This window comes from Phoca vitulina, unplaced genomic scaffold (assembly GCF_004348235.1).
Source record: "Phoca vitulina isolate PV1807 unplaced genomic scaffold, GSC_HSeal_1.0 scaffold17, whole genome shotgun sequence".
NCBI classification, from domain to species: domain Eukaryota; kingdom Metazoa; phylum Chordata; class Mammalia; order Carnivora; family Phocidae; genus Phoca; species Phoca vitulina.
Genome location: NW_022589720.1, coordinates 13614045 through 13758223, shown reverse-complemented (window position 1 = coordinate 13758223; position 144179 = coordinate 13614045). Strand labels below are relative to the sequence as shown.

At 41.5% G+C, this 144179-nt stretch overlaps 1 protein-coding gene across 3 annotated transcripts; it reads right to left on the bottom strand.

Annotated features, from left to right (window-relative positions):
• Nucleotides 1–67503: 67503 nt before the first annotated feature.
• Nucleotides 67504–120525, bottom strand: BASP1 (brain abundant membrane attached signal protein 1). Of its 3 annotated transcripts, none has more exons than XM_032415406.1 (2): nucleotides 120218–120525; nucleotides 67504–69067 (listed from the first exon to the last, which is right to left on the bottom strand). In XM_032415406.1, the coding sequence occupies exon 2, from the start codon at nucleotides 69056–69058 to the stop codon at nucleotides 68399–68401; it is 660 nt and encodes a 219-aa protein (XP_032271297.1). In that variant the 5' UTR covers nucleotides 69059–69067; nucleotides 120218–120525; the 3' UTR covers nucleotides 67504–68398. The 3 variants fall into 3 exon arrangements, with proteins under 3 accessions (XP_032271297.1, XP_032271296.1, XP_032271295.1); XM_032415405.1 differs by lacking the exon at nucleotides 120218–120525 and adding an exon at nucleotides 119465–119666; XM_032415404.1 differs by lacking the exon at nucleotides 120218–120525 and adding an exon at nucleotides 118325–118491.
• Nucleotides 120526–144179: the final 23654 nt, after the last annotated feature.

Here is a 144179-nt window from a genome sequence, read left to right as displayed (position 1 = left end):
CTTATTGGTCAGGCTAACACTTTTGAGATATTAAATGATTTTTCCCTTTTCCTCCAGTGTTCTTTCCCTTCCTTTCCAAAACTCTTGACACCTTCCTGCACCCCAGTCCATTTCAAACAGTTCTGTCTGCATGAGTTCAAAAGCTCAGAACTTTTGGTTTCCCAAAACCTGATTTCAAAACTGAAGCCAAGGCGCTTCAAAATTTATGCTAAGGGCAGTGCAAGAGGAAAGAAGGAAATCCTGGCACGTACGTGCCTGAAAAAGAAAGGATTTCTTTCCAAAGACCAGAAAACAACTCTAGGCTAGGGAAATGGGGGAACCTAAAGAAAAGAAATGATTTGGGGATCTCTAATGAAAGGGCGGGACGTGAGGGACCACATGAGCAGGAGGAAAGGATACAAGAGGCTTTGCCTGAGTCCTAGAGGTCTTACGGGAGCTGAGTGACCCACCTTCTGCAGACCCTACAGTCCTCACTTGGAGACCATGGTCTGTACCCTAGGACAATGCTGCTATCCTTCCCACCCTCAACCTGTGAAGACCTCCTCTCATCAGTAGCCAGTTCACCTGTGCTGGACCCAGCAGGGGGGCTACTCCATCTTGCTGCAAAATTTTGCTCACATTGTGTCTGTTAACCTGAAATCACATATTGGTAAGGAAGCTGCTGAATGGAAGCTGCTCCATGACCCCTAGAACTGTGACAGGTTCATAGCATGGCAGGTGTTTGCCCACACAGCGCATGCACATATGGTCTTCATTCTTTCTTTTACACGGTGGGCCAGAGATTACTAGTCAATTTGAAATTTCAAAATGTATCAACTAGTCATTCTAACTCTCCTCCTCTTCCCACTAAGTCCCCACTGCCACCCAAAATAAGCAAATGAAGAGCAAATGAAATCTTGTGGAGTGATCCAAACTAGCTTTGGAAATCATAAAATTCAAATTATGTCACATGTCTGCATCTTTATTGAAAAAGCCAAGACACCAGTACAATTTGGTGATACATAAGCAAGAAAACTAGGAGTTACCCACTGATGGTTAATTTTATGGGTCAACTTGCAGAGTGTCTTTGGATGAGATTAACATTTACACTGATGAACTTTGGGTAAAGTAGATTGACCTCTATAACATAGGTGGGCCTCATCCAATCAGTTGAAGGCCTGAATGGATAAAAGAGTGGTCTCTCCAAACAAAAGAAAAAGACAGTAGACTGTCTTTGCACTGGCACTGCGGTATTGGCGCCACTGGGGCCTGAGCCTGCCAACCCATAGTGTAGATTTTTGACTTCCCAGCCTCCATAATTGCATGAGGCATTTCTTTTTAGATAGATAGATAGATAGATAGATAAATAGATAGATAAATAGATAGATAGATAGATAGATAGGTAGGTAATTATTAGTTCTGCTTCTCTAGAGTACCCTAGCTAATACACCCAGACTTTCTTTTCTCCATTCCCTCCATCCAAGTCTATAAAATCTGCCTCCAGTTCTGGGGTATAATAAAAAATATATATTTGATCTTTGTCCCCTTTCCTGGTAGAGTTCCTAAAACCCTTGGATCTCCTGAGGAATAGGAGTGTCTTTTGTTATTCATAATAAGCCCCTTTCAACTATACCTGGGTTTATGCTGTTGAGAGGACTGTTGGCAGGGCCCCTAGATAGTAGTTCAGGATGGAGACTGGTCCCCAAAGGAACCAAGCATTGATCAGAGGATAAGAACTTTCACCACCTCCAGGGAAAGGAGCAGGGCTGGAGATTGAGTTCAATCACCAACAGTCAATTATTTAATCAATCATTCCTATGCAATGAAACTTGGATAAATAAAAACTCTGCAACAATGAGGCTAAAGAAGCTTCTGGGTTGGTGAACATATGCCAGGAAGGTGGTGCATCTTGACTCCCTGGGGACAGAAGCTCCCATACTTCAGACTCTTCCAGACCTCACATTATGTACCTCTCCACCTTGCTGTCCATTGTATCCTTTATGATAACTCTGATAGTAAGTATAGTACTTCCCTGAGTCCTTCTAGCAAATTGTCAAAACAGAGGATATGTCATGGGTACCCCCAAGGTTGTAGTCAGCCAGACAAAAGTGAAGGCACCTAGAGACCCCACAAGCTGCTGGTGTCTGAGGTAGGGCAGTCTTGTGGAACTGAGTCTCTAACCTGTAGGGTCTGTGCTAACTCTGGGTAGATTTGAACTGAATTTTTGGACACCCATTTGGTATTGGAAAATTGGCTGTTGTTAGGAAAAATGTGCAAGTGTGCGTCCCAATTCCGCCACTGCTCTCCATCTTCACTGCTGCCTTTCTAGCTCAATCCATTCTCATCTCCCTCCTGGATCCCCTGTGCAATGGGTTCCTGAGTAGCTTCGTGGCCTCCTCTGTTGTTCCTACATGACAGTTAACACTCACCCAGCAGAGAGGGTTTTTAAGAATGTAAATCACAATATGTCACTCCTTGCTTAAAATTCTCAATTGGCTTCCTATCACACTTAGAATAAAAAAAAAAAAAAAAAAAAAAAAAAACCCTGTCACCTCATTCTGGCTTTCAAAGCCCCCTGTGATTGGCCCCTGACAAATTAACAAACCTTATCCCATACCACACCCCCTTTACTCATTAAGTCCTTCCCATGTGGCCTTCCTTCTGGTTTTGTTTGTTAAATCCACCAATCTTTTGCTTGCCTTGGGGATTTATACTTATTTCTTCCTCAGCCTGACATGTTCCAACCCTGTCCTAAACAGGCCAATCTGAGCTATTATTCAGAATTGAGCTCAGGTATGCCTTCCCGGATCATCCAAACAGGAATAGAAATTCACCATCGCAGCAGGCTATTCTAATTCTCTGCGTTCCTTATCAGCATCTGACACATTTTGTATTTATTTATCTGTTTGTTGTCTGACTCTACCCACTAGAATATAAGCTCCATGAGAAATGGGACCTTGTCTGTCTCATCCATCACTCTATCCCCAGGCCCCAAAACAAGATCTGACTCACTTGGCCAATTGATGAATATCTAAAGACCAAGTGGTTGGAAGTAAACCTCACATAGGAGGTAAAAGACCAGGGGCTTGCTGATTTCTGAGCTAATTTCCCAGAGAACAGCAATCACTCAGCCAGCATCTGACTGGCATAGGGACCCATGTTGGGAATAAAACTATTTCAAGGATTTACCCCATGAAAAGGGCTGTTTATTAGAGCATCAGCAATATAAACAAGTTCTAGAAAACCAGACAGGAGGGCCAGCACCAAACAAGGTCACTGGCAAGTTTCCTTTCTGAGTCCAGTGTGTTCACTGCTGTTCCCATGAAAACCATTCATTTGGCAAGGCAGTCAGCCTCCTGTCTCCTTGGGCATAATTGCTCTGCTTGGTTAGACAATTTAGCAAAATGCACCACTCTCAACACAGCATAAAGGAAGAACACAAAAGAGGGACTGGTTTTTCAAAAGTACAATGTGTTCTAGTAAAAAGAACACACAGAAAGTAATTCCGAGGGAGGATGATGCTTCCAAATGAGAATGAACGCCTCATCTGAGACCAGGAAGGGGCTCAGCACCTTGGCCTCCATGTTCTCCAGGAAGCCCAGAGTCCCTGCAGCTCTGGCAGGAAATGGGAAGTGTGGCATTTCCTGAATCTTGCATTTGAAATGATAAAGGTTACTCCCTAAACAGACAGACCCTGACTGCCGTCCACTGGGTCTACTTGTTTAAAAGCAAAGGCGGGTACTGATATTCAAAAGTTCAGTTTCCATATAAATGTGGTCAGCACCTAGTGCCCACGACTAACTCAGCATATTTTTTCTCTGCCATGCATTAAAACTTCTCACAAGGGACATACATCTCACATTTCCAAAGGGAGACCCATGTACAATGTCTAGTTAAAGACATTGAAAGAGCCATAGTTTTTGATCCAGTCATTCCACAACCAGAAATTTACCCTGAAAGGAAACAATATGGAATGCAGACAAGGATTTGTTCTTAAGAATGTTCAAAATCTTAAAACACTGTAAACAACCTAAATGTCCATCATAAGGAAGCAGTAAAGAAAATTACTGAATGTGACCATAATGGAATGTTATACAGTCATTAAAAATTATATTTATAGGGAACTTTTAAAAGCACACTTGTGCTCTAAAAAAATTCCACCATGCTTCCAAAAGGTTCACAGAAACACTGGTTAATCCCAAAGAATTTCTGGATTTCCTCATATTCTTTCTTTCTTTTTTTTTTTTTCTTTTTGAAATCAGAGATGTTGACACACCATGGTGTTGGGAGAAGTTAGTTGGAGAGGAAAGTAATCCTCATGTAAATCTATATCCACACAAAAACCAAACTCTCCTGTCCTTAGAAGAGAGGACGTACGGCAGAGTCAGAGTTGTGAATGTTTCTTCTTGCCATGTGCTGATTCTATACTTTCAAACTATTTCTTGAGCAGCTGCTGGGCAGCTGTTTCAGCCTCCTGAGATAGGTTGAAAGGAAAGAAATGAAAAAAAAAAAAAAAACTAATAAAAACTCCACAGAGGTTTCCACACCATCCAGACTCGAGGTAGAGTTACGCTATTTACTGTCATGGAGATAATCATTTAATTTCTGCAGATAGAAACCCACCTGGTCAGGTAAATGCTTAGGTTAGTCTACCTGATGGTTGGCCCTCCAAAGGCCTATGGGTCTGTCAGTCAGGCTGACCTAAATTTCCCTGCCTATGAAGGAGGAATTTGGGCTAGAGGTTCAGTGAGAAGCCACGTGATGAGGGATTAGAAGCCTGGAAGATGGCAGACTCTGAGAAAGAGAGACAGAAAAATACCTCATGGATTTCCCAGAAAGCCACCAGAAAAACCTGTTGTTCAAGCAAAGTTTAATTTATTAACTTTCTAGAATAACAGTACTTGACAGAACAACACTGAACAGAGCTTAGCAGTGTCTCAAAATGGGGAAATTGGGAAAACATATATATGGTGTTCTGAGACCCAGGTCATCTTCAGACAGGTCTTACAAGGTGGGAAACTGGTGGGGATAGGCCAGAGCTTGTAACATATGAGCTGTGGCTTGATGGGGACAGTGAGGTGAGGATTTCAAAGAGAGCCCTAGAGAGTGGGCTACTTGGTGACTCGCAGTCTTGTCTTCCAGGAACAAGTGTTTTCTGGAATGAGTAGTGAAGATTTCTGTCATTGTGTTTTGCTTTGTTTTGTTTTGTTTCACTTGTTTTGTTTTTGTTGAATTGTCATCAGTGTTGTTTTACATACAGACAGGAAAGTTTACCTAACTCCAAATAACACAAGGACGGGAAAATGTGCTTGGTCCCAGGATTGCTTAACAGAGACAGGAAATGATATTGGTTTCAGTCCTTACCAAAATGTATTGTGATTACTGGCTGTGTCATTGACACCCTCTCCTGCTGTCTCCCTGGGAATCTTTGGTAACATCTACATTGCTCACTAATGCTTTGTGAAGGGCTTTCTTTGGTGGCTACAAGGAAAAGTGGTGCCCTGTTTCCAGGTTTGTGTAGTCATCAGAGATGGCCTTTTGGACCCTTGCTTTCAAGAGGAGGTAGATTGTGTTCTTTGACTGCCATGTGCCCAGTGCCTACCATGACGCCCAGCATCCATAGTCGATAGCGAGCACTAGAGGGGAAACATGAAGGGTGTGCCAGCAGCCAAGAAGTGACAGGAGCCAAACAATGCAAAGGAAGTGATGCTTGCTGGGCTTCCAAGTACTGAGAGAGGACCATAAGAACTGAAACCATCCTTGCTAACAGGCCTAGATAAAGATGAAGAGAAAGACAGCCAGGTAAGAAGAAGCAGGCTTTGTCCCTGTGGCCACAGGACCATTCTAATGTGAGTGAAGACATTCTTCTGGAGAAATACGAATGCTTGAAGAATGACCTAAGGGCTCTGGAGACCAAGTGAAGGGATATAAACTCGGAGTTTTTGAACAGCAATGGCAAGATAAGAGGACTTTTTTTAAAAAAAGAAAACAAGTCTAGCTGAAATATTCAGCTTGGAATAGAGAGGAAAGAGGAAGAAGCCAATTCAAAGGCTGTCCCACAAGGTAAATAAGCCTTGGGGATAGAGCATTCATAGAATCCATGGAGAAAGGAGGATAGCTACATGATGCAAACCACAGGTCAACAAGCTACAGAACATGAAGCCTACCACCTATGAGTTACCAGACATGAAGAAGAGCCAAGGAGAACTCCAAAGTGCCAAGCCTCCTGACTGGGAGACTCGTGATATCTTCGAGAATCAGGAGCATGAGACACATGTGGGAAGGGCATGCAGAGTTTGGGGCAGGTTGGATTCTTCACACATGCAGGTATCAGAGTTATACCTCTGGAAGGCAGCGAGAAATACGAAGGGAGACATTTTTGGTAAAATGACAGAAGAGAGATGGTAACAACCACTACTACATCTCAAGCACATCACACAGAACAGATACACAATCCCAAGGGCGGGAAGAGTAGGGTGGCTCAGTCCTCTCCCAAGACAAAAACTGGCTGTTCTCAAACATGTGAACTTGAAGGAGGTGCAAAAGCATTTCTGTTCTTTTCTCAAAGACACCTTCAGTCTCTGCACAGGGGGGCCCAAGTCTCCCCCACTCTTCCTACTCTTCTGATCTCACAAGGCCCAGTGGATCCCCACACGTGTTGCCAGTCTGGGCTCAGGGGCCCAAGTCCCTGGCTCCATCCTAGAGGAAGCTCTTCTGAGTGGGGTTTGCCATCTATCTCTCACAGGAGTAGACAGAGGTCTTCCAGACTCTTCTGAGCGAGGGGGCCATGACACAACCAAAAAACCTTTTCTTTGGCTAATTCTGGAGAATTCTTAACATAATTCCATGCTTTGTTATGATTTAGATATAGCCTCTTCTTGGGACGCCTGGGTGGCTCAGTTGGTTGAGCCATCCGACTCTCGGTTTCAGCCCATGTTCTGATTATCATGGGCTGTGGGAAAGAGCCCCGCGAAGGGCTCCATGCTCAGTGGGAGTCTGCTTGAATATTCTCTCCCTCTGCCCCTTTCCCTGCTCACATGTGCACGCTCTCTTGCTTTATCTCTCTCTCAAATAAATCAATAAATCTTTTTTTTTTTTAAACCGTCTTCTTCACAAAGGGCAAGCTGGAAAGAGAGGGGAAAATACAAAAAGTCAGGATTAGGATATTTTTTTCCCAGTGATGAAAAAATTATCCCCTGAAATGACTTAATTTCGGTGCTGAGACATTTAGCGGCCTCTTAAACGGCATTCTTTAAAGAAGAGAGCATTTGAGCAAGCTAGAGGGGGAGAAAAAGGAGAATCAGCAGAATAGAGGAAGAAAAACTGGTCAGGGGGTGGTAAGTCAGGAAGCAAGGTATTTGAGAGGTAACTTCAGCAGGAGCGCTGCAGAAGGAGGGCAGATGAAAAGTCGCCGGACTTGACAAAAGAGCAGAGAGGGGCCCCATGCTATGCTTGATTCCAATCACCCAAAACCATCCCCTCTGAGCCTGGACTTGCTTGACCTGGCTTGCCCAACTTCTAATAAATAATTCTATGTCAGACTTCCCAGATCTCATTGTTTAACTTGAGAAAGCAGAAGAACATTTTATGAGTAATAAAATTGTGGGTTTGGTAGCACTCATGATAATTTGTAAAACCACATGTTTTAACACACATGCAGAAAATTCTCTATTTTAAGAAACGCTTGCCAGTGGGGAGCCTGGGTGGCTCAGTCAGTTAAGCATCTGCTTTTGGCTCAGGTCATGATCCCAGGGTCCTGGGATTGAGCCCCAAGTTGGGCTCCCTGCTCAGCGGGGAGTCTGTTTCTCCCTCTGCCCCTCCCTCTGCTCGTGTTCTCTCTCTCTCAAATAAATAAAAATAAAATCTTAAAAAAAAAAAGAAAAAGAAACCCTTGCCAGTTTTCTGCCCTCTGTCGCAACATGGCTTCAGGCTGAGTTTCTGAAGACCGTGTATTTGTGTCTGCATTTCTAGAATCGTACCAAGAATACATCTACACCCAGCACCTTCTCCAACAGATCTGTTGATGGCAATTTGGGGAAGGTTCCTTATTAGTCCATACCCTGAGCATTCCTGCTGTTCTCTATCTTAGTGTCCTTTTGCAGAAAACAAAGCCACACCCCTTGCCTGATATTTGTTTTTAAACCAAGCTCAGATTCTGGCATTCTTTTATAAGGCACTGAAATTTCATGCAGGGATCCTTACCACATGTTTTGTCATCCATCTGACACGACAAACGTCCTCAACCCTCCTGCTCATGGATGTCTCCATTTGCAGAGGGATCCATGTAACTTGCAATTGGTCATGATTTTAGGCATTGCCATTATATTAGTCTATTTATTTTACTAGATACCCAACTTTAAGGAATATTTGGCAATTAATACTTTCAATGTTGAGTCCCACAGCCCAACAAATTAGGTTTATAAGATGATACTGTCCAGTTTAATAAACCCTACATTCAATCCAACTTGTGAAAGGTTTTACACATCATTAGCCATCCCCAGGAAAATAGCTGTTTGATCTCTACAAATAGGTCCACAACATCATGGCCTAAATGACTTATTTCTGTTAGACTAAGCAATGTCATATAGACACTAATTTTTTAACAGGTACATTCCAAGTTCAACAATGCACATGAATGAATCAAACAAAAGCCATATTAGTGTGGGTATTATTCAGGGTTCTCCAGAGAAACTGAACCAGTAGGGTATATATGTACGTGTGTGTGGGGGGGGGGGGTATGTATGTATGTATGTATGTATTCAGTATATATAAAGTTTTTGAGAGATTTATTTCAAGGAATTGGCTTAAACAATTGTAGAGACTGGCAAGTCTGAAATCCATAGGGCAGGTGGCAGGCTGGAAACTCAGACAGGATTTTTATGTTACAGTCTTAAGGCATAATTTCTTCTTCATCTAAGAAAACTCAGTTTTTGCTCTTAAGGCCTTCAACAATTGGATGAGATCCATCCCTATTATCAACGGCCATCCCCTTAAAGTCAATTGATTGTAGATATCAACCACATCTACAAAATACTTTCACAGCAGTATTCGATTAAAGAAGTGGGTCCCCTAGCCTGGACATAAAACTAACTGTCTCAATGTGGCAATAGTTTATGGGTTCACAATATCATTATAGGTACAGTATCAGCACAGACTATATCAGATGGGGGATCACGTTACCAAGACATGGAAGCCATGGGTCCTGCTTTCCAAGAGAAGATCATCTAATGATAGAAACTGACCATCATAAAAGATTGCATAAATACACATGAGCTCTAACCACACAGCCATAGAGAGAGACATCCCTATGTGACGAACCCCAGCACGAGTTAATTCATTGATATTAGTCCTTTCTACACTTTTATTGTCCAAGCCAACTATTACTTGTTTTAATCAAACCATACCACATTAATGAAAGGCATTAATTATCTTAGCTGAAAAAGCCTCAAATTACACAGATTTTAATTTTATCCAGGATATGTAGTTTTCTGTTGTCAAAGTACAAGATTATTTTTTAACTTGATGGTACCATATAAAATAATTATAAAGCAAATTCTGATTCATCAGCTTACTGAATATGCATCCCTATGGTTTTGCCATATAAACATTCTATAATTAAGGAAATTTAAAAAAAAAGGATAAGGAAGTTGCTAGAATTATTAGAATCACTTTTATTTTAGCTCCCATATTTCTTCTACATCCTAGTTTCACTTCCTTTTTACTCCCTCACATTTTAAAAAATGAAATTACCCTTAGAAAACAGCACTATCAAAATCAAATCTCTTGTTTTGAGCCCTGTGACGGTTAATCTTATGTGTCAATGTGGGTAGGCTCCAGGGCCTTGTTGTTTGGTCAAACACCAGTCTGGGTGTTGCTGTGAAGGTATTTATGGATGTGATTAACATTTAAATCAATACACTCTGAGCAAAGCAGTTTACTCTCCATAAAGTGATAAGCCACATCCAATCAGTTGGAGGTCTTAAGAGCAAAGACCAAGATTTCATTAGAAGAAAGAATTCTCCTAAAACTGTAACATAGAAAGCTTGCCTGCTTCTGGCCTGATGCCCTGCGGAATTCAGACTCAAGACTAAAACATGAACTCTTACCGGAATTTCCAGCCTACAAATCTACCCTACCAATTTCAGTACTGCCAGTGTCCACAGGCATGTGAGCCTATTCCCATCAGTGAATCAACCAATCAATCAATAGATAGATATAGACGATAACAGATATAGATGATAGATAGATTGATTGATTTAGGTACACATGTGTGTATGTATGTATATGTATATATATATTGTTTCTCTGAACTAATACAAAGCTTCCTTCTTAGATTTCTCACAAATATTTAAAACAAAAAATAAAATTTATTGTAACAAAAAGGTCTTAGTTTATATACTTGCTTCTTACCATAAATAGTATAATGTACCTCAGTGGCATTAGATGTCTTAAGTTTTAACCTGAAAGGTTTGAGGTATATGGGTTGTTTTTTTCCTTTCTTTTGCCCCTTCAGGGACCCACAAACGTGTTCATTCATAAACAGCAGTTGGCAAGACTGGATACACTCTTCCTCCTGCTAGACACTGTCTTGTTATTGCGTGAGGCTTCTAGGTGATGGATACTGGTAAGTCCAAATAGATGCCAGCTATTCAACATGGTACCTGCACACCTATGTCTGTGGGGGATCAGAATGCGCTGCGGTAGAACGAGGAAGGCAAAGCAATATGGTGACTTGGGGTCATCCGCGGTGACTGCTAAGGATCATTCTATTATTAGGCTCTCCTAGTGTCTGCTCCTGTGAAGAAATTTAGTGAATCTGCACGCACCTCATTAGCAATCTGAGAAGTGCCCTGCTTAAGGAACGGAGGAAATGCATAGCCAGCATTTAATGATGTGCACATTAGTCTCGTATGAGACTGCTTTATTGATAAGGTTTTGCTGAAATGGGTAAGATTTGCCCTGTTGCTAAGGCAACCTGCCCGCAGGAATAGCCGATCTATCTACCTCATTCTGGAAAGTGGTCCTTGCAATCTAATAAAGGGAAAATAAATGTTGCTATAGGCTCACATCCAGAGAGAAAAAAAGAGAAAGAAATGACAAAAGGGAAAAAGCTCATGTTTGAGGAGGTGGGTGTTGGGTTTGAAGACCGGAGTTAAACATGTTATCTTGTCAGAAGGAAACAAACCCTGGGAGGAATACAAAAGATATATGTCTTATGCAATCTTTTTCCCTTTCCCTTCCCCACGCTGATCACGTTTCTTGCCACCTCGTGGCACTCTCTCTTCCCCAGTTCCCTGGACTCCTTGCCATTCCTCTAACCTGTCATGCTAGTTCCTGTCTCAGTTCTCTGTTTGCTGTTTCCTGCCTGGAAAGCTCCCTCCCTGGATGTGTTCCTGGCTCCCTCTCTCATATCTCACAGGTCCCCTTATCAGAAAATCTGTCCCTGGCCACCACGTAAAAACAGCCTCCTCCTATGGGGCGCCTGGGTGGCTCAGTCAGTTAAGCATCTGCTTTCGGCTCAGGTCATGATCCCAGAGTCCTGGGATCGAGCCCCAAGTTGGGCTCCCTGCTCGGCGGGAAGCCTGCTTCTCCCTCTGCCCCTCAGCCCACTCGTGCTCACACACACACTCTTCTCTCTCTCACTCTCTCTCAAATAAATAAATAAAATCTTAAAAAAAAAAAAAAGCCTCCTCCCATCCGCACTGTCTCTATCACTGTACCCTACTTTATTTTTCTTCACAGCATTTGTCACGAAGTAATAGTAAATATGCGTTTATTTCTTTATTCTCAGCCTCCCCTGCTGGACTATCGGCTCCTTAAGAACAGAGTCTAACTGTCTTATTCACTGCTCTGTCACGACACCGCGAAGAGAAGTTTGTTCCCTCCACAGCAAATTCATTGTTAATAAATAAAGTTGTGCTCCCAATCTTTAAAAATTCAGTTAGGGAGAGAAAACTAAGTCCTATAAAACATGCAAATAATGTTAATATGACAGAAAATGCCAATGACAAGGGAAAACCAAACCCAAAGGGAGACTGTGTGAGTGAGAAGAGAAAAAAAGAAAAAAAAAAAAAGCATTGTCAGGAACATGGGACTTCAGCCAGCCCTGGAGAAATCTCTCGAAAACGGCACTGGCGTCACGCCATTCATGAGCCAGATAGTGTCTGGTGGTTCCTAGCAGGAGCTAGAAGCCTGGAACTACATTTCACAGATTCCTCTGCCAGCAGGGTCCCAGTGCGGGTCCTGCCAAAGGAGGTTTCACGTGAGATTAGAGGGAGGAAGAAGAAGAGCAGGAACCTTTCCTCCCCCGGGGAGAGCAGCTCCCAGCGCCTGTGGTCCCCGCAGGACCCCTGGGCCAGGTCGAAGCAACAGACCGCCTGCAGGCACCTTGGGGCCGATGGGCTTGGGCCTTGGGGCAGACAGCAGCCCCCTAGAGCCCTTTATCTCCGAAAACACCCTTCCCGTTTAGGCTCCTCCAGCCTTTCCAACAATTTGACAATCTAGTTCCCCATATCAAATACCTGTGTGCTGGAACTGTCTGAAGTGGTTTTTATCTTCTCGGCTCAGTCCAAGCTGATAACCTCCTACCTCTTATGCTAACAGTTCCAGCCTTCTTTAACTCATAATCTCAGTTAAGTATGAATTTAATTCATATCATATTCTTTAATTCTCCTTCTAAATTTTAAAGTTTCTTCTGTGGAAAGGGGAAAGAAGTCTACACCATAATCATTCGCAAGAAATCCCTCTCAAATGGGTCCCTCTGGCCGCCACTTATCTAAATAAATGTCCAAAACTTTAAATTAGGTAAGGCTCAGTTTGTACCCCATCGTTTTGCACTTGATTCCATACATTCTCATATCTTACTCCATATTTTTTCTTAAATAAAAACTTCCACTTTCCAATTAAAATTTAAGTTCCTGGAAGGCAAGCTTTACAGTTTTTTTTTCTTTTCTCTCTGGTAATACCTATGGAAATATTGGGCATTTTGTCAGTACCCCGTAAACAAATATGGATGAGTTTCCCTCAAAAGAGATCAAAGAAAGGGTATTTTCCACAAATGGGCACGGTCATGGATTATACGGTCCTATTTGTCAAACCGTCATAAACCACCTTAAACCATAGTGATTTCAGGGTTCAAGGGTTAGGGAGAAATAAAGGAATGAAAAAGTCAGCCTGGAAGGAGTGCTAGATGACCCTTGGTTTTGCCTGTGAAAACTCGATTTCACTGTCCTAGAGCCTGACAGCTCTTCTCAGCTAGTTGCACGTTCTAAAACTTGCCAAAACGTCACGGCATGCTATCCAAACTTTCAGAAAAGTAGCTGACAGCGTACTTCACCTCAATTACCTTGATTAGTAATCTCCACATTTGCTTATTTTTTTATGTTATTTTCCCCGAGACACAGAGTTATGAGGTGATATCAGTAATGAGTCTCTTCCCATGTTTGTCCCCTCAGAGGAAATGATTCTGTATGTAGCAATAGATTCAGTGTGTCTGTGGGAGGAGGTGAGTTCTGGATCCTTCTACTCAGCCATCTTAAACCAGAACACTTCAGTCTCTTATCAGATTAAAGGAATTATTTTCTGAATGTACAGTTGATTCTAATATAATCTAGTCAATTCAACTAAACAGATTTGGACAAAAGGATAAGAAATCTTTTAACAGGGGCGTCTGGGTGGCTCAGTCGTTAAGCGTCTGCCTTCGGCTCAGGTCATGGTCCCAGAGTCCTGGGATCGAGCCCCGCATCGGGCTCCCTGCTCAGTGGGAAGCCTGCTTCTCCCTCTCCCACTCCCCCTTCTTGTGTTCCCTCTCTTGCTGTGTCTCTCTCTGTCAAATAAATAAAATCTTAAAAAAAAAAAAAAAGAAATCTTTTAACAAAGAAAGAATCTAGAAAGAACAAAATGTAGCTATACAAGCCAGGTACCCTCTGAAAATTTGAAGTAAACTGTCACAGTACCATCTTTGACCTGCCAAAGAAAGATCAGCTAAGTTAGGAAGTCGAAGATAAGGCCTAGAAATCTGGAATCGTAATTCTATCTCTGTATAAAATGCAGAAAGAGAGGGAGAGAAGGCTCACATCAGAAAGGACCTTCCAGCCCCTTACATATGATTCCAACAGGAATTGATCTGTTATTCAGTGAGCAAAGAAAAAGTCAATATAATTTTATTACTAATAAAATCCTGAATAAGCTACTAATTTGGAACCAGGGAAGTATCCAGGTAGGGAACTGAGAAGTAACGATTTTATTTTTAGATTCTGGAGAATATTAGAATCGGGTTTTTAGATGAGGTGTCCTTGCTTTACTTCCTTGGTGAAGGCACAACCATGCTGCTCTTCAAACATTGGTGTATGCCTGTGACCCTGATTTGGCTACCCCAACCAAATTCGATAGTCCTTATTGTGATCAATTACATTATTCAGCTTGTTAGTTGCTAACAATAGCAAATTGGCTATTTCAGTCGAAAAGGGATTTATTTAGCCAAGGATAATAGGTAGCTCCCAGCATCTTCAGCTGAGTCAGAGAATAGGTTAATAGGTTGGCTGTGTAACCAGGCACATAATCTAAGTTACACCATGCAGTGGCCCAAAGGCCACTAGCATTTTCCCAAAGCCAGGGCCCCGGCCTAGCAGTTCCCACCTCTGAGGCTAGACACGCTTTCCGCCCCCACTCCCTCGGTCGCCAGCAGGAAAACCGCCTGCCAGACCCCATCTTCCTTTGGTTATTCTTTCGAAATCCAAGACCAGCACCAGCTCATCTCATTTGTGTAGCCTGGATCGCCTCCTTTTGGTAATTAAGCAAAGGATGCTGTCACGCGGGGCCATTTTGGAGCCAAAGGAAAACGTAAAAGTCTGTACCACCAACCACGTCTTTATTTACAACTTTGGTATTGATTTTTGAAATTTTAATTTTTTTTAAATATTTCATTAAAATATTATTTTGGTTACTGATTTTTTTTTTTTTTTTTTTTTTGGTGCTCCCTTAAATCTGTCCACTGAGGTGAGTGCCCCACTCTTCTCACCCTAGAAAGTGACCTTTTGGATAAAAGTCCAGCTTCTGAACTGAAAGCTGATGTGGTACAAAGAGTGATGGGTCTCAAAGATGTCCATACTCTAACCCCCAGAACCCAAGAATGTGTCCCCTGACATGGCAGAAGGGACTTTGCCGATGTGACTAAGATCTTGAGATGGGAAAATTATCCCCGACTATCTGGGTGGGCCTTATCTAATCAGAAGAACCTACATGGGAGGAAGGCTTGAGGGTCAGAGCATGAAAGAAGGAGATGTGATGAAAGAAGTAGAGGACAGGGAGAAAGATTTGGAGATTCTATGCCGCAGGCTTTCAAGTTAGAGAATGATGCCTCAAGCTAAGAACACAGGCGGCTTCTAGAAGTTAAAAAGGCAAGGAAACAGATTCTAGAGACTCCAGAAGGAATGCAGGCTTGCTGCCACCTTGATTTCACTCCAGACAGACTAAACTTGGATTTCCCATCTCCAGAAGTATAAGTTAATAGATTTGTGCATTTTAAGCCACTGAGTTTGTGGTTATTTTATTTTATTTTATTTTATTTTTGAGAGAGAGAGAGAGTGCTCATGAGTGGGTGGGGGGGTGCAGAGGGAGAGAATCTTAAGCAGACTCCACACTGTGCACAGAGCCCAACCCAGGGCTCGATCTCACAACCCTGAGATCATGACCTGAGCTAAAATCAAGAGTCGGACACTTAACCAACTGAGCTGCCCAGGCGCCCTTGTGGTAATTTTTTAATAGCAGCAATAGAAAACTAATATAGGTGGGGAATTCTTCGGGTAAAAGAGTATGCAGGATGCATGAGGCAGGTAGAAGGCCTGAGAAGTGCCCCCCAGCTATCTGAAGATTTTACATTTTCAACCTATGATTTCATCTTTTTACTCAAACTCCAATCCTAGCATACGGCTGTGGTTCTTATAATCTGGCTACCCACAAACAGGGTTTGTCAGGTGAAATGATGAGTTGTTCTGCTTGGCTTCTAACCATCAAGCATCTTGAGTCATTTTGTGCATATATATTCAGTTTTCTTAGGTTGATTTTTCAGTTGCTGGAGGGCAGAGGTTTTGTCTCTACTGCTTTCCCAATATTCAAGACCAAACACAGAATCCGAGCCTCAGTTTCCTCCCAAGACAAACAACAGCAATGAAATGGTGGAGTAGTTTTTCTTGTGCTTTTTGTGAAAAAATAATGGATGGCTTTGTGCCTCTATTAAAAATGGTTCTAGCCTACTGTAATGTAAGTCTCCTTTTTGGAATAACAAAACCTATTTTAACAGCTCACCTAATGCTTTGTTTTCCATGAGAAACTAGAATATTATAATATTATAAAAGATAATTTTCCTGTTCCTTGGGAAAATTTTTGTGTTCTTCATCCCAGGATAAATAGAGTACGTTGTGCTTTCAGCAACTCACTGAAGGCTACATTCCTGCATTAAAAGAAAAAGACAGCCTCTAATGTAAATACAGATTATATTCCAACAGTTCATTTGTTGGTCAGTCATTTGGAATTCATTTTATCGTAGTAACAACATGAGTGGTAACATGTAACAATTATCGCAAACTCCTTATAACAACACAGAGTTTTATCTTTGGAGAAGTTGGTGCTCGGATTCCATCTCAGTGAGGGATCTGGTTTGCCCAGAAGATAATTTGAAGAACACTAATTAGCATGATGTGTGGTAAAGAAGGGAACAGTTTGGGGACGCCTGCATGGCTCAGTCAGTTAAGCGGCTGCCTTCGGCTTGGGTCATGAGCCCAGGGTCCTGGGATCGAGCCCCGGAACAGGCTCCCTGCCCAGCTTCTCCCTCTGCCTGCCCCTCCCCCTGCTTGTGCTCCCGCTCACTCTCCCACGCATGCGCACTCTCTCTCTCTAGCAAATAAAAATAAAATCTTTAAAAAAAAAAAAAGAAGGAAACAGTTCGTGTGATAAAGAAGGCTGAGCGAGGTAAAGCCAGGTTCAGGGCTGTGTGAGGGAAAGTTTCTTCAAATGCTGAGTGGACGCAGGACAGGAAAAATATCTTCTGGGGACAAATTTTTCAGTAAGATAAATATAGTTCACAAATGCCTTTCACATGGGTGGGTTATTTGGGGAGTGGGACTCAGAGGAGAACAGGTATTGTATGTTCCATCAAGCCTGACAAACGGCAAAAACAGATGACATGTGGAAATCCCCACACCCGAGGGTCACACTCTTTTATAACCATCATCAGTAAAAACCAATGAGAGCCTCAGTTCTGGGCTCCAGATCCCACTGGAAGTCTTCTTCTCATCCGTGACACCTGAGCTTTCAGCCATAAAGCGGTTGATTAATCTCAAAATATTCCTTTGGTTCTATCGTCTCAAGTAAAGACCCACATCTGGGAGGTGGGCAGGAGAACAAACCTAAACCAAAGTCACTCTATGAGAAAAGACACTTAAAGATCCGTGCACACTCACGTGCGTGCACGCACACACACACACACAGCATCTTTTTCAACGTATAATTCTGAACTCTTTGTCCTGGAGCACAACTGCATAAAACACAGCTCCAGAGCTTATAACGCTAACGGTGGCCCCCAATGTTGTGCAGAGGTGGCCACGAAATGAAGAGATTTTTATTTTGTCTTGAGGAAATGGGAGCCATGTTGTATGTGAAAGTGGCACATAAACAAAAACATGAAAATTATTACATGCCCAGGCCCCAGTCAAGAAAACAAACACAGTGCTACAAGGCTCCCTGAGGGCTGGGCTGGGTCTTGAGCCATAACTGGCCCCACTCTGCTGCACAACCCAATTTAACAGATCTTGTGGGGTTTGTTTTTGGGTTTTTGTTTGTTTTATTTTGTTTTTTGTTTGTTTGGTTGGTTGGTTGGTTGTTTTTTTTTTTTTTAGAGATAGAGAGCGCATGAGCAGGGTATGGGGGACGGGGCGGGGGGGAAGAGGGAGAGAGAGAATCTCAAGCAGACTCTGTGCTGAGCATGGAGCCTGACGTAGGACTCAGTTTTAGAACCCTGAGATCATGACCTGAGCCGAAATCAAGAGCCAGATGCTCAACAACTGAGCCACCAGGCAACCCACGTCTTGTCACTCTTACCTTCGAACCTTATCCCCAAATCATCTACTGCTCTCCGTTTCCACTATCCCACCAAATCCAAATCATCATCACCTGACACCCAGACCAGTGACTGCGAAGCTTTTGGATCCTACGTGTACCAAGAAAATATTTTTGAACGCAGATACACCCATTCTGCATGTTGATTTATGTCTGAATAATATATGTACGGTGGCATTTATATATTACGCATTATATAATATAGAAATAGAAGGTTTCAAAGAAAAAACTGTAATATATGCATATATATAACGCACACATATACACATATACATACATATGTATGTGCATATATATGTACACACACACACATCTAATATTTTCTTCCTCCAGCCTGAGATTACCCTGTACCCGCTCTGGGCTATGTGCACTCTGCATTGAAGCCTCTAGCCTAGATTACTATGCTTCCCTCATAATTGATGTCCTGAGTTCCATTCTTGTTTCCTATAATCCATTTTCTAAAGAAAAATTAAATTGGATCATGCCACTCCTTTGCCTAAAACTCTCCGATGGCTTTTCATTGGACTCAGAACCTAAATTTCTTCCCCGGACCTACACAACTGTCCATGATCTGGACCCCGCCCACTTCTCTGAAGCTCTCTGTGTAAGCTTTTGCCATATAGACCTGGTTTCTCTTTCTCCAACATGCCAACCCCCGCCCATCTTGGGGCCTTTGAGTCAATTCTCTCTGCCTCGAATGTTCTTCCCTGGGTCTTCACGAGCCTAACTCCTTCTAGTCATACAGACCTCGAGTAAGTGGCCCCTCTCAAAAGTGACCATCTCTAGCACCTTGAAGGAAGATGCTGACGTGGTCCCTACTCAGCCCTTCACCTTGAGGTAATTCTCAGCCGGCATTTGCCTGCTTTATGATGTTCATTTGTGTGTGTTGCCTGTTTGTGTATCGTTAAATAAGAGTAGAGAACTTGGGCGCCTGGGTGGCTCAGATGGTTAAGCGTCTGCCTTCAGCTCAGGTCATGATCCCAGAGTCCTGGGATCGAGTCCCACATCGGGCTCCCTGCTCGGAAGGGAGCCTGCTTCTCCCTCTGCCTCTGCGTCTGTCTCTCTCTCTCTGACTCTCATGAATAAATAAATAAAACATTAAAAAAAAAAAAAAGAGTAGAGAACTTAACCTATCGCATTGACGGTAGTGTTTGACTCATAGTAAGCATATTCACTGAATAAATTAACAAAGTAATTCATTAATAGAAATTTGGTGAACTCTTGATTTGAAGTTAGTTGAATCATGCAGAGTACAGTTTCATTAAACCTATTTTTAATTATAATTCTTTCTTGCAAGCAATCTATGAGGAAAAAGAAAAGTAGGTGGCTTTATAGAAATAGCCTAAGAGCTCAAATTTCTTTGAAACACCTACAAGCAAAAGAGTGTGAAGCTAACAAGAGAATCACAGATTTCCAAAAATAAACATTCTTTTAAAAACAGGCAACCCGCCATGCTTTGTAATGGGAGCTCTAAAACCCCATTACTGAGCCCTTTCTAGGAAACCTCAGTGATGTGCCTATTATTCAAGTCTCTAATTGGCCATGTTCTTAAAGGGCCTTAAATAAATAACAGGCCTTATCTGATTTGAACTGCATCCAAACGTTGTCATTTGAAGGAGATAACACTCTAGTGAAAGATACCACATTGGGAAAGGAATGTTGAACTTTTCTCTGCTATTTAACAAGAAATTTGAGAGAAAAAAGTTGAGTCATATGTGCTGGTTAAAAAGAATTAAGTTTGAGAGAACTAACCTCATAGAATGCTAATATCCAAACAAACTGTTAAAACAGTCAAAGCCATAAATATTCTGAGAGCCTCCAATGTCTGACTCTATGTTACTATTTTTCAGACAGAATTCCCATTCAAAAACATGAGTTGCGTCTGGTATGGAGTAGAATGAAAACTTAATATCATAATCAGCTCTAGGCAAAATTGTGTATTAGGCAGAATTCGAGGTCCCTCACCTAATTTACACACACAAACGCAAACACGTACGTGCAACCCATGTGCACACGCCTCATCCAACACAAAAATCAGGAAAGCACTTGATATGATTTATTAACATTTTGATATGAATTTGTATCAGTGTCCTAACTCTTCCAGAAATATTTGTGTCTGTATTTTTATAGAGGTGGAAGAAAATATTTTGGCTTTCTCACGAAAGCATTTTGATATCAAACACAGGGTTAAGGGTGTTATCTTGGACTTAGAACCCTATCTCTTTCTAAAATCATACGATTGGGTAGCCATTTACCTGTTCTAAGTGTGTCATTTTGGAAAGACAGCTCTTATTCAACCAGAAGAGAGTTTTGCCCTCATCATCCAGTTGGATGGAACCATGAACAGAAACAGACTCGGGAACTTGCACCTGTCGTCTGGAAACACAAACACACCCACACCCCCATCCACCTTCTTTTGACTAACAGCTCAGATAATGCTGCTGAATTCGGTATCAATTTCTTAATTATTCATCCTGACTATGCTTTGGTGAAAACAAAGACATTTTTATCCCCCTTGCTTTCTCATATTTTCCTTCAAAAGAAAGAGCCTGTCAGAAACTGTTATGACTTGTTTGAGATCCAGCGCCTTTCAGCAAGCCGGGTGCTACTCAGAACACCGCCTAGGAAGAGCTTCTGAGGCGAGGAACCAGCATCCTCAAGAGGCAGCCTAGACAGAACTGAGTAGACTCCACCAAACAAAGGGATAGAAAGGGAACAGAATTTTGAAATAGCACAGAAATGATGCCTAGCCCGCCTCACACAGGCTGCAGGCTTACCCCTGCCCTCACTGCCCTCTCCTATGGCACAGAACTGCTTACAGCCCACATCTACAGATGCACTGTCTCAAGCCTAACAAAGAGCTCCTTAACTCTTCTGCCCCCTGCCATGTCTTTAGCAGGGAATCTGCTTTTTATTTTTGTTTTTGTAATTTCAGCACCCACCCCTGCGTCCGCCCCAGTGCCAATGCCTAAGGGTTGATGATGAGGGTTGGACAAAGGAACGGATGGAAGCTGATTGGTCACCATGTGGAAGAAGCCAGTCTGAATGAATGACACCAATACAGAGAGGAACTGAAATGAGAAATGAGAAGAGCTAGCCCCGGTGGGATTTGTGCCTTGCATCCATTGGTGTCCACATCCCTGCCTTCCTATAGCTATACAAGCCTTCCAGAAAATTCCCCCTTTGTCCTAAAGTATGGATGAATTCAATGTCTATAATTTGCCATGAGAAGGGTTCTGAATACCCTACTGTGTGTTATGATCAGTGTGTCTTTGCTGGTAAGACAGGGACTACAGACTTTCAAGACTGTTCTTTGAAAGTTCTTCAGGAATTTACTTATATTTTCCACCTCTCTAGCATCTGACACCCTCCAAAACCTACTAACTCCATATCTCCTCAGTACTTCCCTCTCATTCTCTTAGGCCTCTTGTCATCCATGAAACTTTGACCAATTTCCTAGCCCACACTGGTCTTTCCATTCCCTGAAAGTCTCTAGTATTTAGAATGTAAACCACAGAATTTAATGTTTGGTTACATATTGTATTATTGGCTTTTCTCCCAAAATGTCTTGCCTTCTCCAAAGACTGTAAGACATAGTTCTCTGGTCAATGGTTTCCAAATCCAATGACATGTCAAAATCACTTTTGATGCCTTTCGAAAGGCTTCTCAAAAGAAATGCAGATTTCAAGTGCTCATGTTGGATTTATTGACTAAGAATTTTGGGGAATGGAGTCTAGGAGAAAATCAAATTAACAAGTTCCCCAGATGACTGTCACATAGCTGAGCCTGCACAGTCCCACAGAATCATGCTGGGAACATGCTCAAGAAGGATTTTTCGATAAAATGAACTGACTCTTCTAATCTGTCGCATTGGTCTTGCTTGGAAGTAGTGGTACATGCTATAGAAACAGGAACACATCAAGCACAAATCTAAACAACTGGAGCTCTGAGTTGATTTGGTCATCGCTTACAGAGTTAGAATTAAATTCTGTACATGTGCAGGGTAGAGGGATGGATAAATATCTGATAAAATAAACACAGTAGAATGTTAATGGTACAATCTAGGTGGTGGGTGTACAGATGGTTACTTAAAATTATTTCAAAGTGGGGCGCCTGGGTGGCTCAGTCGGTTAAGTGTCTGCCTTGGGCTCAGGTCATGCTCCCAGGGTCCTGGGAGCGAGCTCTGCATCAGGCTCTCTGCTCGGCAGGGAGCCGCTTCTCCTTCTCCCTCTACCTGCCGCTCCCCCTGCTTGTGCTCTCTCTCTCTCTCTGTCAAATAAATAAATAAATAAATAAATCTTTTAAAAAATTATTTCAAATTTACTGTATGTTTAAAGTTTTTCATAATAAAATGTTGACAAAATAAAAAAAAAAAATCCTACACATCAGGATATCTGAACCACCTAAATATAGTTTCACTGGATTATATTCCTCCTTCCTTCCTTTATTACTCTAATTCTTGATCATGGTCACACACACACACACAAAACCTAAAAAGAAAAAGCATTTGTCATCAAGCACATGTCTCTTAGATGTAACCTTAGTTGGTTACTTGATGAAGAAAATATTTTAACCTTACAAAAGCATCAACTTCGCCACTAGGACTATATATGCTGCTCTAGATGCTTTTTATAACCATCAAACTACATAAAATAATTCCACACTACAGGTGAAAATTATTTGAAGTACTTTGAGGAGTTCAATAAAGTGACAAAGTAAAGAATATATGAATTATTCAAGTTGTTCAATACTATTTTAGCATCAGCAGCCCCCAAAAAGTGATAAGCTATGACAACAGTAGATACATTTTGATAGATAATTAAATTTAATATGATGTAAGTACTTATATATTGATCCAAGACTGAATATTTTCTATTGCCAGGTCAGTAAGTACATCCCATGGGCCAAAAATGGCCAGTGCCAAGAATGAGCAATCTATCACGATGGATAACTATTATATGATATCAGATAAATACTGTATAATATCTGATTAGCTTGGAATGCTATTTAAAAACCAGTGAGAGAAGGTGTGAAGGGGTTCTCTGGAGAGTTTACCATATGCCTGTGGATTTATAGTGTCTTGATCATATTTATGAGTAGATCATATTAATGACCATATTCTGACCATAGAGAAACATCAAATATGCACTCCCTACTAAAATGTTAGTGGTCATATCTTTCAATCTCACTTACAAAGTAGTTCTAACAAAAATGTACTTATGCCCGCAAGTATCCACCCTAAAAGGACTCTAACACACCTTTTTGTCACCAAATACTCACCAGTAGAGTACTTTCCTGCCAGCAAAATAAGTTATTTACTGTTCCTCAAACACACTTTGTCTCTGTGCTTTGAGTCTTATTGCCCCTCCGTACCCAGTGCTCCAACACTCCTCCCCGCCTTCACCTCCACCAGCACGTTTTGGACCCATCCAAATGATTGGTTCCTTCCAGACCACTTGACTCCAGAGTCACTTTTCCCCCTCCTGGATTTCTCTGCTGCACATTCTGTACGATATTTATTTGAGAACCAACGAGAATTTCTTTCTGTCCTGCATTTTCTAAGTCATCGCTTATGATTCATCTTGCCAATGGCTTTGAATCCTTTCAGAGAAGACTTTGATGTTTCTTTGTGGGCCCCAGCATGTCTTACCACTGAAGGCAAGACAGCAATGTACACCTGTTGCTTGATTATTTATTTATTTATCTGTGCAAGAAGGAATAGGGAAGAGAGACATAAAAAATAAAAGCCAACTTCTACTAAGGGTTTACTATCCGCCAAGTGCTTACTCTTCGTGCTGCTATTTGCATATCATACCATTTAATCTTCTTAATATCCTATGATATCCTCTATCTCTTTAACTGTCTTCATTTTACAAAAGGAGTCATGTGCTCTAAAGAAAACTTGCCTCTCTGCACCACTGAGCTCTCCCCCATCCCATTCACCCCCAGGGTTGGCTTCAACCTTGCCCAGGGCTTCTGTTGAATTCTAGCAGTTCTGTCCTACCTGAAAATCTGGTTCAACTAAAAATGGTCTTATCAGCCAGGTTTCTAAGCCATGGGGCAAACACAAGTAGCTTGCCCTATCTGTTTCCATTTAAAGATTTGTGGTAAGGAACAATAAAAATATCCGTGTTAACAATAGGAAGGCAAACAAATTCGACTTTTAAGAAAATAAAATATTAGAATATATATAATATTTTGCATAAGGTAAAACACTTTGACTTAACCAAAACCAATGATCAGGATAGCCTCAACTTAAAAAAAAAAAAAAAAAAAGCAAACATTTATTTGATTGACAAATACCTGTGTATTTCCTGCAATAACTAATTGAAACTCCAACCCAATCACAAGTTCCGTTCATCTTGCTCCAGCCTGCAGCCTAAAAATGCACCCAAGGAACTTAAACTATTCTGAAAAAGCCTAGTAGTAATCATTAACCATTTCCACTTTAAAGCAAAGCTATGCTAGGCTCTAGAAAGCCACACAAGAAAGCAAAACTCAACTGTAGTCGTAAATATTTGGCTACAAGAAGAGCCTCTAAAAACTAAACTGAATTAAATGAGTTGCTCTCTCCAGCTCTCCTTTAGGGGATGTCCTAGGACATTCATAACTTATAAGAAAATTAATTCTGAAACAATGCATCCAGGAGTTTCCCAATATTCACATAAAAAAATTAACATTTATAATGATCATGTTCTTTTCTACAGCACCTGCCCCTGGCTGTCCCGCTTAATTAAAGCTTACACAGTGGCTTTAGCCTTAGGCGATCCTTTGAATTACATACCCTACCCGTGTCCTCTGTGCCCAGAGATGTTGTGCTGACAGTTTTATTTCCCTGATGAGCTGAAGTGATTGAACCCAAGAATACCAAACAAGCAATGCTCACCCGGTCACTCTCCCTTATGGCGTGTCTTCTGGTGAAGATGGAACTACTGTCTCTGGCTGCTTCAAAGGAAATCAGGAATCAGTAAGAGGACTGTGTTTGACAGGAATATGTGTTGAAGTGACGACTCAAAAAGAGGTTTTGAGAAATCATTTCTGAGCCAAAATTTGTTATGCTTAAATTTTGCATTAAGTCGTTGCAATTTCATAGATGGTTTAACTGATTGCAAAGCTGAGGAAGGAAGGAAGGAAGGAAGGAAGGAAGGAAGGAAGGAAGGAAGGAAGGAAGGAAGGAAGGACCACAAAGCAAAAATTGCTGATGACCCAAATTCACAGACTTTGTTCTTACATGGTTGTAGACAGCACATCAGGGCAGCAGGCCTCCGAAGCCAAGTCTATCTTTAAAATGTAAGAAAAAGGCAGAAAAGATATGCCTGCAATAGAACCTAAGAATAAAAAAGGATGTTAAGGGGGAGAGATGGATCAACCACATACCTAAGAGGAGCCAAGTTAGAGATGCTGTGTCGATATGGCACCAATGAAGCGAGTGTGATTTCCAATTCTATTTGAAAGGATGAAACAATAAGGTAAACTGAGCCGTGATGGCCTCAGCTAGATCATTCCCAAGCACTGTGAACTGATTTAAATCACTTGGACTGCTCAGCTGTTACCAGGCTCTTTCAGTTAAAGCTGGGTAGTACCTGTGGTAATCATCAGTGCTATTTTACCAACTTTCAGATATCCCCCTCCAGGGCACAGGGTAGAATCGTGCTTCATGGTATCCCTTGGGCTGAGTCATGTGATCAGCTCTAGCCACTGAGTTGCTGGAAGTCTTTTAATCACCAGCATGATACCTGCCAGGACCTTTTCACATACATACCGCAAGCAGTGATTCTCCATCAGCCTGGATTGCAAAGTGAGATCAGGCATGATGCAGACCAAAGCCTCCAACAGACCCATGGGAGACATGTGGTCTGAGCAAGAAATAAACCTTTGCTGTTTTAAGTCATAGCAAAGCCTAGCCCAGTGGATCTCAAAGAGCAGCTCCCAACCAGCAGCTGCACCTGGGACCCTGTGAGCAATGCAAATTCTCAACCCCCTCCCCAAGACTTACTGCCTTGGGGACTCAGGGGTTGGGGCTCAGTCACCTGCGTTTTAACCAGCTCTCTGGGTGGTGCTGATGCTCACTAACACTGGGACACCAAGACCTACTAACCCATCCTTCTGCACACAGAGGCACAGGATCCTCTTCCCAAAGGTCAATACCAGGTGGTAGATTACAAAGAAAGCAAGACTTAGTCCAATTTCTGACAAATGTAGCAATATTTACTAGCAAGCAGGTGCCAAACAGTCAGGAGACCTATTCTTATAGCTTAGGATACCTGCTCTTGGGCCCTCTGACAAGCACCTTACATGAAAGTTTCACTCTCGGGCCAGTAAAATGATATTTTGCAGGCAGTCCCATCCAGGTCCTAGTGAGATGTCAGCATCCTCCCTGAAGCAGAACGGTGCAGGACTAAGATAGCTCTAGACTTGGAGCTCTACATTGACCATGGCAGCCGCCTGGGCTTGGTGGGTCCAGTGCCTTATCCATTAAAGGCATAGAGACCCAGCCAAAGATTCACTTAACCTTAAAAAGAGCAACTTGCACCAATGAAAAGTTACTTCCTGCATCCAGATTTTCGAGATTTGAACTAGTAAGTAAAGGAAGAGTTGGTTCCTTGTTATGATATTTCACAGGCTAAGTATTCACCCCCAAAAGTGGATTCTGACTAAGGCATTTTAACTGCCTCTAGGGTGTAGATTAAAGTTAATTTTAACATGGTTTTGTCACATTTTTTGTACACTAGAAAACATAATTATAGCAGCAAGACTCCATGAGATCTAGTGAAAGAAGAACCAGTGAGGCTGAGTTTATCAGGGTATCAAACTCAAGAACTATTTTAAAAAAAAAATTCTAACAGCCAGTACTGCCTAGCTGGGTAGAAATAGTCATAGAGTACAAAGACAATTCATCAAGCTTCTATAGTTTCTTGGCAATGGCCAAGGTATAATTCTATGCTCACCAAGCCATTTCCTATTATTTGGTCTCCTCACTTGACCAATGCCAAGAAAGTGTCTGAAGTAATAGGTAATTCCAGTTATCCTACTAGATATATTAAAATTCTAAATTCTAAATTGCCATTTTAGTTTTTAAAGCAGCCTATTGTGAGTTTAGTTAGTGTGGTCAACTCAATAATGTTCCCTTCCTCTCTCCAAAAACACCCTTGTCCTAATCCCAAAACCTGTGAATATGTCCCCTTACCCAGCAAAAGAGATTTTGCAGGTGTGGTTAAGTTAAGGACCTTGAAATGGGGAGATTATTCTGGATTATCTGGTGGGGTCAGGGCAATCATGATGGTCCTTACAAGAGGGAGCTGGGAGGACCAGGGCCAGAGACTGAGATGTGATGATGGAAGCAGAGGATTGAAGGTATTGCAAGCTAAGCTGGCTTTGGAGATGGAGGAAGGGGCCAGGAGCCAAGGAATGTGGGAAGCCTCTGGAAGCTGAAAAAGACAAGGGAACAAATTCTTCCCAAGAGGCTTTAGGAAGAGCTAGTCCTACAGACACCTTGACTTTAGCCCAGTGAGACTAATTTTGGACTTTTGACCTCCAGACTGTAAGTTAATAAAGTTACATATTTTTTAAGCCACTAAGTTTGTGGTGATTTGTTACAGAAACACTGAGAAGCTAATAAAGCAGTGTGATTTATTTTATAGTCTCATCACCTCTGGGTGAGCTAAAAAATTAGATTTCTGAAAGATGAAAACTGATTTGTGGGCCTGTGATGAACCTCTGTGATGTTTACCTTCTCTCTCTCTCTCTCCATCATCATCTTCACAGCCTGAAAACAACAGAATATTGAATTCATTCTAGAATTATATTCTTTACTTTGAGCACTCAGATATAATGAAAGAACACATCATTTCCATGGAGAAATTTCCTATAAAAGAAAAAAGGCCTAGAATTTTAAAAACTAACCAACTCAGATATAACACATTCCATTTAGTAAATTTCCTCTCTTTGACTCCTGGGAGAATATCTATGTACCTAATCACTCTTACGTAAGATTTAACCAGCTCAGTGATCTACTTGTCCAGCCCATTGTAAGATCTGAAGGCACAGATTTGAAAGGGGTATGGAGAGTGGATAGCTAAAAGAGATCTAATATTAGCAGAAAGAAGTGAGAGGTCACAACCTGACAACATGAATGACACTTAAAAATTCTTTAAAAAAAAAGACCCCCAGAATTTAGAAAGGAAAAAAAAAGGCAGTTACCTGGGGCTATTTAGTGAGGGATCAACTACTATACCTAGACGCCTCAGCAGAAGCCCTGGGCACATAAATGCATTAAATCACATGCAATATCTGGGGTTTCTTATGATTTGCCTAGGTAATCAGTATGGCATTCTATTGTGGTTTTTATAAAAGGCTTAATAAGGTAGAGAAGTATGTTTCTGTAGTTGTAAAGATAATTAAGTATATGTTTTAATACTTACCAGGGTAAGATCCCTTAATAACCAACTTAATAGGAAATCTCTCATTCCACAACTATGCCAAATAAATGAAGTGTTAAAATATTATTAAATTAAACCCATGCTAATTAGTAAGACTGAGGAATCAGAAGCCCTTGTACTCACACTGCCTTTTTTTTTTTTTTTTTTTTAACTCTGTAGGGTTACAAAGATTGAGGAAATCCTAACACCAAAGGGAAGAACCTCCTCAATTTATCATGTCCTTTGTGGTATTGCCAATAGCCCCACAGGAGGTGATTTGCAAGAGCAACATCGTAGGCAGAGTTTTACTCATCCTAGAATTTGGAGAATCTACCTGGCAAGCTCCACAAAAGAGGTCCTATCCTGCCCAAGAAAGAGGGAAGATGGGTGTAACAAAAGGCATTTCTCTCATCAGTTCTCATTTCCCGAGACACTCAAAGCTCGGAGCATAAGGACAAGTCATCAAGATAGTATGCCCATGTCATCCAAAGTCAAGTTTTTAAAAAGTCACTTGAAAACTTTCAGCCTGAAGCATAACTTACTGTTCCAAGTGAAAGTTAAGCCAATCTATATGGCCCTACAAGTTTGCAGATGACCTCAGCCCTTCAAAATGAGAAGATGAAGTCATATTTTTGGCACAGAGGGATCTCCACCACCCCCAGCCCTGAGTTTCCTTGGGTGAGGATTAAGTCCATGAATTAGGTAACCATCACTTTGCATATCAGAGAAACTGGTGGGTTAGCTAAGTGCCTTACACTCCCCCTAGGACTCTGTCGGAAGAAGGCGCTGGGTAACTGAAGGGCACAGGCATAAACCAGAGTGAAAAGACCTGTCGGATCACATGTGGATGGCTCCACAGCTTGGAGCCACACCATCCAGTTTCTCATCTTCAGCCTCCAGATACTATCTCCCTGAGCACCTGCAGTAACCCTGCAGCTAAGATAAATGCTACATGGCTCCCAAGCTTCAAACTCAGAAGAGAATTATGAGTGAAAATCGGATATCAACTTTGTGGGCAGGGATATGGGGATTTTATTACATCCTTGCTACTCAGGCTTACTGACTCTTCACCAAGATGTCCTTCCCCAAGGTGATGCTATAGAGCCCCTTAAACATCAATTCACTTGGCATGCTATGCGATCTTTTGGGGTTCTTCTATGCAACCGAAGCTCTGGTCACTGAGAATACACCAGTAAATATGCTCCACATAGCCCTTGTCCTTGGGAAATAGAGAAATTGAAAAAGAAAGAGGAAATTACAAGAAAATATGGAATGTGCTCTGACAAGAGTAAAATGGGATCCTATTAAACGTTTTAGAGGGGCTGCATTGAAGTGAGCTGAGACGGATCAGTGGGAGTTATTAGCTGAAGGTGGAAGCGGAGGCTGAGAGATCTTACAGGACAATGAAATGACAGGAGCAAAGAGCTAGTGGTGAAGATGGGAGCTGAGTTTTGGCACCAGGGAAGGAGGCTCCCATTAGTTCCCCTCTCAGGTGGCACTGGAGCATTCCAAGCTGACCTAAAGAGTAATGAGGGGTCTGGGAGGGGCTCTAAACGTGCCAGCATCATCAGCATGGCCGCATGCAGAAAGACCACTTTGGCTGCAGCAAAATGGATGTGGAAAGCCCAGAGAAAAGAAGACAATGGAAGGTTGTGGAATCTTTCAGAGAAGATCCTCATAGCATCATAGAGGGAAACACACTCTGAGTAGCTTGATGACTTCTCCAGAATTAGGCTCAGTGGTAGAAGGATCGGTGTGCATCTACCGGGGCGGGGGCAGGGGGGATCAAATCTAGTGATAAATGAACTTCCTTTGCCGGCACAGTGATCATTTTTAATGAACATAGAAGTCTTTTTAAGGGAGGGCTTGCCCTCTCCACCACTCCCTATTTTCCTAAAGTCGCCCCAAGTTACACATTTATGTTACCAGCATGGCGACTGTACGCATTTGGGTTTGTGAACCAATGAGATAAAATACAAAACTTTTTCTACATTTAATATATGAAATTGTCATCATCCTCTTGGGCATTTGGGACCCTATCATGTACCAGGCAAGTATTTGGGGTTCAAAGAAGTATAACATATAATTCCAATCCCCATGGAGGATTCCTGTTTTGGAGAAGGTATAAAAAGATAATCAGCAAATAATTTGAATAAACATTTCACCAATGAAGGTATACATGGAGAAAAGTCTCGTTATTAGTCATTAGGGAAAAGCAAATGAAAACCACAATGAAATACTAGCCACACCCACTGGAATGGCTATATTCAAAAGGACAGTAACACGTGTTAAAGAAGAGGATGTGGAAAAACTGGTAGGATGTGACATGGTACAGCCATCTTGGAAAAGAGTTTGGCAGCTTCTTAAAAAGTTAAGCATGGAGTTACCATATGACCCAGCAACTCGCTCGTAGGAAATTTTCTTGTCAAGACAAATAAAAACGTACATCCACGTGAATGTCTACAGCAGCATTATTCATAATAACCAAAATAGTGGAAACAATCCAAATGACTATTAACCGGTAAAAGGATAAATAAAGTGTGGGCTATCCATATGGTGGAATATTGTTCTGCAATACGAAGTTTTAATACACACCACAACATGGATGAACCTCAGAAACATATATTAAGTGAAAAAAGCCACGTATTGGATGATTCCATTTATATGCAAAGTCTAGAAAAGACAAATCTATAGAGAAAGAAAATCATTTGTTGCCTGGGATTGGGGGTAGAAGAGAGAGTGACAGCAAATAGTTACACAGGATCTTTTGGCATAATAAAAATGTTCCAAAATTGGATTGTGCTGATGGTTGCACAACTCTGTGAATTTGCTAAAAATCATTTGATTGTACACTCAAGATGAGTGAATTTTATGGAATATGGAATATTTATGGAATATTATACCTCAATAAAGCTGTTTTTAAAAACATTATTGCATGTTTTGAAACATAGTACATGTCAAATCGATGGTTTAAAAAAGATGGCCTCCAACCTTCTAATATCATAATATCATTTACCCCTCTCATGAAAACTACATGCTCATCCTCAATATATATGCATGCATTTCCTTACAAATAATAAAATGAACTAATGTAATAAATATTATGCAGAGCATACAATATACCCCAAAATTAAAACTGAAAGGAGACTAAAATACATAAATAGGTAATATTTTAACATAAAAGTATTGATTTTATCACAAGGTTTTTAAGAATAAAGGGATCTAGTGGTTAGAATTAGTGAACAAAATGAATTCCAGAGCAACAAACATGTGAATGTGGAAAGCTGCCAAAATGGACGAGGGACTCTGTTATGGACAAGACCATCCGTGCACAATAAACCCTCAGAATATTCATCAAGTTGGAAATCATGTCCAAAGTGATGCTGCGTTTGCACGGTGAACAATGGATCATCCATCAAAATAAACCCAGCTGTTCTGAGGATGGCAAATGTTCGGGAACACGGGCCTGCAGACAGTGTTGGGAATAAATGTCAAAGAGGAAAGTGCAAAAGAAAATGTCAGAGAAAGCAACGCTGAAGAAAGAATTTATCTGAAGAGGAAGCTTCCTACACTATGTGAACTTTTGTTTCTAGGTAAGATGAATTTGGTCACATCAATCTATTGCAACCAAAGAGTTAATAAGAAAGATTGTGCCAGGTATGTGTGGAGTTAAAACAGCTATTAAATCTTTAAATAAGTTTGCTACCTCCATTGGTGTTTCTCTTTAACCTCATCCTCTGTGGTTTCACATTACAAAAATAATTATTTCTATTGACTTGGATGTTTATTTACAATGTGATACATTGTAAATGTATGCGAGCTACAAACAAGAAATGAATATAACCAAGACAGAGGGTTCTAATTGGTTGTAAGAGACAGATAAAGTTGGACAAGGAATTTAGGGCCAGATCCTAAAGGACCTCAAAGCAAAATTTCAGTGTTTGGACTTTCTCTGTGTTGCCACCATGGAGGCTATTAAATGTTTTTGAGCACAGGGGAATCTAAAGTGTATGGCTTTTGGCAGAATTAACAGACTGCCACACACAGGGCGGACAGGTGCAGGGAGAGGTGAGAGGCAGTATTCTAACTGGTTAAAATTCTAACGATACAAAGCCCAGCACAGGCTGGGATTGAGGGTCCAGACCAAGATAGTTGCAACAAGAAGAAAACAGAGAAAACAGTAGAAAGTAAAGAATGTCTACATGGTTGACAGTGATATAGGAGTTTATAAATCTTGGTGCCAAAAACTCTCCAACACCAGGCCAGAGGGCAAGTTCAACTAAAGTGCACAAAAATAATCTACAAGCTAAGGCTCCACTGGGCTTCTCTGGGCTGTATGTACTGACAAGACCAGGAGCTGCTCCATCATTTTTAGTCCAAAAAGTAGGTGCCTCTCCTGTCCTGTTTCATTGCTTCTCAATAGAACTCTTAAAGAAGCAGAGGAAAGTATTGAAGGACATGTTGTCAGTTTTTTTAAAGTAGTAAATAAAATCATCTTACTTCAGAAAGGAGAACTTCCTCTCCATCCTTATTAGAGGAAATTTGTAAGGAGGACTCAAGTAAGAATTAAAAGAACCATAAAATCTTTATCCAGTGATTTGAACTTGAGTGTGTTGTGGGTTATGATTATCTTCAGCCGCTCTGGGAGAAACAAGGCAATGTTACTTTCAGGAGCCTGATATCTACATGTTCTTTACCTGCTGGGAAGCCATAGCCAACTAACCAAAAAAAGACACAATAACCCCAACATTTTCAAAATAAGAAAGCTAATTGCCCATCCATGTATCTTACTCTCACTATGGAATCACTCTGGAGGAAATGTAACAGGAAGTCTGTCTTAATACTGCACTTTCTTCCTTGCATACATAAAAACTCAAAGGTTTGGATTTTACTCATGAGTCAAACTGAAAAAAAAGAAAGATAATGTTTTCTATACTATTTGATAATAAAATTCAAAATTTTAAGATAAAATTATCTACCAGATCTATCCTTTTACTTTCCAACATCTTTGTATTTTCAGATTGGTTAATGGTGATGGTCACTCAGTCAAATTGTAGACCATGGCTTCTTTCATCTGAGTCATCAAGGATGCCAGACAGGTGGTTTCCTATGGAGCCCATCCTAAAGATTACAACCACAAAAGTCACCTTCATCTTTCACTTCCCTTACGGAATCAACGCTTTGTGGGTCTAAAGAAACCTTTTCCTGCTCTAAAGATCAAAAGCAGAAACTTCATCTTCTGGTTATTAATCAGGTCATTATGTAGTCTCCCCGGTTTGGAAGGCACAAAGTATCCCCTTTTAGACAATTTATAACCTCCATTGCTGCAAGAAAATTGAACATTTGCTTTTTGGTCAGATGAAGTCAATGTCTGTGTCATGTTTTTGATTACAATAAAATAGGAAATCTTAGCATGCTCGTCTGCATACCGCCATCATTCTAGACTATTTCAAGACAAGAAATTAAACTCAAACCTTGAAACTATCTTTCCCTACAGGAAAGTCAGCCATCTTCTTTCTTGAATATTCTCTCCTCTAATCTTAATGAAGGATTTATGCAATACCTCTTTCTGGCAATATGATAACCCAGGGGAAACCTGGAAACTCTGAAAAGCAAGCCAATCCCAAAGTGGCTGCATTCTTAGGGTTTTGTGCTAAACTCTGAGGATCCAGTAAAGTTTAGGGTTGTCCAATCTGGGATCTAATAGGAGGACCCTTTACCTAAAGGGAACCAAGAAATACATCACACACAAAAGGAAACCGAAACCAAAATGAAACAAAACAAAAACTACATACCTATCCCAAAGTTTATGTTGCATGAATGAAAGAGAAAGCTCCTTTAAGATTTTGCAATTACAGTGTAGCCCTTGCTTGGGTTTTCAGTCTAAATATACCCACTGCCCGTGTGATCAGAAACATCTCAACAGAGAACGGGAATACAACAGTCTCAGTTTTGTTGCCAGCAGAAGCAAGATATATGCTCTCTGGAGGATCTCAAGTTCAAACCAAATCTCAGAGAATTTCCACTAATAAATTTCCAAGGAAAATGGGAAGTTCTCATTCAAAATTCAGGAAATACAAAAGGAGCAGGAACCCTAAGAGAATCAGCAAAAATAGCAAACAGCTGAAACAGACACCCAGATTTTACATATTGGAATTATTAGATAAAATATAAATAATAACTGTACTAATAGTTTTTAGAGGATTTTTTTTTTTTGAAGATTTTATTTATTTATTTGAGAGAGAAAGAGAGAGAGCATGAGCAGGGGGAGGGGCAGAGGGACAAGCAGACTCCCCACTGAACAGGGAGCCTGACATGAGCTCGATCCCAGGACCCTGAGATCATGACCCAAAGCTGAAGTCAGATACTTAATCCACTGAACCACCCAGGTGCCCCAAAGACATTTCTTAAAAGAAGCTTTAAAATGTGAGCAGGGAAGAGGCAACATTTAAAAGGAAAGCAACTTCTCAACATGAGAGGTGTAATGATTGAAATAAAAACTCAATAAACATGAATATTTGACATTATCAAGGAATTACCATTAATGATTTGAAGTATAATAATGATATGCTGGGGAATGTCCTTATTTTGAAGAGATGCATGTTAATTTATGAGTCAAGGCTCATGACATCTGTGACTTAAAAAAGGGTGCCTGGGTGGCTCAGTGGATTAAGTGTCTGCCTTCGGCTCGGGTCATGATCTTGGGGTCCTGGGATGGAGACCCATGTGGGAATCCCCGCTCAGCAGGGAGTCTGCTTCTCTCTCTACCTCCGCCCCTCCCCCACTTGTGCACACGTGCACTCTCTGATAAATAAATAAATAAATCTTTAAAAAATTTTAAAGATAAAATGTTTCAAAAAGAGAGACAAATGGAAAAATAGATCAGTGGGTGAGTGGATTGATGGAATGGGATGGATAAAGAGATGGAGAGAGGGACACGGGCACAGGATGGTTGGACAGATGGATAAAGAGATGAGTGAACAAAGCAAATATAAGGAGATGTTAACAACTTATTGAATCTAGCTGGATGGGTAGATAGGTATTTATCAAACCACTCTTTCACCTCCTCTGCATCTTGAAATTTTTCATAATAAAAGTTGTAAGGAAAAGTAATCTGTCTAAATAGAACAAAGACCTCCTTCTCGGAGATCTTTCCAAAATTCCCCATGCTTTTCCTTCTTCTTTTTCCTTGATGCCATCCTATTCTCCTCCCAGACAGCAGTTTCCTACCTTCCCAGTGGGTGCTTATGGAAAGCTGCTCTTTGTGGGGAAACAGAATCAAATTGTCTAAGATAAAACTTTTACTAACATCAACCATGGTTATTATTGAAATGTAATACGGACCTCCTTCCGTACTTGCAGCCACCTGAAATGCCCATGATGCTCCTCCTTCGCTCTTCAGTGCTGAGTCTAGAACTCAGACTGTCTTCCCGTCCTTACGAGGGGAAGACACATGCTGTGCATACACATGCACCCTTCCCCTCACTACCCCGAATCAAGGCCCAGCTGGCCCTATTAGAATGGAGCAGTGAGGTGACGCAGCAGACCCCATTTTTAAGTACACTAAGACTGCATCTCCGGGAGGAATTGAGCAGTCGCTGACATCTCCCCAGGGAAAAGTAAAGTAAAACTGTCATGCTCAGACACTCTCATGATTAAATTAATGCAAAATTAAAACCAAAGGGAAATATTCCTCTTCATGTTAAAACCATCCCGTTTTGCACAGGCACCAACTACCCTGGCATTCATACTCCCTGTTTGCAGCTCGCACATCGCTGTCACTCACAAAATATTTCAGGAAGTGAAAGTCTCAACTTGGCAGGCATATAATCTCATCTAGAGTGACAACTGCCATGTTCCTAAACCACAAGTCTTCATTTCCACAATTTGCGATCATCTACACCACGTGCCTGCCAAAGCATTCTAGACAGAACTCAGGGTAGCAGGCCAGCCCCCTGCCCCATGGCCTGTTCCGCTTAAACCGGATCCGTAATCAAATGCTACAAAAATATATGCCCTCACCCCTGAACCACAACTGTGAATGCAAAGTATATTGAAGCAATGTTCTCCTGGAGCAGATATGGGTAAATCTAGTTTGCATATGGAAAGGGAGGTTGCTTTGCTTCCCTGCACAGCAGTATGCTGAAATGAAGAGTAACATCCTCTTTGACACTGAGTTCCACCCCAGGTAGGAGATGGTCAGTGACAGTGACTCCACCCCGACCCCGACCCCAGTCCTCAGACACGGGGAGGGAGGGATGGAGATGGAAGCAGGAGATAAAGGAACAAAAGATTTGGAGCAGGGGCAAGGACACCCTCGCTTCCAAAGGCCACAGAGTAAATCCGCAGGCTCTCTGGACCACCCATCTCTGTCACAACTACTCAACTTTGCCATGGCAGGATGAAAGCAGCCGGAGACGATCTGTAAAGGAAGGGGCATGGCCATGTTAAGATAAAACTGTATTTATGGACAGGCACTGCAACTTGACCTTGAGATCATTTTTACGTGTCACAGAATAGTAATCACGTTTCTTAACCTTTTGAAAATATAAAAACCCTTCTTCACTCACCAGCCATATGGTGTCAAGCAACAGGCCAGACTTGGCCCAGGGGCTGGAGTTTGCGATCTTCTGACTTAGAGCACTGATTTTCAAACTTGGGCATCATCAAAATCACCTGGAGGAGGAGTTCAAACAGAGGTGCTTGGGCCCCAGGCCAGAGTTCTGGTCCCAAGGGACTGGGATGAGCCTGGCCATTTGCACTTCTCACAAGTCCCAGGGGATGACGAAGCTGCCAAGACCCCCCACAGAGAACCATGGTTTAGAAACAAGGTGAACAAGGAGAAGGGAAGAAAGAAGTGCCCACGTTGGCCAGGATAGGTCAGCAATAGCCACTTTGATATCACGTACGGAAAGCCTATATAAATTTTATATACAAATTTGGAGGCAGAAAATGAACACAATTGAGTTTCAATAATAATAAATATCATCTCTGCCTGGAAAGTTCTACCCTCAGATATCTATAGGACTAACTCCTTCCCTTCCTTCAAATCTGCTCAGATACCTTCTCTGCAAAGGCTCTTACCCCAGTCAGCTATTAGCCTTGTGTTTTAACACTGGCCCACTCCGCACACCTACCTCCAGACCTCCTCCCTTATTTCTCGGCAACATTACCTCTAACCCACCGTATAACTGACCTGCGTATTATTTATTATCTGTCTTCCCCTTACCACCACTCACCATGCTCCTATATCCCTAGAATATAAACTTCTTTAGGGCAAGGAAAACAGATGAATATGTGTTGTGGGCTGAATGTTTGTCTCCCCAAAATTCGTATGTTGAAACCTCATCCCCAGTGTGATGGTATTAGAAGATGGGGCCATTGGGAGGTGATCAGGTCATGAGGTGGAGCCCTCATTAGGGGGACTAATATCCTTATAAAAAGACCCCCCAAATGGCCTCCAGAACTGTGAAAAATAATTGTTTGTTGTTTACCAGCCACCCAGTCTATGGCATATTGTCATAGCTGTGCAAACACACTAAGAGAATATATCTGTATCCCACATTTCAAGAGCCGTGCCTGGCGCTTTCATGAGCACTTAAATATTCTTGAATGAATGGATGTATAAGTGCTAGAAATCTCTTTGGGTCTAAAATGAAAAGTACATGAAGATAGTCAAGAACTTTGACACAACTTTTAACTTGCTCATGGTGCATCATAGAGATCATAAAAAGAACCTGAATATACATCACTCTGTAAACTTTAATCCTGGAACTTCGAGCTTAGTCTCAAGCATTACAATTTAGGATTAAAGAGACCCTACACTACCCTCTTGTCCAACTACTCCCTGGTACGGAAGTCAAAGGTTCATGTCATTGTTCTTAACTCCTATCCAACCAGAAATCCTAATTCCAAGGATCTCACTCATGAGCACCACTGTCTTAGTCAGCTAGGGTTGCCATAACAAAATAGCATAGACTGCGGACTTAACCAATGGAGATTTATTTGTCACAGTTCCAGACACTGGAAGTCCAAGATCAGGCACCATCATGGCTGGGTTCTGGTGAGAACTCTCTTCCTGGCTTGCAGACAGCTGCCTTCTTGCTGTGTATTCACACATGTCTCTGCTTATAAAAGCACTAATCCCATCATGAGATTCCCCACCTTCACAAACTCACCGAACCCTAATTATCTCTTAAACGCCCCATCTCCAAATACAGTCACATTGGGTTCAGGACTTCAACAGATGAATTTGGGGGGGGACACAAACCTGCAGTCCATAACAACCATTTGTGTGCGTGTATCCCTCATTCTCCCTGTAGTACGAACTCAGTTAACACTAGTGAGATTTACAATCCATCGATCCTACCATTTTTCAATGGCCTCCTTCTCCGTGTTGTCCTCATTTCCCTACCTCTATAGTTTAAATTCTATAGTCTTTCATTCAAAGCATCCCCTTGAATACATCCTCAACCACTAAAAGCTCCCTCCACCATCCTGTGAGGTAAGTGTTATTATGATTCCCATTTTCTAGGTAAGAACATGGAGGTACAAGGCTAAGGATCCAACGGAGATTCTAGCCAAGACTCCAGAACCTCCACTGCTTCTTGTGTCATTAAAGTTTACTCACCTGGTCTTTTACTGCAGCTGGTTTACTGGTGTTTGCACTAGAAAGGTGCTTTAACCAGGGCTACTTCAAGCGTGGCCTGCAGATTGTTGTCCACTGTGAACTGTTTGTTACCAGTCCGCAATGAGCTTGTCAGTGTTTGGAAATATAATTTGTTAGAGCAATTCAGTGTCTGTTGATGGTAGCAATAAAATCTGGTGCTTGCATTTTGTGCATCTTTTTCATCTCATTTTTCTAGTAGTTTATTGTAATTTTATATTACAGAAGTAACAGTCCAGGATGCATTTGGAAATTAAAAACAAACAAACAAAAACAAAATATTCTTTTTTTCACGGATCATTTTGAAGCGCTAGCTTGAACAACTGAAAGTGTAAGTTTATTTATTCCAGTATGTTCTAGATTCTAATTTTATTAAAAGAGAAAATCTCTCCTATGCAATTATTGGTTATGAGCCAACTATTCAAATTAAATGGCACAGATAACTTTAATTAACATAGACACTCAATCCAAAGCCTTCTTATATATAAAAAAAGTATTAAATGTTTTTCTCAATGCTTTTTTTCCCCCAACTCTTCACATCCCTCTTCATACCACCTGACTATGTAAGTGATTATCATATGGCCATATTTTTGATTTCATGAAAAATTTTGAAAATTTTGACCTTTTTGGCCCATTCTGCTGAATCCACCGTACTTTTTTCTCATTATTGAAATTTCAAACTACTAATTAGAACAAATCAATAGTACATGGTCTCATAATTTCACTTAGATCAGGGCTTCTCAGAATTACCTGGAGGGCTTACTAAAACACAGATTGCTCCCACCACCTCCCCACCCCCTCCAGATTCTGACTCAGTAGGTCTGTGATGGGGTCCATGAACTTGCATTTCTAACGAGCTCCCAGGTGGTGCTGAGGCTGTGGATATGCTGACCATATTTTGGGGGAAGCACCAAAAACACTAGATCACTTTGTGAATTCAGCCCAAATACTACTTTATTCAATTATTTTTGTACGGCAAATATTTTCAAATCTAACAACTTGAAAATGTTTTTAAACAGATTCAGACTAAAATCCAAGGTCTTTGAGAAATGTCAGCTCTTACAGGTGACTTACACAAATGATAAACTTGACATACTTCTGAGCATGTAGCATTTTACACATTGTAGGTGTTTCATAAATGTTGGCAGAGAAGAAAGGAGATCGGGAGTGACGGAAAGTATGGGGCCTCACCTAATCCAGCAGCACAATCGTGAATGGAAGCACTGTAACTTGGGATCATGCAAGCTGTGATCTCTTCTGGCATAATCATGTAAATAAAACTAAACTGTGCTTGGCCAGATATTGTATTCCCTTCATTTGACCCCTCCCTCAATTCAAAAATATTGCCAAGGAATCTCCTCGATTGTTTAAAATATCACAAAACTCTCTGGGAAGTGTGATTCTGAGCATTCCCACTCTCCACCCTCCTCCCTTCCCACATACCTCCCCCAGGAGCATACCTGCACCCCTTCGTGTCCTCCCCTCCGTCCAGCCCTGCCTTCATAGGATATTGTTTTTAGACCTGACTGTTGCATTTAAAACAAAAGTGAACTAGTACCGGGGACAGTAACTGTCCCAAGAGTCACACTCCTTTATCACTGACTTACAAATAACTTATACAAACACATTTAATTCTACAAATGCCCCTGGGGACAATGAGACTGTAAGTCACTAGCAAGGAAGCATTGGCTAAAAAATGTAATAGCCAACTGCCATTCTTTAGTCTTTCCATTCTTGGTTTCCTGTTCATTCTCGTTGGTAGTGGATGTGTTTTATAAACTGATAAAGGGTTTGATTCACTCAGCCTTTCATCTATCAGCTTCCATACAAACTAATGGAAACTCTTAAAAAGACAAAAACAGCTCAAAGTTCTAATGTACAATTGAACTCAAAACACCAACTTATTTTAAAGGGACTTTTGGCTTGCTGGTTGCCTTATATATGGGGGTGACCCTGGATTGGAATGCCTGGAATATTGGGAAAAAAGTAATTGCCCCTTTCAGTATCTCATATTGTTTATACTAGACAGATTTGTTTCCTTAGTCCAAGGAAAGATTTCATTAAAAACAGCTTGCATTGGGGCGCCTGGGTGGCTCAGTCCATTAAGCACCCGACTCTTGATTTCAGCCCAGGTCATGATAGCAAGTCCTGCCTCGGGCTCCGCACTGGGCATTGAGCTGGCTTAAGATTCTCTCTCTCCCTGTGCCCCTCCCCCTCTCTAAAAAAAAAAAAAAGAACAGCTCGCATTGTATAAACTTAAATGAATAGCACTTCCTTCAGAGTGCATTTGCATTAGCACAGAAGCATGAAATAGCATATGCATGCTGCCTTCTGTAGAGATGACACTCATGAGCTTTCAATCAAACACACCGCAGGACCGGGCACCCATGTGTTCAAACACAGATCCTCGGGCCCTGCTCTGGAGTTTCTGATCCCAAAGGACTGGGATGAGCCTGACTATATGCATTTCTCACTTGGAGAACTTGAATTTTAGATAATTTCTACATGTCACAAAATAGTACTCACATTTTCTAACCATTTAAAAATATAAAAACCATTCTTTGCTCACCGGCCATACAATATTAGGCAACACACCAAGCTTGGCCGGCGCATGGACCACAGTTTGCAGACTTTTGACTTAGATCATTGATTTCACCAAACTTGAATATCATCAAAACCACCTGGAGGAGTAGAAAATACGTTATCTAATAGGAGAGTTGGCACAAACTCTGTAGGTATAAGCTACACAAGCGACCAAATCTCCCAGGTGAGCTGATTTAAAGTTCTCCTGGGAACTGGTTTCCCTCAGAGGTAACCTGACATCTTTCCTGAGGAACTCCCCAGTTCTGTTTCACAGCAGGGTATGCACCGCCTTCAAATGCAAATGCCAATCTCTGGGGCTGCTAGTCACCTCTAAGCATCTGATCCTTCACCTCCGCTGAACTGCAACAGCTGTTAGGGGGGAATTCTCTTGCCTTTCCACCTACAAGCCTCTCAAAGAACATGATTAGAACAAACATGACTCGAAGAAGGTGGTTATGTCTTGCTTTGGAGAGGGTTGGGGGGGTTGTCTTGCAATCCCTTGTTTTTGAAACCATCCTGATTTTTGCTTGGTGTCACTTGGATGACACTATTTACCACTCTAGGATCTTTCAGTGATGCTTCTGGTAGGTTCATTTCAGAAGTCGCATAGAGGTGGGGCGCCTGGGTGGCTCAGTCGTTAAGCGTCTGCCTTCGGCTCGGGTCATGATCCCAGGGTCCTGGGATCGAGCCCCACATCGGGCTCCCTGCTCAGCAGGAAGCCTGCTTCTCCCTCTCCCCTTCCCCCTGCTTGTGTTCCCTCTCTCGCTGTGTCTCTCTCTGTCAAATAAATAAAATCTTTAAAAAAAAAAAAAGTCGCAGAGACGACAAAACACTGGATACCAACCTCGTCCTTATAGGTGGGATCCGGTTTCTAATTGAATTTTTCATAGCAGGCATCATCTCTGTTACCATCCCAATGGATGTGGTGGAGTCTTCTGGATTAGTCCATCAGTTGATAGTTAGGGTACACTCAATCCAGCAAGCTGGTATCTTTATCGTGTTTACTACTTGGTAAGATGCAAAATACTTCTGAGTTAAATATTTCATCTTAGCCTATCTCAGATTTTATCATTAATCTAAGACCTCTATTACAATCCTTCACTGACATCTTGCACATCCGTTCAACTAAATAAACATTTACTTTATGCTAATACAGGGTCAACTTAATAGGCGGCCACCTATCAGCCATCTGGGCCCTATTGCCATCCTTCTTCCTGACATCTATGAGCTCCAGCTCAACCCAGGCTTCCAGCAATAAATCCAAGAGGTTATTTTTCCATATTTTTCCATTGCCTATAAATTTTGTGAAAAGGAAAAGTGAGGCCTAGAGAATTCAACTAATTTGCACAATGGAACAATCGTTGCAAGAATTATAACCCAGTTCTGCTTATTTGATCAAAGTAAAGAACCAGATCAAATATTCAGCCAGAGTCCATGCAGGTTGGGGGTGGGAGGGAGTGGGAAGAAATTCTAGTCCTGGCAAGAGAGGAGAAAATTGATATACATATTTAAAGTTATATATATATAATTATATGTAACATAATATATGGTATAATATATTACATATATAATTGTAAATAGTATGAAACAAAATATAAGAAAAAATTAAAGTATGGTGAAAAATAATCATGCATATTTCAAGGAATACAGGAAAAAGAAAGGAAATTACATTCTATGTGACAATAAGGCAGAAATGTCCCCTAAAAGGAGAAAGGATTAAGAGTAAGAAATTAGTCATATATTGGTCACATTTATGCAATGACCTTTAGATTTTTAAAAATTCAACCCCATTTTTGTTTTCACTGCAAGACAGTATGTGTCCCAGAGTATGTACTCGATAAATGTTTGTTGAACTGAATTTAAATTACTTTCGTTTGGCAAGATTATTTCTTTTTCATAGTGCTCTGAAGGAAAAATCATTAAATGGATTTTTATCCTGCCTTTCATAAATGTCTCTGTAGTGCTGCCCCTAGTTAAGGATTTGCCTCTGAAAGAGAGTTGTGTTCTGTTTCTTGTCTGTGGTAGCTCCCTTCTCTGCTCTTGTACTAAAGGTCCAAGTAAGAGAGACCTGTCAAGGGGCATCTGGGTGGCTCAGTCAGTTAAGTGTCCCACTCCTGGTTTCAGCTCAGGTCATGATCTCAGGGTTGTGAGATCGAACCCCACCTCAGGCCCCACCCTCAGCGGAGACCCTCTTGAGATTCTCTCTCTCTCTGTCCCTTGCACCCCCCCCCAAAAAAGAGAGGGAGAGAGAGACCTGCCAAGTCCCTACTGTCTAATCTCAAAGAATTCAGCAAACATGTTAAGTGTTTTGAAGCCAACTAGTTTCTTCAAGGAGTCAGCTGAACCCCAATTTTTGTTTGTATGATATTGCTATTATTGTGCAAAGTCAACTGCCCCAGGCAGAGAGAACAGAATTTTTGCTTGGGCTTCAATTCTGCATTTGCATTTATCTAGAGCTTGCAAATACCTCTTATATTACTACAACAAGAGAAATTTGGGGGGGAACTTTAGAACGCCAATTGGAAATCATTGCAATCAGATCTTTCACTGCTAGGTAGGTTTTAGATTCATTTAAGATCCTATCAAACTTTAGAATTTTTTTTAATGCACTGTTATATTCCCGAATTTACATTATTAAGTCAAACTGCATACACTCACCACTTTTCCAAATAAAGGTTGTTGTCTCAATAGGCTTAGAATATATGGTAGAACTCATTCACACCTACATTTCCCAAATTATACTAAGCAGCAAAATTTCATGTTTGGAAGAGATTTTCTTCAGACTTCTTATTCTTTAGACCTGTCATGTGATCAGGTTGGCGCGGGGAGGGAAGCTAACCAGATACCTTTCCCATCTAGGGAGATTTTCCGTTTAGTTAAATGCACAGCACTCTTTTCCTTTGCTACACGTATGTGCATTATAATTAAAGCTTAGGATGGGTCAGAAAGTCCATCTGGTCCCACCTTCTAAATATTGTAATGAGAAAATTGAAGCCTAGGGAGACTGAAATCCTCTCCTGAGAGGAGGAAAAGAACCAGAATCAGAAACCAAATCTAATGACTCCCAGATGACTCTTTCCTCCACTATAACATCATATGATTTTTCCGCATCATCACTTAACTTCATGTTTACCAATGTCTCATCTTGCCAATTGGACTGTCTTTAGTTTAGTCCCAACACCATTCAGTGAGCATCATCTCTGCTCGGGGCATCATCCTAGATGTAGAAGTAAAAGATAAATGACACCCACCTTTCCCCCACGAATGTTATTCTCTTATGGTACCCATGATGACTAATGGTGAAGACAATCAGGACTTGATACTGTGTTTGTTCATTCACCAAATATGTATTGGGCTCCTGCCCCTACCAGGCACTGTTTTAGGTACAACGGTGACTAAAAATAAAACCCTTGCTTTCATAGAGATTATATTTAATTGGGAGGAGAAGCAGAAAAATTAACAAATAAATGTGTCAGCTGGTGAAAAGTGCCATAAAAACAAAGGGTGAGTCCGGGCACTGTTACCAATGGGCTGGAAGGGACTTTCTAGCAAAGGGTGACCTTTGAACCAAGACCTGAAGTAAGTGAGACCAACCCAGCGACTTACTCCTTTCCACTGGGCCTGTCAGAAGTGCTCCAACTTGGGAATGCAAAAGGGTGAGTATAGGTTTATAGAACATTAGAGCCGTTTGGTTTGGTCCTAGGTTCAGTCTTTTAAAATAAGTATTACTGAGATGAAATTCACATAACACAGAATGAGCTAATACACGTGTACACTTGAGTGGGATTTAGTACTTTCACAATGTTGTACCACCACCTCTTCCATCTCTACAACACTGTCATCTCCCCAAAAGGAACCCCAGTATCTGGTAGCGGTCACTCTCCATTTCCAGCAGCCCCTGGTAACCGCCAATCTGCTATTCGTTTCCATAAATGTATCTATTCTGGGTATTTCCTGTAAATGGAATCATACAGCAGGTAAAAACCTTTTATATTGAGCTCCTTTCCCTTAGCATAATGTTTTCAAAGTTCATCCACACTGTAGCAGTATTCATCCTAACACTTTATTCCTTTTTATGCCTGAAAAATATCCCATTTTGTATAAAACCATGGTTGATGGCTTCATTCATAGTTCACAATTGGGCTGTTCCCACCTTTAATGATCATGACTAATGTTTCTACGAAAATTTGTGTACAAGTATTTGAGGACCTGTTTTCAATTTTATTCTTTTTAATCTCCCTTCTTAATCCATTCCTGAATCTGTTAAAAAGTCATGTTCAAAACTTTGAAAAATGTTTAAAATGACTCCACAGTGATGAAAGACCAAATATATTTTAACCCTCTAAATGAGTGCCTGGCATGTAAGAAGCCCTTAATAAATAGCAGTTGTTATTATCAATAATAATAATTAAAAGAACACAAGGCTAAACATCACACAGCTGAATGCAGACTTCATAGAGAACTGTTTCAGTCCGGGCGGGGTTGAGTGGGGACCAAATCTGGGCAGGGGTGAGTGTGGGAGGAGACCCATGTGAAGAATCAAGATTTCAAGCCTGCTCCTACAACTCTTCATTCACCACAGACACTTCCCCGTGACTAGAGAAATTGGCTGGAACTTTTCTCAGCATTCAGGTAGTTTATCTGCCATCCTGTAAAATATTCACTAGTTTCCAGATTTGCCAGTGGACTTGCTCTGGGTTTTGCCCTGAAGTTACACAAACTTCACGGTGAGAAGCAAATGGAAAGAGATGGTTGTGTTTCTGCTTGTGTGACTTGGCATTCACTAAATCTCTAATTTATTTATTTAACACACAACTGCTGACGTCATTGCCTGAAGAAGCAATATCAGGCAGGTCTGATCCCAGCCTGTTTGCCACCCAAAGTCAACACCATTTACATGAATTGTGACAGTAAAAATTTCATTTTTATCTAGAGCCAAATATCTGATCAAGTAATCACTTAATGATCCTTTGAAGTGTTAGGATTTTGGATTTGCGCTGAGCTAGAGTTTAGGAGACCGGGAGATATTCCTAGTCTTTCTGGGACTTGTTTTGTGACTTCAAAGAGTATACCACTGACATCACTCTACTTTCCCATTATATATATTTTTTTAAAGATTTTATTTATTTATTTATTGGAGAGCGAGCAAGCGAGAAACAGCATGAGAGAGGAGAGGGTCAGAGGGAGAAGCAGGCTCCCCGCCGAGCCGGGAGCCCGATGTGGGACTGGATCCCAGGACCCTGGGATCATGACCTGAGCCGAAGGCAGTCGCTTAACCAACTGAGCCACCCAGGCGCCCTACTTTCCCATTATAGTAAGGTTATTTTATCTGACCCCGTGTACCTCACTAATGGTTGCAAGACTTATCCTGTATTTGTGCTTACTGAATCTGGTCAGTTCAGTCAAAATGGTTATGAGGTATACAAGTCACTCCTTAACTGAGATCATATTTTGATTTCTAACATCAATTATGCCTTCTTTTTTAAAGTTTCAACTAAGGTTCCTTCATGCATTACAATATTAATCGTGTTAGTGAAAGAACTTTAACAACTAGACTACCTGCCATTTGCAGTTCCTAGCCAATGCTAATTTGATGTCCTCATGGAAGTGACAGTTTGAAGAAAGACGTGTCTTCCTTAAGCAAAAAAAAAAACAGTTCTCTTCACAAGAAACAAGATCCTGTTCCTATATTTGCACTTCAGGCTCCTTCACTTACAGAATCAAATTCTGTTTTTAGCCACTGTGTAGTTGTCCACCTTCTCAATGTATCAGATTACAGGCAGTCAGCTTTTGGAAAATTCTCCACAAATGTTGAAAAAGAAATACAACAAGAGGCCTTCACTCTCTCAGAGCCCAGTGACCCAGCTGAGTTATCACCACAGCGCAGGCCAAACTCCAAACAAAATAAATACCATTATAAGCGACATTTTTGTACAGGAAAAGTATTTCCCAACCTTGAAAATTTGTTCCCATTGACTCAGTAAACTACACCATGCAGACAAATACCAGGTCTCTGATACACTGAGTCTGGGATGCTGCAATTTCCTCCTTCCACCCAGAAGGTATTCAAGAGCAAAGACTTGTATCTCTGGTACCTGGAAATTGTGTTGTGATGCTGAATAAATATGTAAATGAGTAGGGGCTCAATTCCTGCTAGTTGCTGAGCAAAGAGGTTCCCTTCCTGACCTTGAAAACTCAAGGAACAAGTAGTTACCAGTATTGCCAAAACTATCAGAAGTATTTTAGTCCTTTATCTGCAAGTATTGAAAAGGTTATTCTGAAGGGAAAAAAAAAAAGACCAACAATTTTATAAAAAAGAGTCATTTTCATTTATGCTGCTGCAGCAGTATCTGTGATCAAAAAGTTTGGAACTTCATCAAGAGGGGAATGATTAAATCAATTGTACCAGGTATTCGCTAAAAGCACGATACCATTCTACGTGCCCTGATAAGGTCTGATTTACAAGACATACTGTTAAGTGTCAAACCAGTGTGATGCATGTCAGTCTGCACAGTATTGACCCATGTCCCCAGGGGTGAGGACATCTCAACCAAGGGAGGAAAGTTCGTATTGTCCCGGCTATGCCTGCCTGGAATCCACAGTCATTCTTCTGCCCCACCCTCCACCCCAACAAGGGAACAGGGCTAGGAGCATCCCTCAGTAGACCTCTGGGAGCAGCTGTCTATAAGAGTCTGGGCTTTGTCTCCATGATGAGAAGCCTTCTACATAGAACTTCTACAGGGGAGGATCCCAAAAAGAGTATGTTCTTCCAGGGAGCAGTTGATTCCAAGTAGATCCATAGAGTATGGTCATGGAGGTGATGAGAGTCTTCGGGATCACTTGCGGGTTGACATCTAAGGAGTGAGGTGTTTGGGTTTCCTCCTCTCCCCTCAATCTGTGTAGTTAAACTAGATTTGGAGAACGTTTATGCCACAAAGGCAACTTGAAGCTGATAAAAGATCCCCAAATAATATCAGCCTGAGAATTGCATCATCCAAGGCTAAATTTGGGGATCTTGAGGGATATATCAGAGGGGTTAAAGGATGTTATTCATAGCAAGGTGACTATGTGAATATTCCAGTGTTTATCGAAGGCAAGAACTTGGCAAGGGGGCTCATGTAAGAGACTCATAGATTCATAATTACCAACAGAAACTGTTGATAGAGGGGCAGCTGGGTGGCTCAGTCAGTTAAGCATCTGACTTTGGCTCAGGTCATGATCTCAGGGTCCTGGGATCGAGCCTGGTGTTGGGCTCCCCACTCAGTGGGGAAACGGCTTGTCCCTCTACCTCCGCCCCTTCTCCCCACTTGTGGTCTCTCTCTCTTCTTCTTTCTCTCTCAAATAAATAAAATCTTTAAAAAAAAAAAAAAAGGAACTGTTGATAGAATGAATAAAAATATCAATAAGTTCCTCATGACTGATACATCCATTCTGACTTTCCTATTTCTATGATTTGATGAAAGTCTGTTTGTTATACTATAGACATGATCAAAATTACATTTTATTTAATCTGAATTCTACTCCGACCATCCTAAATTTGCCCCAGGCCACATCTTAATAGTTTAGAGAGGTTTACAACCACTGAAGAATATTAACCAGAGCTTTCTTTTCTATTATGAATTCAGGGTTTTAAGAATAAATTATATATAAGCTTCCTTTCCCTTAATATGCCATTTATAACTAAAGAGTAAATATAATCCATTTGGGAAATATATTGCTGTCTAGGGTTATATTATTTTAATATACTATTATTATTACATTATATTATATATTACACAACATTACTGTTACTATTGTACTCTAGCTTGAAGTGGTGTCTTACTACACATCTTTGTCCTTAACACATATCTTATTCGAAGCAGGTCGGGCATAGGGGAGATTCAGAGATGGACTGAATTTCAAAAATAAATAAGGCTGACATGACAGACTCAAATCTATGGATGAGATCTGTCCCACAAACTTAAATTTGTCCCACACATTTTTACATATTGCATTAACTGACATATAGAAATTCAGAAATCTCCCATAAAAATCCAAAATGAGGGCTTCTTTTGAGAAAAATTCTGGAAACTCTGAGCCTGCACTCACTTATAGCAACCAACTATGGGAGCTGAGGAGCCACCAACCATAGAACAATCTGCCACAGTCCCCACTTGGCCCTACATGGCTCCATGGGCCCCTGAGTTTGCAACCTCTGGGTTCACCACTCCTGAGTTTGTAATCTCCGAGCTAGAGGACAAAGCAGTGTTAGGGAGCAAGGAAAGGTGAGGGACAGAGCAGCAGCTATGATGGGATGGGGAGTGAGGATGAGAGTCAGAGCCATACATATACACTGTGTAAGCACATGATTTTACAATTAATATGACACCAGAATGTTCTGCTTAATGTCAAAGACCAGTTGGAGCTTTGCTGTGACATCTGTAGACAGGAAGAAGAAACAAAAGAGGAGAGGTAGGCGCTCCTCATAACAGCGTAACCAAGGAGAACAACAAGTATTTGGTGCGTAAAATGAAAAGAAACTGACCCATGAATGGCGTTGAGCATAATTTAAGCTTTTCTTTGTGATTTGGTCTTCTTGAAGCACACCAGATATTTTACTGTGCGCTGTAGTGCAGGATGCTTTCAAGTGTTCTTGAGAAACGTTGGCAGAGATTCCTTACATTCACTTTTAATTCTTCTGCCTTTATCACTTCACTATAGTTTTATCACTAAAAAAAAATACTTTTTTATTGGGTGGATCATTGACATGCAACATTATATTAGTTCCAAGTGTACAACATAATGATTCAATATTTGTATATATTGTGAAATGATCACCATGGTAAGTCTAGTTAATATTTGTCACCATTGTTGCGGAACTTTTTTTCTTGTGGTGATAACTAAGCTTATATTTTAAATGGGAAAAGAAGAGGAGTTCCCAAGACCTATGGCACCATTTGCCCCATGCTCGATGGACTCAGGCTACGATACTTCTTGTCTACTTTTATGGCTTTTCTGTCCCCTCTCTCTACACACAATTACTGCATAATCTGTTCACCATCCTTCTCCTTCACCGCTTATTGACAGACTATTGTCTAAGCGAGGAACTGAGAACAGGAGAGCAATGCCTAGTGAGCTTCATAACAGGAATTTTCCTTGATTTCTGCTCATGGTTTTCCTTCGCTTCTTTCTGGGTCCACATTTCGTGAGTTTCCATAAAGCCTGACACCTCCTCCCCCACCCCCCACCCGGAGAAGAGGGATGTGATCGTACTAATACGCTCCGGAGAAGCGCTCCGGAGAAGAGGGATGTGATCGTACTAATACGTCCACAAATTGTACCATTTGGTTTGCACAAAACATACTTAAAATATTTTATTGCTTAAAAGAAAAGAATGCATTTCTTTAAATCAAAAAGTGATTTTTTACTGCTGGAAATGTGCCTAAGTGTGGCCACCAATGTGCCTCAGTTCTTAACTGTTTATGATTTTAACTCCAGGTATCTACTTATCAGGGATCTTTCCCCCAGTTTATGAGTGATCCAAGATAAATATATTTTTCTCAATAGCTAGAAAATTTATCATAAAAACACTTCGGAAGGTCCAGTCTTATTTCTATACTTAGTTCTATTCTGGTTTTATGGAAAAAATGTAAACTGGTTCTTCCAGAAATTACCGTTAATATAGCAATAATTCTTATACTCTCCGGTCTCAGGAGAGCAGAAAGGGATGGTAACAATGTCACTCTTCCTCTGTTTCACTGATGTCAATCAACCCTTTCACGTGATCACTGATGTTTCACGATTATTGCCCATTCCTTCGGCGTGTTCCTTTTCCACCTACTTATATGCACCTATACACCTGCAAACATATGTATGGACACATGCTGTCCCAATCTGTCGCCTGTTTGCCTACATATCAAATTATTCTAAAGTTCAAGTCTGAATCTGCAATGTCTCTGTCCAATTTTTCTTCTTCTATCTCTAATAAATGTAACCTATCAACCTCACCCCTATCTGAACTCATTATCTATAAATAATGGCCTTTCCCAAACCACATTAGTACTTCTCTAGGAATGTTGCCCTTTTAGAGGTCTGATTAACTAGACAAACAGGGCATGGAACTCTAGCCACATTTCCAACATGAAAAATAGCCTTTTGTTTTAAATTATGATTTTCTCTAGTGAAAACTGAATATGACTTATGATGACCAAGGCACAATTCCTCAAGGCAATGATGGAGTAACATTTTTTCTTATTCTGAAAGTCAGACTTTTTGAAAAATCTAGCCATCTTGAACACAGATATGAGTGCAGAAATAAGTTCGGCATTACTGTGGAAAAATCCAGATTGTTAAGTCAGAATGTATTCCTGACTTTGTATTCATTGAGTCAGCTGCTTATGGAGAATGCACCAAGCATGTTTATGCCCAGTACTCATGGCTTCGCCCTTGCAGTAAATCAGACAGGAGAAAAAATTACTTTCAAATAAAATGGCAATTCAATTAAGAACAAGTAAGGCTTTAAGGCAGATTTAAACTAAGACACTAGCCATAAATCCACAGAAAGTCAGCAATATAAAAACATGTGGATGCTGTCAAACATTCATTTGAGATTGAGATTCCTATATCATAAAAAAAAAAAAAAATGAGCAAAAATGTAGGCAGCACTTACCAAGGACCTGGCACTATTAACCCCATTCATCCCCACAGGAACCTCTTGGGGTAGATGCTATTTCATCCCCATTTTACAGATGAGGTCAAGGGTGAGTAACTCAGCCAGGATAATCAGCAGTTAGAATCAGAGCTGCACTTTTTTTTCTTTAAGATTTGTTTTTATTTATTTGACAGAGAGACAGACAGCTAGAGCAGGAACACAAGCAGGGGGAGTGGGAGAGGGAGAAGCAGGCTTCCCGCTGAGCAGGGAGCCAGATGCGGGGCTCGATCCCAAGACCCTGGGATCATGACCTGAGCCGAAGGCAGACGCTTGATGACTGAGTCACCCAGGCGCCCTCAGAACTGCACTTTTAACCGACCAAGTGAAACCCCTGAGTCTGTTATTCACCCCTATACCATCTGCTTTCATGAGCAGGAGAAATAAATCTTTTCTTTCTGCCTGGTGATGTGACTTTTTGTAAGGACTTTGAAGTGTTAAAATATGGTATGCATGTTGTTCCTTTCTTAAAAACACTTCTGGTCTTATGTTCATGAATTTATAGTTTATATTCAGGCAAGCTTCCCTCCTCTGCTATACAAGGACATGAGCTGAGTATTTAGGACAAGTCTTACCATCAGGCAAAGATGACAGTCCTCCCTTCAATGGGATTTAAGGATGTCCACTTCCCAAAAACCTCTCTCCCATCCACTGATTACACTGAGTAAAATTGCATCCCCAGAAAACGTGTGGAAATGGCCACATGTTTACAGTTTAATGTAAATGTGTCTTCAACTTGATTTCTTCCATCCCAATTACTCTGTAGCCAAGGGCGCTGGGGGACGATGGGATGCTGTTGCAGCAGTGGCAGGCCATAGGTGGTGTTCCCATCACCACCTCTTCAGCCCCTGGTAAGGAAGGAATTCCCACCTGAGAGTTATGCAGGTGGCCAAACACATGATGCACAACACGGACCAGATGGCAGCAAGAGTGGTTTCTTAGTCACACATATGCACAGCCTAGGGAAGGAGGACACCACTCCTGCAGGGTACACAGGGGTGGCACTTGGGAGCAGAATAAACAAGCAGAGGCTGCAGGAGCCTGGCTTTGTAGTAACAAGGGGGTGAGGTGGCTCTCCCCTCCCAAGAGGGTGTGATGAGCTTGTTTGATAAGTCTGTGGACTGGCAGGGAACGCAAGCCTTCCACTCAGAGATAAGCAGGACCAGTGCAGGTCTTCATGATAAGGACTGGCTAGGGCACCCTGCCCAGGGCAGCAGAGAGTGGGGGGGAACATGCTGTTTGGCCCTTCAAGACACTCCCAGTTTCCCCTAGATATGGAGGCAACACATAATACTGGGCCTTAATTTTAAGCCTTACTCCGCAGATGGACAAGTATGGAGGGAAATGGAAGAGAGATGAGATAAAGTAAGGAAGTTAGGGCCTTGAAACTGCAAGACTAGATGATCTGAAGAGTGGGCGGGAGGCAGCTCCTAGCAAACCCTATGGAAGACATCTCAAGGGCGGAGTCTGTACAGAGACGTAGTGAGTGGTGTGTTTCTTCTTAATCACTACTTCCGGGTTGAGGAGCAGTAAGTTAATGACAAAGACAGTTAAAGGAGGTCTTTGATAATATTTAAAAGAGGACGATGTGCGATTGGATTCATCTTTCACTTTTCAACTGATAGCATTAGCAGCTTAGGTGCGAGAGAAATGATGTTCAAGATAGCACAACCCTAGACGGTGTCCGCTGAGCCCAGACACAGTTCTTGTTGATAGTTAGGTCATTGTTTTCCATGCAGTGTGATGTCTGCCCTGGAGATTGGCAAGATGGTGTTAGGTGCTTCCGAGAACCAACAGGAATTGCATAGTTGTTGCCTCTTCAGTGTTCTTCAATCCAGATTAAAGGCAGGTTAAAGTCCCAGCTTAGTAGCTAGGTCTTCGTCCCATTCTAACTAACAGTGATCTTTCTTGAGCCAGTGTGCCTCTCATCCAGAGCCAGCAGCAGCCCACACTATTAGTCTAGAATTCAATTGTCTACTGTCTTCTGGTATCTCCTATTTATGGCAAGTTAGAACGATTTTCCATTTTGATAGTGAAATAAAGTTTCCTTTTTAAATAAATACACCTCAGTAGAAATAAATAAATCAGTAAGTGAATTTAAAGAGAACATTAAATCAACAAGCCCAGGTGTTACCTGAATACAGCAAAATTATGAAGTTTCTATGTGAGTAACTGAAAGAAAACTTTGAATTAGAGACATTTTTAATATATGTACACATGTGTATGCATACATATCTATTTATTACATACATATATATCCTGATCAGTCTCAAATCTTCTTAAGTCTAACAAAGGGTAGCTTTTTTTTTTTTTAAAAGATTTTATTTATTTATTTGACAGAGAGAGAGAGACAGCGAGAGAGGGAACACAAGCAGGGGCAGTGGGAGAGGGAGAAGCAGGCTTCCTGCTGATCAGGGAGGCCAGTTCGGGGCTCGATCCCAGGACCCTGGAATCATGACCTGAGCTGAAGGTAGACACTTAATGACTGAACCACCCAGGTGCCCCAACAGTAGCCTTTTCTTAAGAACTAAAAAATATCTATAATATCTATTTTTTATTTTTTGTAAGATTACCTGTCAATTCACAATGATAGTACCAAGATTAACTCTCTATTTCACAAAATAATGCTTTTCCCTAACTGAGAATTAACATAGCAGGTGATCAAACATATATACTCTATAGTCATGTCTAGAAATATAATAGTGTGTGAAAGCAGTTAGCTTTATTCCTTGTGTTAACAAGAAACATGTGGCTCATGAGTCTGAGGTCCTGTCCAGAGATTAGGCAAAGAAGTCTTCCCCAAAACTTTCTGTAACACTTTTGTCTCAAAATTTCAGTACATGGTTCTTCTATTGGGTGAACCATCATCAAACGATTAGAAACATCAGGATCATCCACCTCCCTGGCACCCACATTTCATCTCAGGACTTTGTCAGGTAAAGTCAGATGTATTGTGGTGGAAAGATTAGTCTGGAGGAAGTGGGCCCAGCAATAGGCCTGCCCCTTAATATGGGGAACGCCCGGATTCTTGCTAAAGATAGAGCCATGCCTGTCAATGAAACCCAGTATGCAGACAATTTGGTAAATTTCAACCAATCTAGACAAGTAGTCAGGGTTAGGATGTATAGGACGGAATATTGTCTGTATAGGTACGAGGGGCAGGGGAATCTAGATAACCAGCAAAATTCAGAAATTCTACAGACGGCCTCTGTAGAAGGTTATGTTTTTAGGAAGCTATGTAGGCTGCTGGCTGAGATCCGGTCACTGGCAATGAGCTCAACACCAGGACTCCCAGTCTAGAAGAGGACTGAAAAGATCTAGGTGGGGCCTCAATTCTGGAGGAGCATATGTTTATGAGGGCATTGGTTCTGGGATATGCTGCTGATCCTTTACCCTAAGAGGAGCCAAGGGGGGACTGGGCCTCAGGACCAAGGCCACAGAACCTTTATTAACCTCAATGTTGGGCTAAGGCTTCCTAAGTGCCCTGAGGGGACTGAGGCCAAGAAATATCCCTCTATACTGGAGGCAAAGATAAATCTTAAGGTGGGAGTGAAGCAATATCATTCAACATATCATGATGTAAGCCTAGCAATCATTCAGATATAAACAGCAAAGCACAAAGCCTAGAAATCTTTTTTTAAGTACCAGACTGGAAGAAATTAGATACACGCCTATGGCATATATTTTCAGAAATAGACACTACAGAATAATATTAATTATTTGAAGTCCCCTAAGACCTTGCTACTCAATGTGTGGAGCAAGGTCCAGCAGCATGGACATCTCTTGGAAGCTTTTTAGAAGTACAGTGCCTTTGCCCCAGTCCAGACAGACCCACTGAATCAGAATCTGCAATTTAACAAGAGCTCCAGGTGATTGAGATGCATATTAGGTTTGGGAAATACCCTGAGATATATACTAGTACATCTCTCTTTCCAGTGTGTCCAATAATGAAAATTTAGAAAATTATATTTCTTAGGCAGAAAACTCTCCATCATAGTTGCTATGAGTTATCTTTTTTTTTTTTTTAAGGTTTTATTTATTTATTTGACAGAGAGAGACACAGTGAGAGAGGGAACACAAGCAGGGGGAGTGGGAGAGGGAGAAGCAGGCTTCCCGCCGAGCAGGGAGCCCGATGCGGGGCTCGATCCCAGGACCCCGGGATCATGACCTGAGCCAAAGGCAGGCACTGAACGACTGAGCCACCCAGGCGCCCCGCTATGAGTTATCTTTAAATATACTTATTAACTGGTGAAGGTAAATATGCTAAGAAACTTTTTCCCATCTCTATCTTCCACCTCTACCATTTCAAAAAGGTGAAAATTCCCTTATACTCAGCAAACCTATTATCAGAAATACAAGTGGGATGAAGAATGGTGCACACAGCGGGAGTATACATGTTCCCACATGTTCAGGAAAAGCCCTGGAAGGTCTGGGAGAAGTTAAAAGCTTAAGCGTATATGGCTGGGTGTTTTGCTACATAAATCACAAAGATCTTTGATTTTTGACTTTGTCTACTGACTGAGTGCTCAGGTGGGTTATTAGCTTCTTCCTCATTTGATTTATTAGTTCCCAGTTGGCATGCTCATTTCTGGGCCCTATCAGTTTTTAGGCATCTGTCCCATATACAACGCTGACCCAAGGATCTTGGGCTTCCCAAGTCCTCAGAGATCACACAAGACTCTCTTCTAACTCTTTCATAAACCCAAACTGTCTCAAGGAACAATGCAGAGCCATAGTCTAAGATATAAAAACGGAGCCAAAATTCAAAATACTTTTAGGATCAACTCAACAGAACCATCTGGATCATCAGCAGTATTTTGGTCTCTTCTTGCTTTTGAAAGTTGTGGTGGCTTATAGATGGTATGAAATCTCTCCTAAGTATGAATTTGCTGTTGCTTCAGAGACTAGGGAGATAGAAAAATTGAAAGAATTTGATTCGAGCATCAGAAGGACCTTGTATGAGTGAATCTGAACTATGGAATATAGATGGTTGGGTAGCCAACAAAATGGTGGCCTTCAAAAAAAGTAACCAAGATTTCATCAAAGTTATAGACCACTGATAGATCCAGTTATTTCCTTGAAGACCAAGATTATAAGACAATATCAATCAAGCTAAGTAGCATGACTGGCCAGAATTTCTCCTTAAAACCAGATGCCAGGTTACATGAAGAAACTACCAACATGAGTGTTTTGTTAATTAGAATAATCCATGTACTTTACAATCTTATACAGATTGTTTTCATTGTATCAAAAATTTGATCATTGAACAAGCTTGAGTATAATAATAGTATATTTTTAAAGTGCAACAGAGGTGAAACATCTTTTTGCATGATTTGTGTAAATGAAGAATAGTAAGGATTTTTTTCTAATTACCAAAATATAATGAAGATATAGGTAGATGTGTAGGTATAGTGTGCTAGTGCATGCTATAATTGATGAAAATTATGAACACATTTTTTTCCCATTAGGAAAAAAAAATACCATGATTCATAAAAAGAAAATCTAAAAGAGAATCATGTGTATTTCCACTGGAAGTTTACCAAGTCACCATGCATAACATATAGAGAGAAGATAACATTTATGTTACTTTACTATAGGGATTTTGCCAGAATAAACTTACTTTCTAGTTATTTAAGAACTTTAATAGATTGATTATAGACTTGGTATGTAAACTCCCAGTTCCTTATTTTAAAAAAGATAAAGCTATTTAATAATTATTAGTGGGTCATTAGAGAGGCTTAGAGAATTAAGTAAGAAAATACCAGCTCTTCTAATCAGGCTAGAGCAGCCCAATGAACTTCCTATGGGACCTTCAGAAAAAGGCTGAAACTCAGACTCTGAAACAGATGTTTCTAAGAACTCATGAAGAACCCAACAGTAAATGTTACTTTGTCCAAAGAATATTAAGCAAAATAAAGGCCTTGCTTATTGCTTTTGTTTTATCCAAATTTAAATTGAGTAATGGTATTTTCAGCAAGATCGCTATAAGGACATCTATTCAATGACCCAATCCCATGTGAAGACTATTGGAGATCCATTGGAATCTATTCAGACATATGAAGCTTAGTGATGTCATTTCATTCAACATCTCCATAAAATAATAATGCTTGGCTTCAATCTGTGAGTCATAGATGTTTTTCATTTATAATATTTGAATTAGGACAAGCACTCACATTCCTTCTTTTCCAAATATGATTTACATTTTAAAATCGTTAATAAGATAATGGATTATGTTGCTATCAAACACAGGATTGGCTATATTAATTGAGAGAGTCAAAAATGGCGAGGCATGACACAGTTTCAGTGGTTCTAGGATGATCTTCATTAATAATACTGCCCTGCCCACCCAAAGTCACCCCACTCTTCCCCAAATAACTGTTTCTCCTCTGCCTGACCATTTATCTGAAACTGAACAATTGAGAATCATTTTTACTTAAAATTATTTCATCTCATTTTAAAAGGCAAATAAGACTGGGAGAGGACATAGATGTCATATTACATAAATCATTTACATCTCATCAAATATTTTTAAACTACTTACTAAGTGTGAGGCAACATTCAAAGTACTAGAGATAAGGAAATGAGAAGAAATGTCCCCGCCCTCAGGTCACTCAGCCTAGTGGGGAAGAATCACAGGGCAGTGAGTCAATGTAATGTAAGGTGAGGTTGGCTGGGAGGGAGCTGTCTGCCAGCGACAAAGGGACCTCCCGAGTTATGCTCTAGTCTTCTTGAGTCAGAATGAGAAGAAACCTATAGGCACTGGGTGGTAGGGGGTGGTGAAGGCAAGAAACACACAGAGGTGGGGATTGTGAAGGAAGAGAAGTCCAGGCAGATGCAAGGACAGAGCAGTGATAACAGGTGAATTTGAAGAAGTCCAGTAAACCTGGAGTTTAGGGAACATTTCACGAAATAGGACGAGACAACGCTGCATATTTTCTTTAGTCCCTTAGTAGGTTCCAGGTCCTGTGCTTTAGATCCCTTATGTGATTTGAGCTTGGTTAGGTGATATTATTATTCCCATTTTACAGATAAGGAGGATGAAGCACTAAGAGGTTAAGTAACTTGCCCAAGGTCCCTGAGCTCATAAAGTCTCAGAGATAGGCTTCAAACCAGGGGATCTGCCAGCATCTTCTAAATGCAGTTTGGGAGAGAGGGAGAATCAAGAAGCAAAGTTGACTGGAAGTCTTCAGAGAGATTTCAGGTGATCAGAACAGTGTGTGTAGCCCAGATTCAAAGCAGGTTCACCCACCTGGGCTTTATTTGCGGTCCAGCCTGCAAGGTCTACTGAGGAAAAGTAGTGGATATCTTAGAGAAAATGAAGGGTTTCTTCCTTTCTACTCATTCGGGTAGCATCTAATTCCAAGAAGTCACCACCCACAGCGATTCAGGAACAGAATTAGTCACCTCTCTACCCATTGCTTGGAAAGACCTCACGCCAGGTCTTACGAAATAAAACCAATGGCCATTAGGGCCAGACTCACCATCCTCAAAGGGAGTGATGGACCCTGATCTCCATCTCTCCTCTCTAGTCATCAGCCAAAACCCAATGGTCAGCTATCATGGGTTCCCTCTTGCTATGACTCCCTCACCCCCATAATGCATTTTGCTTCCTTGCCGCAGACTTAGTTTGCTTCCCCCCCACCCCCCCCCAACCTCTGCCACTACATGCCCTGGAACCACAGCATCATAGCCAGCAAACTCCTTTTTACCCTCAACGCTCTACTTGGAGCACCCCTTCCACATCCCTGCCTTAACGGAAGCCACTGGGCACGTAACATGTGATATACACAGAATGAATAAAGACCATGCCAGACTTAACCCATAAAAATATGATTTTGCTTTAAAAGAGAAATTGATCATAAAAATCAGGGTGAGGGGAAGGATGAAATTGCCCCAATCTTCACCGTCACTCGTTCCGGAAGGAAATGCACATCACAGTAGCGCATCCATTTAATGAGCATTTAGGTACTAGGCACTGAGCTAAACATGACCTTCATTTCTCACCACTAGCCCCTGAGACAGGAACATTCTCTACTTCTCAGATGAGCATTTTCTGAGGTTCCAAAAAGTTAAATCTGTCCCCAGGTCACAGAGCCGCCTGCATATAGAGTTGGGACTCCAATGACTTCATCTGCCATACATCGAGACAATTTGTTCTCTCTCCTTGATTCACACCTTAGCTCTCTCTGTAATGTAATTTGAATATTCTCAGGAAAACCATCTTGAATTCTGCTGCCCCTCCCAAATGGTTTCCATACATCGTATGTGTGTTTTATTCTTTTCCTACAAACAAGGCTGTCTTCTCTAGGATAACCTGGGTCTCAATTCCATGGGTATTGCCTTTGTATTTCTAAGGAAACATTAAGAAATGTCTTCCCATTACATTTTCCTGTGTAATTTAAATAGACAATCAGGCCAGAGCTTATGATCCTAGCCTTTTTAAGGAACTGAAACCTCTGCTGTGGTTTATGGAGTATATATCATGAGCTGGTTACTCCTAGGTCGTACTGAAAATATTCACATCACAGCAACTCTATTGTTGTTATTATTCCCTTTTTTTCTAAGGAGGTCAGGGAGCCTCAGGATGTTAAGGAATTTACTTAAAATGAGAGTATAAGCCACAAAACCCAGATTTTAACCCGGTGTCTTTGCAATCTTGTGGAAGTTACACTATCAAAGTGAATCCCCAAAGAAGGACTTTACAAAACTCCTCCTATCCCTCCACCTTCCGTAAGAACTACCGAATCACAGTCATGGCTGGGGGCCTGGAAAGTTTTTATCTCAACATCCAAGAAGAGTTTATGTAACCAGGTTGTATGGCATCTAGGAACCACTGCCCTGCCTTCTGGAACAGAGCTTCTTGCGGTGTAACATTCAAGATGCTCTTTTAATAAGCATCCTACGTCAAAAAGTATTTCAAATTACCTTGTATCCTGAATGTATCCTCCCAATCTCCCTGTTACAGATAAATCGGGGACTGGGGGCAGGGGGAGAGAAATGCGTAAAGGACAGGTACGTTCCAAGTAAACTTCTGAACCAATGAATATAAGGGTTATGCAAAGTCAAAAAGAACAGTACACTTAAAGTGTATTTAAGAACTACACATTTAAAGGAAGGTGGAGGGGGGTAAAATGGGTGAAGAAATGAGGAAGAGACACAGGCGTCCAGTTTGGGAATGAAAACGTCACAGGCATAAAAGGTACAGCAAAGGGACTATCGTCAGTGGTATTGTAATATCCTTGTATGGTGACAGAGGGTGGCTACACTCTCCGTGAGCAGAGCGCAGCATACAAACTTGTCAAATCACTTTGTGGGACACCGGAAACTAATGTAACATTGTGTGTCAACTATACTTCGACAACAACAAAACTACACATTTAAGGTGTATGTCATTTTTATAGTTCTGGCCCAGCGTGAGCCCATGTGTCAAGGGAAGGAAGTAAGGAGGGAAGGAGTGGGGGAGGGAAGCGGGTGACATTATCACTTTAGAATTTAATTAGCTGACAAAAAAGAAAAGGAGAAAACTTGACGGGAAAGACAAAATGCAGAGGAAACAGAGTAAGGAGGGGAGGAAACAAAAGACAAAAAGTTATAATGAGGTTCTGACTAGCATCAGAAATGTAAGCAGCTCTTTTTTGATGTATTCTAATTAGCTTTTCTCTGAATTGTGTTATTTTGGGTTTTGTTGCTTTTATGTGTGTGTGTTTTATTTTAAAAGGTAGAATTTGCTCTGAATGTCAAGGCAATTTCAACTGCTGCAAGAGACGGCAACTGCATAGGGAGCAAGCAAAATACAGTCTCCATTATACTGGGCTAAAAAAAAAAAAAAAAGAAGGAAAGAAAGGAAGAAAAAGAACCCTCCGGGGATTTGCATACTAGTCAGACTTCGGTGCGCTGCAGTGGGTGGTTCCGGCTGAGAGGCAGCTCTATTCTTAGATGTCTGAGCTGAGACAGGAGGATGAAAACTGGTCACTGCTGCTCCAGGACCTTCCGTCAGTTCTCTTAACAGGGTTCACCTGTCAGATCAAATGCCCCAAACCTGCCTAAAAGAGCGTTGTAATCAGACACGTCATCCCCTTCTTTTCACAGCGAATCTCAAAACAGGGCTGTTTCTATCAGGAAAGTACTGAAATGTGGTCTTTCCTTTGCATTAATGATTGCGCTTTTTTAGGAACTGGAAGGTTTGGGGTTTTTTTGTTTTTTTGTTTTTTTCATTTCTCTTCCCCATTCTTTTTGTTAACAAAATTTTATTACAAGCAAATGTATCTTCCTCAAGGTAAAAATAAAATTAAAAAAAGGTGACTTTTTCCTTTAAGTAACAACACGATGGGCCTGGCTTTCTGGTTGTGTGGCCCTTAAGTACAATCCGAGCGACATTAAGGATTAATTTATTCTATTATGAGGCAAGTCTTTGGTGCCTCTTCCAAGATATTTTCTACTTCAAGACATTCGTAGCTTAAAAAGCCAAAAGAGAGTGAGGTTGCCAGTAATAAGCCTTTCCTACTAGTGATTGGAACTCAGTCTTCAACATATTTTTTTTTTAATTTATCAGAATATTTATGAGGTTTTAAGAAATAGATTTCTTTTTAAGTTTTAGTTTACGTTTTTACACCCACGGCTTCAGGGAAGCCTGTAGCCTGCCAGGCTTTGCTTTCATTATCTGATACTCTGCCCCAGAATTAAGAAATAGATGTAAAATCATATTTAAGATGAGAAGTCCCCAAAACAGCATTTTTCTTGAGGCCCCCTTTACTCCTACTCTCTTAAATCCTGGGCTATCTAAGCAAAAACATATGTGAAGAAAACAAATATGAACACTCTCTAAATGATTCTAAATCAGTGCATATTGCTTCATCATTTTGTCACTTGACAATTTAACACACTGGCCTGAGGGAGCTAAAACAAAAGCAATGGATACATTATATGAGGCCAATTAATTTATAAATGAGTGATATTAAAAGTGAACTTTCTGGACTCAGAGAGAAACTCAGGAGAAACATAAAACTATCCTCAAAGGAAAGAAAATGAGGAACACATGTTATATTTGGACCTTAAAAAATACAAAGGTCAAGTGTACATGAGATAGAGATATATGATATTGTTATTTGATTTTTCATTTCGGTGTATACAGTTACACTAAGAGTATTCTTTCTAAAGATCACAGTTCTTTTCCAAAAAGATATTCCCTCTCTTTACTTAAGTCTCTATGTAGATAGAAGAATACAGTTTCAGAAAGAAAATTGCTCTTAATAAAATGAAGACTGAGAAAGAGTCAGAGAAATGTTCCAAAACAGTGGTTTCTGGGACTTCGAGATTTCATACATTAATAAAATCTTTTTGATTAAAAAGGCATGAAACAGGGGCGCCTGGGTGGCTCAGTCAGTTAAGCGTCTGCTTTCGGCTCAGGTCATGATCCCAGGGTGCTGGGATAGAGTCCCGCATTGGGCTCCCTGCTCAGTGGGGAGCCTGCTTCTCCCTCTCCCTCGGCAGCTCTCCGTGCTTGTGCTCTCTTGCACTCTCTCTCTCTCTCTGTCAGATAAATAAAATCTTAAAAAAAAGGGGGGGGGGCACGAAACTTACAGGCTCAGGAAAGGGTATAGCTTTTTTTTTTAAACCAAAGACATATATCTTCATGAAAAACTCCCTACATTGTCCTTTTCACTTTTCCAGTAGCAGAGAGGGTAAAAAAAAAATAACAATAGAATGAAATAATAAAAAATAAATTAAAAATGAAATTTAAAAAATGAAATTAAAAAATTGCAGTCCCTGAACTAAATGTTTAAAATATTAACTACTTGGCAGACCAAAAGCAGTGCCAGCTAAAAATGAGGCAAATCTTGCCTCCTTTTATAAGGATGCATATAAAAGCTCATCTGATTACTCTCACAACTATTAGTGATGGTGTTATTTGGCATATTCTTAACATTACCTTCTGAGCAACCAATTTTCAGTATTGAAGAAATTAGTTAAAAATAACAATCAAAAGAATGAAGATTAATCTCATCGATTTTGAGACAAGAAGTTGATCACCAAAATAGTAAATTTTATAAATAGCAGGGTTTTCCCCATAAATGAAACTTGACTGAAATCAGTCGTGTGTCACAGCCATCTATCTGTAAAGGAGCAACCTAAGATGGGTGTCCCAAAGCCAGCTCTTGACAGTGGACATTAAGGGATATGTTGTGTGTATGTTTCGACGAAGATAGTGTGTTTCAGTACACCATGATGTTTCATTGAGTGAAAATTAAGGATTCAGGATGCCTTATGAAAACAAACTTTGTGTAGCTGCTGGCCCTTACCAATTTACCCAACTCGGGCAGCTGAAGAATGTCTAGATCTTGTCAGCACCAGAATTGGCCACCAATTCCCTACTGTATGCTAGACCTTGGGTCTTGACCCCACTGGAAAACTCTCCAAGAATAGTGAATCGTGTTCCCGGATCGTGGCCATGTGTGACCTCTGCTTCAATGGACAGGGCCAGGCTGAAGATGATCTTCTCGTAGGGTTGAGGCCAGGTAGGGCCACCCTGGGATGCCTGGTGCACCCCTGCTCTTTGGATTTGGGTCCATTTCCATCATGCAGAGGCAGTGTCAGCCCCTAGACAGGACCTTCAAGATGGAGGGACAAAGCTGGTAACCTTGGACAAGTTCCATTCTTGTTCTTCCTCCTTAGTGTATGCCCATTAGGTCCCCAACAAGTATTAGACCCTGGAACCCTCCGTTCTTCATAGAGGTTGTACTCATGTGAGTTAATGGGCCAAATAGGTGGTGAGTTCCGAACAGCGCTGACTTGCCTGTCAAGCACAGCCTGTGTATTGCATTCTCTTCAGTTTAGATTGTTCACGATGCGGGTACAATCTAGGTTAATCCAAAATTAACATGGATTGCCCAATTGTTCCCTTCCTGGCTGAGCCAATTACTCCCACACATACAACATTTTCTGCTGAATATATGATTTCAGACTACATCTTAAGTTTTCTTAAGTATGGTAGAATTGAATGTCATGAACCATAGTTAGGTTAAAAGTCTGATTTAAATATTTTGGTGACCACATTTATGACTGTCTTTAATTGCTTGAACACAATTCAAAGAGTTAGAAAAGAGGACAAAAAATGAATACTTGGCTCAGATTTTAATTCTCCTATATGCTACCCAACAGGTCTAAGGGTAAGTCAACGGAGGAAACAATGTCTCTTCAGTTTCACTTATCCCTAAACAGTGATTTATAGTAATAAATACTAATCCAGGAGGCTGATTTGATTGGGGTTTTTTTTTAAGATTTTATTTTTAAGTAATCTCTACACCCAACGTGGGACTCGAACTCACAACCCTGAGATCAGGAGTCATATGCTCTTTCGACTGAGTCAGCCAGGCACCCCTGATTTGATTGTTCTAATCACCAAAAAACGTAGTGACTTTTTTAACTAAAAGAAGGGGATGAAAAGACAGTGAATGTATAACATATTACTCCCACCAATCACATTTACCTGTAAGAAATGTACGGCATTTAATATCAGTAACCATATAAATGTCCTCCACGGTTCACTGAATCTGTTCTCTCCCTCCCCCCAACAGCAACCTGCCCCCAGGCTATTTTATATCTGCCAGGACACATCGTGAACCTGGACATTCCTCTGCCATTTTCCTTACCTAAAACAGGTGCTTGGTGGTTAAGGTGTTTACATATTTCTTGTATGCTGTGCTTTCAAGCATTAAGTATTCAAATTCATTTCACTATAGAAACAAGAACCAAAAGTGCCAAAAGGTGATGACAGACATGAATTGAACCCACAGGTATATCTGCCCAGTATTCAGTTTGACCATTACTTCTCCCAGCATTACCCACTGGCAACATCTTAGATGTGGTACACATTACAGACCACTCAGAGGTTAACTGGAGACGAGTTCTTCAACCCATAGGAACAGGACCAGGTTCATTTGCATCCACTGTATCCCTAATCTCTCTTTGGGAATTCATTCCAGTGTACTGACCCTTCACAAGTTCTACAGAAAATTTTCTATGTTAGAGTGCGAAACTATATTTATTCCTTATTAATTACCACCCAATCCCACTCCCCGCAAAATCTGTCATTTATCTGATTCAATCATGAGAAAACTTTTTGTGGCTGGAGCTGAGTTCATTTTAAAGGACTTTACATTTGAGATTTAGTTTCTAGAATCCAATTGGAAAAGACCCAAATGACTACCAAGAGATCCAAGAGACAAGTTCTTCTTTTCTCATGTTCCAGATCCATGTGCACTCTCAATAATTAAGTCACTGCTTATCCGGGTTCTCCAAGCTCTTCCCCATCTACAGAATATATGGAATCCGAGCAACCTCAAAGAATGGAGGTAAAGTCACACCTGTCGGTGCGCATCTCTCCATCCTATAAAATTATCAACAGGCATACACACAAACTACTACATACTCCAAAGTGAAAGGAGTCTTTCCTTAGAGATCATAAAGGCTTCACCCTCTTGTAGGTAAAGCATGGAGGCCTGGAGGTTAAGTGACTTAAAAGCCATACAAGTCTATTAGTGGCAAAACCAGGACAGGAATCCGGCCACCACGAAGTCCAGTTCCATGCTTGCTCTCACAGTGCTGTTCTCACTGCCTCCTCATAGCCCTTGGGTCCCCTTTCCAGGCTTTGCATGAGTATGACAAATAAAGGGATCACATGATCATCAGTGGTCTCACAACGTACATACATAGGATATTTCTACAAGATCTTCTCTTTCCCAGCCTTCAAGATCAACTCCACTTACTGCCTCGTTTTATTCAAAATATTTGTTCTAAGTAAATTAATAACACCCATTTTTAGAGGGTGCATATCCATAGCCAAAGTCAGTTTTCAGTTTAGCCTCTCCAAGATAATGGATTGACACTGATCCACCAGCTAATTCTTTAAACAGAAAATGTTCGCAAAAACGTGAGCACACTGCTTTATACTTCTATCGAAATGTCACCAGGAACATGTCCAATAGAGCACTCTGTTCTCTACTGAGGTAATTACCAAGGAGGAAGGGGTGGTAAAAGAAAACCAACAGTCTTCATTATTCCTTTTTAATTGTTTAACTTTATTACTGTTGCACCATTTATACAATTACATATAATTTCAATGCATCCATTGTACATTTTTTTGTGTTTTTTTTTATTTTTATTTTTTTCCATTTCCCAATGAGTGGTGTGTTGGTGTCTGTGACACAGAATGGAAGAGAAACCGGAACTGCAATGAACGCAGACTTTTTTTTTTTTTTTTCATTTCCACTGACCAATAAACAGAACTACAGGTGCATCCAACCACGGACATGCATTAACTCGTCATGAGAAATCTAGGGAGGCTAAGTAGGATGAGAGAATGTTTGTTACTCCCAAAAATACCTGGGGAGGAAGAATGGAGTATTGGCATCGAGATACACGTGGACTGGCTAAGTGGGCTGTCTGAAAGTTGGCATTCATCCACAACATTAAAAAAAATATCAAAATAAGAAAAGCAGTAAATTAAAAAGAAAACACAGAAAATACTGCTTTCATAAAGATCTGATTGCCTTGGCATAGGCCGTGCGGGCAGAATCAAGCGCATCACTCCCAACCCCCTTGCAGAAGACCATCGTTCGGCTCTTGGCGGCGGAGCGCAGGTGACGGCAGTCAGGTACACCAGGTGTACTGTACTTTCAGACACTGATCTTTAAAATCCAGGACTGACTGGTAAAGTTGACTGAAGGTATATTAGATATTTCCCCACAAAAATACTATTTGGATTCTCCCCACCCCCTCCCTCCCTCAATGGGACAACATCCTTTTTATGTATTTATTTTTTAATTTCCTTGGGCGATACATATCATTACTTCCAATTTGAAACGCGTTAGTAGAGGAGAGAGAGAGACAGAGAGAGACACAGAGAGAGAGACAGGCGTGGAAGCGGGACTCGGGTTCCAGAGGCTGTCCGTGTTACTCTTTGACCGCTACGGTTTGCTCGGCGCAGGCGGCGGGCGCCTCGGCAGCGTCGTCTGCGGGGGCTGCGGGGGCCTGGGCCTTGGCCGTCGAACTGGGGGCTTCCGTGGCTGCCGGGCTCTCCTTGGACGACGGGGCAGCCTCGGTGCTGCTGGGTTTTGAGTCTGAAGCCGGGGCCCCGTCACTTTTCGTCTCCTGCGCGGCAGGAGCTGCGGGAGCCTCAGTCTTTGTGGGTTCCCCGGCCTCCTGGCCCTTGTCATCCGCCTTGGCCTCCGCGGGCGCCTCGGGCTCCGCAGCCTGGGGGGCGTCGCCGGCCGCCGGCTCGGGCTCGGCCTTCGGGGGCTCGGCCTTGCCCTCGGCCTCCCCCTCCGTCTGCTCGGGCTCCGCCTTCGGGGCGTCTTCCTTGGCCGCCGCTGCCGTGTCTTTGTCGCCTTCCTTGTCTTCGGGCTTGCCGGCCGCCGCGTCCGGGCCATCCTTGTCGGGCTTCTCCTCCTTGCCCTCCTTCACCTCTGTGGTCTCGGCAGCCGCCTGGGTCTCGTTCTCCTTCGGGGTTCCCTCCTCTTCGGTCCCGGTTCCTTCGGCCTTCTTGTCTTTGTCCTTGGCCTTCTCATCATTCACGTTGTACCCCTTCTTCTTCTTGCTCAGCTTGCCTCCCATCTTGGAGCTCTGTAACACAGCACAACGGGACACAACACAAAAGGAGTTAGTCGTGGCTCCGGGAGGGAACACCTGTGCCCCCCTCTCCCCGCCCCATCCATAGGCTGAAATCCTACCCCCCCCAAGGTGATGGCATTAGGTGGTGGGGCCTCTGCGAGGTGATGAGGCCAGGAAGGTGGCGCCCTCATGGGCGGTACCATAGAAGGGACCCCGCGGTGCTCCGGCCCTGGTCCCCAGGTGAGGCGCAGCCAGAAGACCGCCCAGCACCGGTCCCCAGACACCTCATCTGCCTGCACCTTCACCTGGGACTTCCCAGCCTGCAGAACCGTGAGAAATAAACTTCTGTTTATAAGCCACGCAAGTCTACGGTAGTTTGTTTTAGCAGCCAGAACGGACCCCGATGCTTCTAAGTATGAAAACTAGAAGAAGGCTACCGTTTACGAAGTAAAGAGCTCAGCATGCCACTTCAGGGTACACTTCAAGATGGTGACCAGGGTGAAGCTCGTGTTACCTGTATTTTGCCACAATCAAAAATTCTTAAAAAGCGCATCATAAAAAGTAAAGAGCTCAATTACACAGTGTCTAGTTGCAGTAAGGGGAAGAAATAAACTGAGATCAAAGACTCCGTGATTAAATACTAAGCTTGTCAATGGTAAAGAGAAGTGGAGCATTATTTTTTCTTAAGTGCTTTCTGATGAGCAACTCAGATACTAAGTACTGAGCACTTACGTACAAAATGGCAGAGGCATTTATGAAAGGCTTCACAATCTTAAAATACTTTCCAGAGAAATGGCACAGCTGTTGATAAAGCACAAATCACAAATTTCTAGAAAATCATCTCAAACTACAAACTCCTTTGAAACTCCATTGTTCATATACACGCTCATATAAGCACGTATATCTTCAAAGACCGAAGGCAAGTAGTAGTTGGCCTATCTCCTTAGTATAAGCAGGACCAGTTAAAAGAAAACTATCACCCAAGAAATGAAAAGCCTAGAGTGTCTCTAGTTACATCTAGCTTGTTAGTTGTGTCAGACTTGTATTCATTGCTTTTTGAGATGATTTTGGCTTCAAAGAAATACTCCATAGCAACGTAAAAATGTCCCTCATGGTCAATTGCCTGACTAGAATTCAAACTAATTCAGTGCTCATTAACAGAATTTTTTACTCCAGGTGAAGTCCCCAACTTCTTGGAGGCCTTTGATTCTGACATCAGAAACTACAATTGTATTTGAATCCTTAATTTTTCTCCTCTGGTACAAAAATGAATCCAAATACATAATAAATTATAAAATTATAAATAATAAATCAGTCTAGAACCACTGCCAGAACTACACAGGCATGGTATTTTTATTTTCAAGTTCATTTTGATGCCATCACGTTATCAGTGGGAACCGACTGAAACTGTTGCTCTTTAGAGGAAGATCAGCTGCTTCTCCTTGATGAACATGGAAGAGATCCAATGTCAATACTCTTTAGTCCCCACAATTAAGAAAAGTCCAGTAGAGAGAGCCTTGCCCTGGGCCCCAGTGGAGGTTTATGAAGTACAGGTGACAGACGACCTGGTTCTGTCCCAGGTGAAGGACGACTCTGGGTTTAGTTATAAAGTTCTTGTTGATCAGTCGCCTTTTTTTTTTTAATGTCATCCATTTGGAACAGAAAATTTTATTCCTTATACTTCTCGAACCATGACTCACGAGAGTGAAATATCTACATTTATCTCTAAAAGCTGGGTGTTAGATAGGAGAGCGCTATTCTTCAGTCAAAATGTGTCTCTATCTGCTAATTTCCACCCCATCTGTGAATTTCCTGTCTGGAATGCCTTTAATGTTGGAGGAGGAAAAAAGCAGTAAGTTGAAAGATGACCAAAATAATGTTCCTAGTCTGAAGGAAGGCCTTTATTATGTTCTGAAAGAATTTCTCTTAAATATCTCTTTTAAAAAAAGGAATGGTTTTTGGTCATAACCCACTTCAGACACCCAATGGGTTCTATTTGACTTAATTTTTGGTTATTTTTCCCTCAGAAGTAGGGCAAATACATATGGTAAAATACAATTAAATACATTTTAATCTCATAAGCAATCACAAAGCAATAAATGAAAATATAAAGAAATAAATTGGACCAGTGTTTTAAATAGAGTTTATAACTGAGTTCTTAATTAGCCAGTGTGCAGGAATGTCAAAATAATTTCAGCTCTGATATGTTGAGATATATTTTGGTACATTAGGTTAGAGCTAAGAAACAGGAAACCTGACAGCTCTGCTTTTTCTATATATTCTCCAATTCTATAATAGAAACCCATACACCAACTTAGAAATTACAGAATAGAGGACAAAGTGTAAATGCAGCCTCTTTCTGACACACACAGCATGAAATTCTATATAGCTATCCCCAGAGGCTTAAAGTCATGTTGGTTTACAAACCTAAAATCTGTGTTACTAAAATTGGTTTTCTGAAACACAGTTAGGGCCACTTTCTATTCTTTAAGCCCAGCTGCGATTCATTTCTGGGTAGGAAATGAATGTACATCATCAAGTTGTAAGTAAGAAAGTCTCTATCCCTATTTGTTTTTCAAACACAAAGTTAATAAACACCCCTGCTTTTTGCTAATTTTCTTGTGTAAGTTACAGTGGGGTATCAGAGGAAGGCTTATAGAATCCATTAGAACCCTGGAAAAGCAGGGTAGTCTGGTTTTTCCCAAGATAATATGAGTGAAAACCCTGCATATACGCAGGGGTAAATTAAAATTAAAACTTAACATCTATTAATGGTTTCCTGAGTGTCAAGCACTATCGTAATCCTAAACACATTACTAAATTGTTTTATTTAATCTTCTCAACAGTACCATAAGGTAGTAAATATACCATTAGCATCCGCCTTTTACCCATATGGAAATTCCAACTAGCTGAGTTCATGGGGCAGAACTATAAGCAAAAGGCCAAATCCAACAAAATTAAGTAAGGCAAAAAGGCACCATCCAGGAGGTCAAAGGGAACGGTCATGAACAAGCTGGTAACTGGACAGAGCTCATCTCAGGAATGTTACCCAGCCTGGGTCACAAGGTTGGTGCAGATGTGGGGTGACTCAGAACTCAGGATGTCGTCAAGGTAATGATGAAATTCACAACTTCAGGTACTCTCTGCCCTTTACCTTTTCATTGCCCTGTTTATCACTGGGGCTTTGTATCGGTATCCTTAAGAAATAGGAGAGCGATGGGCATATATTTTAATCATTTCTCTCGTATGTATTACTTCTAATTTTGAAGGAAATTAGTTGGTGTAAAAAAACCCAGCAACAAATAATCCACCTTGGAAGTCACTTAAACCTAAATCTGAGCTACAGTGAAGGCTAAGACTACCTTTGCATTTCTGCACTGCACATCTGGGACACTCACTAGCCATTAAAAACTCAGACCCATGCCGATGGAGCGAACTAAGCTCCATGTGTTGATACAATAACCAAACACTTAAGTTGATCTCTTAGTTAAAACATGTCAAAGGAAAGCAAACTCCAGAGCTGCCCTTTAAAATTACAAGAGAATCTGATGCCACAAGGGCCAAAACTATAGACTTATGGCTTCAGATTGGCATAGAAAATAACTAACAGTCAGCAGCAATAGAGAGAGAACTTCACTGTGTGTAATCGGGAAAATTCTGGACAAGAATTATTTCATGGAGTGTTTGCATGTTGCGTCATGGTTGACTCATAAGATGTTGCTATGAATCACATTTCCCCGGTGCCCCTGCCCTGAATCCTTGGGCAGGTTACTTAACCTCATTGTCCTTTCATTCCCTGTCTGGTAAAAAATGTCAACCTTAAGAGAATTTAATGTGAGGCATCAGGACAATGTTTGACATGTCATGGGCCCGCAATAAATGTTAATTACTTTCCCCATCATTTAATTTTGCAATTCTTAGGTAGTTCTATGCTTGTAAATTCCAAGAGAATAGTAGAACATGGGCTCGAAACACACAAGCTCTACCATCAGGCCTCAGAAGCGCTGTAATTAAAAGAGTATTTTTAAATGTCATCAAGAAGATTTTTGGTATGTGTGTTTCAAGCTTGCTCCTGCTGACTGGGTGTATGTGGAAAAGAAGCTGGTGCATTTATATGCTGTCACCATTCTGTCACCATGCTGCTAATAGTAAATTAGTCTACTTCAGACTAGTCACCAAATCTACTTCCTCCAAATTTGAGCTCATACGAGAGCGACCATAGAAGAAATATTTCATCTTCCCACTACCTCTTCCTTTGTTCCAAGGAAACAAGGGAAAATCCATTTCAGTCATCAGGATGAAGACAGAACCCAAATTCTGCAGTTAAAACTCATTTACTGCCTATTAATTACGTGAAAGGCAAAAAACTTGATCTACGCCTTATCTCAGCTAATAAGCTAAACGTCAAGTCCTTAGGAGGGAAGATAACACTGTCAAATGCCTCCCCCCACCCCTTTTTTTAACTTTCTGCAGAAGAATTTTTTCTTTTATAAAGTACCAATACTTTTAATACTTTGAAGGTCCTAACATAGCGTTTGAAATCTCCCACAGCTGTCCCGAACTTATTCCCCCTATCTTATAAAACCAAACTTCTCTCTAGTTCATCAATCCCACTGGGCTATAAACAAATATTCCAGAAGAATTAAAGTCCTGCTTTTTGATGAAGAGAGGAGATAAAGGGTCACTCTAGCACTGTTTGTTGATCAAAGCAACCTGGGATGGGAAGTGGGAAGCCAGAGGGAGCCCATGAAGGTTACAGGAAGGACCAATGGCGGTGTATTCTCTAATGGTTCTCTTGGCCTCACCTGCCAGGAAACTCCCAGCCCGCATCCACACCCACCACTCATGACGCTGACCTCACAGCCCACTTGTGAGCTTACACTACACACTCATTTCTGATACAATGTGCCTTCGTTTACTGGCAGCTAATGACTTTTCCTAATAAATGATAGTGTGTATTCATGAACCTTCATGAAAATTCCAAAGGTGTGTTTCTCTAACATCTTCAGGCGCAGGAAGGCACATAAAAGAGCAACTCCACAGCGAGGCAGGCAAGGGGAGGTGATGGGCTTTGGCCTCAGAAATAAGTACATGAAGTAAAGTAATAAATGACCTAAAAATCAGGTTTTAATTCTTTCTCCAAAGCAAATATTTTGTTGAGCCTTAAAGCTGACAAGTACTTTTTTTTTTTAATATTTTATTTATTTATTTGAGAGAGAGAGATAGCAAGAGAGAGAGCACAAGCGGGGGCAAAGGAAGAAGCAGGCTCCCCGTTGAGCCAAGAGCCCAACATGGGGCTCGATCCCAGGGCCCTGAGATCATGAACTGAACCAAACGCAGACGCTTAACTGACTGAGCCACCCAGGCTCCCCAAGTATTTTTTTCTCCTTATAAAACAAAATCCTGTTTACAAGCTAATGTTAGATTCTATCTATTATCCATCTATCTATCTATATAAAGAAAACAATGTGATCCTATATATCACCGCTATAGAAACCTAAAAAAATGACTCTTGAGCACTTAAATTTTACATAAAAAATTTCTTCGGGGGATTAAGGGCAAGAAATCATTTGCAAGATTATGTTGTAATCAACATACTCTAATAGAGATGATCTCCCCTACAAAGTTCTTCCAATTCTTTTTTACTTTCGCTCTAGGAAGGCTGTCAAGGAACATGGAAGATGTTTCTTAGCCACTGAAAATCATCTAAGTCATATTTGTTTTGTACACACAACCGCCAGGATACACGGGGGTCAAAATCACCTCTATACAAGCTGAATTCAATCCAGAATTTCATTAAAAAACAATTCTTGCAAACTCGAATGTGATCAGCTCATCCAAAACTTTCCTCTTACGCACTTAAAATTTTCTTACCTTAAAACAAACCAATCTATCATCAGCATAGCCTCCTGAATTAAAATTTATAGTCTCTCATTTTGAGAAAATAAAGGCAGAAAGGCAGACAACAAAATGTCATTTAGTAAAAAGTTAAATTATGAATCTTTTAAGACGTGTCAAAAACAAACCACCTAGCACTCAGTATGTCGTTTGCTAAAAATGGCAAGCACGCGGAGCGCTGGTCCCAGCTGTAAATAATTTGCTTAAGACTCTGAGCAAATCATCTTCCCCTCTGGGTCTCAAATTTCCTACTCCGTAAAATGAAGATATTTAAAGTTCATTCTCAGGGGTGGGAGGGTGGGGGATGTGTGTGTATGTGTGTAGGTGTGTGTTTTCTGAATGATGCTAACAAAATGCTACGTATGTGAAAAATGTGTTATGATCAGTATCATGGACTGAATGTTTGTGTCCTCCCAAAATTCGTTAGGTTGAAGACTAAGACTGATTAAGGAATCTATTTCCTGTATATAAAAAGCATTTATAGGGGCTGTTGGGTCGCACAGTTGGTTAAGGGTCCCACTCTTGATTGCGGCTCAGGTCACGATCTCAGGGTGGTAAGATGGAGGCCCGTGTAGGGCTCCAGGCTCAGTGCAGAGTCTGCTTAAGATTCTCTGGCCCTCCCCTTGCTCTCGCTCTCTGAAATAAATAAATAAATATTTTTTAAAAAGCACTTGTAAAACATAAATAAACTTGCCCAATGTGGAAATTATTTTCTTGCCATCATCCCCACTGCCTCATCCAGAACTAGCTGATACCAACGGTGTTTGCAAATCCTTCAGGAACACTGCTCAATGTAAATGGAGGATCTGCCTTCTTTCTAAAGCAAAATTATACTGTTTCATAGGACACTAACACTAAGCGCTTAGTCATGTGTGGCCTCCTGACAAAGTCTATTTTGTCTGCCAGAAACCAGCTTTCACCCACTTGCTACGGGTGAGAAAAATGATCTAAGCAGTGATTAGATTCACTTCTTCTTCAGTAAGTGCTAAAATTCTCAAGCTCCTATCCACAAAATCCTTCATACCCAAGAGCTGGCAAGAGGTATTTAAAATATACAAGGCAATTTTGCTTATGCCTAGGCTGATCTTCTCATGGAAAAAAAAAGGATCTTCAATTTTATGGGAAAAGGTGGATTTAATTCCTGAGACAAAATAAATATTAAGATGGTCCAGTATCATAAAAATGGTCTAAATTTTGCCAAAGTTGAAGGTTTTCACTGAGGACTCATTCTCTTTTCCTTCCTTTGAGAAGTCTGAAGAGTTTAACCATAAGTACTACTATCACCAATCAATTATACCACTTACTTTGGGTAGAACCATTTTTGTTTGTCTTTAATTGAGCACAGAAATATGGAACATTTCTTCCAAGGAAAAAAATTCAGTTTGTTCATAAAGGTCCATATCTTTTCTAGATTCTCTTATAGGTCCAGAACTTCATTAAACAGTTTTATCTAAGACATCTCTCATGAATAGCTTTTTTTTTTTTAATCAAGGGATAATTCATTTCTACATTTATTGTCATGGAAAAGCTACGCAAGAAAACCAGGACATATCACCATTTTAACAAAGCTATCAGAAAGCAACATTTTAGATTTTGTTTGGAGTCTGTTAGTTGAGAAAGAGTTCAGGCCAGTTACAAGTATTAAATGCCAACTTTGCTTTGGGAATATCAGCATGAGGTCACGGTGACTTTAAACACAGTAAGGGCAAAGATTCATTACCTTCACGTAAAAGAGAGCAAGAGCGAGAGCGAATGAGACAGGCAAGAGAGAACATTTTTTGTTTTGAATAAAGTCTCTCTCCACCTTCCATAAAATGCTTCTTCTGAAAATCTACTCCTCCATCAGATCCAATCTCTTTCTGCATTGTTTAACTTATGGAAACTGAAGCCAAATATTCTCTCCTGCAAGCTTCTCTAACACCTTCAGGGCACGTAAGAACGAGAGTATCTAGCAGTCCACGATTTAGAACTTGATGCCATTGTGCACCAAAGCTACAGCAATGGCTTTCTCAATCAGGAAGCCCATTAAAATGGTTTCTCTGTTCTCTGGTGCTCAGAAAGGAGCCCAATCTGGCAGACGCCAGTTGCTGTGGTGAGTGGAGCCCTTGATCTGACTTAGTGCTCAGTAGCCTCCGTAGATAGAAGACCGTTCTCCCTCTTCCAGAACTGAGGTTCTCAAATCCTATATGGCTGCTACCAAGTGAAAACACATGGCTTCACCCCAACTGCCTTTGATTTCAGTCAAGAAAACTGCCAGTGTTTTAAAACAAAGGCAGGCACAGCCCTACTTACCTGGAGAGCATCGATCACGATGTTAGCCATGATGGAGTTGTTCCTACGCTTCCCAAAATGTCGGGTTTCTGGGAGCTATCATTTACACTTTCCTGTCTTTAGTCCCTGAAATAAAACACTCACTAAATAGTCTGGCTGGGTGCAGGTGAACAAGAAAAGGAGAAATGTTGAATCAAAAGGAGTTCTGAATAGAAGAAACCATAGCATTGTCATGACCAGCTGGAAGATTTCAGTCCTTTAAGGCAAGTCTAAGGAACCAGCCACCCCAGAAGAGTCCTTCTGGAGACCTGGGTCATCCTAACAGCTTGCTTGCCTTTTTTTTTTTTTCTTTTTTCCAGAACACTCTTCTCACCCGCCTCGTCCCACTGCCGTCAGAACAGACTTCAGTGATGAGAAATGGAGAGGAGAAGGATTTGAGGATTCTGCGTGTTTTCAGGGTAGCACTGAGGAGTCTGCTTCTATTTACTATCTGTGTTACCTGACGAATTCCTCTTTCCCAAGCTTCACTTTCTTCCTCTACGTAGTGGGGGACCCTTCATATCTATTTTTCTGGTGCTTTTAAAAAAATTTTAAATTGAAAAACATTTTTTTTTTGCCTCATGGTTCCCAGATTATTTTTTTCATTGTAGCTGATACACAATGGTACATTAGTTTCAGGTGTACAACATAGTGATTCGACAAGTCTATATGCTATGCTGTGCTCACCCCAAGTGTAGCTGCCATCTGTCACCACGCAATGCAATTAACAATACCACTGATTGTATTCCCTATGTTATACCTTTCACCCCTGAGACTCACTCATCCTGTAACTGGAAGCCTGTATTCCCCGCTCATTTTTTACCTATTTTTGCTCATTTCCCACCCCCTCCAAACAGCTTTCAAGAATCCGTCTGCATCTTGGTGGCAAGCAAAATTATTGGTAGTTAAATGTTAATATTTATCTTAGCCCACGTACTGAATTTTAGATGTTTTAATATGCAGAGAATCACCATTTGTGATTTTTGAATCTTTATTTCAGTAGCACTGTGCTGGTTATATCCATTAGTGTTGCCCAAGTCTCTGGAACAAAAATGCAAGCCCCAATTACAGTATTGTCCCTCTTCAGAAAATGCAACCTTGCATAATGACATAGTTTCCAGGCATTAACTACCTCAAAACCATAGGGGATTACATGCACTGTATTCTTTCTACAATTACTACATACTCCACGATATCACCCAATTCCATTTCTTACTAGCATATTTTCACATTTTTGTTACTCTGTCAGTGAACAACAACACAATTCTAGGACAACGGAAATCACTGGTATACCTAACTGGTATATAAAGCCAAACAAAAAAAATATGACTAATATAAAATTTCTCCCATATGATCCAAAAGTTACTATATTTGCAACTTCACATGCTATTCCTATTTATGTCTTCTTTTTCTGCACTAGTAATATCTAGGCACCTCCTATGTAGGACAGTTTGAATCATACAAAGGTCCCATCCATTGCCAAGTTTTTATTTTGAAAATGCAAATCTGGATTAACTAACCATTTCACCTAGAACCAGGAGGAAAGAGTTTTTAAGGATGATCGCAAACAGATTACAATGAAGAAGACGACCACCTATATAGCAAAACAACACGAGTATGCCACAGTATGCGTCAGAGACGGGACTGCTATTCCTGGTTTGACTGCTGCTTCATGATGTGATTAATACGAAACAGTCTCTTTTTGATTTTGTTTCCATTTTATAATCAGAAGCAAATATATCTGCTTCACAAGGATGCTGAGAATGAATCAATGTTTCCTGACAAAGGTAAATGTATGGCCAGAGCATATGAACTGTATCCTCGAACAAGCAATTGCGAATTCAGGGCTGCAAAGCTTCAACAGGTTTATAAACAAAGCAATCCATTATTGATTTTTTTAAAGTAACCTATAAAGACAGAACCGACTTGTGAATTGCATTTGCAGACAAATTCTTCACCAGACCAACTGGGTTTATAATGACTCTGGCCACAAAAAAATCCAAGTTATTGGCCAAACCCAGCTGAAGCAAACTTTAGGGTAAGAGAAAAGGGGCTGGGGGGAATGACCTTTTAAGAGAGAATTTACAAAGAATGAAGAAACACAACAAATTCAAAAACTATATTCAATAAGAAGAGAGGAAATAAAGCATTTGGTTATGTCCAACAATTTCTAATATCAACAAATGACTGTTCCTTTTCTTTTAAATAGTCATAATTTTTATTCTAAAAGAGAAAAAATGAAATAAAGATCCTGTAGCTTACGTGCATTTTTGGTATTCCTACCACAGTGTGCTTGGCCACAGTGATTTGCTGTGAGGTTTCATCAATGCCTGATGATAATTTCCATTGTTGGAATTATTGTTCTCAGTATCCGGTTCAGTCAAAGCTTCTATTCAGCAACTGTAACATCACCACCATGGAGGGGATGGGAATGTCCTTTGGGGAGAGGGAACCGTAGCAAGAATTGTCAACCTATGTCCAAGTTTCTAAAACATTTAAGACAATTTATTTCCTTGTCATAACAAAAAGCACTGTGAAAGTGTACTATAAAAATGTGCAAGAAATATTTGGAAAAAGGACAGACACACTCATACTTCTACAACCCAATTTTCCCAAAGAGTTTATTAAGAAGAGTTGGATCTACAAAATCAGAAGGGTCTCTGATACAAAAGAAAATGAACCACAAGTGACCTCTCCATTATTCTCCTTCATGAAGTACAGACTAGCCCTGCAGAAGCATCCTCAAGCTATCTTTGGAGATCTCTCATCAAAAATCCAACAGGTAGGGGCAACCTGGCTGGCTCAGTCAGTGGAGCGTGCAACTCCTGATCTCAGGTTTGCGAGTTCTAGCCCCACATTGGGTGCAGAGATTGCTTAAAAATAAAATCTTAAAAAAATAATAATAATTCAACATGCAGAGCGGCCTCAAGAACTTCAGATATTCAGAAATTATTCAGAAGAAAAACAGACTTGATTTTAATGGGAAAAGAACTTTTTTGAAGTACACACAAGTATAAGAAGTCATGCACAGGGACAAGTGAACAAAATGCCTCCTCTACTCTAGCCTGGCAGGATAGAGGACACACGGAGACAATTAAAATGAGAGGAAGTGAAGTGTCAGAAGAGAGTGCAAAACAACAGTTTTCCCCAAAGAGATAATCTTTGGTTGGAGTCGGGGCACCAGGAAAATTTTATAGAGAAGATGGGGTCTGAGATGGCAGAAATATTGAAAGTACTTATACACACAGTACTTACTCTGCCTAGGACTCTTACTATTTAATTTTCATGTGTATGAACTCATTAACTGTCTCATCAATCCCAGGAAGAAGGAATTATTACTACCTCCACTTTACCCTGAGGAAACGAAGGCAGGCTGCAGGTAAACAGCTCACCTAGGATGATTATATAATCCCTGGCCTGGACATGGTGTTGAACCCAAGCATGCTGGCTCTTACCTGAGGTCTCAGCCACCATGACAAACGGCCTTGAAAAGTTGGCTACGCTACCTGTAGATATGGGAAAGTAGAAAGTACGTATGTGAAAAACAGGAAGGTCCAGTCGAGATTACAAGAAAACCCGCTTGAGATTTAGGAGATAGGGGAGGATGTATTTACCTGGAAGGAGGGATGATGGAATATAAATCTATAAAGATTGTCTAATAGAATGGTGGTATTTAGGTGGCAGAAAATAGAAAACGAGCTCTTAAAAGGAGTTAGAAAAGAAGGGAAAGTGTCTCAGAAAGCAAAGGAAGAGAGGATTTTTAGGAAGCAGCCTGGAGGTTTTCTTCACTACTGCGAAAAGGTTAAGAGAGATAAGGACAGAAATTGTGCAATTCGATCTGGTGACGAGTTGTCAGCTGCTGACCCTGGAGTGACCCAGGTAGAGGGGTGAGGACACATGTCTCTTAGGAAGGACTCAGACAGTGTAGGAAGAGCCAGGGACCGTCCACAATGGTCAACATAAAAGAGTGTTGTTAAAGTAAAGGCAAAAGTCAAGACGAGAACTTGCAATTTTGTCAAGACGGACTTTACAAGGACTGGAAAGAATTGAAAATACATATGGGGAGGTGGGAAGAGACAAAGAATAAAGAAAGAAGCTAAAGTAGAAAGAAGAAGGAGAAATCACTGATAGTTAAGGTTCTGGAAGACTCAGAAAGTCAAAATCAAGTATGGTAAAGCTTACTTACTATAGAGATGGGGAGAAAGAGAAAGGAGTGAGGGCAAATCCAAGTCCAACAGTGTGCCCGGACTCCGCATCCACATCACTTTCTTTCAAGTGAATATGGTCAACTCTGATTTATTCCGGAACAAAGATTCGCTAAGGTCTCTCTATAGTAAATGTTAAATCATAAGCATTTGAAATAGTTGTTTATCTTTTTAGCATTTTAGGTCTGTATTTGTCTAGTCATCTTATCACTTAGCTTCTTTCTTATTACAACATTTAGGATTTCTCAAGTGCGAGGAGGAAAAGGACAGACATTTCATCAACTAAAATGCTAAAGGATGAACACAGTGACCTCTAAACCTGGAGAGGTCTTACTGTGAAATGATTTGATGGGCAAAAGTAAGGCAAATAGGCTCCCTGCATTATAAAAGGGCTTGAGATAAGGGAATGCACAGTTGGTCTCTAGACGCTAATTCTCCATGGAGATATAAAAAGGACTACTTTACTACGCTTATTCTTTCCTGATCATGCAATCTGGTCTTGGGTCTTTAATAAGCCATCCACCTGTGGTATTTATCAGTAGCATCCTTGCTTAGCTCTTTTATATTCTGTTGTATTGTGTAGGGAGTTTTAGCAGTAAAACAGACCTAGCCTTACTTGAGCATTGACCTAAAGCCTTTCTTCAAATTTATTCAGCATATATCTGAAAACCCCAGAACAAAGATTTTTAGGTTAATTCACGATGGGTTCTTGATAAATATTGCTGACTTACTACACACTGAAACATGCAATTTTCAAATTATAAACTTATAAAATGAAAGAACCATGAGTGCAAATTCAATTATATAAACTCAGCTTTCACTTAGCAGTAGAAAGAAGTATGCTAAATTATAACTGAAATGGCATTCCATTAAATGAGACACGGCCAAATTCCAGAGATCATCCATGATGGCAAATTCTATGGCGCTAGGACTCATCACATAAAGAGGAGAACACACAAATCACTGCAATAATATTGACCAGGTATCTTTGAAGTTGCTATATGCACATTGTAGAAACCAATTTTTCAAAGTCTACCTCCTATCGATCCTATAAAGTTTAACCATAAAACCGAATTGATGGTGGTTCTATAAATATAACAGATGACAGTTAAGCTTGTCTTTGAATATGAAGTTAACCAAATGCAGGCCTTATGCAGAGGGCTTTTTTTTTCTCCCGTTTAAAACATCCTGCCACATGCAGCAAACACTATCAGAAACCATGTATTATTCATTCTCGTCAATAGTTACGTATGTTTTCTGAGTTGGCTGTGTGCTTATATCATTATTTATGTGCACTTAACGAGTGGTCCTTTCAAAAAGCCCTATTTCCAGGATTCTGACATTTGACTTTATAGGAATCACCTGTTCTTTTAATCGATAAAGCTAGTAAGTGAACCACAACCAACTCAGGAAATGCAAGCTAAGATCACTCCTGAATCACTCCTCCCATCCACAGACCCGGGAAACTAGTATGTCCTATCGCTGCAACTAATTTAAGACTCTCAAGACAGAATTAAATAAAGCACAGGGGAAAAACAAAATAAAAAAGCCTTCTAGAAGCTGAGATATTTTTGCAGCTTATTGGTGAACTAGACAGACCATCCTGGGCTTGGAGCCATAACAGACTCATTCAGTGTAGCCCACTGGACACTGACCGGTAGCCAAAGAGAAGGGAGGAGGGCCACCCACTCAGGGCATAACCGCAGTTTTATTTCCAGTATTTTCTATCACCAATCATAAAGGGCTGGTTCACACTTTTTATGACCACTTAAAATGGCCACATATTGACATTTTAATGTATCCTTTGGTTCTAGCACCAATAGTGAATGTAGTATTTCCAGTCCTGAAGCTAGTTCATATTTTAATCATTTTCAGTGGAAACCATTCTAAAATACTGTATACATGTCCTTGATTTTTCAACAAAGAATTTGCTTTTTGTCTTGGTGTTAGGCTTAGCGCAAAACAAATCAGGGTTTAGTAAACCTTTCCTGAATTAAGAAAGAATATTAAATCCACAGGTGAACAGGATACTCTGGGTCTATTTTCAAGAGGCTACTGCAATGTTGAGTTTATTTATTTATTTTTAAGATTTTATTTGTTTCTGACAGAGAGAGAGAGAGCACAAACAGGGGGAGCGGCAGGCAGAGGGAGAAGCAGACTCCCCACTGCGCAGGGAGCCCGACGCGGGGCTCAATCCCAGGACCCCGGGATCATGAACGGAGCTGAAGGCAGACACTTAACCGACTGAGCCACCCAGGAGTCCCTGTAATGTTGAGTTTAAACAACATAGTGTAACATTTAATGTCCTTTGTAACCTAGCACCGCCCCGTTACAAATGGCAGTGTATCTCCCGAAATTTCTCCACCCACCCCAAGCTGTCTGTGTTCCCTAGATCTTTTATCTCCAGACTCTTGTGGAGATAAAACTGACCTTTCCACAAACTGACCCGGTAAAGCTGAAGCCAGTAGCTCAGGGGCCACTCACTGAGCAATACAGACAGATGGAGTCGGCAGTGACGAGTCAGGGAAGGTTTTTGCATCATCCGTATAAACTGAAAAATGAAAATCCCACAGACCAGCGTGATTAGGACCCCTAGCTGGGTCTCACGTAGAAATAAGGGTGGACAGAACAGGGTGGCGTCAGCCCCAAGGGAGGCTCAGCAACTACTGAGCCATTTTATCTGAGTTCTCTTTGGGCTAGCAGAATCACAAATACATTAGAATTATCAGGACTTAATCTCCCACCCAGAAACTCCCCAGCAGCCAATGGACCCCACCTCCTCTACTACCCCCCCATCGCCCCCCACCCCCTGTGCCACCGTCTAGCCACAGAAGGGGCAGCTCGCAGGGAAGAGCAAGGTTCCTGACCCAAGAGCAGGTTTTATCAGCTGCAGAGAAGCCCCCAGGCCTACACCACGCCTTAGGGCGTCCTTTGTTACTCCAGCAACTTCCGTCACAGGTCGGGGAAACACAGTCCAGTAGCCAGAGGGCTCTGTAAACTCCCTTCTTTACTTAACTCAGGCTTCAATTGTGGTTCAAGGTTTGCAACCCTCCCTCTGAGACAATACTGTTTTCAGAAGCATCCATTTTATATCATTAGAAAACAGGTTTTCCTCTTTTAATTCAAATGGACTTTGATGGCTGGGCCATGAGTCTTGAGCCCTGATCCGATATATTCTGTGGAAGAAAGCCCATGGGCAATGGGGTCAGCAGACCAAGTTCGGCTATGTGAACTTGGGCAGGAAAGTTAGCCTCGGCAAACTCAATCTCCCCTATGAAAGATAAAAAAGGGGGTGGGGGGAGCTTGTTCATAGCTTTAACTGGAGTATTTGCAGGACACAATACAGTCTGGCTCATGACACAGAGTAGGGATTCAGGAAATCTTCATTTACCTTCCTTTACCTTGTTAAAAAGAAAACCACAGGTCCCAAATGGAGTCACTTATGCTAGGCCAAGTCACCAAACCAGGGCTGAACACCTAAGCTAACTGCAGTTTCAACCTCCCCTAGAAATGTGGGGTTACCCAGTCAGCCAGGAATTTTCTGATCAGCACCAATGAGGTAATCTGTCACATGGGCTCTCTCCAGCCTCAAAGGAAGATGAAGTAATCCACAGGACAGGAGCCCCTGCTCTCCCCGCAACTTAGTGAAGGTGACCTTGCCTGAAACAATCCTCTTTCCTTTTCCTAATAACTTCCTTGCCCCCTCCTTCCTATAAAAATCTTCATTTTGTACAATTCCTTGGAACTCCCCCCTTCTCGCCAGATGGGATGCTGCCTGAGTCGTGAATAGGTTGATAAAGCCAATTAGATCTTTAAAATTTTGTGCCTAAAACCACTTCTCTGCCCTGTTACTACGTAACCTTGAATTTTAAGATTAAGTAAAAGACAGGTGGATCTAAGTACTACATTCAAAACAGGCAAACGAATGGAAATCGATTCAATTATGATCAAAATAATCATTTTCCTTAACATTTAAATCCTAGGTTAAAGCCTGCAATAATCATTTTATAATCCGTAGATTTTAAGAGCAAGTAAATGTTACTAAAAGTGCAAAATCTTACAATGATAAGAACAGATGCCTCCTGCTGAGAAAAGATGAATGCCAACTAGGAACACCAAATGACTAAGTGAGCCCAGTATATACCGGAAAATGTTCCAGAAAAAAATCAAAATGTCTTTAAAGCAACTTCTGGGAAAGAGAGAGTGTTTTCCAAACTGTATTTCCATCTTACTTGCTTTAGGTAGATTGAGAGGTTGCGGCAGAGGGCCACGCATGATACTCTGTTTTGCCCATTTCACCTGGAGTTCAATAATAGTTTTAAAATGGAAATATCAATAAAGCCTTTCTCCTAGGAATATTTTATTTTCCATCTACAGCTATAAAATAATATATTCGAACACAAAGTAAGAGAATTACCAGATACCCTTCCTGAATCTTAGCATAACATTCAGGCAAGAAGTCAGCCATTTCTCTATTTTTTCCCCATAGGTTAGAAAAAAGCAAGTCAAGAAAATAGACTGCCCAAGTTCATGAGCAGTTTTCTTGGAATTAGGGAGCCACTAGGGAATGAAGTATTGCATTCCAAGCCACACCAAGAGCACGTCGGGACTCGCCTGCTGACCAAATGCTAAATACCATCCCAATATGCGAACGTAAAACCAAGCACCTATTCAATGCCTCAGGAGAGCCCCTCTCCAGGTGTTCAAGCCACAAAAAATTCACCCCAATCACTCTCCTTAGAAAAGGAACTAACACCATTAATTGCATGATTTTGTGAACTTGAATCTTTAAGCAACTTGGGTTTGAATTTCACTATGGCCAATGTGGAGACAAGGTAAAAGAAATACAGAAAAAAATGAAACTTCCTTACAATTTACAGCCCCTCAACAAGGGCTTGGGATAGGCAGAGTGACCTTCCTCCAGGAACTCAAGTGCCTCCACGTTAATACTTTGCTAAGGGCAAAAGGCAACCTTAGCTTGACATTAGGCCCGACCTCCAGGATCCTGTCAGTCTCCTTTAACATATGAAAATCCCTTTGGAAACTTCCTTTATCTCCCTCCCCACACGCACAAGATCCATGTTAGCAATCATCCTCCAAACACACGGCTCACATCTTCCATACATCTGAAGGTCTCATGACTAAGGTTTTACTAGACCCCTCAAGGTCCTGGAAACCTTGCTTCCAAATTCCTCAGAGACTTGCACTATTCCTAAACCCCTCCCAACTTGCAAGTATATAATCAGTCACTCCTTACACCACCAGTGCAACTTTTTCTGCCCGCGGGGCCTCTCCCCGTGGCTTTAACAAAATGACCCTTTTTGCACCGCAAGATGTCTCTCTTCACAGTTCGCTCCCGGACGCCAACATTTCACATCGATGGCCACGAATAGCTGTTTATGTCAAGCTGTTTTTTAATTCCCCAAGGCCTGGTTATTTCATTTTTGATATTAGTGACTATCACTGTATCCCTCAGGTCTGTAATTTTTAGACCTTTGTACAAATGTGCAATAATTGTGTGTGTATTGGATGAGATTGTACTGAGCACTCAAAAGCACTTTGAGAACGGCCATTTCTTTCAGAATCGCCACCAATATCCAGGCACAGTCCTAGGTTGACTCCGAGTTCCCAGACATCTCGCTGGTCTACATCGCAGGAAAACTATGCCTCTTAAAATGGTCAAAGGTAACAAGCAAATAAATGCTAGCCTGGGGCCTGGATTCTGACAGTGTGGCTTAAACAATTTTAACAAGTACACTAAAATAAAAAATCAATTATTTTGCAAGAGTTAGAGCAGAAAATGCAGAGGCAGTGGCCTAAATCTTTCCTAACGAGGCTTTCTGGGCTCTCCTAGGGATGCCTTTCAAATTTGTTGTGCACTGTCTGAGATGGGGAACAAGGTGGGAGCCGCTAAAGTGGGGTGCTAAATAAAGGCAAGGGTGGGAAGTCAGGCTGATCCCAAACACGTGAGCATTCACTCAATTAGGCACAAATTCCTTCTGATGAACAGACAAAGGATCCCATCCTATGCACTCAACCCATGTCTTCTGTGTGGGGTGTCTGCAGTTCCCTGTCTATAAGCCTACTCCGGTCTGGAAAACATTGCTAAATGGAACACACAGTGATGGGCTGAGTCTTAAGCAATCCTGAAGTTTTGACATATGTGTTCGAGGATAGGTGTACTGTCTTAGTAAGAAAGTCAAAGGCAAACATACTGTCCATTTAAAACAGAAGGCAGAGTGATAGAGATGTATTTAAGGTGACAAAATCGATCTGACTGATACAAGCTGGCAAAACTCAGCCTCAGAAAAGGTTCTGAGACTTCCACTACTCACTCCTGCCACCGACCTTGCATTCCCACAACTTCCTACCCTGTAACACCATCCAGAGTAGTGGCTTACAAACTGCAACATTTCCTGATTGACACTAGGCATCGGTGTGGGGTAAGAGATTTCAAAACCCAAAGCAGCCTTAGGGTGACACAGCACCACGGATTCCGTAGGACTCTTAGACGTAAGGAGAATACAGAAGAAAAGCTGGGAAAGTAATACTCAACTATGACTCATGAGTCGGTTTTAATGGAGAAAATCCTAGCGAACTTATTACAGTATTAAGTGGGCAGATTATTTTACTATGTCATGAACGTGAGACCTAAAATAGATTAAGTTGAATCAAAGGGAAAGAGAATCTTGGTTAGGACAGCACCCCTGACCTCTGGTGACTGGACACCTGGTCCCACACCTCTCTGGACCTACAATGTTCTTCTATAAAACAAAGGGACTGAGCTACTTCATCTCTAAAATTTGAGACATCTAAGACATCGATACAACAAATACCAAGAGAGGAAAAATCTGCAGGTCCAAAACTATTTGCATGTTTGGAACAATGGGTCCAAATAAATAAATATATAAATAAAAGGTGAGAGTAACTTACCATGGAAAATACAGGAAATCAAAGCTATACCTTCAGTCAGTTGGAAGGCTGAAAAGATGTAGAGCGTGAATTAACATGACCTAAGACCACCCATAAAAGACGGAGCATTCATTAAAATAAAGATCAGTTGTCAGAACATTGTTACTTTTTTTTATCGTCAACTGAAACAGGCTGGACAAGCATATATGAAATGAAGACATCCAGCAGAGATGGCGCTTTAAGATTTATTCTCTCCACCTTTGGACGGGACCTCTTAGATAATGTAAACCTGAAATGTCTTCGGAATCAGTACCAAGCATGGTGTATAGTAAAAATTCCTTATTCTAGATCACATTACTCACACTTTGTGACAACTCAAACGTGGGATTTACAATTCAACAAATTAAAATCTGAGAAATAAATGTAGTTTCTTCAAAACTTGCCTATCTACTGAAGATGCATTGCAAATTGAACAGTTTATCGGAATTACTTCACTTTACTTATTCACACAGATTGATTCCACTCGTAACGTGGCTCTGAAAGTAGAACTATGCTAAAATCCAAACGATCCTCTAAGCCAGGCAAAACAGAGTCTTTTTATTTAGAATTAGCGAAACTTGACTGTTCTGCGTTGATTATCATAGACTCTTAGGATTCCCCACACCCAGTCTTCTAGCTCCTCCAGCCACTCGAACTTCAAGAGACTTTTTGCACAAGGAGAAAATATTTTATTTCCTGTAAGTCACGAAGAGAGCCAAAGGTCACACAGATACTAGCACTCAAAGGCCAGGAGAGGGTACGTGTGCTAAAGATGCCATCCTGTTATGGGGCACCTGGGTGGCTCAGTCGGTTAAGTGTCGACTCTCGATCTCCGCTCAGGTCATGATCTCATGGGTCCTGGCATCGAGCTCAGCAGGGAGTCTGCTTGAAGATTCTCTCCCTCTGCCCCGCCCCCAGCTCACTCTTGTCCTCTTTCTCTCCCTCTCTCTCCCTCTCAAAATAAATAAACAAAATCTTGAAAAAAGAAAAAAGACGCCATCCTGTACTTATTGCAATGCATGCAGCCTGCCTGGGAGGGACAGGGCACTTTTAAAGAACACAAAAGGTGAACTATAATCACTTTAGCAAAAATTTGCTTTCTCTATTACAAATAAATGAGAACTAACAGCTAAAAAGAATGAGAATCTGCTTATGATTCTTTACAAATTAATTATGCTCATTTGTCATAATCAGCACTGATCTGCATACAAAAGGCTAACGTCCTTAGTCTGTTCTTGTATGAGAAAAAGATATTTCTCTCAAAAATCTAGTCTAGTTCACATTACTAAAAACTCTCAGCGAAGGTACAAATAAAAGATTTGCAATCGGAAGCTACTGTGAAACTACCACCATGCGAACTGCACTTTACAATGCTTTTCTAAGATAGCTTGTTCATCTGCATAACACAAATCAAAAACACCAGATGAACTACTGTTGAAGGATTTTTCTGTTCCTTGAATCCTCCTGAATACACTAGTGGTCTGCTTATCGTTGGGGAATATAAGGCATGAAAATTTGCCAATAGTGTGAGTATCCAAGCCTCCTCTTTCCAGTCTGTAACACCACAGGTGTTATCGGGGTGCAGACTCAAAAGTCTCAGTTCGGTGATCAAGGCTCTCCGCAACTTAGGGGTTGACTTGAAAGATACAGATTATTTTGAGCGATTTGGAAGGACCTTGGTAGCTCAGAATTCTATCAAGACTATGCAGGAGAAAATAAAATCGCAAATAAGATGAGGACTCCAATTTCCTACTTTGCATCTGTTCTCTCAGAACTACTGTCATTACACTTATAAAAGATCATTGCAGAGATAAAGTCAATTTTAAAAACAAAGCTAGCTAAATATTTTTTGAGTTCTGGAAATAAGAAAGAATAATTCATTATTTTCACAATTTTGTCAAATGATTTTACTTGCAGGATTAAAAGCAGAAATTGTAGAATTTAGCGTTCTTCCAGAGCAGGGGTCAGCAAACTGGGTCGCCTGCTTGCTTTTGAAAATAACGTTGAATTAGAACATAGCCATGCCCACTCATTTGCACACTGCAGCTGCTTTCATCCCGCACAAGCGGGGTTGAGTAGTTGTGACAGAAATCACATGGCTGGCAAAGCCTAAAACATTTACTATCTGGTCCTTTGGGGAAAAGTTTGCAGATCCCTGTCTAGTCTTAGATGAACACACTTGACCAGTGACTCAGTTCCTACTATCAGAGGAGGGTGTGATTCAAGTCTGAAAGATGCTACAAAGATAGATCAGGCTCTTTTTGGTTTGCAATATTATCAGTAAAGAAGATGGTCACATGGGAATGTTTTAAGATTGGGAAACAAGATAGTCGCCGTTGTCGTCATCTTATTTTTTTTTTAATTCTCATCACTTACTCTGTGTATTCTGAGCACTTGAGAGCAAAGAAACTTAGGTTGTAGTATCAATACAGCACTTACCAGGTCAAAAACCTCCTCTCAGGAGGCAGCATGGGACTAAAGCACAAAATCCTGACCAGAACCAATAAATGCACTTGGCTTCCAAGCCCCGGTTCCATCCCTTTCTCCTGCATGGCAAAGAGACAGTTGCCTAACCTCTGTAAGCCTGTTTTTCATACGCATAAAATGGGGATGATAATAATACCTTTAACGTGAGAGAAGATTTATTGAGAGAGTATCTATTAATAATTAAATGAGACAACAAAGACTTTAGTGCTCTTCTTGAGCAGACAGCGTGGTCTTGTGGTGCCCTTCGGATTATACCACACCTAGCTTTCTTTGAAGTTAAAACGCTTGTCTTTATGATGCTCCCATAATATCAAACAATACTCCAATGGTGAAAGTGAAGCTAAAAAAAAACAAAAACAAAAACAAAACAAAAACAAAAAACACAGCCATTGGGGCGCCTGAGTGGCTCAGTCGGTTAAGCATCCGATTTCAGCCCAGGGTCGTGAGACTGAGCCAAAGTTGGGCTCCATGCTGGGTGTGGAGCCTGCCTAAGATTCTCTCTCTCTCCCTCTGCCCCTCCCCACCCCTCTAAAAAACAGAGGAAAAAAAGAAAACACAGCTATTGTTTCCCTCTAATTTTCCACAGACCTGTCTTTCCCATCTTCAAGCCTCAACCTTCTTCTTCTCTCTTCTGTCCATGACTTCCTTCAAAGGTTCAGAGGCATCCCTGTTAGTTCTCATCACTTGAGCTGTCTTGCTTTTCCTGAGAGAGTCACCCACTTGCACAGTCTCAAGAGCCTTCTGGGCTGCTGGGGGCTCCTTCGTCTCGTGCCGACAGCTTACCCACACTGTTCTTTCCTGAGCTACGGATGCAGCCATGCTGTGGTATACCACTGACCCAACACGGACATCCCTTGGGTACCTCAAACTCAAGATTTCCCCAAGTGAGCTCATCACCACCTTTCCCACCTACCTGAACCTCCTCCTTTTCCTGTGTTCCCCAGCCAAGAGACTAGAACCACCATCCGCCCCACTGCCCAGAAATACTGGGGTTTTGTGGACCAACCTGCACCACCAAGGTATCCAATTGCTTGTGTCCTTCTTCTACTTAAAATAAGTTCATAACTCCATTATTGAGTGCTGGCAAATAAAATCCAATCTAAAGTATTATAGGTACTTCTGAAAAAAGAGAGCTTGGCATTCCAGCAGCCATTTAGATCATGAGGGCAGAAATCAACATGGAGAATGAGCCTGGTACCTTGAAAACACCACTGAACTGCCACAACAGCCCTGGAGCCCGTCTTTGGAATTTTATGTAAAAGAGAATTAAACTCCTCTGTCATTTAAGCCATTGTAATTTAAAATTTTCTGCTCTATCTATGCAAAAAAATCTAATTCTACCAGAGTAAAATTTCTCAAAACCACTCTTTAAGCACCAAAAATTCAGGTTAAAATATCTCAACACATTTGGCAATAAAATTATTCACAGGACTCCCTCCCCACCATGACCATCTCTCAAAAACATACATTTCTCAACAATTAGTGGTTGGAATATGGTATCACCTGAAAATACCAAATCTGCTAAATAAATTCACCACATAAAATATTACTGATGCTGTGAAAAATAAATAGTAACAAAAATTAGGTTGATTTTTAATACTGTAAAGTCAATGCAGCTAATGTCACAAAATAGATACATTCATCAAAGAATACATTTTCTATAAAATGCAGTTTTTATGAAGAATAAAGTGATGCTTAGTCAAGTGGGACAAACATCAAATTGACACTGGTGTATTTTAGTACGGCTGGAACAAAGAGCACTAGCAAGAGTCTTAGCAGTAAGTAAAAGCAAAATGGAACCCTCAAAACACATTCAAATGAGAAGCCTTAGGGACAGTCAAAAAAAAAAAAAAAGAGAGAGAGATCAGACTGTGGGTTTAAGAAAAAGTAATGAAATAGGAAGATGCAAAGCAAAGATATAGAAATGTTAGTATGTGCAAAAAAAAAAAAAAAGCCATTTATAGAAAACATGAAAGAGTCTACACCGAAGGCTTAAGCCTCACCACTGATCGGACAGGACTAAAGAAGTCTCTGGAACTAGTAACTGAATTTGACTTTGCAAATTCCACGTTAGTGAATCACGTCTATCTAGACTTTTGCTAGCCCCACGGCTCAGGAGGGAACAGAAGACCCTGAACTTTGTGACCCAGGGAGATAAAACTCTGACTTGCGGCCACACGCACGCACCCAGCAAGAGGAGCAGACAGCCTCTTACCTTTAATCTTCTTCGGGCTGAAAAACAAGGCTTTGCGAGTCTGACACCTGACATGACACGGTCGCTCGCACAGGTCAGACCTACCCACCAAGAGGTGAGGCAAGGCCAGGCCAGCAACAGGGAAGGTTCCTGCGTCGCGGGGCCCTGCAGACGTGGGGCAAGGGTGTCAGCTCTCAAGGGCCCTGTAAAGTCTGAAAGTTTTGAGATCTCAAAGAAATAAAAAAGAGCCTCCAAAATACAAAGAGACTTTAATGAATAAGTCCTTAAGTGTGGTTATAGACAGAATGCTTATTATGCCCGCCACCAAGCTCATATGTTGAAACCTAATCCCCAGTGCGATGGTATTTGGAGGAAGGGTCTCTGGGAGGTGGGTGTTCGGTCACGCGGGGGAAGCCCTGATGAATGGGATCAGCGCTCTTTCTCAGACGGGCCCCAGAGAGGACCTGGCCCCCTCCACCCCATGAGCCGAGGGCAAGAACACAGTCCTCGATCAACAAGGGAGAGAGCTCCTACCAGACCCCAAATCTGTCAGTGCCTTGACCCTGGCCTTCCCAGCCTCAAAGCTGAGGGAAATTAATATTTATTGCTTAAGCCACTCGCTCTCGGGGATTTTGTCAGAGCTGCCTGAAGGGGCTAAGACAGATGTTTACAGTAATAGTGATGTCATCAAGCTTCTACAAATCAACACGTATGGATTTATCAAACACATATAGATTAATGCAAAATAATTTAATTTGAGGTGTGAGCGTTTTAAAGTTTAATATGATGTGGTATAAGCCCTCCATAATTAAGAGACGCTAAAACTTGTGGAATGGTGGTATGAGACTAGGAAAAAGGTAATCAAGGAGCAACAATATGGGAAAGCACCTTACGAGCTACAAGAAAGCACCATTGCAATGGGGCATGTATTTTTATCCAGATGTTAGGGTGCCATCCGGCCCTCTTATTTAATGTGGGCAACCATAAACATGCTTGTTTTAGGACATCGTGCTACCCTCTCGGCTGAAAGCAACTCACATCCTACAGTGGAACACGATGTCTCCTCGCTTCTGAGTTTGCAAGAACACCTCAGTGACTGAACTTGGTCCTCAAGGGTACGCAATGAGGATGCTCCGTCATAGAAGACACACTGCACTGTCCTTATGGTAATGATTACTAAACACCACCATTCCCCAGAGTAATGTCCAACTCGAGCTGGAGATACCTTTAAATGATTCTACTGAAGGGATCCCCCCCGCCCATCACTGAGATACACAGAGCACAGTCAACCACAGAATTAATGCCACATATGCACTGAAGTTCAACATTTTGTAGCCTTATCCATCACACACAGCAACAGCACATGATAAAAAATAACCTTTTATTTTAAAAAGTATAGCATAATTGCTTTCACTTCAAATCAGCAGATGAAGGTCCCAACAGAGGCTGCTCTGATAGGCACACCTATTGGTCAATTTCTCCAGGGAACAAACATTGTTAGATAGGATCTTGGTCTTTCCATCACATCAGTTTACAGTGGCTAAATATAAGTGTGTGCCAGACTGTTGCACTTACAGCTGAAGGGAGAATTCCAACAATATGCTACAGGAAACCATCTAAAATATATTTACCAGAAGAATATTATTTATTTTTATATATATACATATTTTTTTTAGTGAGCTCAACACCCCATGTGGGGCATGAACGTATGACCCCAAGATCAAGAGTCACATGCTCTACCGACTGAGCCAGCCAGGCACCCCACATTTACTAGAATACAGACTAGCATGAAACCATCTGTTCACTATCCCAGGTCTGGAATATCTCAGACCTGTTTGAACTGAAACAATCATAAGTGAGTGAGAACAAGACAAACGAAGACGCATGACCCCAGGGAACTGGCCAGCCCATGGCCAAGACAGCCCCATGGTGGCCCAGATGCAGAGATTCACAGTTTCTCTGATCATTAATGCCTTTTCCCCCAGGAAACACTGGGGCACTGTTAAAGAGACCACAAAAATGCTAAATATTTTCCAAATCCTCTGCAGTACATTTATTCCGATTCTCATAACACAAAGTCTACCAATTCTTTTAAGTTAAATCTGGGACTTACGAAGTGGGATTCAGATGGCCATTTTCACGTGCTTAATTCCAGCCACTGTCTTATACTGAAAGAGGTACAATTTCTTAAAATTAACTGAGGAGTTATTCCATCAAAGGCCAGCTTAAGTGCTGGGCCAGGAACTTTATAGGCCACATCAAAGTTGACTCCCAACCATGCACACCTTTTGAAGGAGTATTCCAGATAAGAGTTACAACTTGCAGATCAGAGTATATGGAACACCCACCCACTGGGCAGTCTGGTATTCAACTATTTCTTCCACAGTTGAATGAAGACACAGTAACATTTATGTTTTTCAATCCCCTGCACCAAACAAAAACATCACTATAACTTACTTGTATGTACGAAGAATCCACCTCCTTTAGAGCACCTGTGGAACCCTCCTCAGTCTCCGGGGCCCTGGATCAAAAGCCTCTCAGATCCATGTTTAGAAGTAAGTAAGAATCCAACACTCAGAAATTGAAATGATTTTTATAAGGTGAGACAGGATGACTGATAGAAGCTTAGGTGCTTCTCTTCAATGGTTACACCAGAGTTCAGATCCCCAGAGACTCTGGGGGTGCAAAAAGGCAATTTTGATAAAGGTCTTTTATGGAAGGGCTTGTAAAGCAAATTGTGGAAATGGGCAATTAGGGAATGAGGCCCCTCTTTCAGATTCCTCTAAGTTACAAATACCCTCATACGCCTGTGTCTAGTTACAGAAACTGAGTTGATCCAAAGCATAGTACCATTTCTCTAATAATAAGTTGTGCTTAACGGAATTCAAATTAAACAGCAATAGTTGAAATAACAACCAGAACCCCATTCTAAATCTAAAAATCCCCTTCAAGTTCACCAGCTTGCATGTAGTTTGGCCCCTGGCTCAGATGTCTCTCCCCTGCCCGTCTCACACTGCATTGGAGAGCTATAGATTCGGGGAGCTTGGCACTGACTTGCTAGTATTCACAACACTTCGAGGAAATACCAGTCCCACTGGCTCCCCAATGCCATCATGGGGGCTCAGTTTTCAACCTCGTTTTCAGGGTTGTCGTGGCCACTGTGATCTAGAATTTCTACCTTCCCAAAGGTCTTTTACGGGAAGGGCTTGGTTCTTGTCAATATAGTTGAGACTGTCCTCTGAAGAGGACTAAGCCCATCCTCAGAGCTGAGACAAGTTGTGGTGATTATTTCTGGCTGAAAGACCTTTCCCAAATACTTTTTTTTTTTTTTTTAAGATTTATGTATTTGAGAGAGAAAGAAAGAGAGCACGAACAGGGGGAGGGGCAGAGGGAGAGAATTTCAAGCAGACTCCCCACTGAGTGTGAAGCCCAACACGAGGCTGGATCCCAGGACCCTGAGATCATGACCTGAGCTGAAATCAAGGGTCGGATGCTTAACCGACTGAGCCACCCAGGTGCCCCATCCTCCAAATACTTTTGAGTAGGATGGGGCTCTACTATGAAGCCATCCTCAAGAATTCTAGAAAAATTCTAGAAAACATCTATCCCTTTCTAGAGTCTCCTTGACATTTTTTTCTCTATCCACACATTTCATTGATACTCTTCACTCATCAGTAATTCACTACATTTCCCAGTTTTATGTTGACTCTACGAAAGCAAACACAAGCTGAGGCGTCACACGCACATCGGTCTGAATCCTGATGCTTTCAAATAATCCATCCTGATACCAGCCTAGCTATCCCACACAATGAATTTATTCCCTACGATCTCAAGTCTTTCTTTCTCTCCTTTTCTTTTCTTCCCTCCCTTCCCCCTTTCTCTATTTTTGTCTTTTCTCACCCCAGCAAGTTTTCTCTGTATTTTTCTAATAGTTAAGGAGATACTCTGCCGGAGGGGGGGCGGGGGGGGCGGATTATGTAACTTTCTATGCAGGGCCTAGTAATTTCTAAAAGCCTATAAAATTATACAATTTATTTATCATTAATCTCAGAATTTCATATATTAAATCGCTGAGGTGAGAATGTTTACAAAAGAAATAGAATTAATCATAGAGGCAAAGTGGTATTTATAGATTTGTACAGATTTATACACAAAATATGTATTTGGTATTTAGCTTTAGCACTTATACAACGTCTATTAACAATTAGAATATAATAGTGAAACCAAACAGTGTTAATGGAATAGCTCCATGGAGATAAAAATAGCATCAACAATGATAAGATACACTCCATCTTCAAAATGAGAGCAAAAAATAATTTTTTAAAAATTCCATTTTAATTTTAAAATAACCTAACTTAATGTAATTTATTTGATAGCCACTACAGGGGAAAAGGTCTTATTTCAACATTGACATTTAACTATCTGTTAAAAAACTGTAATTACAGTGTCTTCAGGGCACATCAGTGCAAATATATATTCAATAATATACTTCTATCAAGTCCTACTTTGGTTAAAATATCACTTTAGGATCTGATAGTACCTACAATAGCAGTGTATGTGTGGGTAACTCAGAGTCCTCTATCATGAGTTCCCTCCTCCCTAAAATGGGGGTTGAAGAGGTGACCCCCAGGATTCAATATCAGACCCCAGCCTGGCAGGAGTTACTAACCACAACACAGGTCCCCAGATATTCACAGATAAGGTACTCCTCGGCCAGAATGTGTTTTCCTGATACTGGATAACACTCTTACATTTTATTCATGTTTAAGGTTCAGTATAATTTTTACCTGTACACACAGAGCAAAGCAAACAATAGTGACAACTATATAAAATTCAGTCTGAAGTTAAAGCAGATCACTCATAAGCATAAATCCAATTATACTGGCATGAATTAAATTACTTGTTAAACACACACACACATACACACACACACACACACACACACACACACAATGCTGGACGAAACTTTCCTCTGGAAATGTGTAATGTACACATTCTGATCAGGAAGGTATATATTGGAAATACTGAATATGCAGATTCCCACAGAATAGAAATTTATCTTCTGCTATTTGAGAATCTAAAATATCAATTAGAAATCTTGAACCCTGTTTTACGGTTTACAGTGTAAGCATCTATTTGCAAAGAATTAACTTTACCTGATTTCACATAGTACCCAGCACATCCTGCACTGGAGAAACTGCCTGATGAACATTCTGGCAAGAGCTCTACCGCTTTGTTCTCTGTTGGCAGTAGATAAATATTCATTGAAGACATATAAGGTACAGGATGCTGGAAAATGAGCCGTGCACAGAACACAGGGGGGCTGGTAGCAGAGTGCAGACAGTAGGGGCTAATAAGGGAGACAGTTAAAGAGTCACACACAAATCAAACAACTTCACCAACAATACGATCATACAATAAGACATAGTCCACGAACAAGTAAGACAAAATCACAAGCAAAATAATGACAATCTGTCACAAATGCTTTAAGGAAACAGAGATCTAGATTGGAGCAGGGAAAGGAATGACAGTAACTACCACTCCTTCTTCAGGGGTGCTCCCTGCCTGGTTAATCCCTACAACAACCCCAATTAGACCTCTTTCGTAACAAATCGGTCACAAAAGTAACCAAAGCTAAGAAGTTGGAGGCAACGGCCCAAGCCAATGTAGACATAAATAAGGTGAGAACTGAGGATTTAAGTCCAGGTGGATCTATCACAACACCCCTTCATCACCCAGGCCAAGGGACCGGGGGAGGGGGTGTCTGGGACACCAGGGGCCTTCAGGGGCTCACATGCACCAGGATGGCCATGGGCATTGGCTCTGCTCCAGTTGCAGGACAGATCTATGTGAGCTTCGGAATCTAGTTCGTTTCCAACAAATGCAGTTCATGGACAGCACTTATTTAAAGAAGTAGAATAAAAGTTACCCAAATTAGAAGCAACAAAGTAAGTTTTTCTGTTGACTAGGAATGCTTCCGGCAAGTTACTAGCTAAGGGCTAAGTCACACTGGCTACATAAACTCTTATTTCCCTGTGTCAAAATTTCATCATCCGTACGATGGGATTAACAACAGTACCTACCTCATCAGGTTGCTCTACCTTAGAATGTCAATCTTTGTAAAGCTTGGAACACTGCCTGAGTGTAAGCCTGTGTTCAGTAGACCAAAAGGTTTTCTTTTCTTATATTGCAATATATTGCAATTAAAAGAGATTATAAAATGTGGCAAAATACCATTTAAAAAAAAAGAATCTCTACAGAGTTTTGTCTTCCCTGTAATGATGGTTTTACGCTGTCACCTTAGAGTCGAAATCACAACAATCCAGGCTTTTTATTTAGTAGTCTTTGAAATTACATCTCTATTAACAGTTCCAATATAGGACTACAGACTGAAAGAGGAAAGGCAAACGCCACCACACGGTGGGAGTGACACTTCCAAAGACTCCACCAGCACCATGGTAGTTAGGAGTAAAAAGGATTCCAAATAAGTACATATTCACAGATTTGAGGGGAATCCAGACAAGTTTTGCCTCACTAATTGGAGCTTGGATTTTCAACCCTAAGAGGACATTATGAGATGCAAATATGCCACACATATCTGAAATCCCGGATGGGTCCTAATGAGAATCAGCCTTGCTTTGCCAGGCCGTGGAAGGGAGATAAATGAAGCTGTAATTTGGACTGATAGCCCGGGCTATCTAAACACATCCTCAGGACACTGAGGCCCTCCATCCCAGGATGAGTGTGAGGTCAATGATTATCACCAAATATACGGTCTTCTGTTACAGGTACCAACATTGACCTATGTATTCGGACCCTGAATTTGGTGGCTTCAAAAATCGTTTATCAAGAAAAAACAAAGGGAATGAGAGGACTTTTCATATATGCCATATCTTCTTCCAGAAAGAGCTAAAGGTCATGTGCAATATTTAGTCGCGTATTGATGGATTATCCAGGTAAGAAGGTGTCGAGTGGTTTTATCTGTCAACTCATTTATATATTCTATTGGATGAAGCCAACTCCACTGGCTTTTTATATGGGTAAAATGAGCAAGCACTAAACCAATCCTCCTTTCCTAGGCATTTATCAGAACTGGATACTCCTCATTTGAGTGGAAAGATACTTAAAAGTCTACCAAAGATTACCAAAGTTGAACAGAAAGCAGGTGATTAACAGTTTACACTCAAACAGAAATTTCCATGTATTCTTTGGGAAAAGTCATTGTCACAACAATATTTAAATGCAATTCATAATGAGTCATGTTTAAATAGCAATATCGCTTATGTCACACTTCAGGTATTTACCAGAAATTACGAACAATTCCCGGTGCTAGGAAATAGGATGACAAACTAGAGATGGCATGAGGCAGTCAGAGCGACGGCAGGGGATGAAGAGGAAAAGGTGAGCCAACGTCCAATGAGAAAGGGCTGTCTGTGTCTACCCTCCAGCACATTCATTCGAGACCAGGGAGGGGCCACGCAAGCATTTTTCCTCCTCGCTTTCATAGGTTCCACAGAAACCCCTGACATAGAGCATCAAATGCTCAACACAGAGTATTAAAGGTTTCTGCACACCGTTCTGAAGCTTGACATTCTTCTTCATTAACATTTAACTACACGTTTCATCAAATAAACATCAAATTATTCCCAATATAAACATTGGTAGGTGTTAGTTGAAAGGGAGAGATGGGAGGCTCAAGCTTCTGCAGTTTCTTTGAAGTTTTATTTTGGTTTCAATAAAAACTAGTAAAGCCAGCTATGTAAATTGAGTTGGTTGAAAACAGCAACCACTTTTCCTGTGTAAGAAGGCTGAAATGGCGAGAACCAAATGAATCCGTTAAGATTTTAAGGAGAAGGAAAAGTCCAGTGCTGTTCTTTTAAAAAAAAAAAAAGGCAATTTCAATAAAGAGAAAACAGAAAGGCATCTAGACAATAAATACAATTCACAAAACATATTTCAAGTCAAAAACCAAATAAAGTGTCAATGGAAGTGCCAAGCTGAAAAGACAATGATCCCCCAAAAATCATTTACATAACTACACAGACTCTTCACACACACACACACACACACACATCGTGTTGCACCCGGGTCGGGAACACGAGTACTCTGACTTGAGAAAGCAACATCAGGGAAGACCTAGCAAGAGTCAGGTGACAGAATCCTCATTCCCACAGGTCCACACCTGTAATGCCTGAAAGTTCAACCACAGACTTCGGCAGTTTTCCTTCTCCAAAATGAAAACTAATCCAAGTCACCAAGGTTAAGGACTATAGTCTGTGTTTTAATTCAGAAAAGCATTCCAGATGAGCTCAAAGGAAGGTTTTTCAGGTCCCTAATCAGATAGCCCTATCAGTCTTTCTTTCAGTCTTTGTTTCAACACTTTCATGAGGAATCCTTGGGTGTTTACTGCAATGTGCGCTGGGAGATTCCATTAACAAGCTTTCAAGGTCTACAGAAAAATTCCAGCTTTTGAAAATTTCAGGGGAATTACACAGTAACACACCAGCTTTTTTGATACACAGAATTGGGATCTATTTATATCAAAACTGCCTGTTAACAATTTTTCTTAAAATATGGACTTAATTAAAAGTGTGCATTAATCATATTTGAACTACTCAGCCTCTAGATATCAGAATCTATGAGGACTTCATAAAAATCTTTAATTCCTATTATTAAAATATTGGGTTTTTTTTTTAACAATGACATAATAACTAAGCCCATAAGACATACTTTCAGAATATATTCAGCAGCCATTTAACTATTTAGGACAGAACATTAACACAAAGGGAACACATGATTTCCTATTCGCCAGCCAGGAAACTAGTTCTCTGAATTATCTGCGCAAGATCACTACCCATTATACACTGGTTTAACACCTGTAATAAGAAGTTATTTTTGCTTTTCTCCTTGAAAGGTAGAATAATCTCAAGGATTAATGCATTGATTCACATTGAGGAATTACTCTGGGCCACCTACTGCCTGAAGTTCTAGGAAAACCACAGTGAAGCAGACAGGGTTCCAGTGAGAAATAATCATTTGTCAATCAGCCATTACAGATGGCAGGTAGTACAAGGCTAGAGGCTTTATAAGAGATTGGTTACCAACCTTGCCCTAACTTTGTTGAGATTAAAAAAAAAAAAAAAAATGTTTGAGAGTCTCAGCTACTTCTGTAAACTATTTGCAATTTAGGAGTCCAGAGAAACCAGCACTTTAGGGCAAAAGGGACTAATACTACATATGGAGGGAAATAGAATACCTGTAACAAAATATTAAGGGAAAAATGATCTGTTGTCCACCTTAGCACTGCAAACTTACCCAATTCATAGAGAAGCTCTGAAATTAACATTTTCCAAAGCAGACTTAATCTCAATAAAACGTTTTCTTTGTACAGAGATCAGCCCCTTTTCATGTGTAGGTCATGTGTAATTTCAGAGTCGTTTCCATGCATGCCCAATTTGTGTTCCTAGGGATTACATCGCTCTCTGGAATAAAGGACAAACACCACTTATACCTTAGATTCAAGAAGTTAGCTTCCCTAGAATAAGGATTTGAAGGATCCTGCACACCACCGTGAGCTCTTCTTAGACTCTTGAAGATGGGAGCAACAGAAACTCTTCCCTCAATTTCTTCAGCCAAGTACCCTGTCAGTGTGGTTAGACTTACAGGAGAGAGCACCTGCTGGGGACATTTCCCTAAGAGGTCCTTCAGGCACTGTAGGGTAGAGATACAAAGTATATGCTTACTGTGTTTTAATTACGAACTATTTTTGGAAGGCTCTTCCTTCCATTTCTAATCCTTAAAGTACTTTGTTTTTGATGGAAATGTAAGATACATACATGTCTTTTCTATCTGGTAATTAAGACCTTTAAATGAAACAAAATCAATCCTGAATTCCATATTCTCAAAAGTGATATTCACATAAAGCTCTTTCAATTGTTGCCAACTGAACTTGGAATATCTCACATGGCTTAGTCAAGTAAAAGAGGTGGATCAACTGACATACAGTAGAACAGAGAAAAGACAGAAGCAATGACTGTCCTGTGTATCTAGAGACCAAGACTTGTCTCACTGTAATTGCTGGTGTGCTTGTTTGCCTTCCCCAACTCTAAGCTCCTTAAAGGAAGGAAACGGTCTTTGCATCTCCCAGCTCATTCAATAAACAAACATTAATTCTGCAATAGTTTAATGTGGTTTGTATTTTCCCACGTTGCCTTTAACAGAGCAGAAAAATCCCACATTGGCTGCTCATTTGAACTGCTTTTAAAAAGCCTGGTCTCCACACTGATCTTTAAATAAAGGATACATTCATCACAAAAGCAGTATTTGTATCTTTTAACTATGTAATTTTTTTTTTTTTTACTTATGACTGCAAATGTGTGAGTGTACATCTTGTGCATCCACCCCAATAACATGTTTATGAAGCAGAAATCGAATAATCTTCACAACTGAAGGAGAGGGGGGCAAAGTATGTGCCCACAATAGCCGAAGACTGAGGCCCCACATGAATTTCCCAGAGTTCAAAGACGACCGAATCTAAACATCTACAGCAATATTGCTTGGGCTTCCTTAATGCAAGTCACATCAGAGGGTTTAAGGAAAAATAAAGGATGGAAAATATCATCTAGTAAACTGCTTGGAAATACACATCAAAAGGGGTCTCAGTCAGTCAGTTTGTGTCATAAATTCCTGCTCAACCATCGATACCATGTCATTCCAGCGAATCACATCTTCCGAGTACCTAACCTACAACGGGGCCAAGGGTTCCAAACAGCACGTGAAGTTAGGGAGACTAAATAGGGCCTAAGATAAAAAATGAACTGCAAAGAGTTATCACTGCCCTTTCTATTCTACTTCCGATTTAAATCAAACTGGCTTGACCTTGTGGATTAGCCAACTTACAGCTTTGCTCTCTCTTTTCCTGAGGGCGCTTTCGATGCATACAGAAGTGCCCTTCTGAATGCTGAGCTGAGGGGCATTAGGGGGCGGAGGTCACAGGTGCAGAAAACACCACTAACTAGCTAATTCATAAACTGAATTCATTTAAAATGAGACAACCTAAAGACGAAGTATTGATTTAACAGTATAAGTAGCAAGTGTTTAGGGTATAAATCATGTAGATGGTCTGACACCCCAACTCAGCTCACAAATGTAGGCAATAAAGACTATGATCATCTCAACTATACTTTTAATATGGAAAAAAGAAACCTATTACAAGAAAAATTTTGCAAATAAAAAATGTCAATATCTAGAAACATTTTAGAATGAGTAAACTGTTATTGTCAGATACAGGTTTACTGAAACCCTGTGTTACTATTTCTTAAATACAGATTGATTTGGAAATCCATTTTGTATCAATGTAAAAAACTACAAACTGTTTTTTTTTTTTATTTTTTTTATTTAATAAGAATCCCATCAATAAGACTCAACTTGAGGAAACCAGACACAGATCTGTGAGAGATCTCAGAGTTGACAGTATTTATCGCTCTAATCATCTTAGTTCAAACTAAAGCACAACGCTCAGGGAGGAGACAATGACAGTTGACTGCTGGCCATCAAGGAGTGTATGAAAAGGAGGAGGGGAAGGGGAAATCACAAATGCCTTCTTAATTGTGTGCCCCCCACCCCCTTAAGGAAACACTTTGTTTGCTAAAGATTCATCACCAGCTGGTTCCTGGACTTGAAGGCAAAACAAATAACATTCTGAAATAGGCCCTATTTGTATAGAATGATGCCAAATGGCCAAAGGAAACATGCCCTTCTGTGCATTCAGCCCTTCCCATGACCACTGGTTCTGAACTAGAAACTGACATCCAATGATGAATGAAGCAAGCTTCCAGCATGGAGGGATGTACAAGTTACAGTAAGTGGTTACAGCATAGAACCAGGGCTAAGTTCGTTTTTACTTTGTTATAATCAACTAATGGGTAAAGATTTAAAACCACACGCCATCTGGGGGCCTAACACGTCCAACTTCACAAAGGCCGTTAGGTAATGCATTGGTTAAGTTGTTCAGTCCTGACTGATCCAGTGCGGACCCATGATATCCAGTAACTTGGAGGAAAGGATGAGGAACGTACCTATAATATAATCAGCCCCAGCTTTCACTCGCTGTGGGTTTACTTCTGAAAAGATTCCATAGTGTAACAGTGTTTGTTTCCCACAAATAATACAGTTTCATTCTTCCTTGGAGACCCTACCTGGGGAGGAAGCTTAGATGCATAAGCCATTAGTACTAATTATTCGTAATGTCTCAGGGCTTTATAACAATTACTACTAAAGTTACTGCCTGGAAACAGGATAATTACACTAATTAGAGTTCATCAGCTATTCATCTTCCTAGTAAGCACAACAGATGAGGTGAAATTTAGTGTCCATAAATGGAAGCCCTTTCAGCTGCCCAAGGTGATTTCCAGAAGAAATATAATGTATGGCAGGCAACCTCGTACACTGCACAAACACGGAGTGCTTGGCACACATCCGAAGTGTCCTAGAACACTGTTACGGGTCGGCAAAACCAATACATTCCTGCCTTCTGGTCTTTTCATCCAGAGGAGTAGAGACATTAAATAATCCTATCAGTTTTGATCAATGCAAGAACAAAAATGCCAAGTGCTACAAGAAATGTGAGGACAGTCAGGAAAGGAATCTCTGAAAAAGCGGCATTTAACTGAAGAATACTTGGGCAGTGGAAGAAAGAATATTCCAGGCAGAAGGAATAGTAGGCAAGAGCCTGAGAGAACCAAGTGGGGGGCCATATGGCTGAGAACAGAGGGTGGATGAGAGAGAAGGATGAGGGAGTTTGAAGAGGAAACTAGAAGATGAATGTGCAGGGACTTGTAGATCATCAAGAATTTTTACATTTTATTCTAAGTGGACCAGAAAGTCATGATATAAAGTCTTAGGCAGAGGGATGCCATGCTCAGATATAGAAGAGTATTAGGGCAGTAATCAAGGAGAATATAGAAGCCTCTACGAGGTTCATGGCTTAGAGTAGAGGGCATTGAACATACGGAGAGACAATGACAAGGTAGACTAGAGCTTTGTCACCAGGAAGAGCCCAGCGTTCAGGAATGAGAGGAAAAAGGATTGACCAAGAATGAGCGCTAAATGAGGACCATGGACATCAGCTTGAAAATAGATGCTGCATAAATTGAAGAGTTAAAATTAAAAATTCTATTACTTAAAGCACATTTTATGCAGAAAGTAATTTACCACTTATAAGTTTTTATAAAAGATACTACTAAATAGTACCAACTTTCAATTATTTTAGGGCCCGTGGATCTGCTGTAGTAAAACTGAACTGTTATATTCAATTTCGTGGTGGATTAACGAGGTAATATTTTTATTGCTGTAGTTAACACAACATGACGTGATCTGAAATTTGAAACAGCAAAGGCAGTGGTTGAATCACTCCAGAGGGCACCCTCCAACATTGCAAACTGTTTTAGAAAGAGTCTCTCCAAAGTGTTATGTTAAGCAGAGGCGGTACCCACATCCACATTTGTTGAGAATGCCCCTCAAAAAATCCCGTAAGCATCACTACTTGTTTTATTGCCTGGAAAGACCCAAAATTTATTAGCCTTGATTTCTGCAGTCATCAAGACTTCATATGGTTCCTGACACTCCTTACTTTCCACCCCCTAGGGTCCCACTGTATGGTAAACCTTTCATCACAACTCTACCCACTCCTCCCACACCTGCCTTTGTTAAAGCCCCTGTCTTCCATCATCTCCATCCATTAAAACCTGCTCCATGGTAAGATTGTGTGTGGTGAATCCCTACCAAAAAGCCTTGATGCTAGAGGAGAATTTTAAATTAGCCTATGCATCTGTTCAACTCTTTCATCTACAATAAGGTGTGTTTGCCATTTTCACTATTGGTAGGAGCTTTTTAAAGAGGGCTTTCCTCAAATAACTCCATCTTAATATACTCAAGACTAGCTAGTTCTTTACACTGTCCTAAGTAAATCTTTCTGTCACTTCCGTTGTTCACTCTCTTGTCACATTTGGGTATGTGGATATCCAAATGGGAAAGCTTTCAGGCAGAGGCAAAAAATCTTAATACAAGGCTAGAGTGAAAACCAGGTCTCACCACACGTTAATGCTCACCAGTTGGTGGCAACTGCTCAGAGCACTGTGTTGGGGATTCCAAGGCCTCTGGCATGTACCCACGTCCACCATGCGCCCAACAGAGGGGACAGTACCTGCCTACACCCTTTGCCATCCCCAGTACAACAAAGCCACAGAAACACGACTTTGAATCTTACACCAGGCTTGACATTTTCTAGTGATGTGAAACTTGGGGAAATTAACTTCTCTGCAACTCATGTCAAATGGAGGTACTTATGTTTGCCCCCCATGGGTTGGTGAGGACCAAGCCAGGGGCTCAAGTACTATTGATTCTCTCCGCTCTCCTCTCAAGGGCAGGGACGAGTGAAGGAGCTTTCTGCACAAGACTTTCGAATGTTTCTATTTCTTAATATCAAGCATGAATTGTCACAGGTTGAGCTGTGTTCCCACACAATTCATCCATTGGAGCCCTAACCTCCAGTACCTCAAAATGTGAATGTATTTGGAGACAGGGCCTCTAAAGTGAGATTAAGCTAAAATGAGGCCGTGAGGGTGGACAACCTTCATCCAGTAGGGCCGGTGTGCTTACAGAGAGTAGGAAGAGACACCAGGGAGGGATGTATGCACACAGATGCAGGAGGACCCAGCAAAGGGTGGCCATCTACAAGCCAAGGAGAGGGACTTCGGAAGAAACCAAACATGCCGACACCTTGATCGTGTACCTCTAGCTTCCATAAACTATGAGAAAAGCAATTTCTCTTGTTTAACCCATGCAGTCTGTGGTATTGCATAATGGCAGCCCGAGAAGACCAAGACAGGAACAAAGCATTGGTGTCTTCTACAGTTCCCATTACTACATGTTTGTTTCCCCACCTCTCCTGCCCCTTCCCTTCCTCCTGTCACACAAACACCAGGAGGAGGGAGCAGGGAGGCTCACTGACAAGAGGTCACTGACTGCGGACCACAGTGTAGTTTTGCTTACTTTCTGTACTTACCAGAAATCCTGCCCACACACAGGGAATCTAGACACTCCTAGAAACAGAAAGGAATGGTGTTCCCCTCTCCCCAGCCAGAAACGTGGCTGCAAAATTACCAAATAACAACTTCCAAGTCCAACCCCTTCTGCCTTTACAGAAGCATTTTTACAAACCTCAGTATTTAACAAGGAATGCCACTGCACGAATGCACACCCCTACCGCCCTCAAGATCAGACTGCTTCATCAGGTAGGGCGATCGGTTAATATATTCTCAGAATCAGATTTAAATGGAAATGCCAATGAAACCTCGCCCTCTCACCACAGTGCATTCTAGCATCCTAACACAGTTATGTAAGCAGTTAGATAATTTCTCTACCAGGTAAACTCTGCAAACAATTGCTAACACGCCAGGGCCTGCTGCTCATGCTAACAACTGTCTAAATGCCCTAAGGGATTGGGTTGGGTTGGCTGGGGTTTTGCAGATCTATCTCCCCCATGTTACACCCTCTTCCGATAGGAATCATGCCCCAACTCAAAACTGGCTTGGGTTTTTTTTGGTTTTTTCACTCCCCTTAGAGACAACAGTCACATTTTTTGCAGTATTACATCATTCTGGACTTCTCTGCCCTTTATCTGGGATTCCTGGCTACTTCACTACAGAAAGTAATGACAAAAGATTCTCCTTTGGTAGAATGCCTAGCCAATTGAGATCAATACCAGAAGGAGAACTGCAAGTAGGAGCTCTCGGCTTAGAGCAGGCAAGTTAAAGGGAACATGAGTTCATCTGTCCTAATTTGCTAACTGCTCCCTCTAACCACTACCTGCCCTCCTTCCCATTGCAGTATTTGCTGTCGGAAGCAAGGATACACTCAAAGACTGAGTTAGTACTCTCAGCACTCAAGTTCAAAGTGCAACAAAGTGATATTTTATAAGCAGGAAGGGCTAATGAACAGGGCTGTTGGGGTGAGGGGGAGCAATGTGAAGCCTACGGACATTTAAATTCACTTTTACAAAAACTCACTTTTGGTGGGCACCTGGGTGGCTCAGGGGTTAAGCGTCTGTCTTTGGCTCAGGTCATGATCCCGGGGTCCTGGGATTGAGCCCCGCATCGGGCTCCCTGCTCAGCGAGGAGTCTGCTTCTCCCTGACCCTCTCCCCTCTCATGCTCTCTCTCACTCTCTCTCTCTCTTAAATAAATAAAATCTTTTAAAACATTCACTTTTGGTTACATTCCCTGCACTCAAAAGTTGGTGGAAAGTTAAACATGAGATCTTAGAAATATTGAGTACTCCTTTCCCGCCGAGTTTATTCCATTTAAAACTACCACTCTTACCTTAGTGAAATCATGTGTTATAATTCCATTGTGCAGTTACTTCTCTCTGCATTGTGGCCAGTTGGGGTCTCCTAGGATGACCACCCACCCAAGAGACTTTAGGACAGATGAAATAATGCTAAACTCTCTGGGTGGTGGAAACAAAACCAGTTAGAACAGAAAGGGCAGAGGGGAATGGAGTGAGCTATTGGTGTTTTTGTCTCTTGCGCCAATGAAACCTTCGGTGAGACTTTTCAATCCTTAGTTAACCACTGGCTTGGAGGAGGGAGAAGAGTAACATTCAGATGGTAGTCACATGAAGAAACACATACCTGAGAAACCATTATGAATCTTGTATTAACAACCTTGTGGAGAACATTGTTACAAACACCTGTTACTATTTGTCTGAAAGCCAAGCCCTGGAAATTCTAGAACCGGGTTTCCAAAGCCCAGCTGGGTGAACCCTAGGAATTCAAGGCTTGAGGTCTCGACAAAAGATCACCAGGGCTACTGCGGAAATCTGAGTGCTGTAACAAACCTCCTTGTCGACAGGGCTTTATTCGCTGAGGTTGGGTGAACCTCCTTGTCAACAGAGCCTTCCTTATTCACTGAGGTTGGGTACGAGAAGCCCCAGGAGCTATTGTCATCACCAACTGTTGAGATTCTTGCTTTTTTCCTTAGGAAAATGAGCCATTCAGACAAGATTCCAGACCACCTTATTTAATCATCTGAATATCTTTAGTAAACGCCCAAGTGGTCACGTAACCTCCCCCTATCTTCTTGATGAAATTCAGGATAAAGGAAAGGCATCTGGCATCTTCCCACCTATAGATCACTGATTTCTCTAGATTTGCCTTTTCCACAATCGTCTCAAATATGCCCAAGGCAAATACGGATGCTGCTCTTCTGTATTGAAACAGCTGAGAACATTTGTAAAGGTCAAAGACAGCAAATATTCCTCCAGCCCCTACTATTTTTGACAAGCTCAGAGAAGCTAAGACAGTACTCTACAAAGACCCAAGAAGACCTTTCTTCTATATATCCTGAAGTAATAGGAATGTTCTTACAGTTACTAGGTGGGTTGCCGTTGTTTTCTCTCGATACAGTGTTTCCCCCACTAGATGGTGTTACTATTTAACCTGGTACCGTATGCGTCAATGTGGTCACGGTCAACAGGTAAATGAGGGGGGTCTGTTCAAAATCGGTTTGCCAAGCAATCCAGGAAACTCGTAATTTAGAAAGCTCAACCAGCAAAGGCCGGTCTCTATTGTCTGTTTCTTCATCAACTTAAAAAAGAAGTTTTCACCTGGATTTATTTTAGGAATATATTTCTGACCTACAAAACTGTAATAATTAAAAGCATTATAAAAACCGTGAAGTCACTTCTGTATTGCAGGTTTCCCTGGAAAGAACATAAATTCATCAAAGCTTATTCTCCACTTATTGAAACATCTAAACAGATCATTTTAAATATGAAATTAAAACTGTCTCTCATCAGAAGTAAACTTACCACAGTTTCTCCAAGTGCAAAAGCACATAAACAATTTACATTGCTAAAAGAAGTTTAAAATACCTGATTATTAAGCTTTACAAAGTGTTTTTAACAACTTAAGTACTTAAGTGCCATATTTTCATGGCTGCTTCAGAAACTGCAGCTCTTTTAAATCCTCTAAATCGGCCCAAATACTATAAATGGCAATTCTGAAGAAAAACGATTAAATCTCGTGTTTTATGCAGCTCTCAAACCAATAGGCCAGATAACACTAGGAATTGGCATAAAAGCTGGTGTCCACCCTTCTCCACAACACTGCACACTGGACCTTCCAAGAGACACCTTGAGTATCCCTAGGGCACATTGCTGGACTGTTCCACTCACTTTACAGCCCCCAAATTAGTCTAAAGCCAACTGGCTTTCTTGTCAACTGTGTACCCTCCCTCGGCAGCCCCCCAAGCCTGCACCACAGTTCATTTTAGGAGGAAAACAAAGATGTTGCCACCAAAATTTAGTTTTATGAGCAAGGTTATTTTACTGCATGCCACAAATGCTTTTATGATGCAAGAAGAAAAGAGAGAGAAGTTGAAGGGGCAAGAGGACATGTAGGTAGTAAAGCAACGGCAAGGGCTATCTGCAGACAAGACGTACCAGTGGGTCCATCAAAGGCAGAAGAGATTCTTTCTGCAGAGGAGGGGAGAGAGGGTAGCAGGGGGAGACACACAGGATCAGGACTGGATTTTCAAAAAATGGTACCAGGGTAAAAGAATGGCAGGAATTTAAGTTGCAGACATTGAGTTAAGAGTTTGACTCAATTCCACAGAAGGGAGGGGCAGCAGGACTGTGGCTTTATTGGGAAATAACCTGGTTTTCCACCCGGCCACTAACCAGCTCAGGAGACTTTGAGTAAGCCACTAACTTTTCTAAGATCCTTTTCAGTTCCAAAATAAGTGTTTAGGTCATGAGCTTTTCAAACTTACTGTTAGAATGACACAAGTATTTACAAAAGGCTGAGGGTGTAGTTAGGATGGTATTTAAAAGCAGCCACCAATTTTCTGTAAATGAATCCTGCATGGAGGCAGAATGAAAATGGGGTCACAAAGTTGGGACTCAGTCTGTTTCTCTCATCAGTCAACCCTAAGTACATAGCAGGAAGGGGGTCAAATAGTATCTCTGTAGTATCCCAAAGGCAGAATTACAGGTAAGGCATCTGAGTGCTTTATTTCCACTTGTGAAGTGTAACGAGAAAAGCGAAGGGGCCAGCCAAAGCCACATCCACCTAAGAGTCCTTATTAGCCATCATCACCATCATCATCACCATCCAAGAAAAGGATGACTTAAGGATATTAGCTCATGTTCACTGTGACAAGAAGCACTTCTAATCTATAGGTCACTTAATGTATTTACTGATTAAATACTTATTCTGCATTGTATCTCTTCTAGATAAGTAATTTTTCATTGAAGAACTTAGGACAACTCTCTCTAAACGAATATTGAAGATACTAATATTTCAGAAGGTCACCCACTTTATCCCACGTCCATCTGACTTAAAATGGCCAAGGTTTATGGCAAGTACCGTGTAGCACTGGACAGCAGAACAGGGCCAACAGACGTGGATTTGAATTCTAGGACTTTCTATTAACTCTACAATCTTACATACATTATTGAGCCCTCTATTTTTCATTTATTCCTGGGTAAAATGCATTCTACAATTTGTTTGAGGGGATAAAATTCAATTAGAGCATATGATATACAAGAAATATCAACAAATGTCCTATCTCCTCCTTTAACTTCTCCAGATTAAACAATAACAACAAAAAAAAACAAGCTTTCATTGAGGAAAATTTTTAAAAGATACAACATCCATATCCAAAACATTTCCTACAGTGAATGCCCGACAGATAAAGCAAAATATAATCTCCCTCCTGAATCCCTAAGACTCAAAAAGCTGTTTAAAAAAAAACTATTGAGAAAATTATTTAACTAGGATGCCTGGGTGGCTCAGCCAGTTAAGGTCCTGCCTTTGGCTCAGGTCATGATCCCGGGGTCTGGGATGGAGTCCCACGTTGGGTTCTCTGCTCAGCAGGGAGGCTGCTTCTCCCTCTCCCTCTGTTCCCCAACTCATTCTCCCCCTCCTCATAAATAAAATCTTAAAAAAAAAAAAAAAAGAAAAATGATTTAACAAAAATGAAAATGACTTTACCTTCACCTAACAGCAAAACTGAAGTGTCCAGAAGGACAAATACAAATAAATCACTTGGGCAGATCCCTGAATTAAATGCCTGAAAGGGTCAAACTGATTCTAGGATCCTTCAAACCCAAATATCTGAAACTCCAAAGAACTTCCTTCTAGCTTTTAAGAAGCCAGGGTGACTAAGGTCTCCACGGGGATAATTCCAAAAATTCTGTGAACAGGCGACAATACCTTTACATTCCTGAATAATACAAGTTTTCTACTCTTGGCATGGGGCGGTGGGGATGTGGGCAAGTGAATACCACGTGTCCTCAGAATTTTAAATATCAAGACTGGTTTATATCAAGCTTAGTACTAATGACTAAGATACTCCTTTCAAATGCAAAGGAATGCATCTTGATTCAGGACACAACAAAACTTCCTACTTTCAGGAATCTGAATGAATTACTTTATTGCCCAGTCATACAGTTTTGCCCAGATCTCAACCTTATCAAAACAGTAAGCCTTTCTCTGAAGGTCTCTGAAGTTGCCAGGACTTTCACTTTTTTTTTTTTTCCATTTTAATATCAGTTCAATATGGGGGCTGGGGTTGAATCAATCGACCCACTACGGACTTCTGAAACTAGGACAAGTGCCCTGGCAACATGTTCAAGGTATCATGGCTACACCCGGCAGGTTTTCCTAACCACACACTTCTACGTTCTACCAACTTCTGTCCAAGGCATCACCACAGACCTGTTTTTCGATAATGACCTCTTCCAAACAAGCACGTGAATAGCTCTAGACATAGAGCAAAGTTGGTTCTCTCACCACTTTATGGTGAACGTGCCTTGTTACAAAGACCTGCAGAATAGGTGAGACAGTCTGATGATTTCACTTGATCCTTACAAAAACTCTATATTGTAACCCCCATTTTACAGATGAGGGTTGAGGCACAGAGAAGCCAAGCAATTTGCCAAAGGCCACACAGCTAGTAAACAACCCAGTGAAGCTGGCTCCAAAGTCCCAACTCTACCACACCTAGCTCTCCAAATCATGCTCCTACACCATGTACAATGGCTAAAACATATATTTCAAAGAGAAGTTTAAGCAACTAACCAGTGAAACCCAGTCCTTTCTAAGATGAAGAAAAAATAATCAATTCAAAAACAAGTTCATAAAATGTTTAAGCGATAAGGAGGAAATATTGTGCAAATGCTTTGCCTTCCCCACTAAATGCCGTTTTTCTATATTATCTTGAAATGTTTTCTTATGCCCTGGGCCCCTGGTGTGCATGCAGATGGTTTCTATTTCTAAATCTCCAAAGCTTTCAGGAATTTATTCCTAGACTTTGAAACCTGCTCACTTGCAACCTCCCCTCACCAATGGCCTTAGCTAGTCAAAAAACTCTTTTTTGTTGCTGTTGTTCAAAAAAATTGACTCTTTGGAAAGCCTGATTTTTTAAGTTATTTAAATCCTCAGGTTGCAGAAGAAGGAAAATCCACTACAGGACTCTCTCTGCATCCATGTCACCCATTTCTGACTTCCAGAGGGAAAAAAAGAGAATGCGGTTTAATCAGTGTTGCAGTGTTGTTACTCTCGATGTGGTTCACTGGACACTTACCTAGATGTCTGTCTTAATAGTGATGGAGGGAACAGCATTGAACCGAACCTTCCTTTGGCAGGCTGGGAGCATCTGTGGCTTTAAGACTACCCTTCTATTTTCTCAAAAGAATGTATGTCACCTCCTGAGTTATATAAGCAGCCATGGGAAATTTAAGGAGGGTGGCTACCCTGACTTCATTCAATCCACTTTTGGGCAAATTCCCATACAGCGTCTCATTAAATTTCAAATATGTACATGGATGAGGACAGTAGTTAGCAATTGTGATATTTGAGCATCTCTGAAATTGAAATATCTGATTTCTAACTGAATACACTGAAACCCACAGGTCCTGAATAATCAGCATGGAACAAAAATACAGCTCAATATACAGAAATTAGTTAGTGATGTCACTCACATGACTGTTGAAAATGCAGACTGAGAGGTCAAGAAGCCTCCGAGAGCTAGCCATTGTGCTTATGCACATTTTAGCCGTACGTGTGGTCCCTATTATCGCGAGAAAATAAGAATTATTACCCCAACTTTACAACTGAAGAAAGTGAAATCCAGAGAGGCTTGAAGTCATTTTCCCACAGTGGTTTAGCCAGTGTCTATAGAGATTTTTCAAACCCAATTACTTTCCACTGAGCTTTAGGGAGTCTCCCCAAAATGCACCTCCTCAAAACACACTGAGTATTTTCTCTTTGAAAAAAAAAAAAAAATTCTGGGCTATTCACAATCTCAAAGCTATTTCTTGATTATCAATCTACCACAATTAAGCCAACGAGTAAAGTTCATGTTGTATTGGGTTATCCGAAGTCTTAAGAAACTGGAATAAACAGAAAGAATTGGGTGGGTTGGGAAAACTTGATGAAATGCTAGATGCTGCACCCATTTCCCCCAAGAACAACTTGTCTACATCCTCCGTTTTTCCTCAGTCGTTAGGTGGCTTCCAGTTCACCAGCTAAAATGGTCATTAAGACGTCAACCTTTGATATAGAAAATGTAAAATGAGTAGGTATAACTCCATGTACGCTAAAGGCCTAAGCAAATCAGAGCATCTCTTTCCACAAAATCAGACACCAAAAGCAATTGCTTCTGACACACGATGGTTGACAGGCCTTTTCTGGATATTTTTCAAAATAAAATTTTAGAAGAGATCAGAAAAATAAGACAGAACAATTTTATTAAGTCCTTTATTTTGTAAGCATTGTTGATTACAGCTTTTTATTTCAGTGGTGCTTCGCGTGAGTTTTTAAGCCTGTAAATGAGCATCTTAATTTAAGATGTTCAAGGCAACCCATTTGTTTTACACTGCTAGAAATTGGAAATCAGTTTCTTAGGACACTTGGTAGGCTCCCCCATTCAAATACTTACTTAGAAAGACCAAAAATTGATTATTTTCCAAAGACCAATATTAAGCACTATAAAATAACCAATAACCATATAAAATTCTACACCAACTAGTTTAGCTTCATATCATTAATAAGATTTTATTTTATTGCATATGTATACATAATGTGTATATATAAGCGTGTGTTTAATGTATATACCCATGTGTATTTACATGGCACCTTAAAACATGTTTGGATTTTGCAGGTTTTTACAAAACTACTGTGTATAACACACAGACATCCATTTTACAGTGACCAAATCTCCCCCAAACCTAAGTTTTCCATACTTTGCTTATCTTGACCATGGAATGAAAAATGGTTTTTAAACTGTTCTTAATGTGAATTTGTTTAAAAAAAAAAACACAAAAACTAAAGAGGCAGAACACATCACATCTTAGACTATGATATGATGTTTTCTAGTAAATCCAGTAAGATTATAAAGATGCCTCCAAGGACAGAGAGCCAAAGCCCTTAGAGCTTCCTCTATTGGACACATTCAGATTAGGGTGGTCCAGCAGGAGAGAATATGCTCTTCTGCACGCCATAATGAAAGCATGAGCACCAGTTAAAGACAAGAATGCCACTGTTGGTATGCTTATTGTTGGCGCATTTTGTCAAAAGGCCCATTAACTCCCTTTCTCCACCTGCTAAGGACTGTCAAAAAACTAGCTGGATAAAAGAATAAGGTAATGGATGATTTTTTCAAATTCAGTTTAAAAATTACCTCGCTTAAAACCCTAAGACTCACTGAATTGGGGCATATTGGTATATATTTGCTATCAAAGTCCATCTACACTCCAACTCACTTCTTTCCTCAAAAACATAACCTAAAGGGAAAAAAATGAAAAAAAACTGCTGATAGCCCTCTAAACCATAATAAGCCGCTCAATAGTAAGGAATAGAGAGGTACCAGCCAGCTATCCTATCAAGTACAGGCCCTGATATATTAAATGTGATCAATATCAATATCCTTTTATTAAAAGGAACAAAAGAGATGACTTCCATTTGCCTGCTACATGTCATCCCACCAGGGTGTACTGAGAATACTAAACATAAAATTCTTAACGGGCCATTGCAAAAATATGGTATTTAGCTATTTTATATCCATAGGTCACCTTCTGGATGGTAGAATAAAGTAGCCCCCAAAGCCAAAAAGAAATCTAAATGGCCATAACCTAGATAATACACCATTTTTAAGAAAATCGACCAAAGGTATACGTATCATGGCTTCTGTTAGATAGTGCCAAAAAAAAAAAAGGAAGCATTATGAATTCAATCAACCATCTTCACCCCAACAGCCCTGGTTGCCTTCTTCCTCGTTTCTCCCCTATCAGTGATTTCCATCTCCATGGGGCTGGCCTTTTGGGATCCCTAGTGAAACAATGAGGCAGGAATCAAGAGAAAACAGACAGGCTTAGGATTCTGACAAGGTAACCATTTTCTCTGCTCTGGGTTTTGTAGGCCATCTTGTTCCTATAAACGCCAAAATGTCTTAATTTCTCCCAAGTAGTGACACTAGGGGCAGATAGCCACTGTCAGTTTTTGAAACCAATGTCCCTTAATCAAAGGACCAGCAGCAAAAATCTGTCAAATGGTTAATTGATGCAAATCGAGGGCCACCATCACTGTGGTGCAATATGTTACAGAAAAAAAGAACAATGGACAGTACTAGAAAAGAAAATAGCAGTGTTCGGTCACGAAAATATTTAATCCACAGTTTGCTCTCATCACCACGGATAATCTTATTTTTCGTCAACTGAAATCACTAAGAAAGCAAAAGACGAGAGATAACCTGAAAAAGAAGAAACACACACACAGAGGGGGGGAAACTGTCATTTGTGTCCAAGGATTTCACGCAACATTTAGGGCAAACGCCTTTGTTCCTCGGCTTCGGAAGGGAGTGGGTGGGTGGGTGATGGAGAGAGATCAGATGGGGCTGCCGGGGCCCTCCACACCCTGCTCTCCGGCGCATGCGCGAGGCCAAGACAAAGGAATAGGTAATTACAGTCCCGATTCATTCATTTTGCCCGCAGTACTGAGGCTCTGTTAGCCCTGGCTGTAATCCCGGGAGGCTGATCCACACCCCTACAGCAAAACGACCACCTCGATGCTACTGTTCGGTTTTAACCCCCCGCCACACATGTGCTAGTGGCCTCGCGGGACACCGAGGTGTGTCAACCCTGTTCAAGGTACTAAAATACGCACCCGTGAGCGCGGTGCTGATTTCAGAAGGGTGAAAATTACACAGCAAAGGTTGTCCACGGAGTTCGTTTCAAGGCGGAAATGTCTCTGGGGAAGCAGATAAGGAGCCCGGCCGAGCGTTCGATGAATATTCATGAAAAGAATGCGGTTTGTTAGCTGCGCGTTGTGTGTGCGAACGGATCCAGGGATTCCGCAATTTTTATTTTTCGGGGGTGGGGGGGGTGGTTGAGGGCGTGGGGAGGGAGACAGGAACCAGGCGTCGGGTTTCAGCGTTAGCGCTTTCGGCAAAACCTGCTAAACCCCAAACCTTCGCTCACAGCGGGGCTGGGCCGTTGGGGACGGCGCGCTGTCAGGTTCAAGATCACACCCTCCCGGCCGGGGCCGCGAGGGTGGAGGCGCCCAGTGCATCTCTGAACCCAAGCCTCGAAAAAATAGCTCAGAGATCGCCCACAGGTTAGCGGGAAGGCAATTCAGCCACGTCCAAGGCTGTGGCTTTGATCCGCTCAGATGTGCTTCAGGAGGCAGTTGTTGTGTGAACCTCGCATTCCTTGGCCACCGCAGGCCAAGATTCAGGAGTCCCCCGGGTCAAAGAACCCCATTTGTGAAACCAAAAAGGCACCTCCCTCCTTCCGATCACACCAGATCCCCGTATTCTTTCTCCCGCCCCACCCCACCCCCACCCTCCATCTTCTGCCGCTGCGCCCCGCGCACCAAGCGCTTTCTTCCGGGCTGTGAATGGTTCCGATGACAGATACGCTCCCTTCAGCCCCACAGAACCGTCTCCCCGGGACTCAGTGCGTTTAAAGGGTTTCGCATTCGACAATTTCCTCCTTAACGAGCAGCTTCCCTCCCGCTACCCACCCCCCAACTCCGTTTGGCAGCCACCCCCACCTCCTTCCCACCCTCCGAGAGGCTGAAGCCACCCACCTTGGGGGCCCCCCATCACCCCGAAGTGCGACGGGAACCTCGCGGAGGGTCCCCACGCTGGGCGCCGTCTAACCAGGCCCGCAGCGCCCCACGCCCCCCGCCGCGGCGCGGAGAGAACAAAGGGCCTCGAGGTGGGGCGGGGGCGCACAGAGGCCCCCGGGCTGCCGGCGCCCCGGGTCCGCGGGGGCGGTGGGCCGCCGGGGCGCGCCTCCTTACCGGCTCTGGGTGCCTGTGCCGCCCCTGGGTGAGCGCGGTGCCGCCGAGGGGCCCGGGTCGCAGGCGTCGTCCGGCCGCTGCCTGGCCGCAGGCGGAGGCTCTCTCCCCGGCTCGACGGCGGAGCCCGGAGCGAGGAGCGAGTTGGAGCGCTGCCGCCGCCGCCGCCGCCGCTGCCGCTACTGCCGCCGCCGCCGCCGCTGCAGCCTCTGCATTTCTCGCGCTCGCGCTCCCCCTCCCCTTCCTGCCCAGCGCCCTCCCCCGGCGCGTCCGCCCGCCCAGCCTCCCTCCTCCCGCGTACCCCGCCCGCCTCCCTCCCCTCCCTTCCCCTCCATCCCGGGCCCCGCCCGCCTCCCTTCAACTCCCCTCCATCCCGCTCCCCTCCCTGCGTCCCGGTGGTCCCCCTTTCCCCTTCCCCTCCCCTCCGTCCCCCTGTCCCTCCTGCCTGTCCTCATCTGCCCACCATGAGGGCTTCCCACTCCCCCCTCCCCTCCCCCCTCCTGTCCTTTCCCGCGCCCCCCCCGCCCCCCCCCCCCCCCCCCCCCCCCCCCCCCCGGGCCGGCCGGGGGGCCCTCCCCCCTATCCCCCCCCCCCCCCCCCCCCCCCCCCCCCTTGGAATGGTTGGATAGGAAGCGCTCGGTCTCGCTCAGTCTTAAGGGGCTGCCTCGAGGTGATGAATGACGCCCCCTGCCACCTGCTACCCTTCTCAGCACCCCAATCCCGCTCGCGCGCGACGTCCGCCTGAGATTCCGATACCTGGACGCGCGGTGAGGTTGAGGGTGACCTGGTGGCTCCCCTCAGCCCATCAAGACAGATGTCCTCGGGGTTGAGGGTGGCTGCTAACTGCAGGCAAGTCCGGGAGGCGCCCCCGCGGACCAGACGAGCTGGGCAGGCGGCTCCTTCGCACGCTGGGCCGAGCCTGGAGGTCTGCGGCTTGGGACTAGCGCGACCGCCGAGGTCCACCTTAGTGGGGTGGGCGGCGTCCCCCTGCAAGAATGCTGTCGGGACTTGGGAGAGGAAGGAGAAAGGACAAGAGCCCGAGGAAAGGAACCGTCGGTGTTTTATGTCTGTGCTTTTAAAGAGGCAACCAGTTCCCGGGAAGACTGGGTTAGCCGAGGCAACCCTTACAGGGCTGCCTAGAAGCGCACAGGTCCAAGCCTTGGCCAACGACGACGTGTCGGGTGGCTTGAGGCACTGCCACTTCAACACCGGGACATAAAATAACCGCCAGGGTGGGGTCGTATGCCCACCTTGCTTATCTGTTGGCAAGAAGCAAATGCAAAAAATAACGTAACCTGACAACGCTTACAACGGCAGCACTTTCCTTAGACAAAAGCCAATTTTACCTTCCCGCAACCATCCGAACCTTTGGAACTTTTATTTGCGGCGTTTTGGCGCCCTCTGGCTGTGCGTGGATTGCTTTTGATTGAGTTGCAAGTTCTTCAAGGTGGATCTGCGCTCCTGACCTGTGCGTGCATTTGCGGGTAGGGTTGTCCTCCAAAATGACCAAATGCCACCATAGTTAAAAGGGAGGACGCCAAAGGCAAGTGCGTCCGCATTCAACTGAGGAAAGGTAAGTCCATTTTCAATTAACAGGAAAAAACTTATCAGAACTTAACTACATTTAAATGAAGCAGGGTGCCAATGTCAGCCCAATACTGTATTTTGCTAGAAGCTATGCAGGGGAAACACTAGACTATCGGACTGGACGGATATTTACAGTTCATACGTGACCACAACAAATTAAACACGTGCAAGCTGGAAATGTTCACATTTTAACCAAAAGGGGATAAGAAAAAAAAATGGTGATTTTTGTTTCTATGTAGTTTTTTTTTCCTTTTTTTTTTTTTTTGCCATTTAAATGAAATAGCAAAGAAGTAAATATAACACAAGAACAGGGAAGAAAATTACAAGTAGGGTTGCCTCCAAAGCATTTTATATATTTGAACATTTATGCTCAATAATTTCATATGTTCAATGTATGTTCCTCATTCCAGAACAGTATCTATGAGGCTATATGCCGGTTTTCTCAACCTCCTGTTTGGGGCAGGTAATTTTTTTATTTTGGATGGGAGAGGGGAGGAGCGGGGACTGTCCTGGGCTCTGTTGAATGCTTAGTCTCACTGTTGGCCTTTACCCACTGGTTACCAGTAGTGAGTATACGCGTGCGTGCACACACACACGCACACACACATAGATGCACACTCTACCATCACCACCACCACTAACATGACACCAGTTGGGACAACCAAAAATGTCTCCAGACATTGCCAAATGTCCCCAGAAATCACTGCAGGTTGAAAACTGCTGGACTATAAATTTTAGGTCATCTTGAGCAAGTCTCCAAGTTTTTACTTTATCAAATCAAATGATCATTTGCAATTTTATCAAAGCTCAAGGCATTTACTGAATGTATTTGTTAAGACATCTGAGTAGTTATTTCATTAATATTCAGTTTTTAGCTCTGTGATCTTTCAGACATATCCGTCATCTGAAAATTAGTAAATGTAAGTTCCTATTGTGTTTGCTTGAGAAGCCTCTGAATGTTATCTTCTTTCTATTTTCCCTTTGTCCATTTTTTTCAAAAAAAAAAAAAAAAGAAAGAGACAATACAGAAAAAAATGTTTGTTACCTTCAGTGCTTCTGGCCAAATGTTCATGATGGAGAAAACAAGCCTTTCAAAGGTATGATTAGAAAACAGATCACAGGTTACCATAGAAATGAGAGGCAAAAGCTTACACCAATGAGACTGTGTCTCATCAATTTTATCTCCCATCAGATTTAGTTGTCCTTTTAAAGGATTTCTTTTAGGAATTCTTCTTTAATGAAACAATGATGTAACTGGTTGATAGTGCTTTAATCCCAGAATTTGTAGACATGTATCAAATGGTGACCAAAATGTTACATCTCAATCCATTATTACATAAAATCCAATATGGTGATGTTTTTAGTCTGATTTTTAGTCGTTCTTCTAACATCTTACATTTTTAAGGTGCATGCTCTTGAAAAATTTTTAAAAACACACACTTAGGGAATTCATGAATAAGCATTTGAAGCTCTGGAGTTTAAAAAACTTGTTAACATTAACTATTGTGGACATCACTAGCTGCTTAGATTATAAACTAATGGACTTGGATGCATACGTTAAAGGTGCAATTTATGACAAATTTAATTACCTGTCAACATTACACTCGTGAAAATAAAAACTGCTTTACTCTCCAAATGGAATGAATATATTTTAATAAACAAAGCTGCACTTCCTGGGTTGTAAAATGAATTCTCTTGTCATTTTCAGTTGCCTGCATAATTTGCTTCAGTGAAGCATAACGTGCATTATGAAAATACTCAACAAAAAGACAAATTATTCAGTGACTACTGATTTTTCCTAAAAGATTTGCCCAAGAATTGCTTGCAATATAATGGACACATTGTCACTTAAATTACTAGTCAGTTTCCAAGATCTTCAGCGTGTGTTCAGCTTTCCAAATTGTTATCGAGTGCATCAATGAAGGCGTCTGCAAGAGATTAGTGTGTAGACCTCATCTCACCTCCAACCCTCACCCACCTCTCCTCTCTCTGGGCCTCTGAAATCAGCCACCCAGGCCTGGCATCTTCCTCACTTCCCCTTCTCTTCTCCTAAATAGTAAAAAGGATTAAGGCCCCAAATAAAAGATACAGGCCAAGGTGAGTGAAACAAAAGCATGGTGACATACTGTCACCCGTGTTACCCCAGCCACCCTTGCTTGACATCTTTCTGGCTAGCTCCCGTTGAAGGCCACTGGGGTAACCCAAACCTCAGAGACCCAGACAGAGGATTTGATCACTTCAGCTCTATACATAAGTACTGGGCGGATAACCGAATCTCTGTAAATGTTCAAAGACCTGACCTACAAATTACGAGCTTTATAAAGGCAGACAGCCAATATTACATACGAAAGTGTACGGCTTTCATTCCCCTGAAATATATTTATGATTTTTAATCAAAGGAAAATATTGAAATCTTTAAATGTATTTCATCTTTCTCCCTTCCTACCCTCCCCACCCTCCCATGATCACAACCTCACCATTCACATCCCCAAGTGAAAGGACTTCCTTTGTTTCAATCAGTGGTGCTCAAGCAGATGCTCTTTTGCTTCCCAGAGCACAGGTGGCAATATCTAGAGGCATTTGGGGGAAGAGGGTGCAAGTGAGAAAGTGCTCCTGGCATCTAATGGGTAAAAATCAGCGTTGCTGCTAAACATCCTATAGTACGCCCAGAACAGCCCCACAACCCGCAATTACCCAGTCGAAAATGCCCATAATGACAAGGTTGAGAAACCTTGGTTTAAAAGAGCATGAAGTTGGAAAAGACTTGATTTAAGAGCACATACTGCAAGGGGGTCCGCCTCTTGCTGTACGTCAGGGTGTCTAGCAGGCAGTGGGTGTGGAGGGACGACATTGAGCAGAGATTTTCCTTTAAGCAGGGGCCCACCATGCAGCCTGAGCCCTTCACTGGCCACCCTCCCTGACTATAACACAAATCTGAGCAGGAGCTTCGAGAGCAGTGCCAAAGATTAACATCGGGGATTTTGAATTCCAGTCTCTGTTACTACATGCTGAGGAACTGGAAGAACACGACTTGACCTGGCTTCCCAATTTCAGCCTCCCCTTTATGTCCTATAAAACGTTAGCTGGGAAACGCGAGCAAACATGTATTTACTACAAAGCATCGGACATGGACTTGGAAAGAGCCAGCTGGCCTTGGCACTACGTTAGGAACATTTTTGCCCAAGATAAAAGGCAGATTTAAAACAAACAATCTCATACTCCACCTGAATGTTCCCATTCCCGCCTCTCTTCTCCCTTTGGTACACTATAATTTCGGCCCCCCCCATCCCATCAGTCCCCAAATACTTTTCTACTCACCAGCATTTTCTATTAAGGAAATACATCAAACCAATGATAAAGGGTGTTTGCCTGACTCACATACAAGGGCTTTTTCTAGACGGTGCCCACCTGTTTCTATAGACATAGGGCAGGGTATTAAAGCAGAAGGACCTCAGTCTTAGGAAAACAGTCCTTAATTCTTTGGCTGCACTTCCCCTATAATCGTTTGTTAAAACCTCCAAAGAACAAGTTACTTTTAAATGGCATAAAGACAGTTGTAAAACAGTTATTCACATGCTTCTACTTTTGAATAAGGGAGACAGAAGAGGTTCTAGTGTTAAATAGCATGAACCTGAGGTCTAGCCCATTCCTTGTTACTACCTGCCTCTACTCTCAGATCAGCCCCTACTGGTAATTAAAATATTTTTACTTTAACTCCGACGCAAGGAATGGTGCCCAAAATAAATTGCTAAGTGCAAAAGCAAGTTGCCAAACAGAATGCAGAAGATGCACATTTTTGGTTATAAATTAATTAAAGGATGCTGCTTTGCCTACTTCTCCAAGTGCAAGTACTGTCCAAATTCCAATATTTCTACCCAACTCTGTTCTTTGGATAGACTCCCTAAGACCCCCACATAGATGCCATGACCCTCTTGTGTCTCAAGCCCAGGAATCTCCTACTCAGACAAGGTCAAGTCAATGTCAGAAAGAATGATTTCCGAGCCAGGGTATTTGACACAAAGCACCATGGTCCCTGTCTTAAAGCATCAGTGTTACAAAAGGACTTGGAACAAAAAAGAAAAACAGTTTCATTGTAATTGAAATATTCATTTGATCAAAATCAAACACGAGGAAAGATGTCAAAAATTTCTGAAGTACTAAAGCAAGTTGCTGAACAGTACATGTGGTATTGTGCTGTCAATAGATACGTGGGAAAATTTTGTGGGGTTTTAGCCCAAACTGTTACCAGTGGCTCCCACTGAGAACTGGTATCATTTCAGAGGTGGGTGGAGGGTTGCTCAGCTTTCTAACATCGTGTTACACAGTTCTATGTTAAATGAATATTTTTGCAGTGACCATTCATTATTGTGGGAGGCAGAATATATAATTTGGTACGTTGCTCGGGAGACCTGTGCTGGGCTAAGAAACCACCATTTGGAGATTGCCTTCTCATCAGCTTTCCTGCTCTATGTTTTTTTAACACCATACTTCTACTTCTTGTAACTTCCCGCTTCTTCATCTTTAAACTGGTGGTTTGATTTAGACGAAGAATATGGCCTGACACTCCCCTTTCAGCTGCTGGACCAGGTCTCTGGGGGACCCTACCCCAGTCTACCTCGAATGCAAAAAAACACCCCTCCCCAGCTTTTGAGGTGATTGCAGGAACAAGATGTTAACCTAGAGTTAGCGCCTACTGTGCCGTCCATATATGAACTTACTTTTGACATCGATGACCCCATAATCACACCCAACACTGTTTTCTGTACGTCTGTGTATCTGAATGATCTTCTATTACACAGCATTGCTGCTGATTCAAAATCACTTAAGCATTACATCTTCTATTGGAGGCCAATTATCTTCCTTTTTGTTTTTTACTCCCGATAACGCTGTTGTGACAACTTTAACACATAATTCTCATCTTTTGAAATATTTTCTTGGTTTTAAATTTCTAGAAAGGGGATCCATCAATCACTGCTATGCTGCTTTTTATGGTTTTGTCCTCCAGTAAGATTAAACAAAAATCAGGGCAACCAAAAGAAACAAAGAGAATTCATTTCCCCAGAGATCCAACCCCAATACATTTTATAACTTTTCACAGGTGCAAAATGTTTTTAAGTTGCATATATTTAATTAGGGACAGGTTCAGACTTTTTTTTCCCCCCAATGTTGATTCACTGTATGGGTTTCATCTGCTCTAACAGTCTATCTCCTATGAAAGCGTTATTATCAATTCTGTTGATAAAAGTCTTCTATTCATCCCTTTAATCATTTTTCAATGGGAAAGTTGATTTCATTCTTAGAGACCAGTTCTTTTTTTTTTTTTAGATTTTTTATTTATTTATTTTTAAGAGAAAGAATGAGAGAGAGAGAGAGCACATGAGAGGGGGGAGGGTCAGAGGGAGAAGCAGACTCCCTGCAGAGCAGGGAGCCCAATGCGGGACTCAATCCCGGGACTCCAGGATCATGACCTGAGCCGAAAGCAGTTGCTGAACCAACTGAGCCACCCAGGCGCCCCACAGACCAGTTCTCTTTGACCTCTGTTGCACTTGGCTGGAGAAGCAGCACATCTTCGCGGCTGTGCAGACCAGCTTGATTTTTCGATATTAATGGTTCCAAGTCCTAACTGCCTCTGCTTTCTGGCTTTATGAGTTTGAGCACAGATCTTCATCTCTTTCAGTCTCAGTCTTTTCTTCTGGAAAATGGAAATATCTCCAACTTCACTAGGTTGGTCTGAGGATTCTACAAGAAAATTCATTTAAATCCCTCAGCCAATTCATGAAACACACCCAGAAAAATGTGTCCTAAAGACGCCAATGTTACAGCACCACCAACAGAACCATTAAGGAAGGAATAAAGTAAGAAGAGTCAATTAGGGAGAGCCGCGGGACAGCACGGGTCGCCGTACCGGAAACCATAGCGCACAGTATCACTCTATGTTTGCCCAAGAAACTTAGCTCCAAGCTTCCTGGCAGCCAAGAAAAGAAAGTCAAAATAGTATGGACTACTAACTGTCATCTAATAAAGGAAATGTTTGCAATGTGTCCAGAGGGACAAATCTTCTAAGCGATCGACTTTCAGAGGAATTTATCAACATAGCCCTTTATGTAAAGGATAGTGAATTACATAAAGGACAATTTTCCAATAATGATTTTTACTGGAGAAATAGAAATTTTCTCATGTGGCCATCAACCTGCAAACTCCACAAGGCATCATATCACAATTCTGAAAATGAAAATTCTGGACTTTATAATTCATATTATAATTCTGAATTCTGGGGGGTGCCTGAGTGGCTCAGTCAGTTAAGTGTCTGACTCTTGATTTCAGCTCAGGTCATGGTCTTGGGGTGGGATTGAGCCCCGAGTTAGGCTCTGTGCTGGGTGTGGAGCCTGCTTGAGATTCTCTCCCTCTGCCTCTCCTCCCCACCCACGTGCGCGTGTGCTCTCTCTCTCCAAAAAAAAAAAAAAATTCTAGAAATATAATATTATAAAGTATTTTTTAATTAATTAACTTATGTTTGGGGGGGAGAGAGAGTGTGTGGGGGTGGGGGCAGAGGCAGAGGGAGAGAGAGAATCCTAAGCAGACTCCCCGCTGCACACAGAGCCCGATATCAGGCTCAATCCCATGACCCTGAGATCATGACCTGAGCCGAAATCAAAAGTCAGGCACTTAAATGACTGAGCCACCCAAGCATCCCTGAACCACATTATTTTTACCTTCTCATAAAAATACTTTATAATTAGGGTTCCTGGATGTCTCCACACTCAGCAGGGAGTCTGCTTAGGATTCTCTTTCTCCCTCTCCCTTTACCCCTTGCCCCCACGCTTTCTCTTTCTCTAAAAATAGTAATTAATTAATTGATTGATTAATTAATTAATTAATAATGTGGTTCAGACAGGGAACTTTGTGCTGGAGAGTGTAGTGAGATTGTCCGTGTGGGTGGAGGGTGGAGAGAAGAAGCAGAAGCCTCTCCTTGGTCTGTGCAAAATATCCACTGGGGGAGAAGATCTATTGAAAATACACATCCACGCCTCTCCCAGACTCTGCTACAGCCTCTCCCTTTGAGTCTCAAGCAAAGGTTTCCAACCTGGGGAGCCCAGAGTCCTAGGGGACTTGGGGATGGCCATGAGGGAGTTCTTCATCCCTCTCTTTAGCGTCTTCTGCATTTTGATGTGAACTTTAAACTAACACTGCCTCGCAAAATGGACTCCCCCAGTGTTGGAGTGCCAGAAAAGTAGCACGAAATATTTGTATTATAAGGTTTCCCCTTTCTTCTTTAAACTTAGCTCGTATTTTGGCCCAGCCAAAGGGCTCTCCCATTTCTGCCTGAAAGGGGTGCCGTGGGAGTCTGGTAGTGGGAACCCCACATCTGGTTGGCAGCTACTTAAAATCTGCTCAAGAGCCTGCAAATTGCCAACTGGAAGCTCCAGAGGCCAGAAGCACTGAGGATGGAAGGGGCAACCTGGAAGATTTTTGAGAGCAGTGGGTCCGCATCAACCAGCTGGATGGACTCTAAGCTGCCTTAAGTTGCTCCAGGGAAACACTAGGAGGAGCTCCAGGCTGGAAGGTGATAGGCCTGATGTCCAGCTGAGCAGGGCTCCCTCCGGCGTGAGGCAGGCTGCAGACCCCAAGGGAGGGCAGAGAAGCAGAGAACACAACCTTCCTCCAACGACTGAGAAAAGTAGGACTGACCCAAGCACATGTAACTTCTGCTATAAAAATTTTAAAATATGACCCCTTGTATAAATCTATATTTTATGCTGTATTTCTTCAAGTTGTTATTAACCGATCATCTCAAAGGTACAGATACTTTTATAAGAGAAATTAAAAACTAAGTTTCAACACAGAGTCCCAGCCTTCAGAAATATGCAGTATAATGGAGAAAGCTTACAATCTAGGGCAGGAGTTTACAAACTTCTTTCTGAAAGGGCCAAATAGTGACTATATTGGGTTCTGCAAGCCACGAGATATCTGTTGCCACTGCTGAACCCTGCCACGTTGGCAGGAAAGCAGCCACAGACAATTTGAAAACAAATGGACATGGCTGTGTTCCAATGAAGCTTTATTTACAAAACCCTGTGGCAGGTCAGTTTTAACACAGGGGCTGCAATTTGCCCACCCCTACAAAATTCACCCCTAGACTGTAATAAAGTAAGTTTGAAGCTTCCTTTCACAAATTCAAATTTTTCATACGCTTTCTTTTATTTGCCTTAAAAAATTATTCTGGAGCAACAAATAAATGCAAGCAACAAAAAGGAGCTCTGCAATTTTTTCTAACATACTATATACAGAATGTCATGTGAATAGTCCATATTCTCAAATCATTTTCTTTTCACTATGATAAGCTCTACATTCCTCAAAGTCTCTAAATCCATTCAGACGTTTTCTCATGGACTCAAAACATTTATGACTGACACATAAGGTGATGAAAATTTGCATTTAATCCTGATTTCCATTAAAAGGGGCTTACACTCACTTCTGAGGCTGATTGTATTTTAATCTCATTAACTTCACATTTATTGTCCCAGTAATTGAAATATAGCTTGACATATTTGCCAGTCTAGTCTGGAATTACGTCCTTGTCGGGAGGCAAAATGGGGGAAAGGAAAGCAAATGAAGTCAGCCATCCAGAAGAGAAGGAAAGATAACACATTCAAATGAAAATAAAATATTAAGCATAATAAATGTCAGGCGTAGTGCAGTACATTTTTTTGAAAGTAATGTTTTTAAATATTATAAAATAAAAAACTTTTCCTTCATGATACGGGATAGCAGATGAACTCCAGTTAAATAAAATAGATGCAAATCCATATCTGTTTATCTTAGATTCACTCCTAGAGATTGCAGTTTGTAATTTTGAGTCTGAGTTTAATTCTTACTCTGTAATTAAATGTTGAGAACTGTTCAAAGGTTTTAGTCTAGTTTAAATCTAAAATGCAGCAACGTGGGCGCCTGGGTGGCTCAGTCGGTTGAGCGTCTGCCTTCGGCTCAGGTCATGATCCCAGGGTCCTGGGATCGAGTCCCGCATCGGGCTCCCTGCTCGGCAGGGGGCCTGCTTCTCCCTCTGTCCCTCCCCCTGCTTGTGCTCTCTTTCTCTCTCTCTCCCCCTGACAAATAAATAAATAAATAAAATCTTTAAAAAAAAAAATAAAATGCAGCAACGTGCTGAGGTTCTTTTTTTTTTTAATTTACTTTTATTTTTTATTATTAGAGGAAGAGAGGGAGAGGGAGGGGCCAAGGGAGAGAGAGAATCTCAAGCAGGCTCCACGTCCAGCACAGAGCCCGACGCGGGGCTGGATCCCACGACCCCGAGATCAAGCCCTGAGCCAAAAGCAAGAGTTGGAGGCTCAACTAACTGAACCACCCAGGTGCCCCCAAGATTCCGTCTTTTTAAATCACTCTTCACATTTAGAACTGGAAGGAACCAAGTTGCCCAAGAATCTACAGCCAATGTCGGGTGTATGCAGGGTGGACATCACTAATAAATCAATATCATGCAGGGTGGACATCACTAATAAATCAATATCAATTAATCATGGAATGATTTCCCACATGCAGGGTGGACATCACTAATAAATCAATATCAATTAATCACGGAATTTTTCCTACAGCCAAAACATTATTTATAGTACTGCACTCAGATACCACTACCAATCAGATCTCACCCTAAGGCTGTCATGTAACTGTCACTTCCAAGATAGTACAATCCTTATTTTACAAATTGGGGAGCCATCAGGTTAAAGAACTTTCCCATGTGCTAAGCAGGATTCTCGCCAACATAATGCCCTTTCTGCTTCTGTGTTACAAATCCCAGATTACCCCTAGACTAGGGCAGGGTGGGCATTGCCATTATTACCATAGGAATGCATAGGCAGATTCAACATATTTATCAAGCACCTACTAGATAAATGATTCCTGAGTGCTGGGAGTTCAGCAATAAACAAGGCAGACAAGCTTCTTGTGGGCACAAGAGATAAAAACAAAACTTTTGAGACGCTTTGTTGTGATGGGAAGCAGAGAAACATAGCTTTAGCCAGAGAGAATTTGGGATTAAGGAAAGACTTTTTTAATTGGAAGCCATTGAGCATGTGTGTATATTTAAGGACACAACAAGGGGGAGGCAGCCTTTGAGAATGTTGGAGAAAGAGGGGGTTATAACAGATGCAAAGTCCCCGAGCCCTTGAGAAAACAAGTGGTGCTTGGACCCAGAGAATAGAAAGGGGAAGAGCTAGCCTTTACAGCAGCAGGGATGTATCGCTCACAGATAACATATAGGGAAGATGAGCACATGTGTAGGTAGGACATTAGGTTTACAGGTTACAAAGGTTGACTACATTTCCAAATTTTAACTTACATACACAAGTGCTTGTACTATAACACACAAGCTCCGGGAGGGGAGGGATTCTTGCCCAATTCATCTGTTGTTGTAAGCTCAGTACCTAGAACAGGGTTAGGGGCTCAAAACTACTTATTGAAAGGAGTTTTCAGGGAGGGCAGCAAATATTTCGAATATCTGAGAGCTAGTTTTGCCAAGTCAGATTTTCCCAATCACCACAAGGGGGCAGGCTCGTTCAAGAAAACACAGTGTCACCTAATTGGCAAATTTTTAGTGCATAATAAAAGACAAAAACCAGAGAAGTGGTAACTTTTTAATGAACATTCGAATAAACTAGAAAACAAATGATAGCATTGGGATGTGTATGTACTTACTTTTCTTGTGACAGACAAGACTCGATGCAAGCATGAGAAAGAAAATAAAATGCACAGACTGGCTAAGTCCCCGAGAGTTTTAAGATATACTTCTGGTGATGTGAAATTATTTCCTCTTAAAATTATTTCCCCTTAAAACAATAACACTTACTGCCTCTCCGCTATTTCTCACATTTGGCAAGTTTGAGTCACACAATAAATGAAAAACACTAGAGAATCCCCAAAGTGAAATAAGATCCTCTTCAAGACCACGTAAGCTGTCTGAAATCTAAATTTTAGACCCTGAGTTTTATTTGTACAATTAACATTAGATTGGCCCTTATGTAAGGAAATCTCTTGGTGTTATTCCTCACAGTAATATCTTACCATTTTATTTTTCCCTTTTCCAACTATACCTTGGAATAATACCATACAAATGAAAATTAGTTATTTTTCTTTAAGAAAAGTGGGATGGGGCGCCTGGGTGGGTCAGTCGGTTAAGCCTCTGCCTTCAGCTCAGGTCATGATCCCAGGGTCTGGGATCGAGCCCCGCATCAGGCTCCCTGCTCAGCGGGGAGACTGCTTCTCCCTCTCCCTCTGCCCCCCCAATCCCAGCTCGTGCTTGCAAGCTCTCCCTCTCTCTCTCAAATAAATAAACAAAAATTTAAAAAAAGAAAAGTGGGATACAGAGGGGCTTGATTCTAACATTTCTGCATAATTAGGACCTTGATACTGTGTTTTTGCTTGGTTTTGCTGGTTTTGTTTTATCTATGGTAGATGGTATTATTCAAAATATTTGCTGCCCTCCCTGGTAAAGGACTGTACTTCCCCACCCACTGATATCAGACTAGCTGCAAGATTTGAGATGCCCCTCCATGAAATAGAATAAAATCAGCCTGACTCGTTAAGGTCAGGAGTGACCATGTGACTTGCTTTGGCCACTGAATTGAAGGGAGAATGGACATGTGTCACTTCTGACCAGAGGTTTTAAGAACCAGCTCCTGGCTCACCATGTCTCCTCCCCCTTCACCTGAGACTACCTGTTTTCACCCAGATGCTGCTACACCTTTTGGATCCCTAATTATGCAGCCTCATGATGGACATGCTGTGTGGGGGGAAATAAATGTGTGTTGTCATAGGCCCCTGAGATCTGGGGCTCTTTTTCACTGTGGCATAACTTACCTAGTCTAACTTGAGTGACAATACCTATGTCAGTCACAGAATACGTGAAGTAATACCTGTGAAATACTTAGTCCCATGTATGGTATGTATTAAGCAATAGAAAATACTAAGTTATTAATATCATCAACCATTATTCTCATTCATTCACTTTACCTGCCATATTCATGATAAAACACATGTAGGCTTCATCTAATTTGTATTATAAGATGTTGGCATCATTGAGAAGCTTAAGATGAGATTTAGAGTCCAATAAAGAAGCTAAGATATCTTCTACATGGAGAGGGATGAAATGTACGGATGATTAAGTGCCATCCATGGGACACACATGCTCAAGAATATTTATTGAACAATTAGTGGTAATTTCCCTGACACCCTTGTTCTGTCTTTGCAGCCTCTATTATTCCAAAGGTACACATTTCTTTGACTACTAAATACAACCAATGAAGGAAATTACTTAATCTAAAATATTCTAATTTTTTAATTCAATTCCATTAAATAACTTTGTGCTCTTCACTTCTGATAGTGAGTTCCTGGCATCAAGAAAAGGAAAGGGCACACTCCCCTACATGTCTGGGTCAGTTATTTAGTGCCAAATAGAATTATTTTTATATCCCCTTAATATTTCTGTAAGAATACATTCTAATGTTCCAAAGAATACAAATTTCCTTTCATAATGGTGACAACTTAGTGGTTTTTTTTTTTTTTTTTTTAAGATTTTATTTATTTGAGAGAGACAGAGAAAGCTCAAGCAGGGGGAGAAGGAGGGGGAGAGAGAGAAGCCGACTCCCCACCAAGCAGGGAGCCCGATGTGGGACTCGATCCAGGAGCCTGAGATCATGACCTGAGCTGAAGGCAGATGCTTCACCGACTGAGCCACCCAGGTACCCCAACAACTTAGTGTTCTTAAAACAGTTTTGGATAGTTGCTAGTTAACAGCCAATTTCCTGAGTGATGTAGATCCTGCCCTGCAGTTCCCGCTGATTCTTTCAACCCAGATCAAGTATCACAAATTCCACCCCATCAGACAATTCACAACAATACTTTGGTGATTGGCCCCTTTAATAACAAAGAAAATGGTTTTATTATTTTTTTTTTTTTTAAGATTTTATTTATTTATTTGAGACAGAGAGAATGAGAGAGAGAGAGAGAGAGAGCACATGAGAGGGGGGAGGGTCAGAGGGAGAAGCAGGCTCCCTGCTGAGCAGGGAGCCCGATGTGGGACTCGATCCAGGGACTCCAGGATCATGACCTGAGCCGAAGGCAGTCGCTTAACCAACTGAGCCACCCAGGCGCCCCAAGAAAATGGTTTTAAACTGTAATTCTTTCATGGGAAGGTTTGAAAGCCATTTTTCCCTACAGAACTTTCAAAGGCCCAACACTTGGAGGTGGGAGATACCCGAAGTTGCAGGCAGTGCAAGAGATTAATTGAACATTTCTATGTAGATCAATGCAGCCTCAAATTTCCTACCAATCATTCAATAGAGACAACCACCTCCATACTCCCTGGTCCCCACCCTTGACTGGAAATGTGCCCTAAAGAAACTGATCTCAAGAGGTGCCAGTCTAGTTGTTACTGATAAGTACACAGTGTGAGGCACAGACCTGAAAATAGTGGAATTCACTGAAAGCCAGCTTACTGATGTAGATTACCCAGCCTACTTCCAAGAACCGGAGGCCAGAAGGCCACAGCCAGGAAAATCCTGCCCCCAAACAAGAGATCAGAGGCTTCTCTGGGGAACTGGGCCCCTAATGAAAAGGTCAGTGGGCCCCCGAGCCAAAATTTTAGTTTGGCACCTATTTTGAAGCCCACTTGTCCACAGTTCTGTCTATACACACACAACTTGCAAATCACTTTCAAGTATCTTGGTCTTAATTATAAAAGGACAATCAAGAATCATCAGGTATTTAAGAAAACTTGCAACATGATTTGGAGACCGGAAGGAAGAACTCTAGAGGACATAGAGGTGATGCAGGAATGGATGTGTGTGTGCTCTGTGTACCCTCAGAGCTATCAGGGAAGAGAGTTTAGTCATAAAATAAGAACAGGAAGATAGATACGAAACAAGTATCAGAAAGCAAGAGAGATTTCTTGGGAATTAAAAATATAATAACCAAGACATAATTTCAACAGAAGTTTAGAATATAACATGGAACAAATCCTAGAAAGTAAAACAAAAATATCAAGAAATAAAAAATAGGAAAAGTAAGGAAAGGTAAAGGTTCAAAACAAGAGGTCCAACTTTTCTGAAATTCCAGAAAGATATCAGAAAGGAAGAAATTATCAATGACATTATAGAACATTTTCCCCAGAACTGAGAATCACAGGTCTCAAATTAAAAGAGCACAATGAATGCCTAGCACAAGGAATGAAAAGATCACAACAAACATACCATCTTGAAATATCAGAACCCCAGAGATAAAGAGAAGATGCTAGAACCTTCCAGAGAGGAAACCAACAAATGGAATCAGGAATCAGAATGAAAATGCTGGAAGTAAGAATATAAAACTTTAAAATTTCTAAAGGAAAATTATTCTCAATCTATGATTTTATACTCAGCCAATCTATCCACCAAAAGTAAGGGTAGAACAGACATTTTCAGACTTTCAAGGACCCCCATCAGAATGAAGATTAAAACTAAGGAAGAGTGGGACATGGAATCCAAAAAAGAAGGGTGTCCAGCACAGGACAGTGTCAAAGGGAAGTCACAGGGTAACAATAGTGCTGTGGATTCAGACATCAGCTGACTCAGCCAGATTAGAGCAAGTGAACAAAATCTATGGGAGGAAGGTCTCCCAGCAAAACCTGAATGGGAAGATTACATGATGCATTTGAGAATTCGGAAGATAATACTGACAGACAAGTGGTAGTGCTTTGAAAGCATTGGGAAATAAAACAAATATAGTTTCAGGGGCACATGGCTGACGTAGTCAGTTGAGTGTCCAACTCTTGGTTTTGGCTTGGGTTGTGATCTTGGAATCCTGGGATCGAGCCCTATGTCCAGCTACACACTGTGTACAGTCTTCTTGAGATTCTCTCTCCCTCCTGCTTGTGATCTCTCTCTCTCTCTCTCCTAAATGGATTAATAAATCTTTAAAAAAAACAAATATAGTTTCAGAGACAACAAAACAAATGAGAAAATGTGGCAGCTTCAGGAAAAATAAGTTTGTAAAAAGAAATGAACTCATCTGGGGCACCTGGGTGGCTCAGTCGGTTAAGCATCTGCCTTCAGCTCAGGTCATGATCTCAGGGTCCTGGGGTCGAGCCCTGCATCGGATTCCTTGCTCAGCAGGGAGTCTGCTTCTCCCTCTCCCTCTACTTGTCTCTCTAGCCCTCTTTCTCTCTCTGTGTCAAATAAATAAATAAAATCTTTAAAAAAGAAAAAAGAAATGAACTCATCTACTCTAGTTGGTTCAGTGGTAAACCATATTTATATGGCCATAATAATGTAAATGCTAACTAATAATTAAACAACAAATTGTGACATATTAAGAAAATGCAAGGATGAAAAGGGGGAGGGAAAGACAGGAGAAGACTATCAGAACACCCCATCATATCCCAGAGCAGAAATTCGCTAGATAATGTCTAGAAGTGGCAACACAAGAACTAGAGAATAAGCAGTAAAATTTGGAGAAAATTGCAGGAGAACCAACTAAGAATTGAAAAGGAATGTTTGTAAAGAAGGCAAAAAGAAAGATGGGAAGGAATAAGTAAGAGAATGGTATTTTTCATAATGAGCCTGTTTGTACTGATAATGTTTTAAATTTTGTGCATATGTTACTTTTTTAATTAAAAAAAAAAGAATGATACAACACAGACTCATCATCAAAGAATTACCAATCCAGTTGGGGAGATAGACACAAGCATGTAAAACTAAAATAATAATAATAAAAGTTTCAATAATAGTTGAAGTCAATAATAGAAGATACCTCAACAAGGCAATTTGTCTAACTGCCAAAAGACTATTTCCAGAGTCAGAGACAGGAGTGCTCACTAAACCTTGATATCATCAGGGAAGACTTTGTGGAGAGGTGAGGTCTGTCCTACAGTTTCTCGGAAAAGTAGAATTGTCTACTCAAACTTGAGGAGGGCAGTCCAAAGACTCATTAGAGGTAAAAACTAAGTGTGCTGGAGGGGATCATGAACAATCTGTTTAGACTGAGTCCTAACTGCATACATTCAGCTTAGGTCCTGTAGGAGCCATCCAACCATTGGACCAGGAAAGGCCAATGGAGACCAGGCTCTGGAGGTCTAGGAAGCCCAGCTAAAATATTTGGACTTTATCTGTAGAGAATAGTCCCCCAAGAGATGCACATCCACCCTGAAGGAGCACAAAATGGGAGGCAACATGAACACATCAGGTCTTCTCTTTAGTCAATATTAAATATGGAAATTGACACGGATCTTTTTTTATTTTTATTTTTTAGAGAGAGAGAGCACACGTGCACACACATACATGAGCAGGGGTGGGGTGGGGGAGCAGAGCAGACGGAGAGGGTGAGAGAGAATCTTAAGTAAGTTCCTTAAACAATAAGTTTGACAATAAACAAACAGCAAAGAAATGGGAAGAGCCCACTCTGTCACCCACATCACTTTGGGATAAACTCACATACTCATTGACCACCTGACATACAGGCTGAGTGAGACCCTCTGTGTTGGGCACCTGGGTGGCTCAGTTGGTTAAGTATCCAACTCTTGATTTTGGCTCAGGTCATGATCTCATGGGTCCTGGCATCCAGTTCAGCTGGGAATCTGCTTGAAGATTCTCTCCCTCTGCCCCTCCCCTCATTCACACACGCACGCTCTCTCTCTCAAATAAATAAATAAATAAAATAAAAATACTTTCTATTTCAGCTTAAACTCATATTTTTTTAAAGAAAAGATTTATTTATTTATTTGAGAGAGAGAGCGTGCACGTGTGAGCTGGGGGAGGGACAAAGAGAGAGGGAGAAAGAATCTCAAGCAGACCGGCAGAGCCCAACCTGGGGCTTGATCTCACGACCCTGAGACCATGACCAGAGCTGAAATTAAGAGTTGGGCACTTAACTGACTGAGCCACCCAGGTGCCCCTAAACTCATCTTTTCAAATTTTCTATGGTTGTATTTTATCACATACATACGGTTAGCATAATAGTATTTGCATATTATTTATATGGCACGTTAATTTTTTCCCCACTGATTGTGTGCAGTTTCAAAAGGGCTCTGAGCCCACTGCTGTTTCAGAGCTGCAGGATGCTGTGCTCAAAATTCTGCCAGAGGGAAAAGACTTAGTCATATGGGAAGGGATTCCATGAATATTTATGATAGCATAGGCACAAAGCCGTAGTGAGCTAACTGAGATGAATCTCCTAGCCCTTGAACTGAAATGATGGAATAAACTTGAGAGATTCTACAAAGGATCAAGAAAAGAGACAGAGTGGCTGGTTTCATACGAGAGGGCATTTGTCATTACACTGCCTGCTAAATACAACCATCAACAGCATATGACACAGTAACTAATGCTAGCTTTACGAATATATTGTCCCTTGTTCGGTCCTACATGAGTATATATAATTCTGCTCAAAACCCTATTTCAGGGTCGCACAGGGTTATTATGTCCCTATGAGCACTTTCTTAATGCTCTTACCCCAAGGGAATAATTTAAGGTTATTAATAACTTAATAACCTCTCTACTTGGTGTCTCCCTATTTTTAAGGTGCTTTCACACAAATTAGATGTTTAAAGCATAAACACATGAACAATAGCACTTGCAAGGTGCTGAAAATGCTCCTGGTGTTGTTCTAAGAACTTTACACATTTTACCTCACTTCATGCTCATCAAAAATGGGTACAACTATTAGACCTGTTTCACGGATGAGGAGATTGAGGCCCAGAGAAGATATATAACTTGCCCACAATTAATTGCTAAAGCTGGATTCCAGCTCCAGGAGCCTAGCTCCAAACCACACACTGACTGCTAGTAGAGTGTAGTGTATTTACTCTAAAACACCTTCACATGATTCCTCTTTTCTTTTGAGATGGCAGACCATTCAATTCTGTAAGTTTTCCAAGCCTTTGCTCCAAAATGTGTGCGTTAGAAATAAACTCATTTATTTTCTGTTGACTAGTAGAGAAACAGAAGCTTTCAATTCTAGACACAGCCCATAAATTGACAATAAAACGCAATGAGTAGAATACACAAAGTGATTGGGATCTGTGACCTAAGAGGGGGGAGTAAGACATCGACAGCTGGGAAATTACACATTAAATGTTGGGAGTAATGGCTGCCTAGCACCATATAGGAAATGTGTCAAGCAAATTCTTAGACTATTGGTGGCTCCCTTAACAGATGACCACAAATCTGGCGGCTTAAAACAATAAATATTTCTTCTTTCCCAGTTCAGGGGCCAGAGGTTCCAAACCAAGGCATCAGTAAGGCTGTATTCCCTGGAAACTCTAGGCAAGAGTCCATTCCTTACCTCTTCCAGTTTGGTAGCTATCCCTTTTTCTGGCATCTCTCCTGTGTGTGTCTTTTAGAAGGACCCTTGTCACTGAATTGAGAACTCACTGGACTAATTCAAGATGAGCTCCCCATCTCAAAATCCATCACTTAATATACATCTACAACATCCCCTGTCCCAAAGAAGGGAACATTCATATGTTACGATGTGGACATATCTTTTAGGGGGGCCGTTATTCAGCTCACTACAGAGACACCATCAAAAACCAACAAATTAAGTGAAATGGTTGAAATATAGAAGTAATTCAAAGGTTAGGAAGACAAAACAAGGCAAACTGAAAGATAACACAGCAAATAAAAATATGAGGAGTGTGTGGTGCGTAGGCTCTCAAAATGCACAAAATAGGGAGCACTTGGGTGGCTCAATTGGTTAAGCGTCTGCCTTCGGCTCAGGTCATGTTCTCAGGGTCCTGGGATCCATCCCTGAGTCGGGCTCCCTGATCAACGGGGAGTCTGCTTGTCTCCCTCTCCCTCTGCCCCTCCCCACACACTTGTGTGCGAATGCACTCTCTCTCTCTCAAATAAATAAATAAAATCTTTTAAAAAATGCACAAAGTAGGAGAATGCATAAATTGTGTAAATGTTCAGGGTCCATTGGGCATTAGGATGTTGTAACCCCTTTGGAATAACATATGTGAAAAAGGAACTAAATTGGAAAAAAAAAATCAAACAATTAAATATTTGTAAAATAAGCCCTTTAAAGAAGGGATAAAAAGTTTGACCATGGACAAGACAAGGCCTGAAAGATAAAATAATAGCTCCTGGCCCAGCAGAAGGAAGGAAGGCTCTCAAGAAAGGTCTCTGATGTTGGCTTTTCTTCAGCTCGCAGGGGTTTTGCAGCTTACGAGTGAATCTCAGAGGGTCGGGAATATCTCAGGTGTGACATTATGTGTCAGAAGACCCCAGCCCAGCCCACCCACCGTTAGAGAGGTGTGTCTATGTTCAAGGCTACAGTGTTGGGCTGAGTGGAGCGTACGGGGTAGTGTCATCCTCTCCAAAGAAAATTGTAGTGAATCTCTGCATGTCCTTTGCCCCTTTCAGGTGACTTGGTGACTTTGTAATCTGAGGAAATTCAACTATATGATTTTAGGCCTGTTCTGGCTCTAAATTGCTGACTCTAAAGGTCTGTGAATTTCCTTTTTGAGAGTGAGCATTCCTGAGCATTGGAATGCAATGTCCCGGGATGTTTTGGAATCCTTCCTCTGAGGGGCTGAACGTGAGCACATTCCCATCTGTCTGTAATGATTCATGCATGGTTCTGCACCGAACTGAGAGGATTAACCAGGCAGTGTGTTTAGGTCCTGTGGTCCCCAAGACTCTCTGAGGTCTGACATGCTCACATGCCCTCCACAGCAAGCCAAGGCCAGCAGGGAGCAAATTCTGGAACCCTAGAGGACAGGCTTTCCCTCGGAGTTAGTCTCTCCTTACACAACAATGGGTCCTGCGTCCTAATTCCAAAGAAAGAACAGTGGAGGTGCAAATACACGAGGACTTCAGCTTTCAGGGGGAAAGTACTCACACTGTCCCCAAATGCCAGTCCACACATAACTGCCAGGTCAGGACAAGCTTTTCCCTGTTCCACGGTAAAATGAAAGAAAAGGAAGGAACTGTGTGTGCGTGCACATGCTCATACACTTATTGTACACACATGTATAAAACACATTTTTCCTGAGAAGATATGTCCTTCTAAAATTATGTCTTGTCTTTTGTATTCAATTGTTTTTTCTTTTATGAAAAGAAAGATGGAGATGGTTGTTTAATTTTTAAGGAATGTAGTTTTCATGCCACCACCTGGAAACTTCTTTTGCAATGAGCAATCTTTTCTTACTTTGTGGCTTGTTTGTAAGATCTAAAAATCTGGGAATCTCGGCAATAGCTTTACGATTACTTCGGAGAAGCCTTGAGAACTCTCCAGATCTGTGTCTCCTGCATGACCGTCCTTAATGGTATCCCCTGACTTGGCCACCCTGAGGTCTCCTGGAAGCTACAGAGCAAGGAAGTGAGGCCAGGGCCTTGGTCTCTACCCTGGTTATGGACCAGAATGAGAAAGAACACGCAGGGCAGTGGGACATCCTGGTCTTAGCTGATTTAACTGGGATTAAAGTCACAGGCAGGACATCTTTATGCAAAGCGGTAAGAAGGTGGCCTTTATCTGGGGACCGACTGTTTCCTCCCCAACCTCTTGTCACAGAAAATAGTTGTCAGACTCGCACTGAGGGAATCCATACTCCTATCCTGCTTTTAAAAATTTTTAGTCACAATAATCTGTTTTTAAAGCTTCACTATAGTTGTATTTTCAGCATTTTCATTTTCTAGATACATATATACCATGTTGCCAACCACAGTTCAAAAGCCCTCAGGGTGATTTCCTTCCGTGCCTCTTTTATTACCTCTCTCTCCTCCCCTTGCCCCTCCTCCTTAAGACAAGAAAGAGGGGAATGTGTAGATAATTTCATGTGAACAATCAGACGATTATATCTATACACAATTTGGTCATGTATCGCAGTAATCTTTAGTTGGGGGAAAAAACCCCAAAAAACAAAATATGGGCCCACTTTAGAAAACAATGAGTTCATTAAAATACATCCGTAGAACCTTGTAGAGCATAGAAGTTTCCACTAGGGGGCATTGCAGTCAAAGCACAGGAACGAACGCAACCCTTCAATCCACTTGGGTAAACGCAGGTCGTTGGATTAACATTGTCCAGAGTGAATTGTTTTCACAAAATGAGAGGCCACTATTGTCACTTGTGCTGAAGGAAAAAAAAAAAAAATTCATTTTCTGGCAGCAGAAGTAAAAAGTAGCTGACTCTGGGCATCCAGAATTGGCTCTATACTAAGGTCAGTATATGGGTGTTCCGGAAGCCTGAACCCGCATGAGATTGTGAACCAAGAGCGAGGGCATTACCGCACCGTTCAGACCCACCACGGTGCCTGAGCTCCCTGCCTGCACTCCGAGGCCGCCTGTAAGAGGCCTTCCCCACACAGAGAAGCTGCCAGTGTCTGGGTCACCAGGGAAAATAAAGATTTTTTTTTTTAACTTGGTCAGTGTTGCAGGTTGAATTGCGTTCCCCACTCCCCCCAAGCCCCTACACATGAATGTACCTGTATTTGAAGGGGTCTTTGCAGAGGTAATCTAGTGAAAATGAGGTTGTTAGCGTGGGCCCCAATCTAATATGACTGTGCTATCATTAAGAAGAGGTGATTTCAACCCCCGGACACACAGAGAGAAGTCCTGTGTGACAGAGGCCGCGACTGGGGTGACGCCTCTGAAACCCAAGGAACTCCAGGATTGCCATCGGTTGCCAACAGAGAGAAAGATGGACCAGATTCCCCCACGGAGCCCTGTTCAGATTTGTGACCCTGACCTCAGATTTCCAGCATCCAGAATTGTGAGAAAATACATTTCTGTTGTTTTAAGCCCCCTGTTCTGTGGTGCTCTGTTACTGCATCCCCAGGAAATTATGTAATTATTTATGACCAAAATCAGAAACCATAGATGGAATTCTGGGAGTGGCAATGAACAGATAACTAAGCATAAGGCTTTAAGGAATTGCTTCTTTTCTCTCTTTCTCTCCCTTTTTTCCTGTCTGTCCAACTCCAATATGCCAATTTTTAAAATATAAGACATTATTTTTATTGATCTCTAAATGCACAGCTCTTAGTGATTTCTGGGGATGTGTCCATTTTTTTTCCTGGTATATTCTGTATGGCTCTGCAAATAGCTAAAAACTTCTTAGTCCAGGTGGCATTTTTAAAGTATTTTGCTCCCTCGAGTTGCTCTAAGTATTTGATGTAAATGTTCCCTATTCTTCATAATACTTTAAGGAAAAGATTTAATGACAACAGTTACGTTAAACGTTAGGAAATATAGAGCCAGGTTAATCATCTTGTTCTAAATTACACAGCTGTTCAGTGATAAGCAGGGTTTGGGAGATAGATCTCCCAGCTCCTTGAATAGCCTCCTTTAATTATCACACAATTATATTTTAATTATCCACCCGTAAGAGAAGAGTGAAGAGATCCTCCAAAATTGTGGTTGTTCAAAAGTTGTCTTTTGGGGACCTTTTCTATATTTGGGATAGAACTGTCCCTGGGAACTCATAAAACCTCAAACCAAATGATACAAGTACATTGTCATATTCTAATTTCCCAGTATCCACAAGAATTTCTTCCCCTTTCCTCCCCATTCCATTCTGAGAAAGAGGAAAGAGGCTCTCCACCTCTCAGAATGATGGAAAAAAATCAAGCACAAGCCAAGCTAAGCCTCCCCATGCTCCCTGCTCCACACTTTTCTAGGACAAGGGGGTCCTTAGCTTGCTGATTGTTGTGCCAAGCTCATTCCAAATGCCTTAGTGAGCCCCAGGTCTGCTTCCCTCTGCCATTGCCATTCTGCCTCCCAAAGAGGAGCACCATCTTAAAGGTCTGGCCCACACTAGGAGAAAATGCCTTATCCTTACTGCACCTCAGCAGGGTTGAAACAGACTGGAATTTCCAAAAGTACCAAAGAAGAAGGGAAATCAAAGCAAATCATGGAAGCACAGAAACATAGCTGAGTTTGCCCCAAAGCTCAGACATCTTTCCTATTCCTCGTTGGAGCTCATACACTCAAGTCAAATGATGACGACCACTTCTTGGCTTCCTGGTGTCCCAGCTACTGAGGAATTATGTGAAAAGTGCCATTTCACTTCCCTGCCAAGCCAATGTCCTAGACAACTCATTCCTGAGATCAAAACTATTACTGGCCTAAGGCCCAATCTCCAGGTT

Bases quoted from the DNA above. Each gene is read 5' to 3' on its own strand.
- BASP1 (XM_032415404.1), bottom strand. From the start codon at position 118,456: ATGAATATTCATCGAACGCTCGGCCGGGCTCCTTATCTGCTTCCCCAG. The intron at 69,068-118,324 runs GTGCGTATTTTA...GCTGTGTTACAG, and splicing joins AATCAGCACCGCGCTCACGG to AGCTCCAAGATGGGAGGCAA.